General features: G+C 39.2%; 1 protein-coding gene across 2 annotated transcripts; it reads left to right on the top strand.

Moving 5' to 3' along the window:
* Positions 1–50,265: 50,265 nt before the first annotated feature.
* SMAD1 (SMAD family member 1) lies at positions 50,266–129,216 on the top strand. 2 transcript variants are annotated; one of them, XM_019420614.2, is made up of 7 exons: positions 50,266–50,401; positions 81,882–82,464; positions 112,080–112,337; positions 114,860–114,976; positions 118,131–118,352; positions 123,761–124,017; positions 127,834–129,216. In XM_019420614.2, exons 2-7 carry the CDS (start codon positions 82,065–82,067, stop codon positions 127,975–127,977), a joined length of 1,398 nt encoding a protein of 465 aa, XP_019276159.1. In that variant the 5' UTR covers positions 50,266–50,401; positions 81,882–82,064; the 3' UTR covers positions 127,978–129,216. The 2 variants fall into 2 exon arrangements, with proteins under 2 accessions (XP_019276159.1, XP_053757193.1); XM_053901218.1 differs by lacking the exon at positions 50,266–50,401 and adding an exon at positions 51,211–51,229.
* The last annotated feature ends 14,963 nt before the right edge of the window (positions 129,217–144,179 follow it).

The following is a 144,179-nucleotide window of genomic DNA, read 5'->3' as shown; positions in this document are numbered from 1 at the left end:
TAGAACCTCCAATACAATGTTGACTAAAAATGATAAGAGCAGGTATCCTTGACTTGTTCCTGGTCCTAAGGCAAAAGTATTCAGTCTTTCACCATTAAGAATGATATCAGCTGAAAAAAAATTTTTTTTTAAAGAATGAGGGGCCCCTGGGTGGCTCAGTTGGTTAAGAGTCCCACTTCAGCTCAGGTCATGATCTCTGAGTTTGTAAGTTCTTCTTCTTTTTTTTAAAGTTTATTTATTTTTGAGAGAGAGAGAGAGAGAGAGAGAGCGAGTAGGGGATGGGCAGAGAGAGAGGCACAGAGAGAATTCTAAGCAGGTTCTGCCCTGTGTGCAAACAGCTGAACCTAGGGCTCGACCTCATGAACTGCAAGATCATGACCTGAGCTCAAATCAAGAGTCTAATGCTTAACCAGATGAGCCACCCAGGTGCCCCTGGACTTCATGAGTTCTAGCCCCAAATTGGGCTTGCTGCTGTCAGTGTGGAGCCCACTTCAGATCCTCTGTCCCTCCTCTCTCTCTCTCTGCCCCTCCCTTGCTTTCACTCTTTCTCTAAAAAATGAAATAAAACATTAAAAAAAAATAATATTAGCTGTAGGTTTTTCATAAATGCTCTTACCAGATTAAGAAAATTCATTTCCATTCCCAGTGTGACTAAGAGTTTTTATCAGAAAAAGAGATCAAATTTGACAAATATTTTTTATGTGTTTATTGAGATGATCATATGGTTTTTTTTTTCTTTAGTTTTTTAACGTGGTAAATTAATTTGATTGATTTATCTAATATTAAACCAGCTTGCATTATTGAGACAAACCTCATTTTATCACGATGCATTATCTTTTTATATATTGTTGGATTCAATTTAACAAAATTTTGTTTAGGGGCGCCTGGGTGGCTCAGTCGGTTGAGCATTTGACTTCGGCTCAGGTCATGATCTTGCAGTTTGTGAGTTCAAACTCCATGTCAGATTCTGTGCTGACAGGTCAGAGCCTGGATCCCACTTCGGATTCTGTGTCTCCCTCTGTCTCTGTTCCTCCCCCCACTCACACCCTGTCTTGCTGTCTCTCTCTCTCAAAAATAAATAAAGAATAAAAAAAAGAAGATAAAATTTTGTTTATAATTCTTGCATTTAGGTTTAGGAGGATTATACGTCTATAATTTTCTTGTAAGTTTTTTGTTTGGTTTTGGTGTCAGGATAAACTGGCTTCATAGCATGAGTTGGAAAGTGTTCTCTCTCCTTCAATTTCCTAGAAGAGTTTGTATAGAATGAGTATTACTCACCATTGAGGCTTGGAGGGTTTTTTTTTTTAAGTTTATTTATTTATTTTTGAGAGAGAGAGCACTTGTATGGGAGGGGCAGAAAGAGAAGGAGAAAGAGAATACCAAGCAGGCTCCTCACTGTCAGCACAGAGCCTGATGCAGGGCTCAATCCCATGAACCATGAGATCATGACCTGAGATGAAATCGAGAGCCAGACCAACTGAACCACCAACTGAACCACCTAAGCACCCTGAGACTTGGAGTTTACTTTGGCAAGAGAAGGAGTTAAATATATATTCAATTTATCTATGTCTTCTTAAATGAGCTTTGGTAGTTTATATCTTTTAAGGAATTTGTCCACTCTTTGGGGTTGTCAATTCATCGGTATAATTTTGCTCATAATGTTCTCTTATTATCCTTTTAATATCTATAGAATCTGAAGTTCTATTACTCTATTCCTGATACTGGTTATTTGTGCTTTCTCTCCACATGATGTGCTTTGGTGTTCTTCACATTTCTTGTGCTTGCAATTTTTGTTTTGTTTTGTTTTATTTTGTTTTGTTTTGTTTTGTTTTTTAGTTACAGCTGTGCATTTATGGTTTTCAGTAAATTTGGAAAGATTTCAGTCATTATTTCTTCAAATACATTTTCTGCCTCCTCCCTTCTCTGGAACTCTGATTATACCTGTATTAAATCATTTGAAGTTGTCCCTTAGGCACTGGTGCTGTTTATTTTCTTGTTATTTTTGTTCCGTTTCATTTTAGATAGTTTCTACTGCTATAGCTTCAAGTTCACTATTCTTTTCTTCTGTAATGTCCAGTTCATCATTAATCCTGTTCAGTGTATTTTTCATTTCATTGTAGTTTTTATCTCTACAAGTTTAATTTTTTAAAATCTTGTCTCTAGTCTAATTTTTATTTTTCTTATTAAAAAATTTTTTTAATGTTTGTTTATTTTTGAGAGAGTGTGAGCCAGGGAGGGGCAGGATAGAAGGAGACACAGAAGCTGAAGCAGGCTCCAGACTCTGAGCTGTCAGCACAGAGCCTGATGTGGGGCTCAAATTCACAGACTGTGAGATCATGACCTGAGCCGAAGTCAGATGCTTAACCAACTGAGCCACCCAGGCAACCATATACTCCAATTTGTAAACATATGGAATGCAGTTATAGTAGCTATTTTAATGTCTTTGTTGACCCTAACATTTATTTCAGTTCTAAATTGGTGTTATTTGGTTAACTGTTCTCATCGTGGGTCACATTTTCCACTTCTTTGCATGTCTGGTAATTTTGGTTGAATGCCAGGCAATGTGAGTTTAACCTTGTTGGGTGCTGGATATTTTAAATTTTTCTACAAGTATACTTAATATTTGTCCTGCTATACACTTATATTAGTAAGAGATAGTTTGTTTTGCAGGAGAAAGAGTCTTGCTTTAAAGATTTGCCAGGCATACCAGAGCAGTGTTCAGTCCAGTGTTAACTATTCCTTACCTCTCAGGTAAGTCCCTTCTGACCCATGAATTATGAAATTTTCTAGTCTGGCTGGTGGAAATAGGCACTCTTCCAGTTACATGGCAATGTTGCATCTAGTCTTTTCAGGTGGTTCTTTTCCCAACCCTTGATGATTTCCTCATAGATATTCACGCAAGTCTCTGGAGCTTTCTTTCTGTAGTGTTCTCTCTTCTCTGGTTCTCTATGAATTCTAACCATCTTGATCTATCTGAACTTTTAACTTCCATCTCCTCAACTTGGAGAGTCTGTAGAGCTCCACATGGGTTTTCCCTTCCTGAACTGCAATCTAGAATTTATCTCATATTTACCTCAAATCAGTAAACTGGGGCAACTGCAGGGCTTACTTTTTTATTTCCCGTGTTTTGAAAATCATTGTTTCATATATTTTGCATATATTTTGTTGTTGTTTCTAAAGGGAAGTTAAACTTGGTCCCTGTTTCCCCATTTTGGCCAAGAATAGAAATCCAGTTTCATTGTGTTTTAAAGGTACAGTGTTGTAGCAGGATTGCAGGATGCCTCACCAAAGTGTATATATTGGCTTTATTATTCCAAAGCAGCAAAGAGATGCCCAAAATGGATATGTAAACCCCTGAGGTTATGCCTCATTCACTCTTGCATACTTAAACATCAATCACATAGCCCACAGTAGCTGCTTAATAAAAGTTTTAAATGAATCACAAAGTAAAATGCAAAAAGTTTTGGAGGGACAGTATATTTAGCATTTGCCTGACTGACTTCTGGATCCTCTTTCTTTGTGTATGCTTGATTTTTTAGTCTTCTTTATATAGCCAGGCTTTCTCCATGTATCAGGGATGACATTTCCAAACAGCTATATTTTCACATCTTTTCAGCTGTGTGGCTCTAGAGAAAGATCTTCTCTAGCTCCAAATGGAAAAAGTCTAGGAAAGGACTCTAACCAGCCCAGATTGGATTATATGCCCACCCTGGTGCCCAGGGAGAGCAGGATACTGTGTTACTTTTTAACAAAACATTTTTTCCCATTAAAATATCTATCATTTATAAAAATTGTGGAAATCTTAGACAGTAGATAAAAGAATACAAATGTTGTGCCATCCAAGAGAGACAATATTAACCTTTTATAAATAATTTCTCTTAGAAAATGGGGGAGAGGTTGCAGGAACAGCATATCATTTAGCATGTTATTTTAGTTTCTATTTGTGAATTCTTGGTTTCATTCTTCTGTGAAAGGTTAGATGGAATTGGAAACCAATTAGACCCTATAATTTGCCCGTAAATGTGCTAAGTCTATGTTTTAGTTAAGCACTAGGAAATAAAAGAGAAGAATGATTCTACTTTTTTGCCTGTATTGAGAAATACTGCCCCTTTAAGAAATTCAGAAACTGTTTTGTTCCCATTGCTAGGCTTGACTCACCCGAGTTAAGAAACACCTGTATACCTTCAGGGTAGTCTCTTTTGAACACTTGTATAAATTGAAATTTGCCTGTAGGGTTCCAAAGTTCTATGTCAAAAGTTACATTAAAGGGTAACATGTTAGCTAGTCAGCTCTGGTAATTCTCAAATGGCATAGGCCTTACAATACAGATTTTAAAAACAAACTCCCTATTTCATTTGTATGAACCATTCACCAAAGTTTATTGAATATGTACTATACACATGCTGCTTTGTGGGGGGAATGACATAAAGGAAGTAGACACATGATTCCCTTCCTTAGAAAGCCAACTACCCATCTTGTTGGGGAGGCAGGTAAATGAATTTATCAGCTTTATTGTGAGTATACTCTTGGAGGCAGATGCCAGGATTTTAAAGCCACAAATCCCTGTCTGAGAAACATTCAGTTCAACAGACTTGTATTTTATTGCCCATCACCGTGTCATTCACTGCACCTGTCACTGAGGGTTAAAATATGAATGGCACAATGTCCCTCCCCACAGAGCTGCTGCCAGAACATAAAGTGCCTTTTAACAGAGGAGATGGAAATTTCATCCAAATCCCTCTGGGTGGGGCTTTACAAAAATGTGTCCCCTTTTGACTGACCAATTAGAAAAAGGTGTTGCTTTGGTTAGACTAATTAGAAAAATGTGCTCTTTCTCTTACAGCCATGGGCTAAACAAATGGGAGGCTGAAATTTGGATTCCATCCCGCCCCATGGTACAATCTATGTGAGGAAACTGCCCTTTATGCTCTTTCTTTGCCCCTTACATTTGCTAATAATAAGCTGTCCTACTTCTTTGAGCTAGGTAAATATGGGATACTCCTATAGATGTGAAACTGTTTCCTCAAGTTGTTGCTCTGACTTCTTATTAAACCTCTTGGATTTCCTTCAGATTCCCCAGGCCGGGTGCTATGCTTAGTATTTCAAGAGACAGAGGTATCTCTGTTTTTTCCTCATATTGTTAGATATGATGGCAGAAGATCTGAAGGGCTTGTCATAAGAGGCCCTGGGCAGCTGGAGTAGTTTTTGCCAATACATGCATTTTAGTGCTATGACTTATGGGCAAAGACAAGAGGGTTAGAGTACCTTTGAGCAAATACACAATCCTCCAGTGACCCCTCTGGCAATACATCAGAGGTTCTGCAATATAGCTCCAGGCAACAAATTGAGGCCAGCCAGAATTGATGGGGGAGTCTCTGCTGTGCTCAGCTTTTAAAAATACCTGCACCACAGTGCATGACAACTGGCTTCTGCTAAAGTGCATTCAATGACTCCAAACTGGGCCTGATTGATATTCAAGGTAAGTTGTCCTCAGCAGTGCTTTGGGGAGACCACTTTTGTTTGCAACAGGGTTATCTCAAGAATATAACCAGGGTGTTCCCATAATTGACTCCAAATAAATGGAAGCTTAATGCTAAGAACCTTCAGCCTTTTTACAAGCCTGTTTATAAATGATCTGGGATCGGTTGGGACTACCAATTTTACTAAAGTCTGCATCTTGAAAATAAGTATTGTTTTGTAGTGTTATTATCCTTGGTTAAAAAATAATTGGATTTCTAGCCTTCTTTCAGGGCTGGTATCCAACAGCTATTTGGAAAGCATGAGATTTTCCCCTATTTCTTCTGTACTTGTTTCCTCAATCTTCACTGAGCAAATAATAATCTCACCAAGTGAGTAGCATAATTTAGGCTCCTAGGGAGAGAATTAGCTTGGTTGGTGTGGTGGTATTTGTAGCAGTGGGGAGAGGAGGGTAACCTGAGACCTATTGCTGGGTTGAGAATGCATGCCAAGGAATATTATGCAGTGGTGAGAAACAGTGGTGTAAATGTACACATAGCAACATGGATGGACTCACATAATATTTCATGGGAAAAGTAAGAAGCAGAGGTATATATAACACAACATCATTTACATAAATTTAAAAATATGTGCATATAAGACAATAATGTAAAACACATAACGTAAAATAATGTAAAAAATAATGTAAAAACACATAAAAACAAAAAGGTAAAACACTATAAACATTAAAATTTATGTGTATAAGGTCAGGAGAGGAAGGGGGATGGGGTACGTACATGAGAGAGGATAAATAGCATGGGTGGGACCTTGCATAGACCAGGGATTAGCTGGATCTTCTGTTCCCAAGGGTCGGCCACAACAACGTAATGGGATTCCTACTTTTCCCCTCTAGAGAATTTCAAATATATTGGGGTTCCGGGGATCTGTATTTAAAAAGATTTCTCATTAAGTCTTCTGATCAGAAAGTCTAAGAAATATTGCTTCAAAGTCTAGAGCAATTATTGGAGTACATGATGAAAGCCTCTTATGAAAGGTGAAAATGCTATGGGGGATGGGGACATAAAAAAAGAAAGATCTGGTTGCTGCCCTCAGTGAGCTAAGACCAACACACCCAGGAAAAAAATATATACAGAATGAGTAAGTAGAAAGAAGCTTATACTAAATGTCAAGAGCAGTTTGGAGAAGCGAGGTAGATACTAGTGTGTCCTAGAACATTTGGGGAAAGCCTCACTCAGGGGCTGGGAGGTCTAATGTTTTTTATAGGATGGATTGTATAAAGAGCTAGCACCGGAAAATGTTGACATTCCAGGAAAGAGAATGCTGAGCCAAGTTTCAGAAGTGGGAACTGGCACAGTGTGGGTAGTACAGAATGAGGCATTCAATGTGAAGGGTGCATTTTGGATTGACATGAGAAATTCAGTTGAACAGAAAGGCAGAGGAAGATTTTGAAGGATTTTGCAACCCAGGGGGGTGTTTAGACTGAGCTCAGATAAACAATACGTAGAAGTCATGTAGAAGAAATAAATTCAAGGAAGGAGTTTGAGAAATCATGGCCAAGATAGGAAGAAAGCCGAGAAGAAGAGATTCTAAGAAGGCAGGCACGTCAACTTTTTTGGAATAGCAGAACTGTTGAGGAGGAGGACTAAAAGGTCTGCATCAGGGCCAAGAGGTCTCTAGGGACCTTACTAAGAGCATCTGTGGTAAAGACAATCCAGGGTGGAGTGGATGGAGTTTCTGCTTGACAGAACTCTGGGGAAATCTTTCAGTGCAGAACCACTGTCCTACATGGGACACTTTCTCTGAAGCATAACTGGTCTCAAAGTTCATCCTCAAAGAAGTGAACTAGGCAGAGCTTCAAGGAACTGGGGCTGGAGAGAGGCTGGCTTGCACAGAGGGCACATGATGACAGCAGTGTGGCTGTAGAGATCCTGAGCCTAGTGGCCACCAAGGAGATAGGTGGGGGAAGAAAATATCTTCAGTTTAGGTCCTGTGGCAGAGACTGGCATAGCCAGTAGGCTATGCTGTTAAAATCCATCCTACCCTTTCCTCATGGACATACAACTAAACTACATCCATCAGCCTCTTTTAGCTAGTTGTGGTTATGTGGCAAAGCTCTTGTCAATATGAACGGGAGCTCGGTGGGCAACTTTTGCTCCATTGACTTAAGAGAAACCCCAGGCCCACAATATCCACTTTAATGCCCTTTATACTACCCGAAATGCCAATGACTAGATTGACTTTGGAAGCCAAAGATATTAAAGACAACAGAGACAGTGTAAGCCTGGGCCTCTGAACAATTGGGTGGAACAAAGATGCCCACTAGTTCTAATGGCTCACCTTGAGATTGGTACATAAAAGAGAAATAAACTTCTTTGTTCTTTAAGACACATTGTTGAATCTCTTGTTACAGCTGCTTAACCTATTATCCTAATAGAAGATTGCTACCCAGAACATGGTAAGTATTGTACCACCAAAACAAAAAACTAAAATCATGCTCATTGGCTTGGCAGGGAGTTTGCAAGTGGTCAGAAGATATATATTTCAGTCTGGAAAGCTGGTGACCCCATTAATATCATGGCAAAACATTTAGTAGAATTTTGCCTGCAATAATTTAGAAGACAGTGTGCCCACAGAGCTGTAAAGCTCTCGATGAAGGGGTGGTAAAGATCCAAAATAGAAATTTCTATTACCTGCTTATCAGAGGTAGATATATCATGAAGTTATTGAAACTTATGTTTCAGGGCCCCCCTCACTGGCACAGACCCACAAGGAGACTTGGGAACAATGTGTTCATATAGGCACATGTTTTGTACATGTTTCAGAATATATTTCATCCATAATCAGTGAAGACCATTCTCTCTTTATACTCTAACTTTCCCTACATCACATGTCCCCTGTCTTTAAGTGATGATGGAGTAGCTGCATTTTAGGATCTGGTAAGGGGAAGTTGAATTGATGATGCCTTCATTTTGGGTGGAGTGAGACATATTTATATGGTTTGCTGTTACTTTCATGTATTGGCAGGTTGTTATTAGCCATCCTAGTGTAATAATGGCTTCCAGAAATTTTATTACTGTTTGGTGGGTCATTTCATTGAGAATCATGACAGGAAGACTTGGCATTACTTTATGAATGAATTACTCCTAAGACACTCAGCATCATTTGTATTAGATAATGGTGAAGAAACAATCTATAAAATGTATAAAACCAGAAGCTAGTCTGTGGGAAATTCTTTCAATCATCTAACATATAAAATTATAAATATAATATAGGTATGCTTGGCATGGAAAACTTAGTACTTTTAAAATATGTGCATTGTTCTGCATATATATTTTATATAATTTAAAAGTTTAAAATTTTGGGGGCGCCTGGGTGGCTCAGTCAGTTGAGTGTCTGACTTCGGTTCAGGTCATGATCTCACGGTTCGTGGGTTCGAGCCCCGCATTGGGCTCTGTGCTGACAGCTCGGAGCCTGTAGCCTGCTTCCGATTCTGTCTTCCTCTCTCTCTGTCCCTCCCCTGCTCACACTCTGTCAGTCTCTCTCTTGAAAAATAAATAAAAACATTTAAAAAATTTTTAAAAAACAAGTTTAAAATGTTTAAGCAGGAAATTTGATTCTTATCAACGCCTAGTCAAAAACTAAAGTTCTGGTGCGCCTGGGTGGCTCCGTCAGTTAAGCATCCGACTTCGGCTCAAGTCATGATCTCAAGGTTTGTGAATTAGAGCCCCGCTGTGCTGACAGCTCAGAGCCTGGAGCCTGCTTTGGATTCTGTGTCTCCCTCTCTTTCCCCCTCCCCCACTTGTGCTCTGTCTCTCTTTTCAAAGATAAAATAAACATTAAATTTTTTTTTAAAAAACTGAATCTTCTTTCTGTTAGGGATATACTTACCAATATAATCTATGCAACTTAAAAAGTACCTTACAGTTGTTTTCTTTTTCATTTGGGATCTACATATCTTTAAACTACACTATTCAGATCATCTGCTAACAGCCCCAATTGCTGTTCCACTGAATCGATCACTGCATTCGCCAGCCAATGAGTGAACATGGCAGAGGTACTCAGGTCTACTGAGGCAGGCCCATTTTGGGAAAGGCAGGACTCCTTCAGTAGGTCAGTAAGGCCTGAGGACTCCCCAACAGCCTGGAAAAACTTCACTGGAAATACACTGCAGTCTAGGACCCCTTCCCTTCTCTTCTGTCCCTTCAATTACTTTCCTTTCCTTTCCCCTTCCCTTGTCTCCCTTCTTTCCTTCCCTTTCCTTCCTCTCCTTCCTATGCTCTTTCCTTCCACAGATCTCAGACCTGCAACACGGCCTGAAGGCTCTCCCTGCCTTCTGTTGCTCCATCTACCAATAAGTCTTATGTATATCTCATCTCATCTTAGCATCTCCTTCTCAGTGAACCTGAACTAAGGGAACTGATCCTGAGAATGTTCCAAAGAACAGGCAGTAAGATGGATATTTGAGACTGGTTTACCTACTGCCCAGAAGGCAAAGAGGACATCATCTTGAATGATAGGTGGGGCACCCTGGCCAAAGGTGGCAGTTCAATTGTTAAAGGTTTTAGTGGTGACAACATAAGGAAATGCCCCAGGGGAGGGAAACAAACTTGCAATGGTTCAGACAGACATGGGATCCAATAGAATGCAGCATACAACCAAGAGGCCCTCTTCACAGTGAAGGAGGTGTGAGAGTGGGCCTGTAGCCAAGCGATCCGCCAGTATCTGCATATCATCATCCAGAAGCAGCCAGCCTCGTGGAATACTGGAATAATGTTTTAAAGGTACAATTTCAATGCCAGTTTTGAAATAATACACTGCAAGGATTAGGTACCATGCTTTAGGATATAGGATATTTAATCAGAAAGCTATGTTATGTCCCCACTAGAAAGAAAACATGGTCCTAGAAACCATGGGGTGGAAGTATTATGGTCCCACTTGCCATTAATGACCCACTTCGGATTTTGTTTTTCTCATCCCCATAACTCTGGGTTCTGCAAGGTTAGAGGTCCCCAAAGGGCCCACTCTTGGTGTCCCACTCTTACCAGTGACACAACAAGTGTCCTATTGAACAACAAACTAGTTTGGCTACCCCCAGTGCACTTTGGATTACTTATGCCTAGGGACTGGCAGGTGATAAGTCAACACTGTGGCAGGGGTAATTGACCCTGGTCAGGAGGATGAAGACGGCTACTCATGCACAACAGGAACCGGAAAGAACCCATGTGGAATCCAGGTACTGTGCCTCCTGGTGTTACCTTGCCCTTCCCTAAGGGTGACTGTGATCAGATACATGCAGCAACCCTAGTCGGGGAAGGGTATGATTGCCAAGAGCTCAGACTCCTCAGGAATGAAGGTTTAGATGACACCATCACGTAAGTCACAAACGTCTGCTGAGGTGACAATAGGGAGTGATGGCAATTAGGAATGGATAGTGGAGGAGGGCAAGGATGAGTCCAGTCGTAGATCTGGGTCCCACTGCATCAGTGGAGGCTGTAGTTCATCCCACTGACCATCACTTCTGAGTGTGCCCAGAAAGAGTTCCATGGAAACCATGAAGGCGTTCCTTTCTGAACCTGCATGGAGAAGTAGATCTGTGTGGCACAGGCTGGCTGTGCAGCCCTGAGAATTTTGCTGCAGGGAGCATAACTGCCTGCTGGCCCAGCTCCTGCCCCTCTGGACTCAGCACTGGGTTTGTGCTGAGGCTCTACTCGCAGGAGGTCATTCACAGCCAGTGACTAAGCACAGTGGGCCCCAAAGCAGCCAGTTCTGGTGAGGTGAGTGACTCTTCCAGCTGGTGACTTGGCATAAGGACTCCCCATCAGCCTAGCTGACAATCCTCGGAACTGTGCTGGAGTCTGAGAATCTTTCTATTTTCCTTCCTTCCCTCTCTTCTTCCAGACCTACATCACAGGCTAAGGCTCTCCCCACCTTCTCCTGCCCTCCCTAAATAAATCCCTATCACATCTACCTGGCATCTGTTCCTCAGTGGGCCTAAACTATACACAATGAAATAAAACTGATCAGAATTCCTATATTTGTAAGCAATACTACAAACAGACTGTGAAGCTGTGTATTTTATGCACACCGTTGTAATTTTCCTGACACATCAGGTCCTGTTACAGATGAAAACTGCCACTACCATAGTCATATGGCCCAATGATGCAAGTATTCCAATGAGAAAACACCCTCCCATATTCATAATAGGTCAATGTATGTATGGTAAAGGTTATTTGATTATGAAATTTTAAGTGTATTTTTAAATGCTCTTATGTTTGCCTTCATTTCTGATTTTTACACTTTTCAGAATTACTGATCATACCAAACTGAGAATTTTATTTTGATGAAAATGGTGATGAGAGTCTTTCATTATGGTGATATAGTGAGCAATAATTTCATTCACTATTTTTTTTAATGTCTATTTACTTTTGAGACAGAGAGACAGAGCACAAATGGGGGAGGGGCAGAAAGATAGGGAGACACAGAACCCAAAGCAGGCTCCAGGCTCCAAGCTGTCAGCACAGAGCCCAACGTGGGGCTCCAATTCAAACTGCTAGACCGTGATCTGAACCAAAGTCGGATGCTTAACCGACTGAGCCACCGAGGTGTCCCTCATTCACTATTGATTAATGAGAGTTGCTTTTTTTTTTTTTCCAAAATCAAGATTCTCATAGTATTTATAGATAATCAAATAGAACATACAGTGAATCAAAGAGGTGCTTCTCAAGTGGGTATTTGAAAAATTTTCGAAGTGGCAAAACTGTTGTTTTTTTTTAAATTTACTTTAAAAATGTAAATATCTCCCAATAGTTAACAGATAAAGAAAATACCATACTGGTTTAGTTAATGTGGTTGTTGTATTTTCTTTTCCAAGGAATACTGATTAGAAATATTTACACACCCACTTTTAAGTCCATGTTTAGCACTCTTATTTGTATGGCTTTAAAAGTTATAGCACAAGATCTTTACATTAAGGATCAGGGGAAAAAAATCATTCAAAACAAAGCCTGATATATTATATACATGTTTTTCTCTGTACTTTAAGTACATTAATTTTTAAATGATGTTTCTCTTTTTTCCCTTCAGTTGCCATTAAATTAAATTTCTCAACCTAACTTACGTTACCAAGAAAAAGAGTTGCTAGTTGCCATTATAAGCAAAAACATAAAGTACTATAGCATCGCCTACATTGCTCCTTACAACAAAACTTCGAAAGAACCAGAGACGCTTTATAGAAGTTTAGTTGGTTTTGAAAAGGCGCATGGGTGTGCTTTGTTTGCTCTTCTTTTGCATTCTAGAAATTTTGCCACCACTGCTGTTTCTGTTGGAGAGATGACATCTGTGACTATCAGTGTAGACAAGAAGCGTGTTCAAACTAAAGAAAGCCGGAAGCTGAAATTTTAACCGCACAGTAACAATGTACTTTTCTTCATACAGCCTTGTGTTTCCTACATATCCAATTTTCTAACATGCATTAGAATACATAAACTTGTATTCTAATGATTTTAGGTTTGATTTTACAACACAGAAAAAAATCTGAGAAGGGACCTGGGAAAGAGAGAGGGGAGAACCCTTATCACAATGAAAATAAATACATTCATACCCAACTATATAACAAGAATATAATCCTTTTGGGATGAGCACTGGGTGTTGTATGGAAACTAATTTGACAATAAATTTAATATAATAAAAAAAATAAAAAGAATATAATCCATTTAAGCTTCCAGAAATAATACTTCTCAAAGCTCCCCATTCACTCATGGGAAAGATCCCTCCTGTGTGGCGTTAAGTGGAGGGGTGCAGGGATCAGTTTGTTTCAACAGAAACAGTTCAGCATAACAGGAAAGACTTTAACTTTGCTCCGCTTGTCTACTAGCTTTAAGGACAATCACACTGCCCAAGAAGTGATAAAACTGTTTTGAGATTCTGGCTTACTCTAAGGCTGAAAATTACATATTTTGTTTTGTTTGCAAATTTTTTTCAGTGAAATGGATGTACTTATATCAGATCGATTTTCTGACTGAATGTTATATTGAGATCCTCTTCAAAGGTCATCTGGGTCCCCCAGAGCAAAAGAAAGCAAGTTCACCTGAATTACACATAAATCAAATAAAGGTGAGCTGGACAGATAGTAAACCAGGAAGAATATCCAGTTTTATTTGGAAGTAAAAAGAGTAGTCTGCTTATTTAATTTTTTTTTAAGATTTTTCTTTTTTTATTATCTATCTACCTATCTATTTATTTATAAAGATATTTTAAGGTTATTTATTTATTTTGAGAGAGAGAGGGACAGAGCACACGATCAGGGCAGGGGCAGAGAGAAGAGAGAGAGAATCCCAAGCAGGCTCTGCACTGTCAGCGCAGAGCTTGATGTGGGGCCTGAACTCAAAAACCACAAGATCATGACATCATAACCTGAGCTGAAACCAAGGCCTAACTGACTGAGACACCCAGGCACCCTAGGATTTTCCTTTTTTTAATGTGTATTTATTTTTGAGAGGGGGGAGGGACAGAGACAGAGAGGGAGACACAGGATCTGAGGCAGGCTCCACACTGACAGCACAGATCCCGATGCAGGCGCAGACCCATGATCCCATGAGATCATGACCTGAACCGAAGTCAGACACTTAACTGACTGAGCCACCAAGCATCCCATGGTTATTTAAGTGAAAGGAGTCTGCCTTTCAGGGATCACAGTGTAATGTGGTGCACTTCAGGCAGTGGAAATTTCATGGACTGTATCAAACCAATTGCTAAATCTGATCTTTTTTTTATTTTTATTCCATAAGTACATGGAAATATGTCAAAATAAAAGACTCAATGTGACTTATTTATCCAGGATAGTTTATGAAAAATTGATAAAAACAATGTGGAAAATATGTATATAATAAACCAGACAATAGATACTATTCTGTTCTTGTTGATGCTACCCACCAGATATAACAAATACTAACCAGATGATAATTATTGTGTGACACAGGGAATTCTAAGAGTTATTTTTAATTTATTTTTGCTGGGGCACCTGGGTGGCTCAGTTGGTTAAACGTCCGACTTCAGCTCAGGTCATGATCTCACGGTTTGTGGGTTCAAACCCTGTGTTGAGCCCTGTGTCAGGCTCTGTGCTGATAGCTCAGAGCCTGGAGCCTGCTAAGGATTCTGTGTCTTCCTCTCTCTCTGCCCCTCCCCCCCACTCAGTTTTTCTCTCTCTCTCTCTCTCAAAAATAAATCAACATTAAAAAACTTTTTTGTTTCTTTTTGCCAACCAAAAATCATCTTTCATCCTTCTGTTATTTTATTCAGCAAAGTGAAGTTCTGGATGGTTATAATCTGCCATTGAATAACAGTCATGATAAATCTTAGAATAACACTCCTGTGTGATCTTGAGGACAAAGGAGTGCAAGCATGTCTTAAAACATTAATGAGTTTGCATATGTGCTATGTAAGGGTCACTCCTTTCATCTCATCTAAGTTTTGCAAAGTTATGTGTCTTTCCAGTTTGCCCGTTGACGGACTGTTTTAAATATATAGGCTGTCATGGGCTGAATTGTGGGCCCCCAAAATTTATGTGTTAAAACCCTAACCCCCAGTACCTCAGAATGGGACTCTACTGGAGGTTGGGCCTTTAAGGAGGTGACAAAGTTAAAATGAGGCTGTTAGTTAGGATGGTTATAGTTAGTTAGTTATAAGAAAAGATTAGCATATAAAAAGAGATATAAAGATATGCACAGGTAAGAGATCATGTGAGGACACAGAGAGAAGGCAGCCATTTGCAAGCCAAGGAGAGAGGTCTGAGAAGAAACAACCTGCCAGCACCTTAATGTTGGACTCCAGAATGTGAGAAAATAAATTTCTATTGTTTAAGCTACCTGGTCTGTGGTATTTTGTGATGGTAGCCCTAGAAAACTAACACACTGGCTAACTTGGGTTTTTCTTTAAAAAAACTAAATGTATTCAGATGGTCCACCCTGAATAAATCTATTCAAGTCTTCCATTTTAAGGATAAGTTATGTTTTCAAAGGTTCAAAAGAGGAACCTAAATATAAATCCACTTTAATTTCTGAAAAATGTTTATTCAAAAAATTAATACAGCAAATTATGCCATTTTAACTGCAATTTGCACAGATGTTTAGAATATTAACAATAGCCACTCTCAACATATATAAAGGTTATTTTCTTTTGTCATCTTTAACTTTACATATTCAACAACAGAAGGAAAACTCTATTAAAATTACTACAATGTGAACGTGATAATGCTGATTGATGAAATCAATAGGGATTATTTTGGTGTAAAGCAAATTGTAACAACAACAGCAAAAAACCTTTTCAGGTCTTACCAAAACCCATAAATCATTAAGAAAAATAGACCCATTTCAAACAGAAATAATGAATAGTTCCTTCAATTGTTCAGTAATGCAATTGATGGAAAGAAGGATACATTCAAATACATAGGAAAAATAGAAATTCCTAGTTGAATTGGCAAAATTTTGATATCATACAGGTGACATAAATTCATAATGTTCTGATAAACAAGTACATCAGTCTTCCATGACAAACTATTCATTGAGTGTTGTCAGTCCAAAGGCTATTTAAAATAATTCCTACAGGAGGAGAGCAGTTAAGATGGTGGAGGAGTAGGGCAATCCTAAACTTGCCTCCTCTCTCACTCACAGCTAGATAAATATCAAATCATTCTGAACACCCAAGAAATAGATCTGAAGACTGAGAGAACAAAGCTGCAGTTCTACAAGTAGAAAAACGACCACCTTGTGGAAGGTAAGAGCTGCAGAGAGTTGATTTGGGAGAGAAAAGAGCCGTGGTCACTGCAGAAGGAAGGGAGCCTTGATCACAGAGAGGAGTAAGAGAGAAACAGTAAAAAAAAAAACAAAAACAAAAACAAAACAAAAAAAAAACGAATGAAAACACACACAAGGAATTGCACAAAAAAACTTCTACCCCAAACCACTGACTGGGAAAAAGAGAGGGGTTAAATACCACAAGTTTTTTTTATAAGTAGCAGAGAGCAAAGTCTGAAGTTTTAGAAGTCCATGCCATTGCCAAGATTGCACCTGGCAGGATTAGCAGTGCTCCTGTGGGGAAGGAGAGCAGAGACCCAGAAGTGAGCAGCATGGTGTGAGGATCCCCTGGGTCACACAGGGAGAAGCAGTTCCTCTGCTTGGAATGCATTTGGGAGAGGTGGCATGGCCTCTCTGTAAACAAAAGACCATTCAGTAACCATTGAGCTGGCCCATTCACCTGCATAGGAATAAAGATGCCAGCAGAATACAGCATAGCCTTGGTCCCAGCTTTCTGCTGCATTTTACAATAAACTCCAAGCCACTGAGCAGTCACACAACCATTTTCTGGAACAAACTGGCACCCTGCCACAGCACAGCAAGACCCTTCCCAGAGGATCAGTGTGGGTCTACACTACAGGGTTTTCTGAAGTTTGGAGTTTTGAAACCCAGCCACGCCTAAGATAAAACATGGGAGTACTTTGCCGCAGGGCAAGAGGACAGCCTGCGGACAAACAAGGAATATTCGGGGTTCTGACAGAAGCCAGGGACAAAGGAGGGGTGATTGTTTTCTCTTCTGTGAGGGCTTCCTGAAGAGCAATGGGCCCAAACTCCCTGAGCTGGAGACTAGAGAGGGAGACAATGCCATTTCCACCCCTGCTTCATCAACATTGACCCACTTTGGTGAGAAAAAAAGTGCCACCAAGTAGAAGCCATGGCTTCTTACACCAAGCCCTGTGCCTCTGTGCCCTTCAGGTGCATTTCCACTAGGGCGAGTCAGCCTGAGAATCAGAGCAGCAGGCCCCTTACCCAGAAGACCAGTACAAACCCCTTGCACATACCAAGTATATTAGTCTACTGATCATAGAGTCTTGCAAACCTTCAGCTCTAGCAGAAACAAGATTTAGCTTCCTTTGGGTTTGTTTTAGATACAGAAAAAGCAATTTTTTTAATTTAACTTTTTAATTTTAATTTTAATATTTTTAAATTTTTAATTATTTTATTTTTTTGGATCAAACTTCTCTTAACAAGCAGGCCAAGACACACCTAGTATCTAGCTTCCTTTTTTTTTTTCTTTTTATCTCCAAAAGGACAAGATGGAGAAAGTCATCCCCCAAAAAAAGAACAGGAAGAAGTCATGGCCAGAGATTTAATTAATACAGTTATAAGTAAGATTTCTGAACTAGAATTTAAATACAGTTTAAATACAGCCAGAGATTTAATTAATACAGTTATAAGTAAGATTTCTGAACTAGATTATAAGGATACTAGCTAGGATTTAAAAAAGCACAGAAGACACTAGAGAATTTCCTACTGTGGAGATAAAACTAAAAACTAGTTGGGCTGAAATTTAAAATGCTACAACTGAGATGTAAACCTGAATTATGCAATAACAATGAGGATGGATGAATCAGAGCAACGAATCAGTGACATAGAAGATAAAATTATGGAAAATAATGAAGCTGAAAAGTAGAGGGAAAAAGGTATTGGATCACAAATGTACACTTAGGGAACTCAGCAACTCCTTAAAACATAGTAACATTCGTATTATAGGAGTCTCAGAAGATGAAGAGAGAGAAAAAGGGAAAGAAGGTTTATTTGAGCAAAGTATAGCTGAAAACTTCCCTAATCTGGGAGAGGAAACAGACATGGAAATCCAAGAAGCACAGGAACTCCCATTAAATTCAATGAAAGCCAGCCATCATAAAGACATATCACAGACAAATTCACAAAATGCACAGACAAAGAAAGAATCCAGAAAGCAGCAAGGGAAACAAGTCCTTAACCTTGTACAAGGGAACACAGATCAGGTTCACAGCAGATCTGTTCACAGAAACTTGGCAGGTCAGAAGGGAGTAGCACGTTATATTCAATGTGCTGAATGGGGAAAACCTGTAGTTAAGAATATTTTATTCAGCAAGACTGTCATTCAGAATAGAAGGAGAGATAAAGAATTACCCAGACAAGCAAAAACTAAAGGAGTTTGTGACTGCTAAACTAGGCCTGCAAGAAATATTAAAGGGGACTCTTTGAGTGGAGATAAAAAGACCAAAAGCAACAAAGACTAGAAAGGCACAGAGAACATCACCAGATACACCAGCTCAATAGGTAACACAATGGCACTAAGTTCATACCTATCAATAATCACTGTAATGTAAATGGACTAAATGTTCCAATCAAAAGATGTAGGGTATCAGAATGGATTTAAAAAACAAAAACAAAAACCAAGACCCACCTATATGCTGCCTATAAGAGACTCATTTTAGACCTAAAGACACCTGCAAATTGAAAGTCAGGGAATGGAGAACCATCTATCATACTCATGGATGTCAAAAGAAAGCTGGTGTAGCCATAGTTACATCAGATAAACTAGATTTTAAACCAAAGACTGTAACAAGAGATGAACAAGGGTATTACATTATAATTAAGGGGTCTATCCATCAAAAAAATCTAACAATTGTAAATATTGATGCCCCCAACTTGGAACACCTAAATATACAAATCAATTAATAACAAACATAAAGAAACTTATTGATAATAATACAGTAATAGTAGTGGGGACTTTAACACCCCATTTACAATAATGGGCAGATTATCAACAAGCAGAAAATCAACAAGAAAACATTAGCTTTGAATGACGCACTGGACCAGATGGACATAACATATATATTCAGAACATTTCATCCTTAAGCAGCACAATACACATTCTTTTCAAGTGCACACAGAACATTTTCCAGAATAGATCTCATACTGAGTCACAAATCAGCCTTCAATAGGTACAAAAAGATTGATATCATACCATGCATATTTTCAGACCAAACACTAAGAAACTTGAAGTCAACCACAAGAAAACATTTGGAAAGACCAGAAATGCATGGAGGTTAAAGAATATCCTACTAAAGAATGAATGGGTTAACCAGGATTAGAGAAGAAACAAAAAAGTACATGGAAGCAAATGAAAATGAAAACATGACCATCCAAAACCTTTGGGATGCAGCAAAGGCAGTCCTAAGAGAAAAGTATATTGCAATACAAGCCTAGTTCAAGAAGCAAGAAAAATCTCAAACACACAACCTGACCTTACACCTAAAGGAGCTAGAAAAGGAACAGCAAATAAAGCCTAAAGCAAGCAGAAGAAGGGAATTAATAAAGATTAGAGCAGAAATAAATGATACAGAAACAAACAAAAAACAGTAGAACAAATCAATGAAATTAAGAGCTGGTTCTTTGACAGAATTAATAAAATTGACAACCCCTTAGTCAGACTTACCAAAAAGAAAAGAAAGGACCCAAATAAATGAAATCAGAAATGAAAGAGGAGAAATCACAACACCACAGAAATACAAACAATTATAAAAGAATATTATGAGAAATGATATGCCAACAAACTGGGCAATCGGGAAGAAATGGACAAATTCCTAGAAATCTACAAACTACCAAAACTGAAACAGGAAGAAATGAAAATTTGAACAGACCTCTAACCAGCAAAGAAATTGAATCGGTAATCAAAAAGCTCCCAACAAACAAAAGTCAAGGGCCAGATGCCTTCCCAGGGGAATTCTACCAGACATTTAAAGAAGAATTACCTATTATGCTCAAATTTATCCAAAAAATAGAAATGAAAGGAAAACTTCCACACTCACTCTGCAAGACCAGAATAACCTTGATTCCAAAACCAAAGACCCCACTAAAAAGGAGAAATACAGGCCAATATTCCTGATGAACAGGGATGCAAAAATTCTCAGCAAGATACTAGCAAATTGAACCCAACAGTACATTGAAAGAATTATTTACCACAATCAAGTGGGATTTATTTCTGGGCAGCAGGGGTGGTTCATTATTCACAAATCAATCAATTTAATACACCACATTAATAAAAGAAAGGATAGGTACCATGTGATCCTCTCAATAGATGCAGAAAAAATGCATTTGACAAAATACAGAATCTATTCTTGATAAAAACTCTCAACAAAGTAGGGATAGATGGAACATACCTCAACATCATAAAGGCCATATATGAGAGACCCACAGCTAATATCATTCTCAATGGGGAAAAACAGAGAGCTTTTCCTCTATTGTCAGGAATAAGATAGGGATATCCACTCTCACCATTACTATTTAAAATACTACTGGAGATCTTAGTCTCAGCAATCAGACAACAAAAATAGATAAAAGGCATCCAAATTGGCAAGGAAGAAGTCAAACTTTCACTATTTGCAGACAACATGATACTCTATGTAGAAAAGCTGAAAGTCTCCACCAAAAAAACTGTTAGAACCAATACATACACCAATTCAGCAAAGTTGCAGGATATAAAATCAACATACGGAAAGCTATTGCATTTCTATATACTAATAACAAAGCAGCAGAAAAAGAAATCAAGAAAATGATCCCATTTACATCGCACCAAAAAACATAAGAAACCTAGGAATAAACCTAAGTAAAGAGGTAAAAGACCTGTACTCTGAAAACTATAAAACACTTATGAAAGAAATTGAAGACACAAAGACATGGAAAAACATTCCATGCTCATGGATTGAAACAACTTGTTAAAATGTTTAGACTACCCAAAGTCATATACACATTTAATGTAATCCCTATCAAAATACCACCAGCATTTTTCACAGAGCTAGAAAAAACAATCCTAAAATGTGTATGGAACCACCAAAGACCCCAAATAGCCAAAGCAATCCTGAAAAAGAAAAGCAAAGCTGGAGACATCACAATTCCAGACTTCAAGCTATATTACAAAGCTGTAGTGCTCAAGCCTGTATGATACTGGCACAAAAACAGACATATAGATCAATGTAACAGAACAGAAAACCCAGAAACGGACCCACAACCATATGGTCAACTAATCTTTGAAAAAGCAAAAAAGAATATCCAATGGAAAAAAGTCTCTTCAACAAATGATGCTGGGCAAACAAATGATGTTTCATTCCAAAACAATGAAACTGGACCACTTTCTCACACCAAACACAAAAATAAATTCAAAATGGATGAAAGTCCTCAACGTGAGGTAGAAGAGAACACAAGCAGCAACCTCTTTGATCTTGGACATAGCAACTTCTTACTAGACACATTACAGGAAGCAAGGGAAACAAAAGCAAATGAACTATTGGAACTTCATCAACATAAAAATCTTCCGCACAGCAAAGGAAACAATCAACAAAACTAAAAGGCAGACAACAGAGTGAGAGAAGATAATTTGCAGATGACACATCTGACAAAAGGTTAGTGTTCAAGATCTATAAAAAACTTATCAAATTCAAACCTAAAAAAACAAATAATCTAGTTAAAAATGGGCAGAAGACATGAATAGACATTTTTCCAAAGAAAACATCCAGATGGCTGACAGACACAGGAAAGGATGCTCAACATCACTCATCATCAGAGAAATACAAACCAAAACAATGATGAGATACCACCTCACACCTGTCAGAACAGTTAAAATTAACAACACAAGAAACAACAGGTGTTGGTGAGGATATGAGAAGGGAGAACACTCTTGCACTGTTGGGAGGAATGCAAACTAGTGCAGCCACTCTGGAAAACAGTATGGAGATTCTTCAAAAAGTTAAAAATAGAACTGCCCCATAATCCAGCAATTGCACTGTACCCAAAGGATACAAAAATACAGATTTGAAGGAGAACATGCACCCTGAAATTTATAGGCATTATCAATAGCCAAACTATGGAAAGAGCCCTAATGTCTATTGACTGATGAATGGATAAAGAAGATATGGTATATAGACACAATGGAATATTACTCTGCCATGAAAAGAAATGAAATCTCGCCATTTGCAATATCACGAATGGATCTAGAGTATATTATGCCAAGCAAAATAAATCAGTAAAAGAAAGACAAATACCATATGTTTTCACTCATATGTGGAATTTAAGAAACAAAACAGATGAATATATGGGAAGGAGGGAAAAAAGACAGGGGAACACACCATAATAGATTTTTTTCTTATTTTTTTTAATGTAGGCCTCATGCCCAGTACAGAGCCCAGCACAGAGCTTGAACACATGACCGTAAGATCAAGACCTGAGCTGAGATCAAGAGTCAGACACTTAACTGACTGAGCCACCCAGGTGCCACTATAAAAGACTCTTAACGATAGAGAACAAAATGAAGGTTGAGGGAGGGAGTTGGATGGGGGATGGGTTAGATGGGTGATGGGTCATAAGGAGGGTACCTGTTATGATGAGCACTGGGTGTTTTGTATGTAAGTGATGAATCACTGGATGCTAGTCCTGAAACCAATATTGCACTATATGTTAACTAACTAGAAATTAAATAAAAAATTTAAAAATAAAAAATAAATAAAATAAAATAAAATTAGTCCTACACTAGAAAACTTGAAATGTCCTGAAACCTTATAGCCCATACATAAAAGAACCTGGACTAAGGTTTTCCCAAATTAGACAACAACCCTAGAAATCTGAGAAAGCATCAAAAATGAAAAATAAATAAAATCCACATACATACATAGAAATTAAAAATAGACATACTAAGTCATGGTTCAAAACAATCACTTTTAAAAACACTTAGATATGAGTGAAACGTGAACATTTCAAAACTTGTGGAATGAGGTGTAAATGGCACTCTGAGGGAGTGTTATATAAAAGAACAGAGATTGACAATTAATGTGATAAATGTCCCACTAGTAAGTTAAGGGGTAAGAAATAGTGTAATCCTGCAGGAAAGAAATAATAAAGATAAGAGCAGAACTTGGGGTACCTGGGTGGCTCAGTTGGTTGAGCCTCCAACTTCAACTCAGGTCATGATCTGGCAGTTCGTGGGTTTGAGACCCGCATCGGGCTCTGTGCTGACAGCTCAGAGCCTGGAGCCTGCTTCCAGTTCTGTGTCTCCCTCTCTCTCTCTGCACCTCCCCCACTTGCCTCTCTCTCTCTCTCTCTCTCTCTCTCTCTCTCTCTCTCTCTCTCAAAAATAAATAAACATTTGGGGCACCTGGGTGGCTCAGTTGGCTAAGCGTCTGACTTCAGCTCAGGTCATGATCTCACAGTTCATGGGTTCAAGCCCCTCATAGGGCTCTGGGCTGACAGCTCGGAGTCTGGACCCTACTTTGGATTCTGTGTCTCCCTCTCCTCCCTTCCTCTACTCGCACACTCTCTCTCTCAAAAATAAACATTAAAAATTAAAAAAAAAGAATAGCAGCCAGCTATTTTAAAAAATAAAATAAATAAACATTTAAAAAATTTAAAAAAGATAAGAGCAGAACTTAAATTAGAAAAATGATTGCAAATGAAAAAAGCACTAAAATCAAAGTTGGTTCCTTGAAAATACTTAATGAAAAGTCAATCTCTTCCTTGTAAGATTGATCAAGGAAGAGAGAGGGAGCGCAAGTAATCAATTCCTAGAATAGAAATAGGAAGCGTAAACTCTATTGTATCCATGGTTATAATACCAAGGGTACGATGGACAAGCTTATGTCAATATAAACTTGAAAATAAAGGTAGAATGCATAAATTCTTAGAAAAATATATCCCCAAACTGACTCAAAAAATATTTATTTATTGTGTGTATGTAATAGGCAAACCTTGCCAAACTTCATGAAATTAATAATTCTAGTCTCATACAAACTTACACAGAGATGTAAAAAGAGGAAAAAATCAGGAATGCATATTCTGAGGAATTTTAACTTTGATTCTAAAACTAGAAAAGAGTGGCACTGGTCAATCTGAATTAGGAACATAATGAAAAAATTTTAAATAAAGTATTACTAAACTGAATCTAGCATGCAGAAAAAACACACAATTAAGTTGCATTTATTCTAAGAATGCAAGAGTGGTTTGGTATTAAAAAAATCTATGTATGTCAGTTACCACATAAATATATTAAAGGAAAAGAACCATGGGATAATTGCAACAGACCTAGAATTAAAATCATATAAATGTATCAATCATTTTGACAAAAAAAAGTGTCTATCAAATTTTTTAAATCCCTATCAAAAATAGAAACAGAAGAGAATTTTCTCATCCTGATAAAGGCTAACTACCAAAAACTTATATAAACCATCATTTTAGATGGGAAACATTGAAAATATTCCCTTTCAGGGGCGCCTTGGTGGCTCAGTCGTTAAGTGTTTGGCTTTGACTCAGGCCATGATCGTGCAGTTCATGAGTTCGAGTCCCATGTCAGGCTCTGTGTTGATACCTCAGAGCCTGGAACCTGCTTCAGTTTCTGTGTCTCCCTCTCTCTCTGCCCTTACCCTGCTCGTGCTCTTTCTCTCTCTCAAAAATAAATAAACATTAAAAAAAATTTTTTTTAAAGAAAACATTCCCTTTAAAATCAGGAACAATACAAAAAGGCCCACTGTCATTGAACATTGTGTGAGATACTCTAAGCCAGCTCAATAGGTCTAGAGAAAGAGATGAGAGATACAAGGAATGGAAAGAAAGGGGGGAAAACCGCTATTTTCCATAGATGATATACAATAAAAGACTCAATGACACTATAGACAAATTATTGCAATTTGTCAAGGTGTTTGGCCAGAAATCAATATACAAAATTAGTTGCTTTTATATGTGACAGCCGCGAAGAGCAAATAGACTCTAAAACTTTCACTTGCAATGGCAGTAACAACAAATATGTACTTAAGAACAAACCTCGCCAAAAAATATGCAAGACCCTTATGGATAAATTACAAAATGCTATTGAAAAACACTAAAGTACTAAATAAATAAGAAAGATCCCATATTCATGAATATGAAAACTTGATTCTCTAAATATGTGAAGAGTCTTCAAGCTGATAAACTGTTTAAACGCAGCACAATTAGAATCCCTATAACGCTTTTGGTGGAACTTGATGAAACGTTTCCAAAATGCCTATGTACTAGGAATCACCAATACTCCTGATGAAGAGAAACAAGGTGGGTGTATTTGCTCATCAGCTATTAAAATAATTTAAAACTCTAATAATTAAGATAGTATTGTCTTGGTGCAAGAAGAGACAAGCTGATGAGTAGAATAGGATAGAGAGCCCAGAAAGTAGACATGTATTGTATGGCAGAGACCATACAGCAGTTCTGTGGGGAAAAGATAAGACCCTTGGTAAACATGTTAGCATAACTGCTTATCTTCTACGGGATTTGTCGTCTCAGCCTGCCATAAAAAATACTCCAAACCAGGTGGCTTAAGCAACAGAGATTTATCTTCCTGACAGTTTTGGAAGTTCAAAATCAAGGTGTTGGTAGAGTGGGTTTCTGATGAGACCACCCTCTTTGGCTTGCAGAGGATGCCATCTCCCTGGATTTTCACATAGCCTTTTCTCCGTGTGTGCATGCTTTCCTGGTGTTCCTTCCTCTACTTGTGAGGACATTAATCCTATCGGATTAGGGCCTCACCTTATAACTTCATTTAACCTTAATTATCGACTTTAAGATCTATCTCCAAATACTGTCATATTGGGGGGTTAGGGCTTTAACATACTAATCTGAAGAGGACACAATTCCAGATGATCAAGGACTTAAACACAAAGGACGAGAGTTTAAAACTTACTGAAAGTGAACATAAGATATTGAGCAACAGTTTTCAGACACTGGCCATCAGGCAGCACAGGACAGCAGTCCCTGAGGGAATGGAAATAAATACCAGAAAGATTGCTGCAAAGAGAAGAAAGACCTACATAAAAAGAGTTCTAGAAATTTGCAGAGGTTTCCCCCTTGAATCTTCAGATGATTATTGATTTGTTCATGTATGTGCTGAGAGCCTGGGAAAGAATCACCAAAAAAGAGCAGTTGGAAAAATCCCCAGAGATCACACAAGTCTAATGTAGCTGGAGTGGAAAAACCTCATACTACACAGAGCAACAGAGTTCTCTGAAAGGTATTTCTTCAGGAATGGGGCCAAATTAGCCCTAGACTAAAGGCTGCTCTTGTCCTACATAAACAAGCTTAAAAGCAAGCTTTGAAAAGACCAAACTGATTCCAAGTAGCTTAACTGCATCCCAGAACAAAGTTCAAGAATACTTAAAGGAATAAAGACATCCAGAATGCACAATATGAAATTCACAATGCCTGGCATCCAATCGAAATTTCCAGGCATTCAAAAAAGAAACACAATATGTCAAAGAAGGAGGAAAATATGATCTATGATGAGGTGGAAAATCAATAAACAAAAACAGACTTAATGAAATTAATTATAGAACTAGTGAATAAGGATGTTAAAATAGCTATTATAAATATACTTCATATGTTCTAGAAGGTAGAGGAAAACATGAGCATGTTAAGAAGAGACATGAAAGAGATTTTTAAAAGACCAAATAAAACTGCTAGAGATGAAAAATATAGTATCTGAGATAAAAGATACACTAGATGGGTTCAAGAGAGTAGACCCTATTTTAAGAAAAAACTGGTAAAATTGAAGACATTTAAAGACATAGCAATAGAAACTATCCAAAATGAAACAAAGAGAGTAAAGGAAGGAAAAAAAGAGGGAGAGAAAAGGCCAGATCATCATGGGGGTATGACAATGTGTAATTGGAGTCCCTACAGGATAGGAGAGGAGAGAAAAGGGAACACAAAAAGGAATTGAAGAAATAATGGCTGAAATTGTTCCAGATTTTATGAAATATATTAGAAATTTATCCCGATTTTAATTAAAACTAATTAAATTCCATTGTGGATAGATAGATAGATAGATAGATAGATAGATAGATAGATAGATAGATAGATAGATACCACATCTTCTTTCTCCATTCATCAGTTGATGGACATTTGGGTTCTTTCCATAATTTGGCTATTGTTGATAGTGCTGCTATAAACATTGGGGTGCACATGCCCCTTCAAATCAGCAGTTTTGTATCCTTTAGGTAAATACTTTGTAGTGCAGCTGCGGGGTCATAGGATAGTTCTGTTTTTAATTTTTTGAGGGACCTCCATATTGTTTTCCAGAGTGGCAGTCCACCAACAGTGCAAAAGCATTTCCCTTTCTCCACTTCCTCGCCAACATCTGTTGTTTCTTGTGTTGTTAATTTTAGCCATTCTGACAGGTGTGAGGTGGTATTTGATTTGTATTTCCTTGATGATGAGTGACGTTGAGCACCTTTTCATATATATATATATATATAATGTAATACTACTTGGCAATGAAAAAGAATGAAATCTTGCCATTTGCAACAATGTGGATGGGACTAGAGTGTATTATGCTATGTGAAATAACTCAGCCAGAGAAAGAAAGATATCATATGATTTCACTCATATGTGGAATTTGAGAAACACAACAGTTGAACATAGGGGAAGGAAAGGAAAAATATGATAAAAGCGCAGAGGGAGGCAAGGCTTTTAGAAGACTTTTATAAGTCTTTTATAAGACTCTTAAATACAGAGAACAAACTGAAGGTTGCTGGAGGGAAAGTGGGTGGGGGGATGGGCTAAATGGGTGATGGGCATTAAGGAGGGCACTTGCTGTGATGAGCACTGGATGTCATATGCAAGAGATGAGTCACTGGGTTCCACTCCTGACGCCATGACAACACTGTATGTTAACTAACTTGAATTTAAAATAAATGAATACATACAAACATACATACATACATAACAAATAGAAAAATAAGAAAACATGGTAAAAAACCATCAGCAAAAAACTATCAAGACACTCACTAGGTATCCATCGATGGATGAATGGATAACAAAAATATAGTGTACATGCACACACACTGGAATACCGTTCGGCCATAAAAAAAAAGCAAGTCATGCCATTTGTGACAACACGGATGGACCTTAAAAGCACTATGCTAAGTGAGATAAGTCAGACAGAGAAAGATGAACACCATATGATACACTCACATGTGGAATCTAAAACAAACAAACAAAACCCAAACTCCTATGAGTTTGTTACATAGAACAGATTGGTGGTCGCCAGGGCTTGAGGGGAGGGTGGCACACAACATGGGTGAAGATGGTCAAGAAGTACAAACTTCCAGTTACAAAATAAATAAGTCCTGGGGATGGAACATACAGCATGGTGACTATAGTTAGTAATACTGTATTGTGTATCTGAAAGTTGCTAAGAGAGTAAATCTTAAAAGTTCTTATCACAAGAGGGGTGCCTGACTCAGTCTATTGAGCATCTGACTCTTGATTTCACTCAGATCATGATCTCATGGTTGTGAGATTGAGCCCACATCAGTCTCCGTGCTGAACATGGAGACTGCTTTAGATTTTCTCTCTCTCTCTCTGTCTGTCTCTTTCTGTCTCTCCCCACTCTTTCTCTCTCAAAAAAAATTTTTTTTAAAGTTCTCAGCACAAGAAAGAAAAACTGTAACTATATGTGATGGTGGATGTCACCCAGACTTACTGTGGTGACCATTTCGCAATATACATAAATATTGAATCATTATGTTATACATCTGAAACTAATATAATGTTACATGTCAATTATATCTCAATTAAAAACAAAAGAAATCAACAAAGTTTCCAAGGGGTTCTTTCTTGAAACCCTTCCAGTCATTAGAAACCTCACACACAGAGATTGATTTTTTATGCTGTCATAAAAAGACATCAGTTTGTAGTTGAGAGAGAAAGAGAGAGAAGTATACAAAATATTGGAAGTTTCCTACTTTCTCAGGGTAGACATTGGTGACTTAATTCTAAATGACTGATGATTTTAGAACTGGAACCACAGTCCACCTTTATCCATTTCCTGTGTTTATAAATGCTTGAACTGAACGAAGAAGGTAACTAAGTTAAATGACTTGCCCAAGGTGACATAAACTGTTACAGAATTGTCACTAGCATTTAAGTTCCTTCATTCACAGTGTAGAGTACTTTCCAGTAAATCAGATGAAAAATACCATGGTTTTTTCTTCTCTAAATCCCTGTACCCTCCCAAACTATTTAATAATCTTTCTTATTTAATAAGAAACAAATTGTTTAATCACAATACTTACTTCAGAGAATATCCCTGGAAATGTGGCTGTGCTTAGGGGATAAAGAATAGTCTGGTTTAATGGGAATATGAGGTTTGGTTGAAAAACAGTGATAGAGACGCAACAACGGTGGTTCTCAATGCACAATCTGGAGACCTGCAACACTTTCAAAGGGTCTGAGAAGTCAAAGCTATTTCCCCATCCATACTGAGATGTTATTTGCCTTTTCACTCTCCTAGGTATATAATGGAATTGTCCAGAGGCTCCATGACCTGTAATATCACAATAGATTGACTGCAAAAGCGAAAAGAATACAGCTGTCTGCTATTAAGTCCAAAATTCGAGAGATTTACTAAAATGTGAAACAATGCTGCTCCTTTTTTGTTTTAGAAAACAGTTATTTTTCATAAAATGTGGTCTCTGTGTTAATCTGTGATAAGCTTATTATTGTCATTTAAAATATATAAATATTTAAAAAATTTCTTCACTGTTAATTTCTAATACAGTGAATAGTGATATAGCCCATATAAATGAAAGTTCTTTGGTGTCCTTGAGCATTTTTATGAATGCAAAGGAATTCTAAAACAAAAATGTTTGAGAATCACTGTTATGGAGGAGTTTCTTTCTTTCTTTCTTTCTTTCTTTCTTTCTTTCTTTCTTCCTTTCTTTCATGTTAATTTACTTAGAAAGAGAGAGAGGGAGAGAGAGAATCCCAAACAGTCTTTGCATTGTCAGTGCAGAATCCGATGCAGGGCTCAATCTCACAAACCACAAGATCATGACCTGAGCCGAAATCAAGAGCCTGCTGTTCAACTGACTGAGCCACCCAGGCACCCCTGTTAAGGAGGATTTCTGAAACTATGTTGAAGAATTTGTCTTCCACTCACATGTAGTGACTTGTCACTGAGGAGTTTTGAGCAAGGAAGTGCAAGATTGGAGTCAGGCTTTTGGAAAGACTCAACCTGGCAACTGGTGGCAAGGTAGACAACCATGGGGGGAAGTGAAGATAAACCAATCAAAGGCTGTGCTAGTGCAGTTGAGAAGCAGTGAGATGGTAGGACTAGAAAGGAGAAGCAAGTTAAAAGATACAGCAGTAGAGGGGCACCTGAGTGGCTCAGTCAACTAAGCAACCGCCTCCTGGTTTCGGCTCAGGTCATGATCTCATGGTTTGTGAGTTCAAGCCCAGCACGGCTCTGTGGTCGCCACACAGAGCCTACTTGGGATTCTCTTTCTTTCTCTCTTTCTCTCTGCCCTTCCCCCACTCATGCACTCTCTCTCAAAATAAATAAATAAAACTAAAAAAAAAAAAAAAAAGATACAGCAGTAGAATTTGTGGGAGAAGCAATTGAGGGGACCCAAGGTGCAGGGGAGAAGAAACCTGCACCTAGTTGATTCGAGAGTGGTCATGCCATTAAAGGGGAATAGGGAAGTGAGGCAGGGGGAGTATTTTAGGGTGGTTTGACTTTACGCTCTGACAGGTTAACCCTGAGGTAAAATTGTAGAAGGTCACTGGAACTGATAAGAAAAAGTAATTTGAAACCTTCAGGAACAGTGTCAGTGGGCTACTGGGGACCCCCGATTTTAGAAGGAAAGACTAAGTGGTGACAAAGAGGAGGCACCAAGTGTAGACTACTCATGCAAAATCATCACTGGGACAGAAAGCACTTTATAGTGAGGTGGTTGGGGACATGTGCTCTGGAGCCCGAATGCTTGGGTGTGAGTCCTGGCTCCGTCTCTTTCATGTTGTATTGTCTTAGGCAAATTACTTAACCTTGAATGGGGCTGACTATAGTATTTGCCATGTAAAGTTTCATGAGGATTAATTATGATGCTGCACGTAAAGTGTTTAGCAGGGAGCCAGGTATATGGCTGGCACTCAATAAATATTAGGTGTTATTATTGCTCATCAAGTTACACTTCTATCTATTATATTATGAAATATGAATATGAATAGTAACCTTGGGCCTCTGAGAATTCAATTAATATTTACAGTGTACTCCCAATTATGTATGCTAATGGTAATATAACATGAATATACAAATTCATTACTAATAAATGTTTATTGAAAACACAATGCCTGCACATGTGCCAGGGATAAGGAGATGAATGGGTTGTTATCCTTTCCTTAAATGCTAACTGGCAAGCAAAACAGAAAAAAATACATAGCAATACAGGTCAGCCATACACCATGTTCTAAATATGTGATCCAGACCAAAGTGGTTCTGGAGTTTGAAGGTTAGGAACAAGTTGGAATGGATAAACTCTCAGAGGGTGAAGGTATTTGGAGAAAGAACAGACATCCCAGATAAATGCACTGTTAGAGTCAGAAAGAGCAACAGGATTAGCCAGTGTCTAGAAAATGAGAGTGGCTAGGGCAGAAAAAGAAGAATGGGTAACAGTTTCAAAGACAGAAGTCTAGTAACACCTGGACCAGGGGGAGGTCAGGGTCACAGCGTGGTGAGCCAGGACTCTATTCCCTCAAAAACAAAAGCAAAACACAAAAAGTTACAGGTTTAGAAACTTTCTGGAGGTGTTAAAATATTAAACTTTCAAGAGCAGTTTCTTCCAAAAAGTAGGACTTAAGGAGATTTTATTTTTGTATTTATTCTGCTGTAGAATTGAAAAGTTTTCAATTTTTAGAATCATGAGCCTGTATTTCTTTTATAATTAAAAATAGTCATGATTTTTAACAATTTGTGTCAAGGTCAAAATTGTAAACAATCTGTCCCTGTGGAATAGGAGAAAAAAAAAAACAAACAGGTGTCTCTCACTCATTATTCTACATATTTATACTTCAGAATTTCTTATTGTGCATAAGCTTTTTTATAATTAAAAAAATTTAAGAGTTTCTAAATATTTTCACAAAGAAGAAAAACAAATCTTTGGTGTTGTATTCTATGGTGTTCAAAGTTTAGCACTAGGAATGAGGATACATGCCCTTGGAAAGGAAAGACATAGGACATAATGTAAAGTAACTTCTAGGACCTAAGTCCCAGCCTATGTTTTGGAGATAAAGAATAGTCTAGTTTAATGGCAATATGAGACTTGGTTGAGGAGCAGTGAGAGAGAAGGGCTTAGTGGTGGTTCTCAATACACAATCAGGGGGCCAGGGGATCCTTTCAATAGCCATAGTCCTAGAAACAGACATTTTTAATGCAAAGTTAGTATTATAATGAGGTCCCTTTCTGCCATATGGCCAAGAACAGTCCCTTGCAGGATATTGCTTCATCATAGCGAATGATTTAAAAGACCCTCCAAGTTATGAAAATACAAGGCAAATAGGCAATCCTTGTTTGTGAAAGTTTGTGTGTGAAGTGTGTGTGCTAAACACCTATGTTTTTGTTGTTTAACATCTGTCTTTCCTTTTTATGCGCAACAGGGAGATCCCTTGTTGGGAGATGCTGATGTGGTCCCAAGGCAGGGAACGATGCCACAGCAGACTGAACAAGGCTTCCTGGGGAAGACCTTTCCAGTATGACAGGAGGCTGAGGCAGGGTCCCCCAGCCATGGCCCACCGGGCACTGTGCTAAGCATTAGGGGGAAATGGCTGAGTGTGTGAGTATGATCTACAAGAGATGTGGCCTTGGAGCTCGGGGGCGGGGGGTGGGGGACACTACTGGGTGATGGGAAGAAAAGAGCTGAATCAATAGGCATATTGTAGCAACCACAAACAAATTTCCTGACATCAGAATGTGCAGGACCCACCTGTGACCCAAGCCACTCACACTTCCTGGTTTTCTCCTCCTTCCTGGCTTTTTGCTGCAGGACCCATCTCTTTTGAACTGAGTTAGTTCCTAGTGTTCCTGCCCAAGTAAGGTGGTTGGAGGAGGCCTTGGGAAATAAGTGGACTTCCCGTCATGAAGGGCAGGTGGGTGCTCAAGCAATAAATTGAATAAATAAAAGTGAGGCAGTTGTGTTTGTACTCTAAGCCAGTAAAAACGATCATTCCAGATACACTACTTGACATGAATTTCTGCAAAATGAGTCATTTCCCTTACGGTCTTTCTTAAATTTCTTCAGTGTATTCCCATAACACCTGTGGTTAAACTCAATGTTTCTGGGAATATAAGAAGCAAGGCAGGCAGTCTATCTATGAGAAAAATGGACCTGCAGGGTAACGGTGAGAGCTTTGAGAACAGGAAATCAGCATGTACTAGTCTGGTTCTTTGTGCCTCTTCTTATATACTAGCATGTCGCCTGTTGGAAGGCACCTCACAGGACATTTGCAGGATCCACTACGACAACTGTTCCGTGAAACCAAAAGTTCTGTATTGCTGATTGACCTGCAGGGGGGCCTGGTAGATGCTCAGGAAATATTCAGTGGACAAGCAAATGTATCTAGTAAGCTAACAGACATGAAAACATCCAAACATTACAACGTAGGGCTGAAGATTAATGAGAGTTAATTTTTGTCCATTGAAAACATTCCTAGGAAGGGAGACATTTCCTGGGAGATGATTGGAGAGAGAGTAAGAAACACATTAATACAAATACATTGGTGAGAAACCCTGTGTGATGGAGGGCTTCAGCCCAGGTTCCTTTAAGCCAAATTGAGCCAGAGACCATTTCCTTACTGAACAGTATCCCTACCTAGAGGAAATTGCTTCAGGGAAGGGGAAGTAAATCTTGATTTTCTGGGCCTGATGCCAGATATTCTAGCACACTAAACATGACAGACAAAGGAAACAACACCTATTCCAAGTTGTGTATTTCCCTCCTCTGTGGGTTAGGCAGCGTTGAGTAATGTGTGTCCGGGAAGTAATAGAGGATGTGGGGAAAGAAGTTTCTTTCTCTGTAATTTTAGGAGCCACACCGTCAGGGAGGCTTGAGGTCTTAAGGCAGACTGCAACGCCCAAACTAAGTGAGAAGAAATGAGAAGATGAGAAGACATACCTTATCCAAGGATTCTTATGGCTAAGCACGTACTAATAATAGCTGATTTCTTCAAGAGTAACTGAAAGGGTCACGATAGCCTCTACTTCCCGGGAAAGAAGATTTTATCTTTGATAAAAAAAAAAAAATTTGTTACACTGTTGGAAAACTCTATTGCTGCAGTTCTTCTGGGACTTTGTACAATATTTTTTTCTCTATGCTACTATTGAGAATGATCTAGTAAATCAACTGTATCTTGCTGTTTTTAGTGTAGGAAGAGTTTTTGAAAGGTAGAATCTTGCAAAGGCACAGGATCTCTCTGGCCTGAAAAGTTTATACCTCATTCAGACAAAATGGAAAGGCTTTCTACAAAATTGGGAATGTCAAAGTGTAGGAGTCTGAAAGCCTCGAAGGACAACAGGCTTCAGAATTCTTAGCAGGAAAACACACATTCAGGGCTCATGCAGGCTTGGATTCTCACTACTGGCAAAGTAGAGGTAAAATTTAGTAGGCAATAGTACTTTATAATTCATAACGCATTTCCTTGTTAGGGAAAGGACGATTTAAATGTTTGAAAGCAATTTTTCCAAAAGAATACACTGGTGGTGAGATTGTTTTGCACAATTAGCATTACTGACATTTAAAAAAACGTATTTATAATAAAGTCAACTGAATTATAACATGTATTTGTCATACTTTCCAGTTTTGATTTGGTGTACTGCTCTATTAATAAACGTTTCACCGAAAACACTATACTGATCACATAGCAGCAGAGACTTAGAGCCCATTCATTGAGTCTTCTGTCTGAATTGAAATTAACACCAAGGAAATGAATTCATTTACAAATATGTATTGAGCACCTATTATGTGGCAGATCCTATGCTAGGTGTTTTGAACACATTGCTGAATAACTCCCAGGCATTTGCCCTAAGCAGCTCATAATCTACCTAGGACATGCCCACACAAAGATAATTCATAAAAATAGGTAACACGGGGCACCTGGGTGGCTCAGTCGGTTGAGTGTCCTACTTGGCTCAGGTCATGATCTCACATTTCATGTGTTCAAGCTCTGGATCAGGTTCCTTGCCAACAGTGCAGAGCCTGCTTGGGATTCTCTCTCTGTCCCTCTCTCTTTCTGCCGTGCTCTCTCTCTCTCTCTCTCAAAATAAATAAACTTTTTTAAAAAGTTTTTTTTTTTAAATAAGTAACAGAGCTCTTACCAAGTGTCAGCCAGCACTATACACAGTTCTCATAATCTTACAATATAGGACCTATTAATCCATTTTACAGATGAAGAAGTGAAGACCATGAGTTTCTTGCCCAAATTCACACTGCTTATCTGGCTCCAGAGCCCTGGAAATATTCTTCTGCTTATATGTGGTATGTACAATGATGGCCATACATGCACTAATATAAAAACAGAGAAGTAGGGGGCCGCCTGGGTGGCTCAGTCAGTTAAGCGACCAACCCTTGATCTCAGCTTAGGTCATGATCTCATATTTCGTGAGATCAAGCCCTGCATCAGGCTCTGCTCTGAGCACAGAGCCTGCTTGAGATTCTTTCTCCCTCTCTCTCTGTCACTCCCCTACTTATGCACTCTCTTTCTCTCTCTCAAAAACAAACAAAAAACAACAACAACAAAACACAGAAGTAGGGCTTTTGGCTGAGGCAAAAAGATAATAGTGAGGGAAGTCTTGTTAGAGGAAGTCAGGCCAGAATTTAGCCTGAAAAGATGAGGGTGTGTTGAGTTGATGGTTGCGATGAGGCAGGCTGGAGCCAGATCATGGAGAGTCATGTGTACCCTTCCATTGGGCTGGGAAATTTTCCTTATTCAGGAAAATTCTACCAAGGGGTTTTAAGTGGGAAACAGCATGGCCAGACTTGCATTTTAGACAAATCTCTCTGATGGTGTTTTAGGGCAGTGAATTTCAAACACTAGCACGCATGTCAACATCACCCTAAGGGCTTTTAAAACAGATGTCTGGGCCCTACTCCCTGATTTTCTCACTCAGTGGGCTTGGTGTGAGGCCTGAGGATTTGCATTCCTAACAAGTTCCAGGTGATGGTCTGTGGCTTCAGGGACCACGTTTTGAGAACCCCTGTTGTGAAGGATGCTTCTGAAGGGGGCTAGACTGGAGACTACCCAGTAGGCTATATCGCTAGTCTAGGAAAGAGAAAAGGAACAACTAAAGTCAAATCCAAAACTAAAATATAAACTCTATGAGAGCAGGGCTTTTGTCTGTTTTATTTAATTTTGTATTTCCAACACCTAGAAAGCGCCTTGCATGTGGTAGTGCTCAATAAACACTTACTGAATAAACAAAGGAATAATAGGGGTGCATAGCTTGGTTAGTCAGAAGAGCATGCAACTCTTAATCTTGGGCTTGTGAGTTTGAGCCCCAACTTGGGTGTGGAGATTACTTAAAAATAAAATCTTAAAAAAATAAAAAGAAAAGAAAACTCTTAAAAAAAACCCAAATGAATAATAGGTTTAATAAATACTCAGGAGAGAAAATCAATACTACCTGATGATATGGGAGGTAAGATAGAAAACACGTCAAGACTGCCATCCGCATTTCTGGTTTACATGACCGTGAGTGATGTCACTGACAGTGGCAGAAACTAGAGAGTAAAGGGCAGATTTGGGGTGAGAATGATGATCAGCTTGAGATATGTTTCATTTAAAGGATGTGCAAGATTTTCAGGAGAACATAATCATTAAATGGTTGGATATGAGAATCGGAAGATTAGAGAGCGAGAGATCTGGGCCAGAGATACCAGTTTGGAACCCTCTGGTAAACAGATAGGTGGTACTCAGAGCTAGGAGATTTCTGAATGAAATCACTCAAGGGGGGGTAGGTGGGGTCCGAAGAGCAATGAGCTAAAAATGAAACACGATATTTTATGGGACAGGCAAAGAAGAAGGAACACATGAAAGGAGGAAAAAGAAAATGGTCATAGAGGTAGAAGAGAACTGGGGAGTGCAGTGCCATGGGAGCCAAGGGTTTTTATTTAATTGTTTTATGTTTTATTATATAAAATTTGAAACACAAAGAGTAGAAAGAATAGTATGATATTTTCCCATAGAGCCATCAATAATGGTCAACTCATGGCCAATCTTATTTTACTTATTTTTTTTTCAATCTTATTTTATTTGTATCTCTACCATGCCTTTCTACCAACTAAACTGCATTATTTTTGAAACAAAGTAGGTGTCATGTTGGTTCATTAGCAAATATTTCAGTAGACATCTCTGAAAGATAAGAGCTCTTCTGAAAATGTCACAACAATATCATTATATCAACAAAAAAATTAACAATTCCATAATATCATTAAATATTTAGTTAATATCCAAAATTTTCTAATTGTCTCTTGGTTTTATGGTTTGGTTTGATTTGGTTTGATTTGGTTTGCTTGAAGCAGGCGCCAGATAAGATCTGCACGATGCAATTAGTTAATATGTCTCTTAGATCTCTTCTGACAGTTCCTCCCCACCCCCACTTCCTATCTTTCTTTCTTTTTTTTTTTTTTTTTTTTTTTGGCTATTTATTTTTTAAAGAAACTGGGTTCTGTAGAATTTCCCACATTCTGGACTTTGCTGAATGCCTCCATTGTGTCATTTAATATATTCTTTATCTACAGTATTTCCCATATTTTGGTAATTTAGATCTAGAGGCAAGGCTTGGCCAATTTATGTTCCATTTTTTGGCAAGAATACCCTCACAGGAGGTATTGTGCACTTCTGGTTATCTTTCTTTTGGTGATAGGGCAGTCATTGATGATTATTACCTAGATCTATTATTTGACTAGAAATTATAGTAGTAGTATGATTCTATCATTCTTTTTCATGTATCACTTTTTCATTTGTTAATGCAAATACATTATAAAGAGAAATCCCCATATCACTTATTTGGTTACCTGGAAGTATAGTCATATAAGAAATAATGCATCATCCTTTCTTTTTATTTACCAGTGTTCAATATAAGTTGGTTCCCTAGCAACCAATGTGATCAAATGGATGTTTTCAAAGTATTATCATAAAGTCATTTATTTAAATATTTTTGTGTATTTCAATCTATGCAACTATTTTATTGATACACAAATTGTCCCATCTTTGGCTACAGGAGCTTCTTCTTTTTGTTTTTAAGTTTATTTATTTATTTTAAGAGAGTGAGTGGGGGAGGAGCAGAGATAGAGGGAGAGAGGATCCCAAGCAGGCTCCACACAGAGTCCATTGTGTCAGTACAGAGTCCATTGTGAGGCTCGAACTCAGGAACCATGAGATCATGACCTGAGCTGAATGAAGTCAAACGCTGAACTCTTGAGCCATCTAGGCACCCCTACAGGGGCTTCTTTGAGTCCATTTCTGAGTTTTCTGAAATAACTCCAGTAACCATTGCTAGCTTCCTTTGCTTTCTAGTATGATAGGATGATTCATAGTCATCTTATGTTTTTCTTAGTACAGATCCACAATCAGTTATTTCTCAAAAAAGTTCTGGTTTCCTTAATGGGGCATGGTATTCAGAGACCACAGTTTGGGAGCCGGAGGTGCTCGTTGCTATTACGTTGGTAATTATTTGTAGAACTTTTTCCTCAAAAGAGCCTTTTTTAAACAAAATACATCATGAGTTCATACTGATATTTCCAATTCAAAAATAAGATTAAAGCATTTTTATCTATATTTGTATTGCTTTTCTCCTATGCTGAAAGTCTTGGTTTGCAACAATGTTTAAATAATTATTTTTATTATATATTTTTATTATAACTTCAGAAAAAAATGCCAAATGTTATTACTAACAATGTGACTTGTGAAAATAGTTGAATTTTTTTTAATTTCTTTTTGTCCTTAGATTATATCCCACTAGGTATTTACAGTCAGATTGCTGTATTTTTTTGTCATTTGAAATATTTCCCTTTTTTATATTACAGGCTTGATTTCCAGTTCAGTTCATTTGTTCATTTTGATTTTTGTTTTTTGTTTCTTTTTAAAAATTACCTTTGCTTTGTAATTAGGTAAAACATTTTAAGGGTTCTAAAGTCAAATCCACAAACATGATATATTCAGAGAAATCTAGTTTCCATCTCTGTTTACTTTATTCTCTTTCTCCCCTGTATATAACTTGTTAAAAAAAGGTTTGGTTTATCCTTCCATTCTTGTTTGATATGAGCAAATATATAGAGAGATATATTCATATCCCTCCATTTTCTTTTTTTTTTAAGTTTATTTATTGTGTGTGTGTGTGAGAGAAAGAGAGAGCAAGCAGGGAAGGGGTAGAGAGAGGAGAGAGAATCCCAAGCAGGCTCTGTGCTGTTAGTGCAGAGCCCAACACGGGGCTCAATCTCATGAACCATGAGATCATGACCTGAGCCTAAATCTAGAGTAGGACACTTAACAGACTAGCCACCCAGGTGCCCCTATCCCTCTGTTTTCTTAAAATAGATGATAACATACCTACATAGATGAAAACTATACACACTTTTCTCCACCTTACTTTTTTTCACTTAACAATATATCTTGGTGATACATTCATACAGAATATAGAAAACAATCCTAACTCCTTATTACTGTTCCAAAGTACTCCATCATATTAATTCAACTAGTTCTCCAGGAATGGATGTTAGCATCATTTCCAGGCTTTCACAAAGCCGAAGTTTTTGAGAATGAACAAATGATAAGTAGTGTCCAATGAATCTGAACCATCCAACAGAAGACAGACAAGCATTCAATGGATTTGGCAATATGAAGGTCAATGAAATCTTAACGAGGACTGTGTAGTATATGCACAACTAACCCAGCAATGTGCAGTGGCCCTAGCTTAGCAAGAATAGTTTCAATGCCATGGTGCAAACTGAAATCGGATCTTAGCGGGTCACAGAGTGAATGTGATATAAGAAATAAGAGACAGCAGGAAATATAAACTGCTTTCTCAGGAAGTTTGAATGAGAAGGGACATAGAATAGATATAACTAGAGAAATATTTGGGAACAGGATTGGTTTTATTTTAGTGGCTCTCTTTTGTATGTTTATGAATGTTTGTGTAGTTGTATTTTTAGGACAGCAGATATTAGAGCATGTTTATTACTTGGGGGAAGGGGCCATGAAGAAGAAAAGTTAAAACAAGAGGGAAAAAAGATATTGCTGGTGGAGAAATCTAGAATTCTTTATTTGTGAAGAGAAGACTCTTGAGGTTGTTGAGAGTGTGGTTGGAAAATATAAATGTGTGACCAGCATTATATATATATATATATATATATATATATATATATATATATATATCCCTGGCCCAATCCTTGTCCTCTTGAAGCTCATAGTACAAGAAGTGTTTATCCTTTTCACAGTGTTCTCTCTTCTGGTCCATCACTGTCACTAATTCCTAGTCCAAACTACTGTTTGTTTTCTCTTATGACCACTGTCGCAGCATCCTACATGGCCTACCTGATTTCCCTTTTGATTCTTCTGTTGTTCCTACTTTTCTATAGAGAAGCCGGAAAATGTAACCCAAATCCTGTCTCTTCCCCGCTTAAAACTATTCAGTGACTTCCTGTTGCACTTTGGATAAAATCCTAAATCCTTATGAGGGGCTACAAAGGCTCTGTAACTTCTTCCCAGCTTCCTTCGCATTGTCCACATCTCAGCTTAAAATTTTCCTCTCAGGTAGGCCTTCTCTGTCCACTCTATCTAAAATAGAATGCTGCCCACTCCCTGAAGGTCACTATCACATTACCTTGTTTCATGCCCTCACAGCTTAAATGATCATATCATAACTTACCTAGTCTTCCCTTGTTCATTGTCTGTCTCTCCAATTAAAATATGTGCCAACCAAAAGTAAAAGCTACTTGTTCACTATTATGACCTTGTGCCTAAAACTATACCCAGCGCATAGTAGGCACTCAATAAACATTTCATGACTGAACTAATATTGTTCTTTGTAATCTTCCCATCTTTTACCTATTATTTTCTTGCCTTTGGTTTTACACAAGGCATTTCAGGTTAGCAGTTACAGTTTTGGGGGCCAATACAACTCCAGAAACTTTGAAATGGATAACATTTGGGTTTGGACTCCATAAAAACAAACTGCAAACTTCAGGCAACTTTAGTTAGGCAAAGTGGAGTATTCTTGGGTTAATCAGGAAAACAAAAGAAAACAATAAGCAACAACAACAAAAAAACCTGATCACCTGTTCTCAGGTGGAAAAGGGCAACGTTAGGCTTTCTTTTGAAAAATGAGCTAACTGGGCATATGCAGAGTGGAAGAATCCTCTAGGAAACCAGAAGAGGATTCTCTGTGAGGGAATGACCCTTTTGATCCACAGTTGTACAAATAAATTGCAGTCTGTGGCTGTTCTACTATGCTAATGCATGAGACTTTCTAATTTGGAGGTAAAATATTAGCAAGTCAGTTTGGCCACAGCTCTATGGCTACATGTTACCATATACTTTCTAATTAGCAAAGATCATATTTTGAGTTCCATCTGTCTGACTTCTGGGTTTCGTTCTGGTTTGCCTCCATACTCAGGACAGGAAGCAGGTGTTATTTACTGACTATCTTCCAAAAATTCCTGAACAGACAGAGCTCAAATGTGGTTGGCTCAGTTGGATACCCAAGCCTTCTAGATTAATCACTACTGATCATTGTTTTTAGTTTCAAATTAGATTCCTCATCACAACCGCTACGGTTGGATAACATTCACTAAGGTAAATCCTACACAGCAAATTTTTTAAAAGAGAAAATATTTTAAACAAAAAAAAAATTTTTACTATCTTCAGTTATGTAATGGACTTTAGAGGTAACAAAACAACACTAAAAATTCCTGTCCTAGAAGGAAGTATCCAAAGAGATAAAAACTTAAAGTTTAATGCAAAATTTCAAAGGCTTTTTCTTGTCCATTTATCATAATAAGAGAAAAAGAAAAAGCTAAGATACATTTTGCAACTCCAAATCATATGTGACTTTGTTTCTGGTATTCATTTCTAAATAAGCTAAATTCTATTTTGCAGGTAAGAGCCCTTGGGTGGGGTCATGTTCACAAGCCCCTGAGGTTTTCTTCTCATTTTTTGGCTCAGCTCCTGAAATCATTTTTCTTATTGCCTCCCTCCAAACCAAAGGAATGCATTCTTTGTCCCTATCAGTGCTATGTTTTTAAGTGCCTGTTTGTGTTTAAAAAAAAAAAAAATGGGGCGCCTGGGTGGCTCAGTTGGTTAAGCGTCCAACTTAGGCTCAGGTCACGATCTCACAGTTTGTGAGTTCGAGCCCCGTATCAGGCCCTGTGCTGACAGCTCAGAGCCTGGAGTCTGCTTCGGATTCTGTGTCTCTCCATCTCTCGGCCCCTCCCCTGCTCATACTCTGTGTCTCTCTGTCTCTCAATAATAAATAAATGTTAAAAAATAAAATAAAATAAATTAAAAAGCAAAAAAGACCTACCTAGGGAATTGACTCCTTAAGAGTGAAAAACTATGGATTCTTTCTCATAACCATCCGGAGAAAATGTTCCCACTTTACTCTTTTCCCAGGAAGAAAGTTTGGAAGAAGACATTATTTTAAAGGATTATTTGTGCCTCAGTAAGGTCATATACCTTAGTTTGGAAAAGCTGCTCTGTCTTAGGCATGACCTGATTTAACAATTGCCTCAACTACAAACACAGAGGCTGTTTCTACACGTATTTCTGCACTTCTTACTAGAACAGATGATTTTTTACACAAAGCTTATTAAGTTCCTGAATAGACATTTATAAGATTTTCATGACATGCCTCACTTACTACCAAAGAACAACTTGTACATTCTCTGAGGAAATATCAAAACACAATATAAATGCATATGCTTAACATTTTTATGGAATAAAGAGAAGGGGAGTATTAATATACCAAGATCTTCAAAAGATTGCCTGCCTAAGTGTTCATGGGTCTCAACCGTTCTAGTTGGAAATAAGTGACAAATATAATAAGGCAAAATAAAAAACTTTCTGGAACTCCTAGTCACCTATCCAATATTCAGTGGTATGCTGGTAAATGTTTGACAACTGGCTCTTTTTTTTTTTTTTTAAAGGGCCTTAATTTGTGGTGTTTGCCAATTTTTGTGGTGTAAAGACTCCCACTGTGACCAATTTCAGGCTACCAAGGTGTTTAACAACCAGCTTGTAAAAATCTTGAAAATTTACCTATCAGCTCTCACAAGCCAGGCAGAGCCATTCGGAGCACATCACTGCATTCACCCTCTCCTTCTCCATCACCAGCAGAAACACCATCTGTTGTGGCAATTTTCTAGGATTAAGAACAAAAAAATTGACACTTGCCAGCCATCTTTGCAAAGAGAGGAGGCCAGATGACAATATTTACTAAGGAGAAGTAGACACATGTCATGGTAGTAGTAATGGCCTATCACAGATGGTGGTGGTAGTGTGTGTTCCTTAAAGGACTTCAGACTCAGTTTACCCCTTTTGTCCTTGTCCTTCTCTTTTTCCAGCCTGGAATGCAAACATGATGACTAGAGCTCCAACAGTCATTTTATAATCACCAATGAGGGAGAGGACAAGGAAATCACAGAGATCTTGGCCCTGACATCTTTGACTTGCCTCACCACCCCTGGAATTCCTATTTTTGATCTTCTCTTAACAAGAGATAAAGTAAGCTCCTTTATTGCTTAAGCCACTGTCATTTAGCTTTTGTGTTAAAGGCAACCATTTTAGTCTTTCAATTAAATTTGTCAATGGATGCCGGCTTAGTGAAGAGAAATTGCCACCAGAAGAAACACTATTTAAGAGTTTTTTTCTTTTGGGGGTGCTAGGGTGGCTCAGTTGGTTAAGCATCTGACTTCAGCTCAGGTCATGACCTCACAGTTCTTGGGTTCAAGCCCCACATTGGACTATCTGCTGTCAGTGCGGAGCCTTCTTCGGATCCTCTGTCCTTCTGTCTCTCTCTCTCTCTCTCTCTCTCTCTCTCTGCTCCTTCCCTGTTCTCTCTCTCAAAAATAAACATTAAAAAAAAAAAAGAATTTTTTTTCTTTTTGGAAATCAGATAGTCGTTACAACTTAAAAGCTGACCAGTCCACTAAATATTTTGTTGGTATGAGTCTACCTAAAACACTTGACTTTGGAGCCAGAAGTTGTGCCCAACACACACCAGGCACTGTGAAAAGAAAATTGACTACTTTTACTGAACATAGACAATATACCAGATACCAAGTTAAGCACATTCAAGGCATCAGCATACTTGCTGTGTGACCTTAGGCAAGTCACTTAACATCTTGCACTTCATTTTCTTCATCTATAAAATGGAGATAATATAATAGCTATATCGCTGGAATTTTTCAAGGATAAAGGAGTTAAAAACATATGTAAGGTGCTGAAAACAATGCTTGGCAAATTGTAAACACTAAATAAGTATTAGCTATCACCTTTATTCTTATTCTTATCCCCCCACTAATCCTATTCAGTAGGCACCGATATTATCAGCAGATGAGAAGAATGGTATCTATCTCATGGGGAGGTTCTCAAGCTGGAAAATGATGCCTCTCAGGCATCTCGTGTGGGAGAATGAAGGAGACCAGGCAGGAAACATGGGTCAGGGTCATACTTCAAGGAACTTTGGGTACCAGGCCTCAGAGTTAGAAGTCTTTTGGGAGGCACTGCTGACCCATTGAACTTTTTGGTCAGGGGGAATGACATGGACAAACAACTCCTTTTGGGAGATTATTCACCAATTAGAATGATATGAGTTTCACTCAATGCATGGAGGAGAGTTGGAGACCACCACAGAGGTCTAGGCATGAGATCCAAGTACCTGGGGGCATGGAAAAGGAAGGACGTGAGCAAGTTTGAAGAAAGATGTGAACATCTTAGGAAAGGAATGAACCCATGGAAACTTCTCCCCGTATGATTTAACTGGCAAGGAGTAGATGTGACAATTCAGCAGTTTAGCAAGAGGCACAAGCTTGGGGCTGAACATTTGTTAGGTGAATTTAGAAACAATAGCTTGAACAATAGGTCGTAAACTCATAACATTAGGATCAGTCTTGGTTAATAATGGTTGAGTTAATAGACGTCAGATAAGCAGAAAATGCTGTGGATATATTACATTTTAGGAATTCAGTAGCACTGATACTCATTGTGAGGTTTGGGGGAATAACAACATTGAAGTTCTTTGTGGCAGGCAAATGGAGGAAGAAATAGTGTTTAAAGGCTTGTGTCTAGATGCTATAAATACTGCACTACCCCGCCTGGAAATGGGGCCCCAGAGAACAATTCTGCTAAGCAAAGCTTACAGAACATCCACAAACTTCAGAAACTGTGGGAATTCATATAAAATTCTACTGTCACGATAATACTTATTATAAAATGTTGACACAGAACTCATAGTGTATAGACTGTTATGAAACTCTTAGAAAGGGGCTAACAGCATTTTGCAAATTCCTGGAATTTATAATTAGAAATTAGAAATTTAAATAAGTAAAATAAATATTTATTTAAATAAATAAATTAGAAATTCAGACTTGAGAGTGAAGGCAATCATGAGAAAGAACCATTACTGCAAAAATATGCTGTCCTTTAAGAAAAACACCAATTGGAATTTTCACAGCAGTTCAATTAGATATTTATTCCTTCAGCAAATATTTGAGTGTCTACTGTGATAGGTCTGTGCAAACTTTGGGCATGCAGTGGGGAAACAACTAGACATAGTTCTCACCCTCATAGTACTTAGAAGGCAAGTAGGGTCTTCCCACGGATATTCAACAGCATGCCTAAACACATTCCTAATTATAAGCAGCCAAAAACTCTCTGGAGGAAAAGGTGCGATGAGAGAATAGAGGGATTTCAACATCAAAAATTCATAATTTGCGGGCATCTGGGTGGCTCAGTCAGTTAAGCATCTGACTTCTGTTGAGGTCACGATCTCACAGTTCGTGGCTTCGAGCCCTGCATCAGGCTCTGTGCTGACAGCTCAGAGCCTAGAGCCTGCTTCGGATTCTGTGTCTCTTTCTTTCCCTGCCTCTCTACTGCTTTGTGCTCTCTCTCTCTCTCTCCCTCTCTTTCAAAAATCAATAAACATTAAGAAAAAATTTTTTTAATTCATAATTTGCACTTTTTCCCCCAACTATACCGATCACTGGAACATTCCTTTTTAATGTGTAATATACCACACCAGGGATCTTTGGCGGGCTCATTCCAGGGAAATTGATTCATTCAAATTCACTTAAGGTCTGTGACACAAAACCCACATTACATTTTTTATATTGAGTAGAGTCATATCTTTTAAAATAAATTTTGGGGTTCATATTTTGTATATTTAGTATTTGCAGCCAATTTTCAGGGCTCTCCCTTATTGTAAATTAGTAGTTGTTTTTTATTTTAAACAAGCTAGTTCAATAGCATAGTTAATTTGCCTTCAGTTCCTTGATACCTCCTTTTCTCTGAGGAGCTTATCCTCCTCAGCCACCCACTGTCTCTGGTCACACCGCTAGACCTCGGCATTACCCAACCTGCTCCAGCTCCATCATTTCAAACATCCCATTCTCAGACTGTTCTCCAGCATTTGGGAGTGGTTCCCAACTTCAGGAATTCTTTGATTCCACTGGGACCTCCAATCCATTGATCCTGTTACTTTTCCATTGTCCTTTACTCCTGTATGTCCTCACCTCCCTCCTTCCCACCCCCTCTTCTCTCTAACCCTTTTTCCCTCCATCACACCCACCTGCAAAATCCTAGCTTTGCCCCTTAGGCTGACGAGGCTGGGAAAAAAATCCACAGCCACGCTGACTGGTCCTGCTTTAAATTCATGACCACTAACCTCAAATGGGCACTTAATAGCACTGCCTGGCAATCCTACCACATTTCCGTAGTTCATTTGCTCTCAAACTCTCCCAGAAGATAACTCATATCTGCTGCTCTCTCCAAACTCCATAGTCTCTCCCACCCTCTCCATTGTCAGGAAGTAGGGTCTGTGGCTATTTCACTAGGATAAGAGAAGCAGTAGAAGAGACCTTCCCTATGTTCCCACCTCCACAGCCACCAGCCCAGGTACATCTGGGCCCACACACTGTCTTTCCTCCTATGTCTAGCTTCTCCTTTGGTCAGCACTCTGGCCTCCTGGCTCTTCTGTGAATGGGTGAAGTAGACTCAGGTTCAGGTGCCCTTCACTTGCTCTTCACTCTGCTTGGGAGTCTGGAGACCCTCCTCCTAGGTCAGTGGCATGCCCTGTCTTTTCCTACAAGACCTCTTGTTAGGGAGTTTGCCCTAGCCCTAGAAATAGCAACCTTCCCCATTCCTAATCCCTTCCTACCCTGTTTCTTCCATCCCGTGTACCATCCTCCACCCTCCATCCCCAACCCCGCTAGCGTATTTGTGTGTTTATTCATTATTTGTCTTCTTTGATGAGAGCACGGATTTTAATCTGCATAGTTTGCCATTATATGCCCTGTAATTAGAACAGTGCTCCACTCATTTGTTCATTCATTCATTCAACAGGTGTTTAATAAGCTTCTATTAGGGGACAGGTACTGCTCTAGGCTCTGAGACAATAGCAATGAACAGAACAGGAAAAAAAATCCTGTTTTTTTGGCTAAGCAAGTAGTTAGGTAGTGATAAGTGAAACATCCACAGCCAAGCAGGGAAAGAGCATTATAGGATGTGTGTTTGGGAGAGGTGGGCAAAATTTTAGAGTGACCAGGGTGGGTCTCATTGAGAGGGAAACACTTGGGTGAAGACCTGAGGGGGGTGAGGGAGCAGCCCATGGTGGAAAGGGCTTTCCAAGGAGGAAACAGCTAGTGCAGAGGCCCTGAGGTGGATTGCACCCGGGTTGTTCCAGGACGTGTGAGGAGGTTAAGTTGACTTGAGGAAGTATGAAACCGAGTAGGAGACCAGATGGGAGCGGTAAAGGGGAGCCAAGAGGGCAGATTAGGTAGGGGTTTGTGCACATTGTGAGAACCCTTATTTTGAGAGAAATGGAGAGCCACGGGAAGTTTTTTTTTTGATACAATGATATTAATACACAAGCCATATTCAAGCTTTGACAATTGTCCCAATAATGTCCTTTAAAAAAAAGTATCTAATTTTTTATTACCATTTAAAGAAAGAACTTGCATAAAGGGCAAAATCAAATTGCATGGCATGTATAGAATTAATAATTATGATTTGCAGCTACCAGGTATGACTGCGCGAGGAAAGGTCATCTATAGCTTAAAATTTAATAATTCTATAATTTTTATAATATAAAAACTAAGTTTTATCATGTCATTTTGTAGCTTCTTCCCTAATCCTGGATCCAGTCAAGGAGCATACACTGCTCTTAGTTGTCATGGCTTTTTAAATAGCTGTATTGAATAAAATTCCTATAATTTACCTACTTAAAGTGTACAATTCAATAACTTTTAGTATATCCACAGAGTTGTATAATTATCATTACAAACTAATTTTAGAGCATTTTTCACACACACTGCCCCCAAAAGAAACTCCAGAACTTTTAGCTATCACTCCTCCACAACCTATTTCCCCAAACACAGGCAACTACCATTCTACTTTCTGTCTCTATAGATATTCCTATTCTGGATATTTCATATAAATGGAAGCTTACAATATATGCTCTTTTGTGTCTGATTTCTTTCACATAACGTATTTTCAAGTTTCATCCATGTAGAATGTGTCAGTGTTTCATTCTTTTTAATGACTGAATAATGTTCCATTGTATGTATAGCACATCCTATTTATCAAGGAAGGGTTTTGAGCAGAGGAGTGACCTGATCTGAGTGGCATTTAACAAGGCTCACTCCAGCTGTTGTTCCAAGGAGTGGAGAATGATGAACTGTGTCAAATGCTGCTTTTAGGGAAAATGAGATGAGGCCCAAGAACTGACCAGAAAGTGCTCAAATAGTTTAACAAAGAAATTAGCTGGAACATTCTGATCTATAATTTATAAACAGTATTTTATGTGTTTCATGGGATTTATTGCATATCCTTTGAATAATTACACATGGGATGCAGAAACAAATTAATAAGTAAGAATTTTAAATAAAATGTGGACATGTAATCGCACATGAGCAATTGGAGAGTGCCATTATTTCGGTCTCCGATATTTTCCTTATATTGGTGGTAGCGATCCTTTTGGTTCATGTGCAGTTTATTCCTCAGAGTAATTACTCCTCTCTAAACATAACTCAACATTATGGTGATTATCCAAGATTTCATGCCAGCTTCCAGAGAGCTAGCCAAGGGAAAAATTAATCGTTACAAAAAGATATGTTCAACGTCTTTGCAGATCAGGTAGATGAGAGTCAGTTTGTTTTTATTTTAGGGGGTTGGAGTCATCTAAAAAATTGTAGAAATTGGATCAAAAGTTGAGTTCCATTGTGGCAGCTGTCAAACAATTAGGTTAGTTACTGGAATCATTAGATCCCGAACTGGCACAAAACACTACTGATTCCGGGTTTGGTGTAAGCACACGCAACAGAACTAGGCTATCCAATTCTGGGTACAAGCAACTTCTGGGGCTTGCAAAACAGGAAAGTTAGTGAAGGGCAATGGAAACTAGACAGGAAAAGGAGAGCCTTGAAAGATAATTGTCAAAAATGCACTCCACGTTTACGGTACCGTTCGGAGGGCGCGGTGGACGGGTGATGAACATTTCAGGAAATAAATACTGAACACCAAACTTCATTTGAGGATAATGCACCAAGTCCGCTCCACCCGGACTAAAGGAAGCAGGAGGAGGAAAGTTGTTTTTTCTCCTCGGAATAAATGGGGCGTGGGGCCGGAGGCGGGGGGAGGTGGCTGGCCCCGCGTTCGCGCTAACCGGCGGGGAATTTGGAGAGGATCCCTGGTCGCGCGGCGGCGGCGGCGGCGGCGGCGGCGCGCGGGTGCGCGTGTGAGCAGGCGAGCGAGCGTGCGGGCGGGCGGGCGAGTGCGCCGGGTATTGGCAGCCGAGGAGTGGAGGCTGGGCGGCTCCGACTCCCTGACGCCAGCGCGACCAGATCAATCCAGGCTCCGGGAGCGAGCGGGCGGGCGGGAGGAGGAAGGAGAGGCCGAGCGGCTCAGCCCGGGCCGAGGCGCGGGGAGGGACCCTGCGAGGGCAGCGCCCCGCCGGCCGGACCGGGGCCGCGGGACCCCGCTCGCCCGGCCACTCGTGCGCCCGCGCGGACGGGCGCGCCGCCAACCCGGTAAAACGAAACAGACCTGAGCCCAACTTTCTCCTTTGCCGCGTCCCCGCCCTCCTTCGGCTCCCTGGGCTTTCCAGCGCCGCCGCCGCCTCTTGTGGGGCAGGCGCGGGCCCGCCGGGCTGCCGCGGTCGTGCGGGGCCGGTGACGCGGGCCGCGGCGGGGAGGGGGCTCTTCCCCGCGTGGGGCGGACCGGGGACCCCCCCCCCCCCCCCCATGATGGCGCCTCCCGGCCGTTCCGAGGAGCGAACCTGCTACCTTCTCCTGTCCTGGCGCCCAGGCGGCCAGGCAGGCAGGGCTCGGCCGGGGTTCTAGCGTCTTTGTTGGGTCTGCGGTGGGGAAGCCGCGCTCCTCGGCCCCGAGCCTCGCCCCCGGCCCCGGCCGCGGCGGGACCTCCCATTCCACCCTCTCCCTCCGCCCGCTCCCCGTTTCTCTTTCCCTTTCCGCAGCCGGGCCGAGGCCCGTCCGCGCGGCCCGCGGGTCCATTGTGTCCCGCGCCGGCCCGAGCGACCCTTGCGGGAGTTGGGCAGCCGCAGGCGCTGCCTTCTACGCCGTCGGCGCCTCGCGGAGCGGGTCTGGCGCGAGGAGGACACCCGGTGCCCTGCTCCCCTCCGCATCCCGGACGGGCTCCTTTCTCTGCCCCGACGAGCCTCTTGGGGGTCGAGGTCAAGGAAAGTTCGCACCGAAATTCCCTCTAATTTATTCAAAGGCTTGGCGGCGGCGCGTAATTTTTTTTTTTCCCCCTCTTCCGCCTACACCCCGTGCGTCTCCCAAGTGTCGTCTCATTCCTTTCCCTTTACCGGATTCGATTGCCTCACTCCATGTGTATTTGTGAGTTCGCTGTTGAACAACTGTTCATTTACTCCGCTGTCTTTGTTAGTGTTTCTCGGGGTTGCTGCTGTAGTAAGGTGGGGGGTAGTGGGTGTGAGATAGACAGACGTGGGCTTGTTTTTCTAGTTGCTTAATATACATGTAGGCTTAAAGAGAGAACGTTTCCTTGATGTACTTTAGGAAGGGAGGAGGAACAAATGCCTGCCGGATCTTACAACTCCAGTAGCTGCGGCTTTTGTTTATTTTGAGGTGCATACGACTTTTAAATAGACTGTGCAAGATAGCCAGTAAGACGCTTCCCTTCTGAAAATTGAGGCGCGTCTCAGAACCATCTCCTTGAGAAACCATCGTTTCCGTGAGTGCTGTGGCAACCGGCCTTTGCCTTTCTCCTCCTGTTCTCTTCTTGGCATGGTATCTGAAGTTTCAGAGTATGTGGAATGATAGAGAAGTTGCACGATTGCAGTGTGCCATCCTGTTGCTGAAACTCTTAGCACCTAGATCACAGAATGCCTGTATTTCAGAACGTTTGCTCTAATTGCGTGTGTGGATAACATGCCTGCATTCAGTAACACAATGAGAAAACTGTTCTCTGCCCATGTTGATTTTTGATCTTGTTTATAATTACCACTTTACGTTTTATTGGAGGTAGGTGAGTTGTATTGGAACCACTATTTCAAAAAAGTCGAGGCAGGACCAATGTTCACGGCCTCAGCATTTTCAAGGAGTATAAATATTTTGCATCATTGCTGTTCTGATGTAGGTGCCAGGCCTGAGTATGCTGAACTGATTAAAGTGTTTGTCCTCCTCTCTCCCTCCCTCTTTCCCATTTGCAGTTATTTGATATTTCTCTGCAGGTGGCGTACATTTGTGTGATATTGCAATTCTTAGGAAACTGTAACCAGGGTCGTGAGAGATGATTTTCTAGAGGTGGGTGATGCCAGAGCCTCTCTGGAGGATCCAGGCAGGATCAGGTTTCTTCTGAGGGTAGGGATTTGTCCTTGATTTAGTTTTGACCCCTACAACCATAGGTATGTAACCAAATACATTTTTCCTTTTTGCAGTATCCATTGGTTTTATACCCTTGAAGAGCTGATGACCTTTGCGTTTTAGAGAAATGACCGTTTTTAAGCAATTAAAAATGTTAACCTCTTACATCTCTTGGAATTTAAGTAATTTTTTTCCTACTAAGTTCATTAAAGCATTAAGTAAGTCCCATTTTCCCCATATACATTTATTAGTTAAGAAAACTAAATTTCGGTTTGTGATTTTGATTTATAGTAATTCTGGGCTAAAGATAAAATGTAATGACTCGGTTAGATCGGAAAAAGAAGAAACTAGAGTGTAATTAGATGAATATATTTAAGCTGTAGTCGCCTACATAATCAAGGCCAAGTTGTGTGTGTATAAAAGATCTCATTTGTGTAGTCTTACAAGGCTAATGGAGGCATCATTGAGGCTTTATAAATAATGTAAGTTGTGTATAATGTAGAGTCTCCAGAGACAGCAGAGAAAGCATCATTACCAGCCTTTTCAACCTGCTTGAGATCTTAAATTGATTTACAGCACTGAACTGGTGCAAAATGATACATCAGGATGACATGGGGTCAGCCTGTAAAAGTCTATGATGTCAGCCTATTAGTTCAGTCATCATAATTAAACCATATTACAGGGGCAGCTAAGCAGGAGTCTGGCGTTATACTTCAGATATGGGTGGTTCATGGATTTTGTTTATAGTGGAAAAGCTGAGCAGCCCAGGAACGCTAGTGTTTCTGAAAGAGAGAAAGGCTTACAGAACTCTGAATTTCCAAAGAAATTGAAGATAAATGCAGGGATGTTCAGTCTGCCTTGCCTAAGTAGCTTTCTATTTGGTAGTGGAGGAACAAATGCATTGGGGTTGCTGATAAGGACCTTTGCAGCTCTGATCTGTGTACTGAATCATGCTTCATGTGAGCTTGAATTTAACTTGGCCTTAGGGACCTTCTAAAATATCAGAGGACCACATACTTCTTATCTCTGATCCTTTCATTAGCACTAAGTTGCACCGTATTGATGTATCAGCTGGCATGTTATTTCTTTAACTAGTCAGGGTTATCAGGTCTCCACTGAAAACAAAGATACTTGAATTGAACATATGAACAATTCAGGAAGAGAAGACCTTTGTTTTTTTACTTAAATTTCTGGCAGTCGTATTCAGTTTATGGGTCGTCTGAGGATGACCATGTGGCGGTGGCTACCATATTGGATAGTGTATGTAGACCATTTCCGTTATCGCAGAAGGTTCTGCTGGATAGTGCTGCTGTAGCACCTTTGCTTCTCCTTTTCCTTCTTTCAGCTACTTTTCTGCTTTTTACTTCTACTAGTCAGTTTGTGGGGTCAAAAAAGAAAGAGATGTATCATTAATTTTTCTACTTTCTAGTTGGCTCTTGATAAGATAAACGCAGTTTGGAAGTAACAAGTACTGGATAAGATGAGGTTGACTTTTCTATGGGTCATGTTTATCATAGACCCTAATTTGATTTAGAGCTTTGGATAAGATAAATAGTGGTAGCTAATATTTTCTGAGTTTTTACTGTATGCTTAGTTTTAATACTCATACCTCATTTAAACCCCAAAACTTACCTAAGTACTGTTGTTACCACATTTTACAGGCAAAGAAACTTGAGTTCAGAGTGATTCAGTATCTTGCCTCAGGCTACATAACTAGTGAGTGATTATGATTTATAATCTTAGCTGGGATATGAACAGGCAGTTTGACTCTGGAGCCTCACTTTTAACTATATATGCATTAAATATATAAAATACAAATGTTATGTAATATATTTATTATATAATATATATTGTATATATTTAGTTTGACTATATATTTTATATATTTTAGTTTGTATTTATATGTATACTTTTTTTGCTTAGAATATTTGAATAATCCTTGTTCTGCTCTGATTTGCTATTCCAGTATAGACATGACTTTACTTTTAGACAAATTTGCCCTCTATTTTGCTTTTCTGGGCTGTCTTCTTTTAAGTACTTAAGAAGAAATATAATGTTTATATTATACATATCTAAGCAGAACATAATTGGAAGAATAAATATGACCAAAAAAGCAATGCATTTCAAAGCTGAATTGTTGTCCTCTCTGTTTTTCAGATAATTCCTGTCACTTTCCCCTTGTGTTTTTCTTGTAATATCACAAGCTGATGGTAGTGAAAAGTTCTAGTATTTAATGACATCAAAATTAGTCTTCTCTTAGCTGTTAAACACTACACTTTGAAATGAAAATAGTTCATTGCAAATTCTGGAATTTTTTTCCACATTTGTCTACTTTTGTGTAGTCTTGCAGTGATTTTTTTTTTTTTTTTTTTTTTTTTTTTTTTTTAATGGTGAGGCTGTTTAAGAATCTAATGATACCATGGATCCAATGTCTGCTCATTCCCATCCTCTAATCCTAAAATGTTTATATGCCCTGGTGAGCTTGTATACACACAAGTACCCAAATTGCATGATATTTCAGGTGAAGGACATGATGGGACAGCCTTGCCAAGTGCATTCATAAACATTAAGATTTGTAATTTCCTCTGAAGAGAATAGAGATATTTAGTGTTAAAAGCTGCTTTGAAGATTTTCTCATCCAGTTGGTTTCGTATCAGGCTGAGCAATCTGAGGCCCAGAGAAGACAGCTGACTTGCCTAGAGCCACTCTTCTAAGTGACTAGAAGAGGCAAAGCCAGAACCCAGGTCACTCTTTTTGCTGTTGAGTTTTCATTTGTTTATCCTTTGCTGCCATGCTCACTGTTTCCTAAGGCTGTGGTCTGAATAAATCCACTGTAATTTGGGGAGGGAAGGAAAGGATAATTTTTGGCATGGTATTGACTTTTTGTACCTAACATCATTTGAGCTGAGTAGGAATCAAGTCTGACAACCTCAGAGAGATGTTTTTTTTACAGATTAAAATCGATTTTTCTTTTTTTCATTTTAGAAATGGAAAAGAAAAGCCCTGTGTCTCAATCAATGGGACCTTACTAGAAAATGAGAGATCCAAGATTGTACAAAGTTCAAGTTAACTCAGACAGTTCTGTATGAATTTTCTGTCTTGACTCTCAAAAACAAATCACATTTTTAACCAAAAGCCAAAGTTTGGGGTATTTAAGGAAGGTGCTAAGGGGTATTAGGGAGAGAATTGGAAAGATCTGAAAAGAAAAAGGATAGTTTACATACAAAGAAGTAGAGAAACTTGATATTAAGTCATAAAGTGAGGCTGATGAAGTGTTCTCTATAAAGGTATGTCGTTTCAGTGTTTTCTGTGTGTGGTTTTACTGTTTTCTCTCCCTTTCTTTCTCTCTGTCTTCCTCTCTCTCTTTCTCCGTCTCTCTCTTTCACCCTTACTTTCTCCCTTTTACCAACAGATTACCGGTTTATTATAAAGGATTCAACTCAGGACCAGCCAGATGGAGGAAGTACACAGGGCAGGGTACAGAGGAAGGGGCGCAGAGCTCCCGTGTCCTCTCCGGGCATGCCACTCTCCTAGCACTTTGTGTTCAGCAACTGGAAGCTCTGGTTTTACTTTTTGTGCCAAGATTAGCAGGGTATGCTTTGATAACAAATAGGGGCATCACCTTTTCTCTCTGAAGTGAAATCTCTTGGCTCTTTATATTCCTTTTCTGCTGTTACCTAGTAGTGCACATATTCAGTCCAGTTTGGTGATCTGTCATCTGATTTGCAGCAAAAATACTGAAGTATTTTTAACACATACTCTGGAGTAACTTTCTTATTAAAAAAAAAAACAAAACTAGCATGAATGTAATTACTTAAAATCTAAATTAAAATGATTTTGCTGTGCATTATTAAGATGGTGTCAGTTTTAGGGGCTCCTGGGTGGCTTAGTCAAAATTAAGCGTCTGACTCTTAATTTTGGCTCAGGTAATGATCTCACGGGTTCGCGGGTTTGAGCCCTGCATCGAACTCTACACACTGGTAGTGCGGACCCTGCTTGGGATTCTGTGTCTCTCCCTCTCTCTCTGCCTCTTCCCTGCTTGCTTACTGTCTCTCTCTCAAAATAAATAATAACTTTAAAAATTTTTAGAGATGTCAATTTTAGAGATGTACAAGTGCTATTAGGTAAAAACAGTAACACAGCTATTGCTGGCTGATTTGCAGAATGACCAGGCTCTGTAGAACATTCATTTATGTAAGAGAAAAAAAGTCAAAACTTTCACAAATAGTTCAACTACAGCGATTATATCAGAGTTTTTAGGAAGGTACTGGGAACTACAGTATCTGAGGAGTTTTACATCTTTGTAGTTTTTGTTATAAGCTCAAATCAGAACTTCAGGGGAGACTCCCTCTTAAAGTAACTCTTTATGGTCTGAGTGAATCCTTAACCTGGCAATTTCCTCCAAATCTCTGCTCAGTTTCCAGTGTTCAGATAAGGAGACTTGTTCCCTTGTTAAGAACCCAGAACTATAGTGTGGATCCATTTCTGAACTAATTTTCTTAAGACAATAATCCTGAATATAAAGAAGGAACACATACATATATAACAGTTAATTATGCATCTGTATCGTTTTTGAGCTCAGAATGTAAATATTCATGATTTCACATTTGAAAGATAGAGGGGTCTTAGCTATTGATTCAAAACCATTTATATACATAATTTTTATAATTTTTAAATGCTCTATTTGTAGTTTCTCCTTAATTTTAGGGTGGCTGTACTATAGATATTTTTTCCTATAATCTCAGATAGTTAGGGTATAGTTACTCAAACTGTTCATTCATTTTCTTTTCCTTGTCTATCTTTAGTGGTTTCTTTGCGGTGTGCTTATGCAAAGTGGAAGTATTTCAGACCTTTAAGGTTTTTTTTTCTTTCAGAGTCAAACACCACAAGGAAAAAAAAGGGGAACTAATTATCTTTCAAGTATTATAATTAGGCATTAAATTAAGTCATTTAGTTAGCTAAATGCAAGATCTTTTGTTTAAATTGAAAGAAAACATGTCTTTTTAATAGAGAGGGGGTATTACATATACCATTATTTGATAATTTTGATGCAGTATTATAGTCCGTATGTACTTCATTTATTCCATTGAATATTTATTAGTTCTGAGTGGCTCAATAATTAAAAGACACACAAAAATGAAAAATTAAATGCAGCAACACTGCAAGAATTGTTGCAGGGTAATACAGGAAGAGGTTGAGCAGACAACTTGCATGAGGACCACTGTGGTATGGAGGACATGCGAATTTGCATAGGGAGAGGAGAGAAGTGTTCTAGGCAGAGAGGTGGTATGGAAGACCAGAGAGGTAAGCATGTATGCTGAGGATCTGTATAGCACTGTCCAACAGAACTTTCTGGAGTGATGGAGATGTTTTGTATCTACACTGTCCAGGATAAAAGTCACCAGCCATAAGTGGCTACTGAGCACTTAAAACGTGGCCAGTGCAACTGAGGGGAGTTGCATTTTTTTAATTTTAATTAAGTTATGTTTAGACATAGCTGTGTTTATCCTGCGGCTGTCGTGTTGGACAGCACAGACCCACAGGCTGGTGAGCAGCCCTCCCTCACCACTGTGGGTATTCCTGATAGGGCTCAGTGTGGTCAGGTGGGAGACACGTTCAGAAAGGTTAAGTTGGAGTGAGAATTTGAGACCTTACAGTGCCAGAATAAGGAAGCATCGGGAATCACTGAAGGTGAACATGCAGTGATGCCAGCAGATTAATAGGAAAGTATTTGAATTATCTGTGTGATATATGAGATGGGTTTTGTGAGCAAAAAAACCAACTGGTGGTTATTTGGCTATAGAGTAATGGGAGAGAGGGGTCAGAGAGTGTTCTTAAGTTTCCAACTTGAGTGGCTGGAAAATTAATAAAACCTTTTCTTAAGAATAGGTACGAACTGGGGCACCTGGGTGGCTCATTCGGGTAAGTGTCCGACTCTTGATCTGTGCTCTGGTCGTGATCTCATGGTTCATGGGTTTGAGCCCCTTGTGGAGCTCTGTGCTGGTTGTGGAGCTTGCTTGGGATTCATTCATTCTCTCTCTCTCTCTCTCTCTCTCTTTCTCTCTCTGCTCCTCCCCCTCTTGTGCTTACGTGTACACAAGCTTTCTTTCTGTCTCAAAATAAATAAATAAACTTAAAAATTAGGGAAGAACTGGTTGTGGAAGGAATAAAGATTGTATGAATGATAAATTAGAATTGACATGTTGAGGTAAGGTGGGATAGCTAAGGACAGTGATGAATCCAGAGTCATCTCCTGGAAATGATGATGGTTGGACTTCTAAGGGTGGATAGGTATTCTGAGAGAACCATGAAAGAGAGCCAGTAAGTTGAGTCTTCCACTGAAGTGCACAGTTGGAAATTAATAGAAGGGAGAGGCATATATTTAAAGTGAATGAGGGGTGCCTGGGTGGTTCAGTCAGGTAAGCATCTGACTCGATCTCAGCTCAGGCCTTAATCTCAGGGTCGTGAGTTCAAGCCCCGTGTTGGGCTCCATGCTGGTCATAGAGCCTACTTAAAAAAAGATAAAAATAAAGTGGATAGAGGAAGAAACTGGAAGAAACATGTGAGCTCAGAGGAGCAGTGAAACAAAGCCTAGGGAAGAGAGATTCCAGAAGTAGGTTCAGAGTGGGAAAATGTTGTATGGTTTATGGTGAAGGATAAGCCTGGGTAATCAAGTGAATGTAGTTGTGAAGAGACACAGCAGATTGAGAAATGAGAAATAGATTCTCAGATGCCCTCAAGTGACTTATATTTCAGAATCGATGAGATTGTTTTGATTCCAAAGGTTGAAGGAAAGAAGTTAATGGACAGAGAGCAATTAAAGATAATGGAGTTAGTGATCTGAAGTGCAGGTGACAAAATATAACCATGGTAAGGAGGGAGAGTTGTCTGAGACAGAAGCACAATGGAGTCCAAGTTGGAAGAAAGGAGATGGCAGAGCGTGTGCTGATTTTCCCAGTAGTATGGGAGGCAGGTCCCTTCACTGGGTTGGTGAGGTGGGCGGACCAGCAGATGGTATTGGAAGTTTAAAAATAATGGAAAAGTTTTGAAAGAACTATCGTAGGTAGTGTGCCAGGAAATCTATGGAGAATTCAAAATCTAACCAGCAGGGACAAAGCCTGATGGGAAGGGTGATGTGGCTGTAGACTAGGTAATTGTTACTTTCTGGGATAACTTAATGGCCTGATAGCAAGATTAGAGAGAAATGTCGGTAAAGATGATTCTGGCCAATGGTTGGCAAATCAGTTAAGAGGTGAGGCTCTAGAGGCAGATTGCCTGGGTTTAAAGTCTAAGCCCCAACACTTACTTGCTTTTTGTAACTTTGGGGGAGGTGCCATTCACTTTGGTGAAAAATTGAGATGATAGTATCAGCCTCAAGATTGATAGTAAGATGAAATGAGTTACACTTCCATATTTCATCTAATCTAAGATGCTGCTAATTATTTCATTGCATTATTTCATGTACTACTTGAGGACAATGTCAGACATACCATTGATTGTAGAGTTCCTGGTTTCAGAGGTGTTAAAATGGGGGCGGTGGGGGGGGGGTGCATTTTACACTGAGCATAGGATCCAGTGCACAGTAAGCATTCAGAAAACATTGCTGTTTATAAAAATCAATGTGATTTTTAGAGTCTAGAATGTTAATGAGCAGTATTGAGTCCAATCTAGATAAGAGGTCATGGGTTACAAGGAGTCTAATGGACTTAAATGAATTGAGAAGAGTTAAGCAGTGGGAATCCTGGTGATGACGTTGTGAAATATCAAGTTTGGGAATTTGTAGATGGAGCATTTCCCTGACAATTGTAGATAAAGGCTTTTGAGAAAACTATAGTAATTGAGTTAAGAGAAGAATGCCCTTTAATGATTTAAAGAAGTTACTTAAATTGCCCAGAGCTTTTAAAGATAAGTATTTCGAATTTATCTGTGGCTTTTTTTTTATAGCATTCATTAGTGTTAAATTTTTTTTTTTTTTTTTCCGGTGGAGTAATACATGCTCAGTGTAGAAAGATTCTGGCATGGATTCTTGTCATAATGACAGAAGGAGAGAGAGAGAGAGGTGGTTGTGCCATTTCATCAAGAGATAGGAGGGAGTAATTAATAGCTAGCTCTAGAGCCTCCCCCCTTTTAATTTTTTAATGTTTATTTTATTTTTGAGAGAGAGAGAGACAGAGTGTGAGCAGGGGAGGGGCAGAGAATGAGGGAAACAGAATGTGAAGCAGACTCCAGGCTCTGAGCTGTCAGAACAGAGCCCAATGCAGGGCTTGAACCCACAAACCATGAGATCATGACCTGAGCTGAAGTACGTTTAACCGACTGAGCCACCCAGGCACCCCTCTAGAGACCTTTTAAATGTAAAAGGCAAAAGCCATAAAGGAAGATTTGATAGATGTGACAGCATTTATATGGCCAAATACACACTTACAAATGACGAAACATGGACTCACACAAACAACCTTTTAGGTAATATATTTGCAGCAAGTTACCATTCTATGTAAGAAACTTCTAAAATCAATAGGAAGACACCCCCAGTAAAAAACAAAATTGGCAAAGGACAAAAACAAATAATAAAATGCTAAGTATTAAGAAACAAAAAATGTTCTCCTGTGTCCTGGTCAGATTCCTCACTGAAATAGGAATGATGTCTTTTATATCATTGTGTTATTCTTTGTGTGCCAGGAGGTATCCGTCTGGGAAAACTGGGTTTTTCTTATTGAAGCCAGTATTTCCCAGCTGCCGATGCAAAGCTGCAGTTATTTGGAGGTACCCAATATATGTAAGCTGGAGTTACAAGAGACAGGCCTTCTCTGTCCTGTTTCCTTGATAATACCCTGCTCCTCTCCGTGACATGATTTGGGGTCAGAGTCTCCTAGGAATGTGAGGTGTTCCAGCCCTATAGGGGTTATCCATTATATGCAGTTTCTCAGGCAACTGATGGGATTGATGAACCTTAAAGATACCATTGCTTCACAGAGTACGTGAAAATGGGCCTCTTTCTCTCCTACCTGGGTTGCAGGATTAGTTTTATTTGTACTGGCATTTTCTTATTCCTAGGAGACACACCGGTGGTCTTGGAATATGGTTTTGATTGTTGAGATGGATTAGTTTATAAGGTATTAAAGTGAGAAAAGTTCTCCCATGTAGTAGGAGTTCTTATAAGCTGAAAAACATTTAGAGTTAGGCATCAGCATTTAATTTCTCAGATTTTCTCCTAAGGATAATAGTGATCAGAGGTGTTAAAAAAAGGCTTTCATACACTGCCTGTAAAGGAAACATCTGTTGCTTGTTGGTTAGATCCTTACCTAACTGAAGTACAGTCTTACTCAGCATTGAGTTCTTCCCTAGGGGCTAGACAGAATAGAATTAATTTGTTAGCATCTTCTGCCTCACCATCTTCTTTCTTTTAAATGACCTGAAAAGATTTCAAAGTTAGGGGGGAAGAAGGACTTTTTTTTTTTTTTAATTTTTTTTTGGGGGGCCTTTATTTATTTTTGAGAGAGAGAGAGACAGAGTGTGAACAGGGGAGGGGCAGAGAGAGAGGGAGACACAGAATCTGAAGCAGGCTCCAGGCCCTGAGCTGTCAGCACAGAGCCCAGAGTGGGGCTCAATCTCACAGACAATGAGATCATGACCTGAGCCGAAGTCAGATGCTTAACTGACTGAGCCACCCAGGTGCCCCAAAACAGACTGAAATCTCACCTAAAGGCTTACCACTTGGCCCGATCCTATCCCCTCCTTGTTCTGAGTGAGCATGTGTGAGAACCCTGAGCTGATATGCCTTGGTCAGACTTAGACTCTTTAAAAGCTGAGCTGGGGAGAAGGGAGGATGAACTGCAAAATGGGTCTTAATTTTAGCAGAGACTGACTGTAGCTTTTCCGTGAAAGGGAATAATAATGCAGTGCATGTTGCATTAGCACTTAGCCCCTGTTGAAACCCAGGATGGCAGGTTGTATATGGCTTGCCGTCCCCTCTATTACAGCTTCCTGTTTTGCTTTTTGCCCATTGCTGGCTTTGCAGTCTGGCATGATTAATAACCACCTCTTTATTTTCCTGTGTTTTTGTTTGTGTGCTTAGGGTTTTTATGAAATTTGTTCAAGCTTCAGGGAATGTTTCATTGGTTTTAAATGTTTTCCTCCTAACTGTGAACAAAATTAACCTGATTAACATTCAGATGATTGGCACACAAACTATTTATAGCATTTATTTGCATTCAGACACTGAGGAGTTTTGTCAAATTGTGCAGGCTGAGATGTTGATCTCTATTTGGGGAAAGGCTCCTTTAAGAAGGTGCATCCTCACTGTGGGCTTCTGCCTGTTGTGGCATCCATATTAACCAATTCAGCAAGCAGTTCATACCCTCCTGCTGCCTGTCCACTGTGTTTGGGGAGGGAATGAGGACTGTATAAGTCAGTTTCTGACTTGAAGGAGCAGTCTTATTAGTAAGAGACTACAAAAATAAGAAAGTTAAATAACAAGTCATCATTGTTAGTGTTGCGTATTTTTAATTTGAAAGTATTTCTCTTACAATTGGGATAACCTTTCAAAATCAAGAGATTGAGAAAGAAAGCTGAAGACGCAGTTGATAGAGCTCTTGCATCCTGCCCTTCAGCAGTTTTTGTGTCTGTATTTATACTTCATAGGGTATCCCCTACACAGTTGATAAAATTGGAGTCGGTGGTCATAAATGTTAGGCTTGCACTAAAAATCTTGTAACTTTGAGGAAAAGTACAAGCCAGCTTGTCTAGTCTAGCTTTTGTTTTAATTGCTTTTATTACAGTTATCTATTAACTCTTTAGACTGAGTTACTTGGAGGTACACAGGCAGTGTCTTTATGATCTTTGTGTTAGCACAATTGTTCTCACCTTGTCTGCACATCAGAATCACTTCAGCAACCACCACAGAAGTGCATGGACCTGCCTCTAGGGGATTCTATTCAAGGGTTATGGCGGGGAGTTTTTATAAAAGTGTTACAAGTAAGTTTAATGTACACCAGCATTAAGAACTATTGGCCTGACACACAGTAGGTACTTGATGAATTTTTTCATTTTGATGTAAGTTCATTGTGGGTATGAACTAAGTCTTTTATACCCAGCAGCACTTGACCCTGGGTGATACCTGTTGTAAGCGCTCAAGACATACCAGTTAATTCTGAGGAATGGTTGTTTTGTTCCTGCTTTTCTTGTTTGAGGAGAAAAAGAGGAAGAAAGAATGTGTATGTTTAACTTCTTTCTCTTTTCCCTTCTTGAAGAGATCAGCAATTCCTTGTGTCCTAGTGTCTAGAAGTAGAGTCATATAAAACTGTTGAGGCCCGAGGCACTTAGATAACAAGGAGGAAAGGAGAGAAAAGCATAGCTGAGCACAGCAGTGGTTCCTCTGCCAGGAACTGGAGAAATTTTGGGTTGTCACAACTGGGGGAGGCAGGGCATGAGTGATTCAACAGCATCAAGTGGGTAGAGGGCAGGGATGCTGCTTAATATCCCATAATGCTAAGAAACCCTGCAGTAGAGCAAGAAAAGGCAGGGATTAGGAGGCACATAAGAATTGAAGTGTTAGTGCCACCAGCCGATGTTTCTGCCATACAGAGACACGGTTTGCTTTATCTTCCCGTCTGCTCCTCCTTCCTTCCCCCACACCCTCCAGAGTGCAGAGTAGTATTTTTTGCCAATATCTATAGATAGCATTGTGATTGTCAGCTGTGTGCTAGCCATTAAGATGAATATTTTAATATTTTACCTATACTTAAATTTTCTCCATCTCTACATTTGCTTGAATGGAAAAGTATTACCTTTAAAAAAAATGAGCCAGTAGTTTTGATTTGTTTTGTTTTCCATGAAGGACTCTTGAGAATAACCAATGGAAATGTAAAGAAAATGCATTTCGTAAAAGGAGTTTAATTTTAATGTTCCACAGACTTATCATAAGAAAAGAATATTAAAGGGGCACCTGGGTGGCTCAGTCGGTTGAGCGTCCAACTTTGGCTCAGGTCATGATCTCACAGCTCGTGAATTTAAGCCCTGCATCGGGCTCTGTGCTGATAGCTCAGAGCCTGGAGCCTGCTTTGGATTTTGTGTCTCCCTCTCTCTCTGCCCCTAACCCACTCGCATTCTGTCTCTGTCTCTCTCAAAAATAAACAAACATTTAAAAAAATAATTAAAAAAAAAAGAATATTAAGAGTTGAACACATATATGGTCTGTTGGTGTGAAGCCCTCGTGCAGGTTCCTTATGTCTTGTTGAGTTACAGCTTATGATTTCTTATGCCTATTTTGGACTCTTTAGATTAAAATGAACTTCATTTTGTCATTGCTGCCCTGATAAAACTCTTGGTTTTTCCTGCGTTCTAGGAAAGTGTATCAAGAAGGAAAGAACAATGAAAACAAATAAGTTGGGAAGGGAAGGAATTAGAGGGACTAAAATAAAACCATAAGCAAATCCTTGATTACCAGGCTTCTGCTTTATGCATGAGACACAGGAGGAGGTCATTTAAGAGGAGCAGGTTGCCTTGGCAAGCTCCTGAACATTTCTGTACCTGTTTCATCATCTCTAAAATAGTCCTTATAGGATTCCTGTAAGGATTACCGGAGTTAATAGGTATAAAGTGTCCAAACAGTGCTTGGTGCTTCATTGTGGGTTGGTAGTGGTGGTGGTGATAAGAGGATAATTTTTGATTCTTTTTGAATACTTGAGCCGTACTGAAAATTGATGGAGACCATGGATGCACTCTTGTATAATGTCACCCCTCGAACCATGTGCATGACCGCTCCCTCCCTTTGCAGTTGGTAGTGATGGTAATGAGAGTTTGTTGAATCTTCAAATTGGTGTGTTTCAGATGTTCTGTTAAGGCTGTTTCTTGCCTACAGTCAGAACTTCAAGAGGAGGGTGGGGAGATTTATATGATAAAATATGTTTTGCCTTGGTAAATTTTATAATATAGATATATATATTTCATATATAATTTATAATATAGAATATAGAATAAAACCATTCTGGTTAACTGTGCCATCCACTTAGAGATTTTCCACAGCAATATTTGAGTCTTGCACAAGCCTTTCTTTAGACTTTACTGTGTTCTAAGGGGTGTCTGGGTGGCTCAGTTGGCTAAGCGTCCGACCGGCTCAGGTCATGATCTCACGGCTTGTGGGTTCAGGCCCCACGTCGGGCTCTGTGCTGATGGTTGAGAGCCTGGAACCTGCTTCAGATTCTGTGTCTCCCTCTCTCTACCCCTTCCCCACTCATCCTCTATTTCTCTCTCAAAAATAAATAAATGTAAAAAAAATTTTTTTTAGAATTTACTATATTCTCAGGGTATATATAATAGCTTTATTATTAGTGTAAACAACATGTGGAAAGGAGTTAAAACCTTTCTTGATAAAGCATAATACATTCCAAAAACTGGTTAATTTTTTTTTTTAATTCATTGAGGTGTAATTGATATACAGTATATTATTTTCAGGTGTATAACATAGTGATTGGACATTTATTTACATTGTGAAATGGTCACCACAATAAGTCTAGATATCATCTGTCACCTTACAATGTTAGTACAATATTATTGACTGTATCTCGCATGCTGTATATTACATCCTCATGGTTTATTTATTTTTTAAGTGGCAGTTTGTACTTCTTACTCTCTTCCACGTATTTTGCCCCTCTCTCCCAACCTTTCTCCCCTTTGGCAACTACCAGTCTGTTCTCTGTGTCGTGAGTCTGGGTTTTTTGTGGTTTTGTTTTTTTTTTTTTTTTTTTTTTTTAGATTACACATATAAGTGACATCTTGTAGTATTTGTCTTTCTCCATCTGGCTTATTTCACTTAGGATAATACTGTCAAGGTCCATCCATGTTGTCACACATGGCAAGATTTCATTCTTTTCTTATGGCTGAATAGTATCTCTGTGTGTGTGTGTGTGTGTGTGTGTGTGTGTGTGTGTGTGTATCACATCTTTCTTATCCATTCATCCATAGTTGGACATAGGTTGCTTCCATATCTTGGGTATTGTAAATTACAATGTAAATAATGAACATAGGGATGCATATATCTTTTTGAATTAGCATTTTCATTTTCTTCAGGTAGATACTCAGTAGTAGAATTGCTGGATCATATGGAATTTTTTTTTAGGTGCCTCCATACTGTTTTCCACGGTGGCTGCACCAATTAACATTCTCACCAACAATGCACAAGGTTTCTCTTTCTCCATATCCTCACCAACAGTTGTTATTTCTTGTCTTTTTGACAATTTTTTGATAAAAACCATTCTAACTGGTGTTAGGTGACATCTCATTGTGGTTTGACTTGCATTTCCCTGATGCTTAGTGATGTTGAGCATCTTTTTATGTGCCTGTTGACCATCTGTACGTCTTTGGAAAAATGCCTACAATGGTTAATATTTATTTATTTATTTATTGTTTTATTTATTTATTCATTCATTTATTCATTTATTTATTTAGAGAGCACACGTGTGTTGGGGAGAGGGCAGAGAGAGAGAGAGAGGGAGAGAGAGAATTCCAAGCAGGCTCCGTTTTGCCAGCATAGAGCCCAATGCGAGTTTCAATCCCATGAAAGGTGAGGTCGTGATGTGATCCAAAATCAAGAGTCAGATGTGTAACCGACTGAGCCACCCAGGCGCCCCTACAGTGGTTACTTTTTATTAAGACTGCTTTGGATTATCCATTTATTGTTCATACTGATGTGACTGGTTGACAGTCAGTTGAACTCAATTTGTATTTTTATTGCATGGTAAGTAACAAAGCCCAGGATGCATGTAACATGTAGTTGTGGCAAAGAAAACAGCATAGATTGTTGGTTGTTCATCCTGTGTTCTCCTTAGATAAACAGTCTGAACATATTGTGTGGCTCTTACCACCGTCATCGTTCTCCCATCTCTCACTGACACACTTCATAACTCTAAGCTTGGTCGTGGTGGGAACTGTATCATGCCCGTGTTCTTTCTACTGTACTTTTATGTTGGTGGTAAGGGATTAAGGAATTTGTTCAGTTAAGTTGTGAATTAATGAAGACTAACATTCTCTTAGTAGTTGGATGTATTAAGGAGGAGATTTTGGGTTCTGAAACCTTCTGAGAGCTCTACTAGGTGTTTGCATTCTGACTGGTAAGTAAGTCACTGTGGAAAAGTTAATAGATAGGACTGGACTGAACAAGTCCGGACTTAAAGTACATCACCTAACTTTGTAGGTTATGCTTGCCTTTATCCAAAGCATTTTTTCCATGACCTAGTGAGACATATTGCATTTGTTTCTTTTAGCTGTTAACTGGAGGGAGCTGTTACTGTTCTGGAAGGGGGCTGCTCTTGTTTTATTCAGTTTCTTCTCTGAGGTAGCCAGGCAAACATGTAAGTCCAGTCCTGTTTTCGGCAGATGGATAACAGGCTGTTGTCATTGATTGTCATGTGGAAGAGAGTCAGTGTTTCAGGGATTGTGTAAACTTTGATTTTTAGAAATCATTTCATTCTCCCAAGTAACAGATTTATATGCTGGAAAAGTGACAGGACCAAATTGCTTTTGAAGATACTTGAGTAATACAAAACTTTTTTTGGTAAGAAATTTATGCGTTGAAAGGTTTGAAGGATATTTGAATTGCTAATGGAAAGAGGATTCAAGGACTAGAATGAGAAGGTAAATTATTTTTTGTTATAATACGTGTTTTGTAAAATTGAACTTTTTGATCATGTGGCTGAATTGCTTAATAAAAAAATCATATTCCCACCAGAGGTAAGTCATCTATTCCAACACTGTACACAGGAATAGATTTCTCTTGAAATCCCACTTCAGTGATATTTCCACTCTGTGCAGAAACACTTTTTTTTTTTTTTTTTTTTTTTAACATTCATTCATTTTTGAGAGACAGAGAGAGACAGAGCATAAGCGGGGAAGGGGCAGAGAGAGGGAGACACAGAATCTGAAACAGGCTCCAGGCTCTGAGCTGTCAGCACAGAGCCCGACGCGGGGCTTGAACTCACAAACTGCGAGATCCTGACCTGAGCCGAAGTTGGACGCTCAACCGACTGAGCCACCCAGGCGCCCCTGTGCAGAAACACTTTCAATTATTTTTTTCTTTATAAAAAGATAAATCTTGCCACCTCTTGTTCATAATACTGTCTTATAGAGCCATGTGGAATAAATGTTACCCTCTTCAGTTTTTACTTATCTTTATTATTGGGGTTTTAAAATTGAAAACAATAGTTGGTTATAAGTAAAAATGTTCTGAACTCCTCTCCTTCCAGCTCACTCCTAGAGGGAACCACTTGTTCTGTTTTGTTTCTTCCTTCCAGGCCTTTAAAAATGCACATATGTTGTACCTGTACAGTTTTTGTTTTTATTTGTGTTTTTAAAATGGAACCATACTGTGTATATTGTTCTGCAACTTTTTTCAAACTGAACGGTTACAGTATGGCTTTATTCCCCTGTTAGACATGAAAGTCTGTCCTTTTTTTTTTTCTTTTTTAACAGTTACATCATTGTCGGATGTACCATAATTTATTTAATCATTCCATTATTGTTAGACATCTGGGTTATTTAGAACATGAATGTCTTTGTGTATGTTCATCTGAGGATGTTGCTTCCTTTGTAACGGTCTCAAGGCGTGGCTGTTTTCTCTCATAACCCTCATATCGCAGTGCCTGGAAGTGGGTGCCCTGTTCATTGCCGTCAGACCATTCTTCCACCATCCTCCATAGAGACACCCAGCTTTGACTATCATGTCAGATTATACCACTCCCTTCCCTTCCTTGTTAGTGATTTACTGCCAGTCCCCATCATTCCCCCTAATTCCGAAAAGAGTTCAGCTTCTAGTCGTTATTCCCTCCCTACTGCTTCTGTGATCATTCCTGGACTACTTCTCCAGTAACCTTGGACTCCACCTCAGAGACTCAGTCTCATAGTTCTATAATGTGGGATTTTGCATGTCTAAAAATTAAACTGATTTCTCCAACCTTATGGTTATTTCCTTTATTTACTTTAGCAATAAAACGTGTTTGTTCATGGCCATACCTTTAGAATATATCCAGGATCTGACTCTTCCGCTACACTGATCCAAACCTTTGTCCCTCTCAAAACCACAACAATTGCTATGGCGTCCCAATCTGTCTCCTAAGTTCTTACTGCTGCCACTACCACTACCTCGCTGCTCCTGCTTCCTACTTCCATTCTTTCAGTGGGCCAACCCATGGTAATCCTTTCAAACTCTGGTCACATCCGTCCCTCCCCCCTCCCCTCCCCCCACCCCAGGCTTCCTGGCTCAGTTCAGAATGAAGGCTATGAAGTCCCTATGGATTGGCTCCCTTACCTGTCCCATCTTCTCTCTCACTACTGTCTCTTACCTGGTGGCCTTTGCACTTGCTCTTTCCTGTGCTTGTAGTGTGCTTCCCCACTTACCCACAGGGCTCAGCCTCCCACCTTTTTAGGCTTCTGTTCAAATATCATGAGGTGCCTGGGTGGCTCAGTCAGTTGAACATCCAACTCTTAGATTCAGCTCAGGTTGTGATCTCCTGGTTCCTCAGTTCGAGCCCTGTGTCGGGCTCTGCACTGATGGCACAGAGCCTGCTTGGGATTCTCTCTCTCTCTCTCTCTCTCTCTCTCTCTCTCTCTCCCCCTCTCCCTGCCCCTCCCACATGCTCTAAATAAATAAATAAACTTAAAAAAAATAAATATTACCTTCTCAGGGAGGCCTTACCTGACCACTGGAATGCAGGTCTCATAAAGGCATGAGCTTTTAAAAATCTATTTTTTGTCTCGTTCAGTGCTGTGTTCTGAGTGCAGTTATATAGCCTTCTCTCTCTTTCTTTATCCCCCTTTCTCTCTCTCCCTTTACAAAGTTAGAACTTCATAGAACTGACACAGCTAGGACAGAAACTCTTTTTTTGTATATACAAGGTGTTAAATTAGGTTCCTTGTTTGTGAAACTTGTGTTAATAAAATATATTACATTTTTCAGCATGTTGTGATTTTCAGAGCAGTTTTATGTATTCATACTTAACCCAGCGGGATAGGTGGTGGAATCAAAGTTTTGTGGAAAAGCAAATGGAAGCTCAGAGAGGTGTTTTGTTCAGAGGGCACCTCCTGAGTGGGTGCTACCATTCAAGCCTAGCTCTTTTCTTTCCAAGTGAAGGGCTCTTGTTTTCTCATTTAGAAACAGCTTAAGACGACAGAAAAATTGTAGAGGCTTTATTTGAAAGTGTGGGATATGTGCCCTGATTTCTTATTTTGGATTTGGTCTGCCTTTTGTTTCTATTTTAAAAGTACACAGAATAAATAGTTAACTTTAAAATTCCTGACAATGACAGATCAACAAGTTTTATTTCTCTCACCTGTGGAGGAAGTGGCCTCCACCCAGTTTTACTGAATTAGGGGGGAAGTGATTTTTTCAAGTGATAAAAAGAAATAAAATTCCATGCTCTTCCCAGAGGAGGAGTTCAACAATTGAGAGAATGGCGTGAGACCATATGTTGGTTTGTAAAAGGATATAACTTGTAAAGATGTTTCCTTTGATGCCTGTGATGAATATGGATGTGTTTCCCTTTTAGAGGGTCCTGATTAAATTATTCAATTAAGAGCTGAGCAGAAGGTTCTAAATATAGGGAAGAGGGTTCAGGCTGTCCTGCCTTGTGTGTGTCAGCTCACCCCTACAGATGTGTGTTTGTTGTCATAAACCGCACCTGTGAGATCAGTGGGGAAGGAGAAATATGTTCCAAAAAAATGAAATACAGCAGGATTTTTTTTTTTTTAATAAAAGGGCAGTATTTTTCCTCCTCTGGCCTATTCCATTTTCATCTGAATTTGACTTGTGAATTACTTTTTTTTTTTTAAACCTGATTAATGGACTTTAACACACCTATTCTGTTTTAGTTACCTGCTTAAAATGTAGATCTACCACTAATTAGAATATGAGAAAGTTACTTGACCTCTGATTCTCGGGTTTCTTAGTAAAATTGAGATACTGATACATACCTTGAAGAATTGCTGCGGGAATCAATAAGATAATGTTTGTAAACACAACCAATACAATGCTTGCATAAGCTAATAATGCAGTTAGAATAATTTTGTTCATTTGTTGGTGGTGAATCGTTCATAACTGACCACTTGTGGGAATTTACCACAATTGGCATTCTTTGCAGTCCGTGAAACTGCTCTTCTCCGTTAACGGTGACTCAGAATATTTTTTTTTCTAAGAGACAACTGTGGTAGAGTTTTTCTTCTTGTCAATAAAATGAAAGTTTAAAATGTCTCCAGTCTTCAGTCTCCTGTGTTCAAGGAATGAGCACTTGCAGTCCAGATGACTCCAGTTTTTGAGTTGAGGTGAATACAGATGAAATTTATCAATGTGAGGTCATTAGGACCTGGATGTCTTGAAGTTACTATGAACCGAAGGACATTTTTCCATTACAAGCACAAATTGGAGAACAGGGATCCAGTGGGATTAAAGAAAGTGGTACAACTTCTGGAGGGAGTGGCAAGGAGATGTACAAATAAGACAGATTTGTTTGTGGAAGTTGAGGATGGTAAGAAAATTCCTAAGTGCCTTCAGTCTACTTAACAAGTAATCATCTAATGAAACAAAACAGAGCTGACACTTGCTATTCTCTAGGGAGTGTCTGTGACTAAGAATAATTGACCGCTTGTCTTATAAGCAGCCTAGGTTTGTCAGGATGGAAGGACTTGTGCATGCAGAGCAGAACCAGAAAGCGTTCTTGTCTTAAAGAATTTTCCAACACAGTGGAGATGTATCGGATAGTATATTTGGCACACCTAAATATGTAAACCAGAGTGCTGTCCTCTTTAGAGTCTCATGTAATTGTGACATCCATAAATTCCTTGCTTCACTTTCATCCAAGGGATGCTACTTTTGAAATTATCTGGCCACAGTGTCACAGCTTGCAGTGAACTTACGAGTGGTAAGTGGTAAGCTGCTCTTCAATCTGTGTGTTACTCCTGTCCTTTTAGATTCCGGAGTTTCCCACTCGGTTAACACTGGTGACAGACCACATGGCAGCTCTTGCTTGCATGTCTCCTAAGTCGCACCTGAGAGACTGGGAGACTGGCTGTTAGCATCTGTGTTTTAAGGTAGTCGTAATTGCATTACTACTAAAAATAGGTTTTTGAGAGCTCATCCTCCCTCCCACTGTCACACACCGGTTGCCCGGATTTGGAAAATTAATCTCTGAAAAAAGATTTTTAATGAAAAAATGGCAGCCGTAACTATTCAGAGTCATTAATTAACATGCTTAGAAAGTTGCGAAGTGTTTGGAAGTAACCAAAACAAGGCTTAATAAGAGGCTCACTAAGGTGAAATTTGACTTCTGGATGTTTATAATGGCAGGACTTTGATGCTTTGATCTAAGACCAGCAGAATTCTTCTGTGGTCTCCAGTGGATCTTCATGTCACTTTCTTGTGTAGGAATTTGTTTAAATACGTTTTCTGAGGATTCAGTTGAAGTAGAGTTCCTGGCAGCAGAGTAGGTAGTTTAAAAAGTGTTTTCAAACCTGCAAAAGTTGGAGAGAGATGTTATTCATCCTCACTTTCTTTTTGTTCTAGGATTATTTTGGTTAGTGTGAGTTTTATTTAGCTACATTTGACCCATTTGAAACTGAACATCAAGGGCTAACTGCTATTTTAAAACAGGAAAAATAAATCCAGGGGCACCTCACCTGTTTTTTTCTACAGGTCTAATATCTCAAAACGAAGTTAGTTCCTAATGAAGTAGCTGGGGAAAAGAAATCTTTGTTTGGAACCAGATCACAGAGCTTTATAACTCTGAGGTATTTGTCTGAGACCAAAATAGATGGAGAAAACCCATCTCTGTTTTTATATTCATTGTAATGACATTATACTTGTATAGCAAATTTTAACTTGTTTTTTTTCCTGGTCTGCCTTAACAGTGGATAAGGATGTATCATTTTCCTTAATGAGCAGTATAATAGTCTTTGTGCTTTTGTTAGGCACTGTTTAGAGTTGATGCTGCTTATGGTTGTATTTTACTTGTTCCAGAGCACTGTCTCTACCTGCGTTCATAACTTTTTCACAGGTACTGTTCATAGGATTGTTTTTCCACCCGGAAATGCGAGTGTATGCCCTTCTTCTCCTTCAGTGCTAAGCCAGTATGCAGATTGTCTGCTGTTCTACTTTCTTGGGTAACAGGTAATTTAGTTTTACCAAAAGTTAGAAGTTCTCTATTCCTCAGGACTTTTGACTCTGTAGCCTAATTTTACTTAGGTCTGATGAATATGGTTGTGATCCCCTTCTCTTCACCACCCCCCCCACCCTTGTGCCATTTTGTGAATTTTCTGTCTTACTCTTCCATCAACAAAGCTCATTGCAATTCTTGGCTTAATGATGAATTGCTCTTTATGGTTTAAAATATTTACTGGCATTGAATCTCTGGAGTATTTTTCTTTGCAGCCTTCGTGTTTTTTAAGTATTTTTAACCGTAATCTGTTGTGTCTACTCTTCTGTGATTCTGTGGTTTCTTTGAGTGTCGGGAAGTTTTAGGGTATCTTTGTTTTATCCTTCTTGAGAGTCATGATCTGTTTTGCCAATACTGCCTTTGGTAGGAGTATGCAGTTGACTTGGGTACCCAAATGAAATCAGGTAGACTAAAAAAAAAACGGAGTAGTGAAAGTTACATTACAGATCCTCTGGCATGTTCACTTTTTAGCCCTTTATGATGTCTTAATTTAGTCAAGCACCTCAGAGGAGGCAAGAATTCTTACTAGGCCTTAAATCCTATTTAAAGTTGGATGCAAGGATAGATGACACGTACCTTTCCATAGTACTTGTACAACACATCTCTGAGGTATTTTACATCTCCATGGCATTCTAATGAGGTATATAATGAAACATCTTCGGTATAAAAACTAGTGCACTACAAAAATCATACAGTTGGCTTATGATTTCTCTGAAGCCCCATTGTGGCTCTTCTTTGGGAGCTCAAGTCTTAACTTTTTCTGCTTATTCACAAGATCATCTGCTTAAGAAGAAAGCTTAGTGGTATAAGTCAGGAAATAATGCACACAGCTTGTTACTTGGAAATACTGGTTTCCTAAAAAAATGGTTCAAGCATTTTTATAGAAAGGTAATTTTTGTAAAGTTGTCTTTTTTTCCTAAATAACTTATCCAACTGTTAAACAGTTTCAAAGTGAAGTTAATCAATACCCTGTGCTTTTAGTTCCTTAATTCCTTTCATCTTTATGCCATGCTGTTTTACCATTAGAGTTAAGACAAAGTAATGAACCAGAGAATGAGAAGTGAAAAAAAAAGTTGCTTGCTTCATTGACAATAGACCATTTATCTTTATTTAGTTCCTTTTTTTTTTTTTTTTTTTAAGGTACTAGGATAGGAGTCTTTGTTTTTTTTCCCCAGTCACTTTTTGCAGCCTGTATTTTATATTTATTTTATTGTATAATTTAATTATTCCCTCAATATTTAATGGAGCCATTTATTTTGTCTACTTCATTGAATTCCATGCAAGTGCAAGAATTATAAGCCACACTAGTCTGAAGCTACAGAGGGATTTAATTTGGTCATGATCTGTCTCCTCCCTCCTCCATCCTTTTATAAAGGTACTTGTTTTGTACCACTTGGCAGCTACTCTCCCTCTTCCCTTTTTTAATTGTATTTTCAGATACAAATTAGAATAATTATTTTAAGACTTTGTGTGGGAATCTGGGATCTGAAAGGTATTGAATAGTAGATAATGTATTTTGTTTATATTCACACAGTTGGATAATTACATGCTTCTTTACTAGATGAGGCCAAGATAAAGAAAATGTCCATTGTGCAATTGGCTAATTAGGTTTCCTTTAAATAGAAAGCAAGTTACACAGCAGTTAAAGGTATTTTAATTTTTTTTGCTTTTTTCCTTTTAACATTAAGGAATAGTACATGGGTTGCAAAATTAAATAGCCAAGTCAAAAGGAGTATGAGAAGAGTATTTTTCTCGTTTGACTTCTGGCAGTGCTAATAGAAATCCTTCTCATGGGCAACACTCCATAAGGAAAAAATCTGAATTTAGAACACTGTTTTAAACAGGGTTTAAAAAAACGTATTTTTATTATTTGCAAAATCAGATCACAGTCTAAGTCCAACCTGGCTTTAAAAGCAGTTTGTATGTGGCTTGACCTCATAAAATTGATTTTTTTTTTTTTTTGTAATTTGCAAATATTTGCATATGGAGGCTTTTTTTTTTAATTCAGAAGTTAAAGTTTTTCATTAAATGTTTGAAAAGTTTAGAAAAGTAGGAGAGACATATTACTAACCTTCCAAATCCAGCCACTGTTAATATTTTGATGTATTTACATAGTTGTTCATGCTACATAACCCATGTTATTTTGTGCTTAAGGTTTTTTCCAAGTTATTACATAGCTTTTATGAACATAATTTTTAAGGGCTACGTAATATTCTATTGAGTGGATTGTACCATAGCTTACTTACCTGTTTTCTAGTTATTAGCTTTTCTCTTTTTCCTCTAAAAAAGATAATGCTTTGATGAAAATCTTTGTGCAAAAACATTTTACCTTTCTAGTTCAGAATATTTCCTTAGAGTAAGTTTCGAAAAGTGAAGTTGCTGGAACAAAAGATAGTATTTTTAAGGCTTTTAGAGGTTCTTTACTAAGTGAGTGAATGATTTTTTTTTTTTCTTTTTTTTTTTTTTTTTTTTGTCAGTGTGAAATGTTTGTATTTGGAGAAGAGGGAAGGAAATCTCTGTTTGCTGACTCATGTTTTTATTTTGCACTTTAAACTGATAAGGCCACTTAGCTTTTGACATAAACTAAAGCAGGAAGTACAAAAACGGGCAGAAAAAAAAATGAGCTGTCTTGCCAAGGCCACAGTATCATGGACTCATTGGTAGGTGACTTGTTTGACTTGTATATTAAAAAAATACTTAACTCAAGTAGACAGATATTAGTCATCGGCTGGCATTTTGTTTCATCTACGCACATTTATACGTAAAGGTTTGTGAACTTGCCACTTTTAATTTTTGTGAAGTGGCATTGGGACAGTCCCTCCAGTTGGCTCCTGCAGTGTTTAGAGGTAGCGGTTTGTTTTTTGTTCTCTGTATGGAGAAGTCTTCCTGTATTAAGGCTATCACCTTGGCTGTCTCTGTGAAACACAGATTAGATCTGTAGGTCTAATCACAGCATTGCTGTGATAGAAAACCTTCCACTTGTCTACGGGATAAGATGTATCACAGGCCCTTCATAGTCTTGCCCCTGCCCTTCTTATCAGCCCTGTGTCATCGCCAGCCACCTTGAGCCCTGCATTTCTATTTTGTGTCTGTTAGAACTAGCAGTTTCTTTGTTTTATTTTTTTTAATATAATTTATTGTCAAATTGGCTTCCATGTAACACCTAGTGCTCATCCCAACAAGTGCCCACCTCAGTGCCCATCACCCACTTTCCCCTCTCCCGCACCCCCCATCAACCCTCAGTGTGTTCTCTGTATTTAAGAGTCTCTTATGGTTTGCCTCCCTCCCTCTCTGTTTGTAACTTTTTTTTTCTCCCCTCAAACCAGCAGTTTAGACAAGTGGCTAAAATATTGAGGCTCTCTTAGAGAGCACAGATTCAGACCCTGGCTCTGGCCTACAGCTGTGTCTGTAAACTTTGGGCAACTTATTTCACTTTTCTGTATTTCACTTCCCTCACCTGTAAAAAGAGGGAAACGATAGTGTTTACTCAGAGGGTTTGTTGTAAAGGTTACATTAGTTAGTAGATCCAAACTGTCGGAACAGTGTCTGTCAGGTAGCGATAGCTCAAAATGTTAGCTCTGTTGTTTCATAAAATTCTACTCATCCTTTAAGACCTCTTTGGGAAAACTTCCTGAAATCCTTGGAATTAATTGTTTTCTTCTCTTATATATTATTGTTTGCACTCATTTTAGAGCTTTTCTCGTACAGTGTTCTAGTTAGTTCCTGGTGGGCAAATGCACAGTACATGGGCCTCCGCTTCTACTCCTGTGCTCATGTTCTACGTTGGTATATAGTCACAGTGTGATCCTTCTGGATGACTCCCTGGAGATGGCCTAACACTTCTCAACCCAATCCTTTAGCGTTAGCATGGACACCAACTTGCCGCAGAGAGCGTTGTTGACTTCCTGGCTCTTTTCTCAGCTTGTGAGCCCCTTTAGGATGCAGACATTTTTGCCCCTGTCCCTGTATATCTATAGCACAGTGCCAAACACTTAGCAGGCACTCAGTATAGCTTTGTTGAATGAGTGTCAGTTTGAATAGTTAAAACAAAGGTCTTAAATGGTGGTTCTTAATCTCACCCCGCAACATACTTGCCTTGTATAACCCATCACTGACAGTGTTTGAAATAGCCCCTGGTGATTTTGATATAAACTCACCCCATTCTATTTGAAAATCATTGGCTAAAATATAAAAAAGCGGTTATTGGAGTAGAAGAAAAGGCAATATAAAATAAGAAGAAATACATTCCCTTCATAATTTGTTATGAGAAGACTAGAAAGAAGTTGTCCTTGTTCTTTTGCAAAGCTAATCTAAAAGTAAATGATTATTTCAGTAGGTACACTCTGACCAAGTGTGACTTTTGATAGCAGCATGGCTTTGTTTTCTCTTTCCTTTTCTGTTAAATGAAATTAATACCAACTTCAATAGAACTGGCAAATTTGGGTAAAACTCTTTACTTTGAAAAAGGAAATAACTGATTCTCTACAGCCCATTGAGTGATATTTTTATTTAGTAATATTTACTCATAGTTTATTGAGTAAAGTTGGAGTTCCATGCTTGGCCTTCTGATTTGTTCAGGGAGCTAAATTATTTATTAAACATTTATTGAGAATCTGCTGGGTGCCAGGTACAGTGCTGGCTCTGAGGATAGGAAGATAATAAGATTGAATTCCTCAGTCACTTTGCTGTAGTGAGGAACGCATGTAGACTACCACAAAGTAGCTCTAGATGTGCAGATTTGCTGTGACAGCAATTAGTAATCCGTATCCTTTTAACTTGCGAGGATCAGTAATGATTTCCCCTTTTATTCCTATTGTTACTAATTTGTGCCTTCACTTTTACTGACCAGTTTTGCTAGAGGTTTGTCCAATTTTATTAGTATTTCTGGGGAAGCAACTTTGATTTTGTAAGTTTTCTGTTAGGCTTTTTTTTTTTTTTCCAATTTCTTATCATTTCTACTTTCTTTGAGTTTAATTTACTGTTCCTTTCCTTTTTCTTGTGGTAGATACATAGACCATTAGTTTTCATCTTTTTTTTTCTAATATATGCATTTCAGACTATAAATTTTCCTTTAAGCATGGCTTGAGCCACATCCTGCAAGTTTTGATGTGTCATATTTTTATAATCATTAAGTTAAATATGTTTTTCAGTTTTCACTGTAGTTTCTTCTTTGACCCATGAGTTATTTAAGTGTAATTATTTTAGAGAACGATATTTTTGTTACTGATTTCTTATACTGTGCTCAAAGGCATATTGTTTGGTTTTGATATGTATAGAGATTTGCTTTATAGCTCTTTATATGGTCAATTTGGGTAAGTATTCTATGTATATTTGAAAGTATATTCTACAGTCATTGGGTACAGTGATCTATGTACATGAATTGGATCAAGTTTTTTTACAAATGTTGTTAATCTTCAATGTCTGTTGATTCTTGTTGACTTGTTATATCAGTTATCGTTTTAATCTTCCACTAAGATTATGGGTTTGTCTGTTTGTCATTTTAATTCTGTCAGCTTATGCTTAATGTATTTTGACACTTTTTACATGAAAATTTGAGGTTATGCTATATTCATGGTAGATCAACTCTTTTTTATTTCTTTTTTAATGTTTATTCATTTTTGGGAGACAGACAGTGGAGGTGGGGGTGGGACAGAGAGAAAGGGAGACACAGAATCAGAAGCAGGCTCCAGGCTCTGAGCTGTCAGCACGGAGCCTGACGTGGGGCTTGAACTCACAAACCGTGATATCATGACCTGAGCTGAAGTTGGAGGCTTAACCACCTGAGCCACCCAGGCACCCCTAGATCAACTCTTTTAATGTTATGAAATATCCCTTTTTTAAATATCTGGTGATACTTCTTATTTTTGAAGTCTGTTCTTTCTTATTGGATAGTTACAGCAGCTTTTTTGGTTAAAATATGCATAGTATATCTTTTTCCATCCTTTTTCTTTCAACCTTTCTCTGTCCTTTATATTTAATGTGTGCCTCTTGTAAGTACATAGTAGAGTTAGGTATGATCCCCATCCATCCCTACCCATCTTTTACTTGCATATTTAGTCTGTTGATATTTAAATAATTAATGATACTTTTGGAATTAGATCTAAACCTATTGTTTTCTGTTTGTCCCACGTATTTGCTCTGTTTTTTTCTCTTAAATTCTTTGCAGTAATATTTTTTTTAAAAATCCGTATTTTTTAACTTCTCTGGATGAATCATATTTTTAAAAAGAATTCTATATTGTATAAGTTCTCTATTACCTTTTTATAGTTTTTTAAATTATCCTATCATTAGTTTTTTAAATTATTATTATGACAAGACTTATCAATAATAATTCAGTGCTTTATCACAACCTGGGTAATACAGGGACCATAGAACACTAATTTCATTTACTCCTTTCTGTTTCTTTTTGTTTTTTCCATGCATTTTAATTCTATTTTTTAAATACCACAAGAGATTCCTATTATTGTTTTTGTAAAGTTAGTACTCATTTAGACTTAGCTTTATTTATCCTTCTGGAGCTCTTCATTCTTTCCTCCATTCCTTGCTTCTTTCTGGGATCTTTTTCCTTCTGTTTCACAAATTCCTGTCAGAAGTCAGTTCTCTCAGATTTTGTATGTTGTAAAACACATTTATTTTACAATCACTATTGCATGATTTTTCCACTAAGTATAGAATTCTAAGTTACTAGTTGTTTGTTTACATTTGCACGTTAATGATTGCCTTCTTGTTTCCATTGTTTCTGTTGGAATGTCAGCTGTCAGCCTTATTGTACTTATTGTAGAAAAATAAGGTGTCTTTTTAAAGTTTTTTGTTACAGGTTTTCAGCAATTTTACTGTGATATGATCCATCAAAACTTGTGGGTTTCTTTATATTTATCCTTGTTGGGATTTGTAGGGCTTCATGGATCTGTGTCTAGATGTCTGTTGTCAGTTTTGGAAAATCCTTGGCCAGTATCTACAAACATTGCCTCTGCAACAGTTTTCTCTCCTCTATTCCCACCAATTAAGATGATTTAAAAAAAAAAAAAAGATGAATTCAGGCCATGTTTCAGTATAAAAACTGGTCCATTTCATTTTTTGCCCTTACACTAGAGCATGCCCCTTTGGGGTCTCCCCCTATGAGGCCACTGAAATCTCTGCTTCATTCTTGAGCCCCCTTCAGTTCGGCTACCAGGCCTCTTGCTACTTACAGTGCAGGCATTGGTAAGGGCCCTGAGAAGAGGAGCAGAAAAGAATGTTCTGCTCACTTCATTGCTTTTCTGTTCTAAGCATCTTGGCCCTCTAGTCCTGAGGACCTTGGCTGCTCTTTGATGTATTTAAAATTAAAGTGGGGCGTTTTTGTTTGTTTATATTTTATTACCTTTTAGAGTGATTCTTGGGAGGAGGTTGGTGTGATACATGCTCTACTATATCTTAGCTGGAATTTGTGCAAAGTTTCCCTCTTTAAGCTTTCTCACCTTTTCTGTTTTTGTCTGGTGAGGAGTAACTGGAAGGCTTGATTGAGACAGCTGGACTAAAGAATTTGGTACAGTATGTGTTCATGTGCTCCATTCCTTTCCTATCAATAAAAACCAAATTTCCTACTTTACTTGTCCTATGGCCCATAGACACAGGCTTGTTTACTGAATAAATACCCTAAAATCTTATAATGTTTACATAGTAGAAATAGAACTAATTTCTCTTTCAGCATAAAGATACTTGAAGAATAAACCAAAAACAGATGTTAAGACCACTGTATGTTTTTCTGTCACTTTCAGTTTTTGTTGCTTGAGGTCTGTTTTGAAATACATTTTTAGAGCTTCTCAATGAATCTGAGTGTAAAGCATTACAATATTGTTGATAACTTGGACTTTATTGCACGAAGGTGTCTACTGCTTCTATCTCAGAACAGTAACTTACTACTTTTTAAACTGTGTCTCTGTAAAATGGCAACGACCGTATTACCTCACTGTGAAGACTGTTTAAAAAAACTAAGTGTTAGTCTGCTTGGGCCGCCGCAACAGAATACCTCAGACTGGGTGGCTTAAACAGTAGAAATTTATTCTCACAGTTCTGGAGGCTGGGAATACCAAGATCAAGGGTCCGGTCAGTTTGATTTCTGGTGAGAGCTCTGCCACAGGCTTGTAGACTGCTGTCTTCTCTCTGAGTCTTCACATAGCCTCTCCTCAGTGTGTGTGCAAAGCGGGGGAGCCCTTCCTCTTGTAGAGCCACCAGTCTTACCAGATCATGGCCCATCTCTTATGACCTCATTTAACCTTAGTTACTTCCTTAGAGGCTCCATCTCCAAATACAGTTGCAGTGGGGGTTATGGCTTCAACATGAATTTTAGGGAGGACATGATTCAGTCCATAACATATTGTAATACATAAAAGTACTTAAAATAGTACCTGGCCCATAGTAATTGTGCAGTGAATTGTGGTTTTGTAGTAGCGAGTATTTTAAACATTTTTTTCCCCTTTTTTCTTTTCTAGGTGCTGACTTTGGAGTACTTTTTAAAGCACTAGGCATGGTAATTTCTACTTTTTGGGACCTCAAAACCAAGAAGCTACAGGGAATCCTATGTCAATAAAGTGAAATCTCTTCCATTGTGCTTTTGCATTTGGAGACTCCTGTATTTCCCCGTACACAAGGAGTGTAGAACTAGTGTGGTCATTATGAACGTGACAAGTTTATTTTCCTTCACAAGTCCAGCTGTGAAGAGACTTCTTGGGTGGAAACAGGGTGATGAAGAAGAAAAATGGGCAGAGAAAGCTGTTGATGCTTTGGTGAAAAAACTGAAGAAAAAGAAAGGTGCCATGGAGGAACTGGAAAAGGCCTTGAGCTGCCCAGGGCAGCCAAGTAACTGTGTCACCATCCCCCGCTCTCTGGACGGCAGGCTGCAAGTTTCCCACCGGAAGGGACTGCCTCATGTCATTTACTGCCGAGTGTGGCGTTGGCCCGATCTTCAGAGCCACCATGAACTAAAACCACTGGAATGCTGTGAGTTTCCTTTTGGTTCCAAGCAGAAGGAAGTGTGCATCAATCCCTACCACTATAAGCGAGTAGAAAGTCCTGGTAAGTGAGTCCTTTTATATTGATGTATTTAGCAGATTCGTGTTGTTTAAAATACGAAAATAATCCCTTTCCATGTTTTTAGTTGTGATTTTTATTACTTTTTTTACAAAAGTTTATGTATTTATTTTGAGAGGGAAAGAGCACATGTGGGAGGGGCAGAGAGAGAGAATCCCAAGCAGGCTCCGTGCTGCCAGCGCAGAGCCCGATACAGGGCTTGAATGAACCATGAGATCATGACCCGAGCTGAAACCAAGAGTGGGATGCTTAACTGACTGAGCCCCCCAGGTGCCCCTAGTTGTGATTTTTAAATATTAGGGGAAAATGTGCCAGCCCTTGAAGATTTTGTACTTTCTAACAACTTAGTCCTCTCTAGTTAATTTTGTGTCTTAGGAGCGAGGCAAAATTGTCATAGCAATACTGAAAACTCTAATTATGAATGAATGAATGGTTTTCTTTCTAAATTTATTTTTTATGTTTATCATTGGTCCTCTGAATTTCTCTAGATAAACTTAGCTGTGATTTTATTACAGAGGAATAAAATTCAGAAAGAGAAGAAACATGGGGTTGCCACCTGTGTACTTGAGGGAAATACATCTTTAGTGCAATTGCTAATGACTTGTACCACTTTATTTTTAAAGGTAGCATCTTTTGGGGGACCTGGGTGGCTCAGTTGGTTGGGTGTCCGACTTCAGCTCAGGTCATGATCTCGCAGTTCGTGGGTTTGAGCCCCGCATCGGGCTCTGTGCTGACGGCTCAGAGCCTGGAGCCTGCTTTGGATTCTGTGTCTCCCTCTCTCTCTGACCCTCCCCTGTTCATGCTCTGTCTCTCTCTGTCTCAAAAATAAATAAACGTTAAAAAAAAATTTTAAAAAAAGATAGCATCTTTTATCATCTCTGGTGGAATTTTGCTCCCTGTGGAGGATATGAGGGAATTCTATCTGCTGTGGAATCATTAGATGCTATTACTTTAGAGGATATTCCTAGTTTTTACGTGTATGACCTTTTTTGAGGGTATAATATGCGTTAAAATTTGTATGGTTTTGCCCTCAAATTAGAATCCCCATTCTAGACAGTTTGCATCAATTGGAAAGTAATTAGGCAGTCTTAAGCACTTAAATATCTCATTGTCAGATTGGAACCCATTTTGTTGATGGATTAGTTATTAATGATTTGTGGTTACCAAGGGTTCCTGAATGAAGCTGTGCATTAGAATCACATGGCTCCCCTCCCAGACATTCTGATTCTGGCACAGCCTTGTAATCCATGTTTTTAACAAATATTTCAGATGGTGTCGAGTAGCTATTGGACTGGTGTTGGAAACTACTATGCTAGATCATGTAGTAACATTCTCAAATAAAAGGCATTCTGTTTTTGTGGGTTTTTTAAAAAAAGTTTTTGGTTTTTCATGGAATATTTAAGACCTACAAAAAGAGTTTAAAGACTAGGGAATAGTATAATAATAAACACCTCTGTATCCACTTAGCCTAAGAAATAAAAGATTACAAATAAAACCCAAACTCTAGGTTTGGCCTCTCTGATTCAGTTTTTTTCCCTTCAGTAACTATTCTGAATTTTTTGCTTAAAATTTGATGTCATCATTCCCATGTGTATTTTTATACTGTTATTATGTATGTCTGAATCCATGACAACACATAATATTATTTTATATGTTTAGAAGAGTTACCGATATTGGAACATCCTTCCACAACTTGTTATGTTCATTCAACATTATATTTTTGTGGTTTCTGTATTATATTCTTTTGGATTACCTTGTCAAGTTCTGTGAAAAATCCTCTGGAAATTTTTTTGGAATTTCATTGGTTTCATTAGCAAAGGATTGACTTAATTTTGCATTTTCTACATTTATTTAGGTCTTTTTCTTTAAGTTTCCTCCATATAATTCTTGTAGATCTTTCTTTAGATTTATGTCTAGATAACTAGTTGGTTTTTATTGTATCCATTTAAAAGTGACATTTTGTTAGACTTGATCTTTGCTAAGACTGCATTTGCTTTTTTCCACCAACTTTGCTGAATTCTTATTCTAAATTTTTTTTTTTTTAACATTTATTTATTATTGAGAGACAGAGACAGATGGTTAGCATGGGAAGGGCAGAGAGAGAGGGAGACACAGAATCTGAAGCAGGCTCCAGGCTCTGAGCTGTCAGCACAGAGCCCAACGCGGGGCTCGAACCCACAAACCGAAAGATCGTGACCTGAGACGAAGTCAGATGTTTAACCGACTGAGCCACCCAGGCGCCCCTGCTGAATTCTTATTCTAATGCAGACATTCTTTACTAACTATTATATGTGCTGTGAGGTAAATTAAAAAGCAGAAAGTCAACACAGAGATACATGGGCTGTTAGCCAGAAATTGAGATGGAGTTAAGAGTTTTGGAGAAGAAATAAACAGTGTATACAAGTAATATGTAGAAACAAGATTATTTAGGTGTGTGATTTTTTTTGATTCACCATAGTAACTTTAAGGAGGTATACAGGGAAGATTCTAATCCTACTTCATTAATGATGAAACTGAAGTCCCTATAAATTTAAGTAACCTGTGTGTCAGACAATTAAGTTTCACTATGTCTTCTCCATCCACACTCCTGCCACTCTTCTCCACCCTTTCAGCAATTCCTCTTGTGCCTCCTGACCCATCACTCACTTCAGGCCAATATCTGCACTACACAGAGAGTTCTTTAAGATGCATGTTATGATCCTGTTATCTTCCTGTTTCCCATTGCTAGTACACAGAGCTCTGCACGTTCTGGTCCTGCCTGCCTGCTGTTCCAGCTTCTTTGCCCGTTCTTCCATATTTTGTGTGTTTGAGTCATATGGGAACACTCTGTTCTTTTCCTCTGTCTGTAACTCGTTTCTCCTCCCTCTTTGTCTAGCTCACTCTTACTTATCCTTCAGTTCTAAGCTTAATGGGTTTCAGCTTTGCTGAGAAGTCTCTCTTGATTCCTCTTTTGCTACCCTCCTGATAGGGTAGTCTCTGTTTCCTGTAGCAATCTGAATTTCTTCATAATGTTCCTCATACTTACACTTGTCTTTTTGTTAGTCTTCCTGGCAAGATAGTAAATAAATAAAACTGTGAGGGTAGGGCCCATATGTATTATTAGCATTTCTACTTTAAGCAGCTAGCACAGTTCAATAAATTTTTTTGGTTGTAATATCTTTGTATGGTCATTTGTCCATTTTTTGGAAATGAGTTTTCAGCTTGCCTATGTCCTCTGAACATCATCTTCCCTTGTTCGTTTATTTCACTACTAACAATGAAATAACACTATTACTAACACCTCTGACATGACGAAAAGTTTTTCTTTAGGTTAAAAATTAATACTGAGATGATTTTGTTGCTCTTAGTAACTTACTTATAGAAGGTTTGTTGGGACAGGGGTGGGATGGGTGGAAAACCAGCTAAAATAAGACATTTGAGACTACAGGTGACATTTTGTCGTCCCCCTCCCCCCCCCCCCCCAACTGTTAGCCAAAAATCTTGTGAGGCATGCATAGAATAGTTCTAGAAAACTTTGAGGCTGAGGCCAAGATCTGTTGAATTTGAACACATCAGGATTTAGCTTATATTTTTCATATTATAAAGTGACTAATGTGGGAATAAGAACAAATGGCCTTTTTCCAGAGACCACTATGAAGCAGCCCCTGCACCTTGTGGGGGGAGGAGCAGAGAGAGAGAGAGAGAGAGGGAGAGAGGGAGACAGAGGATCTGAAGCGGGCTTTGTGATGACAGCAGTGAGCCCAATGTAGGGCTTGAACTCAAGATAAGTAAGATCATGACCTGAGCTGAAGTAGAACGCTCAACTGAGCCACCCAGGCACCTCAAGGGGTCTGGAATTCTAAGCTACAGATACACAGCTCTACACGGAATTACTTTGAACTATGTAACAACTTAGCTCAGATAAATTATTTCAAAGAGCAATTTAGCAGTTTAAGCATTAGTTAGGTCTCCCAGACTTGGTATTTTCTGCAGAGATTCCTGTTGAGATCTCTGGAGAAAAATTCAACAAAAACTGGGTGTCTCTAGTTTAAAGGAGTGGTTTTCAAAGTATGTGTTCCCCAGACCAGCAGCATCAGCATCACTCGGGACCTTTTTTAGAAATGCAAAGTTTTTGGGGTGCCTGGGTGGCTCAGTCAGTTGAGCGTCCGACTTCAGCTCAGGTCACGATCTTGCAGTCCGTGAGTTCGAGCCCCGCGTCAGGCTCTGGGCTGATGGCCCAGAGCCTGGAGCCTGCTTCCGATTCTGTGTCTCCCTCTCTCTCTGCCCCTCCCCCGTTCATGCTCTGTCTCTCTCTGTCTCAAAAACAAATGTTAAAAAAAAAAAAAATTTAAAAAAAGAAATGCAAAGTTTTAGACCCTTGCACAGACCTACTGAACTGAACTCTGGGGATGGGGCCAGGAATCCGTGTTTTGACAAGCTCTGTGGGTGATTCTGATGCAGGCTACAGTTTGAGAACCACTGGTTTAAGGTACCTAGACAAGTCAAGTCCAGTTGACTAGATGAAGTTGTGTTTTATCGAAAAGAGATGCTAATGGGTTTGTCTTTGAAGTTGTTCGTTCATCATTTTGAACTTTGCATGTTTTGTTACAGATATAAAATTGACCCGATCTTCCAGGACTTCCCTTCTCTCTGATATTCATTAAGATCAGCACTCTGATAAAATGTCATAAGGTGTATTTAAGGAGGTGGAGGAGTCGAGGAGAAAGGAATGCTTTGTTTTTGGCCCAGTGCAGGTTTTAGAATTGTGAATGCTTTGTTTTTGGCCCAGTGCAGGTTTTAGAATTGTCCTTTTAATGTTCCTTTGACCAAAAATACTTTCTTTAATTTTTTTGAATATTTATTTATTTTTGAAAGAGAGAGACACAGAGCAGGAGCAGGGGAGGGGCAGAGACAGAGGGAGACACAGCCTGACGCAGGGCTCGAACCCGCGAACCATGAGATCATGACCCAAGCCGAAGTTGGGCACTTAACTGACTGAGCCACCCAGGCGCCCCCAAAAATACTTTCATGGATTTAAGGAATTGTGTTTTTTCCTTAACCTATGTCATTTATTTTGTTATAAATAAAGAAGTCTAAAAATTACAGTGGGGGGAAACCAGAAGTTACACAAGCACTGTGCAGACTTGTCTTCATCATAGTTAACAATGGTAAAGAGTGTGAAATGGGAAAGAACCTTTCTGTTGGTGAAAGGTACTACCTTGACCATCACTGAAAAATTTATCTTTGGGAAAGTAAAAAAATATTAAGGATTTCTTTTTCTACAGTGTGTGAACAGTTACAGGAAAGAAAGTTCATGCAGTTTCTGACCGTGACCCTCTTGATGATGTAACAGGTGACTGTTTATTTGGACTTTTAGTAGCCTTTAGAATTAAGGCTAGTTATTAGTGGTTGGGTTAAATATAGGTTTTCCTTTTCTTTACCCAACTAAATGCTGACAGTCGTAAAGTAAGTCATCTAACTGTGGTATTAAGAAGACCATTCAATTGCTATCTGTGGATATTAACATGCCTTTATGGAGACTTCCTATCATTAGCCTTATTTGTTTTTTATGTTTTTCACATTGTTCTTGAAAACTGTTTTCTGTACTTTAAACTTAATCAACTTGAAAGGCCATATTAAACCTGAATTTGAAATTCTGAGATTTCTATTTCAGTCTTTAACACCCTGTAGTTAACCTTCTGGTGCTTCCATTTTTGGTAAAATGGCTCCCAGCTGTTAAAATATACCTAAAAGCCTCTTCACCTGTTGGCTGTATGAGAGTTTTGACTCTTTATCTGCCTCAGTCACCATGTAATTCGTGGCTTGGTAAATTTTATCTCAGAAAGTCTTAAAATTCTAGGAATGGAGAATGAATTTAGTGTTTGCCAGGGACTGAGAAGGGGGTGGGCAGGAGGGAAGTGGGTGTCACTGTAAAAGGGTGAAAACATGAGGGATCCTTGGGTTGATGGAAATTTTATGCATCTTAATGGTATTGATGTCTATATTGAAATTGTTTTATTATTCTATAGTTTTGCAAGATGTTACCATTGGATGAAACTGGATAAAGGTTAGGATTTCTCTGAATTATTTCTTACAACTGCATGTGAATGAGTCTACAGTTACTTCAATGTAACTGGGTTACAGTCGGTTAAGCTGAGTCGGTTAAGCGTCTGACTTCGGCTCAGGTCATTATCTCATGGTTCCTGAGTTTGAGCCCCGCTTCGGGCCCTGTGCTGACAGCGCAGAGCCTGGAGCTTGCCTCACATTTTGTGTCTCCCTCTCTGCCCATTCCCCGGTCGCTCGCTCTCTCTCTCTCTCTCTCTCTCTCTCTCTCAAAAATAAGTAAACATTTAAAAAAATTAAATAAAATAAAAAATAGTGAACCGTGAAAAAGCCCCTAATTCACCTCAGTACTCAATCACACTACTGGTTTTCCTCAAGAAAACCATTGTACTTTGGTAAATGCAGCAAAGATGTTTATGTGTACTTGTTATTTTACACACAGATTATTAAAAAGACATATACTTAAGGATTGAGATTTAATAAAATTAATATTTTAAAAAACCAAAATGAAAAAATTTTTTTAATTGTGTCTCTTCATACTGCAAATGTGGTTTTACTTGAGCCAATGATGACAAAAACTTACATACAAGTAAAAATTTTTCCTTTTTAGGGTTGTGTTAGTATATTCATTTGGAAGATTGGAGTGGAGGAGAAGTATTGACTTTTCCTTCAAGTTTATCTGAATGGTGATACATAGGAGTCTGATAACTGAAGTTGTAAGCCAGATATCAAGATATAATCATCGATCCTGAAGATTTTGGATTAATTAACAAAATTAAGTCTAAAAATTAAAATAAAGCATTATGATGTGTGTATTAAGGTTCTCCAGAGTAATGGAACCACTAGGATATATATAGATATATGCATATAAGAAGTGATTTATTATAGGAATTGATTTACACAAGTATAGAGGCCATAAAGTCCCGTGATCTGCTGTCTATAAGCTGAAGAGCCAGGAAGTGGGTGGTAGAAGTCTCAATCCTAGTCCAAAGGTCTGAGAACCGGAAGCATTGATTGAGGGCAGAAGATGGGTGTCCCAGCTTACGCTAAAACACACACACACACACACACACACACACACACACACACACTTGCCTTTCCCCTGCCTTTTTGTTCTATTCAGGCACTAAACAGATTGGAGGATGTCCCCCTTGCATTAGTGAGAGCAACCATCTTTACCCAGTCTACTGATTGAAATGCTAATCTCCTCTGGGGACACACTCACATACACAGCCAGAAAAATGTTTTACAGCTATCTGGGCATCCTGTAGCCCAGGCACGCTGACACCTAAAATTAACCATCTTCCCCTATAATTATCTGCATCTAAATTCTTCATTTAAACATTTATGGCACATATACAACTCCTCACGAACCGTGTTTGCCCAAGAAAGGCTGGTATGTGATGATAGCACAGGTTGCTAAATCAAATAGTATAAGTCGGGCAGGGGGATGCAGTTAACTCTTAAAAGGCTGAGAGTGGTCATAAAAAAGCTCATTCATCTCTAACACATCTTGACATTGTGTTCCAGACCGTGTGGTAGTGCAGATATATATGCAGATATATATGTATATTTCATTGTACCCAGGATTTAAATCAGCTTATAAGAAGACATACACTAAAGTAGAAAGTATTAGACCAGTGAAAACAAAATAAAATGGAAGGTCAAGACTAAGAGGAAAATAAGCACATATGCATTCCATAAGAGTTGCTATGATTGATATACAGCTATATATAGCTTCTACATGTTTGTGTCTTAGTCTGGGTGGTTCTGTAATACTTTTGGTGTAGGAGAGAGATGTATATAATGCTTAGGTGAAAGAAGAATGCTTTGAAAGCTGTAAGAGGAACATATCAAAGCATTTGTACCTGTGAAGGGGGGTGGTGGGGAAGAGACTTTGAGGCCCTTAGCAGAGGCTGTGTGCAGGAAGGATACCTTGGGGCAAGGAGAATGTCCCTGGCCTTTGCAGTTGCTCTTTCAGAGTCTACTCAGGGTTTCATTCTTTTGTCCATGTGGAAGTTCTCTTTTGAAAATTCTGCTTCTGTACAAGCTCAGTACACAACCAAGGGGGCATGGAGTTTAGATGATGAATTTTTCTCCAAGATATTATCATTGGCCTTTGACTTGTGTTTGATAATTTTATCCTTGGCATCTACCATCTTACTAGAAACAGATGAAGTAGTATAATTATGCATAGGATTTTATACCCAAATCTTTTAGCAGATTCCATATTCTTAAAGGCAAAATGTGAAGTTTAATCTAATTCTTTTTTTTTCCTGAGCAACTGTTTTTAGTGCATTATTTGGGGGCATTGGTATTGTGCTATTTATTAATTGATGAACATAAGAAAGAGCAGTTATAATAGGTTACTTTTACAAAAATTGTAAAACTACATAAATTGAGGTAGATAACTGGACAATTATGTGATTTGTTTCTAGATGGGATTTTCTGTTGACAAATACACTTCAATTGGAAATAATTACGACTATACAGATTATACAAAGTATCTTCCTCATCCTTTTGCTTTCCTGACCATTATCTTCCACTTCATCCTTTTTCTGTCTCTGCAACATTAGGTGGGCAAGAGAAGGTATTTTCACATCTTTCTGATTCATTCAGATTCTGGCACTCTCCCATCCGCCATTGCTAGTTTATAGGGCCAAAGGAACACTCGCCCACTAGCAGTTGTTAAAAACAAAACACAGGGGCACCTGGGTGGCTCGGTCGGTTAAGCGTCCGACTTCGGCTCAGGTCATGATCTCACGGTCCGTGGGTTCAAGCCCCGCATCGGGCTCTGTGCTGACAGCTTAGAGCCTGGAGCCTGTTTCAGATTCTGTGTCTCCCTCTCTCTGTGACCCTCCCCCGTTCACGCTCTGTCTCTCTCTGTCTCAAAAATAAATAAACGTTAAAAAAAAAAAATTTAAAAAAACACACAAAAAGCATGGAGAAAGATGAAGAAAAAACAGTTTTGAAAGTCATAAAAAGTTTGTCATAATAAGTGAAAGATGTAGTTATACAGTAATTGCAATTGTGTGAAAATAATATTTTAAATTAAAAGGAAAACCTTGGCTTCCAAGGAAGGCTAGCTAGCTTTGGGTGAAATAAAATGAGACCTGTGAGTTGTGCTTTTTGGCTTCTTATCCCCACATGTGGAACATCTTCAAAGGGTGATTTTTTTTTTTTTTTTTTTTTTTGTAGGATTGCGAATGTTTTATGTGGTTGGGTACAGGAGTGACAGGTGATTTGCCCCATGTTGGAGTGCCCTGTGCTCTTGCTCTTGATGGATACTTGCAAACATGAGAGAAACAGAAGGGAAGGTTGGCTTATTTAATGCCTAGGCTGATTATCTCAGTGTTAACTTCTAGCCTCCTTGGTATTAGATATCCAGAGGCTCAAAGAAGACTGGAGATTTCTTTCCCCAAAATGTATGTCTCATCACTTTGTCTTTTTCTACTTCAAAATGGAAATATTCTCCTGAAAAACTCAACATCATGCCTAATAATTAGCCAAATGATTAGACCTCTGTCCTAGTAGTTAGAAAAGTGAGTTTCTTTGGGGAAGAGATTGGGAAGGAAAGAGAAGATGTTTATTTTAAAGAGCAGAGCTGGGGTACTTTGGGCAACCATAGTCTCGAGCACAGTGTGAAAAATCTAAGAGGGTCTAGAGGCGCCTGGGTGGTTCAGTCAGTTAAGCGTCTGACTTTGGCTCAGGTCGTGATCTCGCTGTTTGTGGGTTAGAGCCCTGCATCAGGCTCTGTGCTGATGGCTCAGAGCCTGGAGCCTGCTTCAGATTCTGTGTCTCCCTCTCTCTCTGCCCCTCCCCTGCTCATGCTTTGTCTCTCTCTCACTCAAAAATAAATAAACGTTTTAAGAAAAAAAATCTCAGAGGGTCTGAAGAATAGGAAAGCAAAAAAACACAAAAAATGAAAAACCAACACCCAATGTTGTTAATTTGCCAGCTTGGCAGGAGATTAGTGTAGTTCTTAGATACGGTGTTAGGACTGGTTTGAAAGGCTGCAGACTTCTGTTTCCCCTGAGTTTAGTCTGGTCTGGGCTTCCACTGTGTCAATAGTGATTCTTCCCCATGTGTGGGAGGTGGGCAGATAAACATTTCACTTGCTGCTCACCCTTTCCACATTCCTAATTATCAGTGCCCTCAACAGGATTTCTCCATTCCTGTGACCTTAGCACCGAAGCCTGCCTGTAATACTCTAATGTGAGTCTGCTCTTCATAAAACTGTTGTAAGTGACGTGGGTTGTATAACTAGAAGTAACTGTAACTTCCATGATAAAAGATCTAGAGTCTGGAAACACAGGCCATGTTTAACTAAAAAGATTTAGGGCAACAAAGGACTGTTTGTCAGATTTTCCTCCAAGTTCTTTGTATTGTTTTGGTTTTTAATTTTTACTTATTTATTATGAGAGAGAGAGAGAGGGGGAGAAAGAGACAGAGGGAGAGAGAGAATCCCAAGCAGGCTCTGTGCTCAGCATAGAGCCTGCCGTGGGGCTTGAACTCACTAGTCATGAGATCATGACCTGATCTGAAATCAAGAGTTGGAGCTTAACTGACTGAGCCACCCAGGTGTCCATTTCCCCCAGTTCTTTATATCATCAATTTTATGCCCTGGAATCTTAGGAGACCTTACAATGGAAGAAGGTCAGGTTTACGTTCTGCCTCACCACCTCAGTTCTAACATCCCTCTCAAAGAGATGTGTTCATAGTTCTTAACCCTTCCACACGAAGGAGGCATTTCTTATCCAAGTAGTGGTCTGGTTTATAGAGTCACACATCACTTTTCCCTGACCACCTCCTGCCTGCTTGTCTGTCTGGGATCTTCACTTACAGTAAGGCAAAAGGAGAGCCTGTGATTGTTGTAAATGGTTTGGGGGCAGCTTTTAGTAAAGTAAAAGTAAACCTGTGTAAGACAACAGAGTGGGGTTGCCTTGTATGTTTTTTCCGTTATGTTTCCCTGTCATTTCGCTGACAGTTATGTCTAGCTAGCCCTGTAACAGATTCAGCAGTATTTTTTTCTGTGACACTTTCTTGGAGTGTCTAAGAAATTTATCCAGGGTATGGTGGTGTGCCAGACAGATATTTAAGTATGATGGTCAAGTTAGGGAACAGTTTTGGGTAAATGCTTTTGAAACAGTATCACCTGCAACTTTTAAATTGGAAAAGGAAGTGCTAATTTTAAAATGAGCTATGTAAAGCAAAAAAAACCCAACAAACTGATGGGAGCATGTCATGACACAGGGGTCAGTCTGAAGGGGCTGCCCCCTGGCTCAATCAGAGATAAATTGATCAACAAAATAATTATGGACTGAAAATAATTATAAACCATTTAGGGATAAAAACAGGAATCCATGCTGATGATAAATAAATCGAGGGGAAAGGGAGGGGCTCTTATTCATGGTAGAATGCCAATTGCTGACTGGTAAATGTGGAGTGGAGTTCCTTAGGATATTCAGGACAGATAAGACCATTTAAAGCAGATATTTATTTCTCTTTAGTTATAAAGTTAAAATATGGTCAGGAGGAGTCTTGGGTCACAAGGCCTGGACTAGAATTTTGACACTTGATATCTTTGACCTTGGGCCAGTTAGTTGTCCTCTTTGAATTGGTGTTTGCTCACCTGTGAGATAGGGTGTGATTGTATCTACTTTCCAGGGTTGTGGCAAGGATTGAATTAAATAATGAATGTGAAAAGGCTGTATATGCATTCTTGAAACATAACATTGGCTGAAGTAAGGAACATAATTTCCGTGTACATTTTGAGAATAAAAATGAAATTTGTAATGTAAGTACATTTTCATTAAACACATCTTTGGAAAATTAATGCTTGTAGTTACAGTAATAATAATAGTAACAGTGAAAATTAAATTAGTAACTTTTTATGTTTGCTCTGTGCCAGACTCCGTGCTGGCACATCACATGTATTCTCATTTAATACTGACCACAGCTGTAAGCTGTGGAGGTGCCAGCTGGGCTACCGAGATGCCTTTTAAGTAAGTTGTCACACAACTTGTAACAGGCCATCTGGGGATTCACACTGAAGTCTAACTCCAAGATCCATGGTCGAACCACTACACTACACTGCACTGCTTTCCAAAAGAAGTAGCTTTTTCCCCTTTAATCAATATAACGAAGGTGAGGGGTATCTAATGTTTTTAATAGTAGTCTATGTAATCTCAGCTGTTTACCAGCTGCATGAAGTTGGGGTCCATAATGGTAAAGTGAGAGTCTACCCCTGTGTTTCAGGTGTGTATAGAGGCTTTATTTATGTTTATCTCCCATTGGTCAGTAATCATCATTAGATAACAAGTATCTGTTTCATGGAGTATATTTAATGGAATCAAATTTGAACTCATAATGAGAACTAATTACATTCAGCTGCAGTTACAAATTAAGCCACACAGCCTGGTGTGACCCCTAGGGATGGTCATTTACATGTCAATAGTGTCTAATCGATGACCCACCAGCTGCTTGTGTAATTGTAACTGCCCTTCACTGAATGCCTTCCATAGCCCAGGAACTTGCTTGTGCCACACAGAGAGACGCTATGGCACAGTGGTTAGGAGCCTAGGTTCTGGAGCCAGATGCCTAGGTCTGTATCCTGTCTCCACTGGTGGCTGGTTATATTCTTGTAGGCAAGTTAATCTCCATACCTGTGTATCCATCTGTATAAAGTGGAGGTAATGACTATGTAGGTCAGAGTTAGGAGGATCAAATGAGTTTTCTTACATCACTTGGCCTAGATAATAAGCACCATATAAATGTTAAATAAAGAGAAAATCTGTGAGAAGTACTACTATTCCCATTTTCTTGTAAGAAGTGAAGTTCTGATAATTGGATAGTAAATAGCTGAGCAGGGGTTCCAGTTTCAGAAGTCTAAAACTAAAACCCACCTCTAATTGTTGTTCTCCTCTGATTACACCTTATGAAGGATTTTTTTTTCTCCTGTTATTTTTAGTTTACATTCTGAAGTTTTTCTTCCTCTAACAAGCTCTGAAGCTCTAATAACATAGCGCCTTCCTTCTGTGGTAGTTAAACATTCAGCAGCGGAATGGTACCTGGGGTAAGGGTGGGAAGAGAGGAGACAGGGAGAGAGCCAGCGTTTGAGAGCCTGCCCTGTGCTGCAGCACCGGAGCCCCACAGAGCTGTTGGGGGGCTTGTTTCATTATCCCTACAGACACTGGTGAGAACTTACACTGTCTACTTCAACACCCAGCACTCTTGGCAGTCTTGATCCAAAGCCAACACTTGTTCTGTCATACCATGCCACCTGGCCAAAACTTTGGACACTTCATAAATTTTCCTGTCAGCTTAGTGTAATGCCCTGCTGGTCTCTTCTATATCATTGTCATTTTAATCTGTATAGCTGAGAATTAGAACTGATACTATATAGAGTTTTTAGGGGTAAGAGGAATAATCTCTAGAAATTTGATATAAAACGAGAAAACTGAAGTTCAAGTTTCACAGCTACTTAGAGACATAGGGAGTCTGCACCCAAACTCCAGACTTTCTGACTTTATGTATGTGGGATGAGGCACAAGAATCTGCCTTTTTAAATAAGTGTCTTGCTAATTCAAGATGCAGGTAGTCTGAGGACTTGGAGAAAGGTCAGTCTGTATTAATCAACTCATAATAAACAGTCCAAGAATAGTAATTCATAAACACATTAATTATTAAGAATCTATTACATGCTGTGCACTGAATAATACAGAAGGAAAAGAAAACTTAGTTCTATCCTCTAGGGCTTTAGGGTCTGAGTGAGGTGAAGTCAAATTAGCAATACAGTGTTACAGATGCTTATGATGGAAGTCTGTGTAGGCAGCAGTGGGGCACAAAGAAAAGAGGAATTCATTTTTATTGGGGGTGAGTAGAAAAACCAAGAAGGGCCCCATAAAGGAGAGGACACTGAGAACTGAAACTTGGAAATATGGTCAAGTGAGCCAAGGTGCAGAGGTATGGGGGCGCCTGGGTGGCTCAGTCGGTTAAGCATCCACTCTTGTTTTTGGCTCAGGTCATCTCACAGCTCCATGATCTCATGCCTCCACTCTGGCAGCACCTGTTTGGGACTCTCTCTTCCTCTCTCTGCCCCTCCTCTACTTGTGCACACGCACGCCCTCTCAAAATAAATAAACTTAAAAAAACAAAAGGTACAGAAGTATGCAACTAGCAGATGGAAACGGCAAGAAGCATGAGGCAGCTAGGCGAAGAGAGTGTGGGAGGACACCTACCCCCAAAGACAGGTTGGAACGGGAATCTGGACTAGGTCATGGGGTTACTGGAGATATATTCTGGGTGCATAATCTCACAGATAAGATGTCTTTCAAGGAAAGCAGCTGTAGTGTACAAAAGGAATCACTGGCCTGGAATTATCTGGGAAATTTCATTCTCAGAAGTTGAGTTAGATTTAGGCTACTTTTAAGTAAATTTAATCTTACGCAGGTTCTCCACGCTCACTGTGGCCCTGACACAGGGCTCCATCTCACAATCCCTGGATCATGACCTGAGCTGAAATCAAGAGTCAGATGCTCAACCACCTGAGCCTGTTTTTTTGTTTTGTTTTGTTTTAAGCTTCAGGATACTGTTATTGAATGCAATTCATTTCTCTGCTTATATTCAAATTGTGTTCACCTACTTGTTTTCTGTTAATGTATTGGTACTTTAGGGTAATTGATATATTCCTGGAAAATAAATACTGTCAAGTTACTACTTTTAGGTAAAAGTATAGTAACTTTAGAAAAAAATGTTCTCCCAAAAAACTAAACAGAAGAACGGAAACAACTTCCAAGATCTCTTTCCAGTTTTATGGGACTGAGCAATGCAGTCTGGTAGTGATGAGTAGGCCTTGATTCAAAGCCTGGCCCTCCATTTAGCAGCTGGTGTGACCTTGTATGTATTACTGAACTAGGCTGAGCCTGCTCCCTCATCAGTTGTGAAGACTCGGTGAGCTCTCATGAAGTCCACATGCGCAGGGACAGTGGGTGTCCTGTTGACTTCTGCACCCACAGTACCGTGTGCAGGGCCTTGCTTGTATGCTTACTTGCATTGGGTATATATGTAGTGCTAGGTGAACATTAATATTATTTCAGACCCTCCTTCCTGTTGCCTGTCTACCACTGAGCAAAGATAAAATGTCAGTACTCAGGGATTTGGGGCTATATTTTTATTAAAGTTCAACCTCGATTAAAGATTCTCAGAATCTTTTCTTCAGTGTAGAGTTTCCCTGACGCATCCTGAAGTAAGGAATTCTATTTCATAAATGCATACACTATTAACTTTTAAGTGGTCTTACCCTCTCTGCCACTGTCTACTTTTGAAATGTTTCTGTTTAGAAGGTCACTGAACACACACTGTATCTAGGGACATCTGTCTAGTATAGATATTATAGCAGGCACAGCTGCTTCAACAGCCTGGCTGTCCCTCGTTTTCACAGGAGAGCCGCAGCCACTGATCTTGCTCTTGGGCCATTCTTCCATTAGCTCTGGGCCACCTTCCTGCCCTTAGGTGACCTCACTGAGGCGTCCTGAGACCCAACTGAGATGGGGTCTGGCACTGAATTTTATACATGTGAAGCTCCAGATATATAAAAAGCAGCATTATCTTCAGTCAGAAGACTTGCAGAATTTAGGGCCAGAAGATCCCTTGGAATTCAAATCCCTTGCGCTTTTGAATGAGGAAATTGAGACTCTGAAAAGTTTAAGTGATTTGCTCAAAGTCACAAAAGTAGTTATTATCATAGCCAGGGCTGAACTTGGATGTCTTGACTGTTACCTGAATGCCTTTTCCAAGTCCTCAGAACTAAAAAAACATTTATATACCACTGGGTAGCATCTAGCTTATTAGCCGTTATGTGTATGTGAACAGATGTAGGCAAGGGCCTGGCAGCTTTGTTATCAGAACTTGTGTGTTTTTAAAAAAAACTCACCACCAGCATTTAGTGGGTCACAACTTTGGTAGTGATTTGTCAGCCTTAGTCTCATTACTAGGCTACCACTGATTTGATGATAGAATTTCAAACAGTACTTCAAAATCTTGAAAAAGCTTACAAATCTAGAGGGTGTGCATGAATGCTTAGCAGAGCTCAGCTCCTCTTTTCCAATTTTAGTGTTTCTTTCTCATTCCTTTTCCTTGTGTCTTGGCAACGCAGAAAAGCTGAGTCCAGTAGCAGAATCACAATTGTCTCCCGAAACGAAAATATCTCCTGAAACTTTCTTAGTTTGGTTTCCCTGTTGACTGAGAAAGGGATTTTATGGTTTTAACTGAAGGAGAGATCTAAAAATTTGAAGAGTGGAGGTACATCTCCAAGAAAAGGCAGCAATTTGACTTTTCTCTGCCTTGATTAGTCAGGAAAAGAAGGGAAGAGAGCTTCCTTCTTTTAAAGATCTACAGCAATTAGAGATTTTCAAGTGGGTGGAAGGAGGCATTGTGAAATTGCCTAGGCATCTCCCCCCACCCCTACTCCCCACCCCGAATGCACCTGAGGAGGTGGTGTGGAGCCAGGCAGGGTTTTTACAAGGGTTATAGGAATGACACAACACAGTCTGATTTTTAAATTATTCAAATCAAAAATTAGTGTGTGTAAGGAAGGGTGTTTTACCATTGGGCTCCTCTTTCCAAGGAGATTCTTGAAATTCAAATTAGCCAAAGGAGCAGCTCTTGAAGGGAAGCCGCAAATGTGAGTCATTGTTTGAAGATGCCAAGTAGGAGTAACCTTTTTGGTACACTGAAGAGAACTTTGGTTCCCCAGAAGAGTCAGAGCTCGCATATTTGTTTCCCATAAAATAGAAGTAGTCTGAAACATGGAAAGAAATATTAAGAGGAAGACCCTCCTCATTGTCTCCCTTCCTGTTCCTGACCGGAGTCAGGCCTAGAGTTTGCAAATCCTAGTTCTTTCAGCTAGTTGATCAACCTTCACCTAAGAAATAGAAATTGTACATAGAAGGGGCCTTTACACATGGATAATTCACCTGCATGTTCATTCTTTCCTTTTTCTCCCAATAGAAAACAGAGATCACGTAGCACCTGGGCGGCTCAGTCGGTTGAGCGTTGGACTTCAGCTCAGGTCATGATCTCATAGTTCGTGGGTTCCAGCCCTACACTGGGCTCCCTTCTGTCAGCGAGGAGTCTGCTTAGCATTCTCTGTCCCCCTCTCTCTCTGCCCCTCCCTGCTCATTCCCTCTTTCTCTCTCTCTCCCTCCCCCCTCACAAAAATAAACACTAAAAAAAAAGAAGAAGAAAACTGATATCTTAATCATTCCTTACCTGAAATATTACTGACTGAAGGCAACAAGGACTGGGGGTGGCAGAGTGAAGAGACATCAGAGAGAAGAGCAGCAGCATTATCCTTTTAGGGCCCACCCAGGCCACAGAGGCTTGGGCCTGGTTATCCTAGAGGAGCTTGTGCGTGTAGACGTGACCCTGCCTCACTAGCCTCCACGTGTCTCTTCCCCATTAACACTTCTTCCTAGGGGTAGCACCTGTTCAGATCCCAGACCCAGCTCTTTCTCCTCCTGCATTTCAGTAGTTACTGTTTATACTTTGGATGCCCAGAGAATTTGTTGTCCAAAGCAGGACACTTTTGAGAGTGACATGGGTCACCTATTATAACTCCACTGGACAGCCCATACAAATCAGGACTTGTCCCAGGCAAGCCAGGACATATAGACATCCTACTTCTAAGTCTTCAAACTCTACAAATCAGGTTTGATAATCATCTATTATGCACCATCAGGGAGTTAGAAGTCTCCCATAACTGAACTTGTTAAATTAGACTAGAGTTTTCCCCTTTAAATTGACCTTAATTTGTCCAGAAACACTTCTGGAATTTATTCTACTTATCCATCTCTTAAACTATATAGAACATAATTTAACATTCTTGGAGACTTAGGGTCACTGAAGCAGTAGAATATCATAGTTGAGGGTGCTCTGTGCCTTCCTAATTCTTGATACTTCTTGTGTGACCTTAGGTAAGTTACCCCTCTAAGCACTCTTATTTCCAAAGTGGATAGAACATGCTCAGCATTGGTCCAGGCTTAGAACAAATATTTGTGGTGATAGTGGTGTGTTAATGTAAATTCTGTGATATATGGTGATCACCTAAAATTGATTTGAGGAGCGTCTCTTTGTTTCTACATAAATGCTCTTAGTTCTGGAATCTATTTTGTACATTATTTGTCTCCCTTCTTGCTGTTACCAGTCACTTTTTGGCTGAAGTTTTCTGAGAAGTTAATAACTTGTTAGAATTGTCACACCGAGTAAAGAGGAAATCTATACGTTCAAAGTAAGGTACTACAACCCACCCCAGCACAGTGTGCCATTCCAGGTACTCTGAGCCAGAGGTTAAACCGCACGTCTTCATGGAGTATCAGTTTCACTTGATTCCAAATTACTTAAAATATCACCTTTATGTTTGGCAAGTATTAAGGAGTAGAGCATAAAATATGTTTGAATTTGGTAAGACAAAATTTTCAGTGAAATTTCACAATTCCAGTGAAGCTGCCGGGACCCCTGATGAATTCACTGTCTGTCACTGCTGTTTACTTTGGTGAAAAGTGGTAAGAAACACTGGGAAAATGTCTCTCAGAGATTCTGAGGGTAATGTGAGAGAGTCTGAAACACTGGTGGCAGCCATTAGTTAGAGAGTTAAATGGAACTTTAGATAAATTTGATAGAAAAGTTATCTTTCAAGAGTACATAGGATATCCATTTACTTTTTACCTTGCAGTTCTTACTAACTTCTAACAGACCATACAAGACATTGAATGTCTTAAATGTTATCACCGCTTTAACATGGAACTTCCTTGCAGCTCCTTACTTTTGATATCTTCAGTTGGTTTTCACTGTTAGAACTGGTATGTCTGTGATGACCAACTGGAATCCCTTTCCTGGATGAGGATTCTGCATTGGGAGATACACATTATATAGTCTCAAGAAATAAAGATATTAGGGTAAAGCCATTTTAGTTGGGTATTAATATACTATTGAGAGCTCAGATTAATAGTTCCCAAACTTTGAAGATGGGATTGGAAAAGGAATAGATAATGGAACATTTTAGCCATGTTTAAAAATTGGTAAAAGACAATTTAAAATTGCCTCTTCACATTTACTTTTTGAACAGTTTTATTGAGGAATAATTCATATAGAATAAACTGTACATGTTTAAAAAGTATGATATAATTAGTTTTGACATATACCTATGAGAGTATCATGACAGTCAAGCAACATACACATCACCTCCAAAAATTTACTCCTGCACCTTTGCAATCTCTCCCATCAGCCGTTACTGTGATCCCATTCTGTCACCATACATTGGCTTGCGTATTCTAGATTTTATATGCATGGAATTATATGGTATGCACTTTTTCTGTCTGCTTTCTCTAAGCATATTTGGAGATTCATCCATGTTGTATGAATCAGTATTTCATACCTTATTAATGCCGAGTAGTATTCTGTGTTGATATACCATAATTTGTTTTTTCATTTGTTTGTCAGTGGACATTTGTTGCCAGTTTTTGGCTATCACAAATAAAACACACATCTGTATTTCATTTTTCTTGGGTAAAAACCTAGAAGGAAAATGGCTGGATCATAATGGTAGGTGTGTTTCACTTTATAAGAAACTGCCAAAATATTAACGAAAGTGGTTATACCACTTTACATTCCAGCTAGCAATGTGTGAGAATCCCTATTGCCAACGCTTGGTATGTCGATCCTATTTAAAAAAACTGTATTGTGGTAGGTCGTGTATAACACAGTACTTACTACTTTAACCATTCGTAAATGTACAATTCCATGGCATTAAATAAAGTCACAGTGTTGTATAACTGTTACCACTATCCATACCCAAAACTTTCTCATCCTAACAAAAACTCTATACTCATTAAGCAATAACTCCTTTTTCCTTCTTTCTCCATGCCCCTGGTAATCCTCTGTTCTACTTTTTGTATCTATGAATTTGCCTATTCTAAGTCCCTCATATAAATAGAATCAAAATATTTGCCCTTTTGTGTCTGGCCTGTTTCACTAAACTTGATGATTTTAAGATCATCTTCTTTGGTGTAGAGTCTTTTCACATCTTTTGCCTAATTTTTAATTGGATTATTTGGTTTTTTATTAATGAGTTTTGAGGTTCTTTATATATTCAGGACAAAATCTTTTATCACCTATGTGACTTGCAGATATTTTCTTTCAGTCTGTGGCTTGAATGTGTAAGACAACACTTCAAAATAAATATCCTCCAACAAGCATTTGGGGGAAAAATCAGAAATTTGGGAACTACATAAATGGACAAAAATTGGAAGAAAGTCAATGACAGTTGCTAGAACTCAGAAAATAAATTTTAAAACAAAAACATTTCATAAGTAAAGAATAAATTACAGTGTGCCAAAGGGAGAATAGATTCTTTTCTTTTTTTAATTTTTTTTTTAATGTTTATTTATTTTTGATACAGAGAGAGACAGAGCATGAACAGGGAAGGGTCAGAGACAGGGAGACACAGAATCTGAAACAGGCTCCAGGCTCCGAGCTGTCAGCACAGAGCCCGACGCGGGGCTCGAACTCACGGACTGCAAGATCATGATCTGAGCCGAAGTCGGCCGCTCAACCGACTGAGCCACCCAGGTGCCCCAAGATTCTTATTAAAATGTAATAAGGGGCGCCTGGGTGGCGCAGTTAATCAGTTTGGGCTCAGGTCGTGATCTCATGGTTCTTGAGATCGAGCCCTATGTTGGACTCTGCCCCGACGTCACAGAACCTGCTTGGGATTTTCTCTCTTTCCTTCTCTGTCTCTACCTCTCCCCCACTCATACTTGCTCTCTCAAAAAAATAAACAAAAATTTTAAAAATGTAATAAGACTCACTGAAGAAAGCAGGAAAATAAAGAATGAATGGGAGATTTGAAAAGAGGTAAAAAAGGTCTGAGAGAAAGCGATTGGAATGGAAACAAAGAAGATCCAATATATGTATAAATGGAGCTCCTAAGTTCCCAGAGACCATGGAACAGAAATTAGAGAAAACCTAAATTTATATATAGAAAGGACCCACCAACTACTTGGGAAAATTCACCTAGAATGATGAACTTTTGAGACATACCTTAGTAAAACTATATTAGACTTTCAAAACAAAAGTCCCCTGGGCCTCTAGATAAGAAGAGCACATAGCTTGTAAAGGCAAGAATGTCCTGAACTCAGACTTCTCAAAAACATCATACAGAAATTGGCAACAGTGGAAAAAGTTCAGAAAACTTAAGGAATTCCAGGGCAAGCCAAGCTTTCCTTCAGGTATCAAGACTACAGAAAGTTTTGGGGTGCCTAGGTGGCTCAGTAGGTTAAGCGTCTGACCAGCTCAGGTCATAGATCTTGCAGTTTGTGAGTTCAGGCCTCACATTGAGCTCTGTGGTGACAACTCAGAGCCTAGAGCCTGCTTCAGATTCTGTGTCTCCTTCTCTTTCAGCTTCTCCCCTGCTCACATTCTTTCTCTCTCTCAAAAATAAATAAACATTAAAAAAAAAAAAAAACTACAGAAAGTTTTAAATATGCAAGAGTGAATACTGTTACAGTGAGCTTTTCCTGAGAAATCTAATGGAGTAACCTTATTCAGCTAAGAGATGACTAGGAAAAAAATTGTCAATGAAATTGTAGAGATAAGGCAAAAGTAAGAATGGTGATAGTATGTAAACCTAAGATGTTCTGATGAAGTAGAAAGTGCAAATTTAAAAACGGAATAGAAGATGGGGCACCTGGGTGGCTCAGTCAGTTAAGCATGTGACTCTTGGTTTTGACTCTGGTCATGATCTCACGGTTTGTGGGTTCGAGCCAACATGGGGCTCTGTGCTGACAGCATGGAGACTACTTGGGATTCTCTCTCTCTGCCCCTTCCCTGCGTCCTCACTTGCTCTCAAAATACATAAATAAGCATTTTTTAAAAATGGAATAGAAGAATAGAAAAAGGGGAAAGTAGAATAAGCTCATTGATTGTATAGATAATAGATGAGAACCAAAAGATAACCATTTAAAACTGACCAACTAGAAAATACATGGTTAAGTAAGGAAAGAACAAAGGTTGAAGACACCAGAAATACAAATACAAAAATAATCCTACGACAGAAATACAAGGCCATCTTTAGAACTTTCTTTAAAAATATAGAAGACCAGGAGTACCTGGGTGGCTCAGGTTCAGGCACTGCATCAGGCTCTGCCAGCAGCTCAGAGCCTGGAACCTGCTTCAGATTCTGTGTCTCCCTCTATCTCTCTCAAAAATAAACAAACATTTAAAAAATAAAAATCTAGAAGAAAAGGATTAGATCACATAGAGAAATATGGTAAATATATGACGATAACTATTGTATACAATAACATGACAAGAGTTGAGACCAAGCATATCAGTCATATCAATAAATGGGCTTAACAAGTAAAGAGATTTTCAAGTTGGTTCATAAAGCAGAAGTCAGTGCTGTATTCAAGAGACCCATCTCTTCAAAAGATAAGAAAAGTGATTAAAAAGTCTAAAAATAAAGGATTGGCAAGGGTATATCAGGCAGATTGAAACAAGAAGTAGGAGTTGTGAGTCTGATATCAGAAAAAGTAGAATTCAGACCAGAAAGTATTGACACAAAGAACACTTCATAATGAACATATATGTACCAAACAACATAGCAACCTCCTGTATAAAGCAGAAACTATAGGATATGGCAGCAAAAACAAATAGAAGCACACTAATAATAGGAAGTTTAACATACCAGTCTAAATATAAGACTGGTCATGAAGAAAAAACATAAGTAATGATATCAGAAGAGGTATGCAGACTCTGCCCACAGGCCAAATCCCTTCTTCTCCCTGTTTCTGTGAAGAAACCAAAAATGTGAAGCTTTCTAACTCAGCTACAACCAGTTTTGGTTTTGTTTTGTTTTGTTTTGTTTTGTTTTTACATATTATCTATGGCTTTCTTATTGCAACAGTGGAGTCGAATAGCTGTGACAAAGGCCATATAGCCCACAAAACCTAAAATATTTACTTTCTAATCCTTTGTAGAGGAAGGTTGCTGACCTTTTACAGGAGACCTAAACAACATTATTAATAACCTAGCTCTTAAAGATACTTTTTAACAGTGTACCTTGATAGAAAATATATCTTCTTTTCTAGTGCAAAGAACATTCACAAAAATGTATTCTGTTGTAGGTTGCAAAGAAAATATCAAGTTACATAAGTTAGAAATAGTGTAATCAACAGTCTTATCACAATACCATAAACCTAGAAATTGAAAGCAAATAAGCTCTTTTACCTGGGAACTTTAAAACTATTCTATTAAGTGACTCATAGGTGAGGAGCACCCAGTGGCTCAGTAGGTTGAACATCCGACTCTTGGTTTTTGCTCAGGTCATGATTTCACAGTTCACTCATGAGTTTGAGCCCCATGAGCGCTGACAGCGCACAGAGCTTGCCTGGGATTTCTGTCTTTCTTTCTCTCAAAAGGTGGATAAATAAACTTAAAAAAAAAAAAAAAATTACCCATAAGTGGATGGGCAAATATAAACAAAATTTACATGACTTTTGGAAAATAACGATCACAATCTACATATCAGAATCTATGGGATATATTTAAACCAGTGACCAGAGGAAAATTCATAGTCTTGAACACTTATATCAGTAAAAATGAAAGAATAAAAACAGATTAATTTTAAACTTCCAGTCAAAAAGGCTAGGAAAAGAACAACAAAGTAAATCAAAGGAAGTATGAGGAAGGAGATAATAAAGATGAAGCAAAAAATAATGAAGTAAAAAAAAAAAAAAAAAGATCAACAAATCTTACCTGGTTTGGAGGGGGGAAAAAAGGCCAAGGATCAGGTAATTGAACAAAGAAAAAAAAGTCAGCTGGGGAGAAAGCACAAATATAAAAAAATAAGAAATAAGAGGGATATACTTATTGATACAGAGGATATGAAACTTAACTATAAGATTATTTTGCATACTTTATGCAAGTAAATTTGAAAAACACATAAAATGGATATTTTCGAGGGAGAGTATAATTTACCAGAATTAACCTCAGTAGGCATAGAAAGCTTAAATTTATTTCTATGGAGTGAATAGAGAAAGTAAGGAACTGCTCCACAAGAAAGCACCAAGCCCAGATAATTTTAATGGGAAGTCTACCTAACATTTAGAGACTAGTTAGCAACATAAACTCTTCTGAGCACAGAAACAGTTATCAAACAAGTACAACACTGACATCGAAACCTGATAAAAATAACATACCAAGAAACTTAGATCACAATCACTTATGAATATTGGCCTCAAATTCCTAAATATTACTATAAACACCCCTCGTTAAGAAAATAATACATCGTGACCAAGCAGGCTTTATGCCAGGAATGCAAGAATAATAATTAATCATATTAATTAGGTCTAAGAAGAAAAATCAATACTATCTTAAGAAATGCTATAAAATCTCTAATGAAAATTTAACACCTGTTCCTAATAACAACACTGAACTACAGGAATGGATGAATACTTCCTTAACTTAATTAATATATATATGTATCAGAGTTTTAAAGTCAGCATCTTAATGGGGAAACAAACACTAGAGGCATTTCCACTAAGGTCAAGAATAAGTCAAGAAAGTTCACGGTCTCTAGTACTTTTTAACATTATATTAGCACTATTAGCCAATGCAACTAGACAAGAGAAAACAATTGGAAAGGAAAATTGTGTTTTAACTGTTCAGTGACATGATCATTTACCTGGAGAACTCTGTAAGGATCAATGATAAAACTAACTCAGACAACAAAAGAATCCAGCCAGGTAGCAGTATATAAAAGCATGGCAATATCAATAACCTTCATATATAAAAACAGTTACCAGCTAGAAGATATAATGGAAGAGAAAACTTTCATTTAAAATAGGAACAGAAAAAATAAAATACTTATAAATGTAATAAATGTATAAAACCAAGTGCAGTGTTTTAGATTGAATTGTTCACCACCCCCACCCCAAATTTGTATGTCAAAGCCCTAATCATAAGTCCTTCAGAATATGACTGAATTTGGAGATAGGCCTTTAAGTGAGGCCATTGAGGAGGGCCCTAATCCAGTCTGACTGGTGTCCTTATAAGAAGGGATAAGGACATACAGAGAGACACCAGGGAAATAAGCGATGTTAGAAAACACAAGAAAATAGCCATCTGCAAGGTAAGAAGCTTCAGGAGACATGAGCCCGCCAACACCTTGAGCTCAGACTTCCAGCCACCCTTTGAGTAAATAAATGTCTGTTGTTGAAGCCACCCAGTCTGTGATATTTTTTTATGGCGGTCTGAGCTAATACAAGAACTATGGAACACTCTGAAAAGATGCAAAAGTAGCCTTGAAGAAACTTTCCTGGGTTTTAAATAGGACATCTGACATCATCAAGATTTTCTTACTAAGTTAATTTATAAATATAATGTGACCCTCAGTAAAGGTACCAAATCTCTTTATTCTGGAGGTAGATAAGATAATAACTAAAGTTCATATGGAGGAGTAAGCATGCAAGCAGAACACTGAAAAAGAACAACTGTGAGAGGGGACTAGCCCTATCAGATATTAAAACATAAAGCCTCTATAATTAAAACAGTGGTAGCAGGGCACAGACTAGAATAGAATCGGATGGAATGTCTAAAAATAGACTCTAACATATATGGAACTTTATGAGAAAGGTGGTATATCCAATCACTAGAACAAAGAAGAGCTTTTTAATAAATGGTGTTGGGGCAACTGGCCAACCATTTGGAAAAAGATAAAATTAGATCTATTCCTTGTAGTATAAATAAAACTGAGCTACAAACAGATCAGAGATCTAAATAAAATAGGAAACTTTATATGTACTAGAAGAATGCATGGATGAATTCCTCCTTATGGGTGTAGGAGAAGCCTTTTTATGATCAAACTGCATACGCAATAAAGGAAAATATTGGTAAATTTGACTACCAAAAATAAAAAAATAAGCTTCTTCACATAAGGAAAGTCAAAAGACAAATGACACATTGCAATAAAATATTTGTAACATATAAAATGTCACACAGGCTAATGTCTCCAATACATATTTTTTTTTTTAATGTTATTTTAAATATTTTTAAAAATATTTATTTTGAGAGAGAGACATTACAAGCATTGGAGGGGCAGAGAGAGACCGATAGAGAGAATCCCAAGCAGGCTCCCCGCTGTCAGCACAGAGCCCGACACAGGGTTCAATCCCAGGAACTGTGAGATCATAACCTGAGCAGAAACCAAGAGTCGGATGTTCAACCGACTAAGCCACCCAGGAGTCCCTATATATAATGAAAAGACCAAAAAATGGGCAAAAGGTACAAGAAGACCATTTACAGAAAAATATATTAAAATGTCCCCTGAAGTACATGAAAAAATGATGGACTTTCACCGTAAAAAGAGAAATATAAATTGAAATTGCACCAGAAGGGTGCCTGGATGGCTCAGTTGGTTAAGCGTCTGACTTTGGCTCAAGTCATGATCTGGCAGTCTGTGAGTTCAGGCCCCTGGTAGGGCTCTGTGCTCACAGCTGGGAGCCTGGAGCATGCTTCAGATTCTGTGTCTCCTGCTGTCTCTTCCCCTCCCCTGCTCGCTTGCATGTTCACATTCTCACTCTCTCTCAAATAAACATTAAAAAAAAAATTGCACCAAAATATCATTTCTCACCCATCCAGTTGTCCAAAAAATCAAAAGTTTGACAAAATGGTTGTGGGATTGTGGGGGGAAAATCGCTCTCTTACATGATGGGTACTTGACAATAACAAAGTTGTATCTGCATTTTCAAAACCCAGTATCTCTACTTCTAGGAATTTACCCCGAAGATAATCCTTTAACAATACTGCAGTGTATATACATGGAGTTATTCATTGCAGTATTATATGTGATGGTAAAATAGTGTAAACTACTCAGACATAAGAGATTGGTTGAATAAACTATGGTGCTGTACAAAGTGCAAGAGAGTCTATAGAGTGGGCTACTTTCCTTTTTAGTAATAAAGACAGTAAGAAAGCACATATTTATCAGCTTAATTTTTTCAAGAAGAAATACAAGGATAAACCAGAGGAACAAAAGAAATTGATTATCCTCTGAGGAGGTTAGGTGGGGGGACTGAGTAAACATCTTACTATATATATATGGTATACATAACATTGGATGAATCCTACACACATAGTGTTGAACTAAAGAAACCAGGCACAAGAGTACATATTATATCATTTATATGAAGACTTGTGCATTTTATTATAGATGTGTGATACTCAATACAATTTTTTAAGTTTATTAAAAGATACTTGTGCGTATGTCAGCAGTGGCAGAATTCATCTTATCTTGATAATCAGAGGTGAGGAAAAAGTTATTTTTCTTTTTAATGATTATTTTTGAGAGAGAGAGAGAGCAGGAGCGGAGAAGGGGCAGAGAGAGAAGGAGACACAGAATCCAAAGCAGGTTCCAGGCCCTGAGCTGTCAGCACAGAGCCTGATGTGGGGTTCAGACCCACGAACCATGAGACAATGATGTGAGCCGAAGTTGGAGGCTTAACTGACTGAGCCACCCAGGCGCCCCACAAATTCTGTTCTAAAATTAAAGACAATGAGAGGTGCTGAAACAGGGACTCGGTTAAGGAGCGTGTGGGAGGGGCAGGGCAGGGGGTGGGTCCTCCGTTAAGGAGAGTCGGGGGGGGGGGGGGGGGGGGGGGCGGACAGGGCAGGAGGTGGGTCCTCCGAAGGGTTGAGACGGAGGATTGATTCAAGGTGCTATGTCTGGTGCTGCATTTTGGGGGCAGGGTTTAGAGGCCAGTATTTGCCCCGCTTTTAAGGCACCAGTCAGAAATGAGGCTATCACTAGATGACCATGAAAGGCAAGTTGGGAAGTAGTAACTCAAGCCGCAGCAGCTAAAAGAAAAAGGATGATTGCATAGGTAATTCAAAGGTATTGTGCTATTTCAGAGCCTTTGTTTATTTTGCAATATAGATTTCTGTTGACATTGGAGGAGCCTTTATGACAACTGGGAATTTTTGCTTTAGCAAAATAATTTACATTTCAGATGACTATTGAAAGGTAGAAGGAGGAATTATGCTTTTGGGGACTTAATTTGGGCAGATTCCATTGCTGTGCAGAAAAGGAAATACGTTTATTATACTAAAAAGACTTGTTTCTAAGGGATCAGCTTAGAGAAACTAGTAGATCTTATTTCTACAGATTAGCAATTTAAGATAATAACATAAGAGACCATTTAAGACCTTCAGAAACCTATTTTTACTTAAACAGTTTTTAGCTTATGAATAAGTAAGTGATAATGCAAGTGTTCATGGCATATTTTCCTGCAAAAATGGTATACATTATAGATAGAGTCCCTGGAAAGCCCTCAAAAATCTACTTAATTCCTAATACCACTAAATATTGTTTCTTTGGGAGAATATATTTTGAGTTCTAACTCCCAACAACAATAGAAGATTTTAAATCTCCTCCTCTCTCCTCCAAGCAGATTTCCAAATGGGTGGTTTTTCTAGGCAAGGCTGTGAGCATAGTAGGGGTTCCAAGGGCCCGTGTTACTGGAGAGGAGGTGTCTGGGGACTGTGGTGGAAAGTTGAGGATCTAACCCTGTTAGGGTTTACTACCCAGTCCTTCACTTTGATTAGCAACATAATTTATAGTGGCTTTGCCTCTAGAGGTTTCTGGAGGTTGCAGACCATGCTAATTATTAACTCCTTAGGTACCTAATGGAGCTTTCAGGCATGACTTGAGCTGTTTTCTTTCATTCTCTAGTGGTGTGTATGTTTTTGGCTTTTAAACCTTGAGTATCCAATCAGCAAAATGTGGTTTATATGACCTGTTTCCTCCTTTGCCTGTCAGGCAAAATATGGATTACTGAAAAGTGGGTTAAATGCATGAAGATCATCAGAGAACAGAGTTTTGTGAAGTAGGACGACTTGGACACAACATAAAGTCTGTCCCACAAAACATCATATTTTGTCTAATTAACTACCTTTAATGGCATTTGGATTTTATGCTGCTCACTGTATTTATCCTCTGAACGTTATTTACTGTGCCTCCTTTTGTTTCACAGTGAGTTAATGTGTCCATTTAAAACATTTATGGTGAATAATTCATACCATTCAATAAGTATTAACTCTTAAATGGAACATCTTATCAACCAGGGCTGGAAAAGTGGAATTGTCAGTGGTGGTACATGTTCATAATTGTGCTTTGGTTTTTAGTGAATGAAAACATTAAGAATGGGGAAACCTTGTGGACATTTTTAACTTAAAAGGTGTTTCGCAGACTTTCCTTGGGCAGTATGTCAATGCTACAGGTCTGGGGCATAAGTCACGGCAGATTCTAAAGAGACCACTTGTTACTGCATTTATTCCTCAGTGGAAAATGGCTCTTCATTTGCATGATGCTTTTGAGTTGGCAGCGGGGCAGGGTTCAGATAATTTGTTGTTACTTACAGATTATCTTTCTACTTCATTGTGCTGTGATTACAGATTTTCATCATTTTCATTTTTGTCTCTCTCTTTTCTTCCCCCTTTTCTAGTTCTTCCTCCAGTGCTGGTTCCAAGACACAGTGAATATAATCCTCAGCACAGCCTATTAGCTCAGTTCCGTAACTTAGGACAAAATGAGCCTCACATGCCTCTCAACGCAACTTTTCCGGATTCTTTCCAGCAACCCAATAGCCATCCGTTCCCTCACTCCCCCAGCAGCAGCTACCCCAACTCTCCTGGAAGCAGCAGTGGCACCTACCCGCACTCCCCCACCAGCTCAGACCCAGGAAGCCCTTTCCAGATGCCAGGTAGGTCGGAAAGTTCAGTGATGTTCCCGCAAGTGGCCCTGCTGCTGCGGAGTCGGGGGAACTCTGAGCGGACCTGTGCGCAGAGAGCTCTTAGGCTCTAGTACCTGGCACTTGGCTCTCAGACGGGGGGTACCGCCCTGGGCGAAGGGAGACCTCGCAGTCAAGGAAGCAAATGTCCTGTTTGTCAGGCGCAGATGCTTGAATAAGTTTTATTTCTGATTTTGAAGGGTTTTTGAAACAGCTGCATCCTTCTGGGAGTGGCATAATTGTTACAGTCTTCGCTCTTGATAAAAGAGAGGAAGAGAAAAGTAATGTGCTGCGCACATTTGTTGTACGTGAAAAAAAAAACTCCTGTTATAAGTGCAGCCTCAGAAAAGATATTTCCTGAGGGATCACACCCCCCCACACTTAATTAAATTCATTTAAGTGGTGATGTAATCCCAAGAAACATATACTTTAGCAACAAAGGAAATGCAACAGAAGTACTGGAGACCATCTGCTTGTTTAACTTAGCAAAGACAAAAACAATTATCCTCCTTTTTTAGACTTAACTGATGGTGTAATGTTTATCAAAATAAATGATTAATTAGGACATTATATTTTTCAAATTATAGGTTAGGAAGCAAGCATCTCACAAAAAATGATGAGTGCCAAATTCCTTGCCAGTAGACCTCAAGGAGGATACTGTAAACAAAGATGTACTTAACATCGATTAACATTTCAAGAAAGGAAAATGGGTGGGCAAGCAAGTTTATTAGGCAACTTGAAATGGGTTTAAGTGAATGGGAATTTGACAACAGGCTGCTTATGTCCTCAAAAATTGAAAAGCGTCCACATTTGATAGTGCTGTCTTTTGTTACTTTTTTTGTTTTCAGCCTTTTATTTTGCATCGTTTTGTTTTGCAATCCAAAACTGCTTCGAACAGGGCAGTGTGGGTGTGTGGGAAGGGCAGGGGAGGGGGAAATATAGATTAGTTTAGAAATCAAACTAAGTATCGTCTGGTTATTTCCTATTGCCCCCACCCTCACCCGGAACTGTTGGGTTTGATAAACAGGTTAGTGGTGAAGAGATGGTTTCAGAAGCTTGGGAGCAGCAGCAAACCCAGGGTGGGCCCCCGGAGTGAAAAACGGGAAGATTATTGCTTGAGTTTACACTTTGTTCCCGGCTGTCAGGGATTAAGACGCAGGCCAAGCAAAAGTGATGTGGAAAAGAGAAAGCCGCCAAGGGTGGGAGGAGGCACTTGTGGGCATAGTAGAGCATCACCCATAGGTAGCTGGTAGCACTTTCTCAGTGCTGCTGGTGCCACAGGCTGCTGAGGACATTTTCACCAGCTCGTTTGTGGAAATTTATCGGATTTGGTCTCGGAGGATGCTCTAGGTCTTCATTCCTGGCTGGAAGCAAAGTGGAGTCTGTGTTACAGCTGCAGGGAAGAAGCTGAATTAAAATAAGCTGGAGGAAAGGGTGAAAAAGGCATCCAGATAAGGTCCCCATAGTCCTGTCTGTGTCGTGAGTCCTTGCTTGTTAGCCGCTGGATGGTGGAAGTTACTGGGTTGCAATTCAGCTGGAGAGTCAGTCTTTGGAAATCTCTGAAAAGCTGTGAAGGAGCAGCAGTATTAGCTATTTGTGTTCAGCAGTTGCCCTGAGTGATCTGGGCTACTTCTCCAAGTTATTCATGGTTCCCTAAGGTAAAACTTTGTTCCCTGCCCTGTCTGGTGTGCTAGATGGGCTCACAATAGCCAGTGAGGAACTTGTTTTTTGATCACAAAGGATTATTTGTGGGGAACCCCTACCCCTTATTTTATTTAAGAAAACACAAAAGACCTATATTAGTGTTCTTTGTTTCAAGTCATGTTGTTTGCCTCTTATTGCCAGCTGACTTTGAGCTTTCTAGAAGAAACATGTAAATTCTGAAATAGAAGATGGCTGTGATAAATTGATTTATTTCCTGTTATTCTGCTACTAGGGGTTTTAAAACTAGTGATTATTTAAGCAGGTAGGGGTAAGGTAGTCCTAACAGATTGCTTGAAGTCATGGGAAATTAACAGTTTAAATCCGTAAACTAATTGGCGATAATGAAACTCAGTTGGTAAATTCCTAAAAGCCTGTGGGTTTAAAGTAAGAAACCCTGAAGCTCTTTTTCTTAAGAGATCCTACGTAGCTTTCAAAGGTTTTCCATCCACCAGTGAAACTATGAAATGCAGAGGTCCTCTTAAAGTGGACTGTATGAAAACATGTTTAAATGCTCTCCTGATTGTTTCAAGACAGCATGATCCTGGAAAGGCAGACGACTTCTGGAACTGGCATATAGTGCTTTTCCTCCCCCTGAATTCTCTCTACGGTTGTACAAAATCACGAGATGCCAGTCATTTTCAGGAAGTATACACCGAGTTCAGTGTCTAGCGTCCATTTTCTGATGAGGTTGAAATGGCAGTTTACTCTCAGGAATTTCACAGAATTTATGTTTTAAGTGTGTGTGGTTATTTAAAGATAAAGAAATCTTTTCTTTCTCTTAAACTTTGTAGCTGATACGCCCCCGCCTGCTTACCTGCCTCCTGAGGACCCCATGACCCAGGATGGCTCCCAGCCAATGGACACAAATATGATGGCACCTTCACTGCCCTCAGAAATCAACAGAGGAGGTAAAATGAATTGCTGTTTATCCCTTTTTAGTGTCTGAAGTTTATCTGTCCAAATGTTACTTTCTCTCACAAATGTTTATTAGTCTGTAAAAAGATAGCTATTGGAGAAAGCACAATAAGAGAAGCTGGATAGAGAGAATTTTTTGGATTACAAGTAAGTCTTTTATATGAAGAACAAACACACTGATTTGACTAATGAAGGCCTGTGTATAATTGTGTGGTCATCTGTTTTGAGCACAATACTTAATAATTTTAAATTGGCAATAAAAGAATATTTTTAAGTGAAGGACAAAGGTAGGTATTGAGAAACAGTGAGCATAACTTTACTGAAGTGGGGATGTCACTGGTGATGTCCAAAATTAGAAGTTCATATAACAAGGCTTCCCAAAGATTCCTTTGTTGGTAGAGTCTTAGCCCTTATCCATACACAGCTGCAACTGGAAAGAACTACTAACATTTTTTTCTTGCTATATTTACTTGTTTCTAACCTTGTTACAGAAAGGGGTTGAGGCATGTGTTTTTCCTGTTCTCACCTGGAAGAACTTAGAAGCAGAACCTATAAGCAGGTCGGGTCATTCCTTTCCCTTTCTGGTGGAGGATGGGTGTGTTTCGAGGTCTGCAGTGGCTAGCGGGGTAGGCCTAACGGAGCAGAGAACTGAGAGCAGTGAGTGTCGGGAGAATCCCTGAGCACCTGTAGGAAGTCATGACCAAATGGTGGAAGAAAACTGTTCCCAGACAACCTCTCGTGGAGGAAGATGCTTCACTGGTGCACTCAACACGTGGCATGAAACTTCACTGTGTAAATTTTATGCAAATTGAAGTTATAAGGCAATCTAGTTACTAGGTGTAGGTCTCATTTCATTCTGACTTTATTAAAATTGGAGATATCTCAGACTTTGTCAGAGTTGCTTACATCTTTTAAGTTCTTAAAATACGATGAAAGAACCTTTTTTAGATGTGCAGTGTAATAAATTGAAATGTACACCTTCCTATTTTATTTGTTTATTGTTAAAGTTTATTTATTCTGGGGAGGGGAGGAGGAGTAGAGAGAGAGAAGGAGACAGAGGATCTGAATCAGGCCCTGCGCTGTCAGCGTGGAGCCCGATGCGAGGCTCAAGCCCACAAACCATGAGATCACGACCTGAGCCAAGGTCTGACGCTCAACTGATTGAGCCACCCAGGTGTCCCTGAATGTACACCTTTTTCATCTGTAAAATATTTTTACATCTTCATTGGCTCTGTATCTGATGGTTCCTGATAATCTCTAGAACATCTTCCCAAACATAATTATGAACCAACAGATAAAGCTTCTGGTTGGGGAAAGTGACTTGTGTCGCACACATCTTTGGAATTGGTATTTGGGGAACAAGGATCGCAGTAGAGAATGGACACAGGACTGCTCTACAGCTATGAGCGTGTGGACCCTGTAGCTATTGTTGTTAAGCCTAAAATGTCTGATTTCAGGAAACAGGCCTTTAAATTGCTTTAAAATTTTTCCTTTAAATAGCTTTTAAAAATTTCCCCATTAGAAATAAGTTCACAGTTAATATCTTCATGAGGAAAGAATGTTGGCCTTTCTGTTACTGTTTTTACCTTTGGTGGTTTTCCTAAAACAGGAGTCAGCACACTACAGCCCACAGGCCAATTCAGCCTGCTGCCTGTTTTTTGTAAATAAATTTTTATGGGAACACAGCTATGTCCATTACACATTATCTGTGGCAGTTTTAGCACTACGAGGGCACAGTTGAATAGTTACAGTAGAGACCATATGCCCCACAAAATCTTTCTGGTCTTTTACAGAAAAATGTTGTCATCTTCTGACCTAAAGGAGTAGTATTTTGAACAATCCTGATAGCTGATAAAAGCCTTCTATAATGATGTTACAGTCTTCTTTTAAGATTTAGCACTATGTAAATCACTAAAATTTCATTCTTTGAAATACAGTAAATTGACATGGGATAGTTGCTTAGCAGGGAAGATAGTGTATGCTTGTTTTTGGCTCACCTGATCCAGTGTATAGAGCAGCTAATGTGTGTGTGGATTTTTTTAAGGATTGTTCTGTTTTCCTTACCGAATTCTAAAATAAAGTGCATTATGATATTTGTGGAGGTTGTTGTTAAGCGAACACAGAAGTACTTTTTCCTAAACAGTCCAGTTTATGCTTCTAATGTGGATATTCTTTCTCTTTGTACATTTGTATGCTCAGGACCTCGTAAACCTCAGATCATTACATATTGGCACAGTGGGCATACGTGGTTTATATTCCTGGAATCTCTAAAGCAGTGGTAAAAGAGGTTTTACTACAGAAGGAACTTATCTTTAGAACCTTTTAGTTGCAAATGTTTAGAAGCATGTTCTGTTTGGAGATTTGTTAGTCTTAAGAGATTTGACTTAACAAGCTGCATCCTGTCAGTAAAGTTGGGTAATTTCCATTGTTGGCCCATTCTGGGAATGGAGAGACAAAACACACCTGCTCTGCATGACTTAAAGCAAATATAAGGAAGTTAGCATGAAATCTGGATGAGAGAGATATGATTCATTCTGTAAAAATGGCCAGCTGGCAAGATTTCTTCCTGAGTTTAAGGACTGGAGCAAAGCTGTGGCTGTGATAGTTATTGGCAGCTTAATGTGAAGTAAGGGAACTTCTTATCAATAATTAGAAACCGATTTTCATTGCTTTGAAAAAGCATAGGCCTACTAAGGCTTTGTTGAAAGTCACCCTTTTTCTGCCAGCACCTTTGGCACATTTCCTGTCCTCGATTGTTCTCTTTCCATTTGTTTTTCACTTGCCACTTGTGTTTCTTTAGATGGTGAGCCGGCATCTGTGGTGGGGGTAATTTCCATTTTGGCATATTACGGAGCAAGTAGCATATTGTGAGTGTGCAGCAAATGCTGTTGGTATGCTTGCTTAGCTGGCGTTTTGGTTATCTGATAGTAATTGGAGAAAATTATTTTCCAGTTGAAGGAGGACGTCACACTTTGTGAGGTGAGGAGTACCTGTTTCAGATATCCTAGAGAAACCGTATACATTCTAATAGCAGTTGCCTTCCCGTACCTGCATTCCAGGGTCCTGAGCCAGTTTGACAACACAGCTTCAGTGTTTGAGAGCCCCAGGCACTTGCTGAGGTTGACTGTAAGGTTTTCTTTCTTACAGATGTTCAGGCGGTCGCTTATGAGGAACCAAAACACTGGTGCTCTATTGTCTACTATGAGCTCAATAATCGTGTGGGCGAAGCGTTCCATGCCTCCTCCACAAGTGTGTTGGTGGATGGTTTCACCGATCCTTCCAACAATAAGAACCGTTTCTGCCTTGGGCTGCTCTCCAACGTTAACCGGAATTCCACTATTGAAAACACCAGGCGGCATATTGGAAAAGGTGAGTTTTCACTTGAACCTCTTTCACATATGTGTCTGTTGTGCCCCTGTTCCCCTAGAACTGACGCAGTTGTTCCTGGAGCAGCCTACCAGGGCAAACACCAGGTAATAAACACTGGCTCCGGTTTGTAAATAGCTTTTCAGTTTGTATTATCAGGACGCTACTCACTTTTCAGTCAGCAGTGTTTGTGTCCTGCCACCTCATAGGAATTGATATTAACCAGCTGAAATATTGATGGGGGGGGGGGCACTCTTCCATCTTGTGTTTTGCTGCAGAATAAAATAGCTGTTAAAGAGTGACTTACAACCTAAAGCTAAATGCAAGTTAAAACAAGTAAACCTAATATGTTTCAAATGAGTACCATAACTCACTGGGAAAAATAAAGAAAGAATCAGTCCAGAATAACTTAGGAATATAGTATTTGGCTATGTTTCTTCAGTCTGGGCCAGGTAGGGTAGAGTGCTTGTAAACAAATCCCGAGCTCATTTTAGTAGGCTTTGATTGCTTAGTGGCAGTATGAATAAAAGTTATGGAACTTTTAGTTATAAGATTAAGCAAATGACTGAATGTGGATGTTTCCGGGAGCCTGGATTTTCACTGTGGAGTAAGAAACATACAAGTATGGAGGAGGGCAAAAAATTTCACCCTGTGGAGGTATCAGGGTGAAATCATGACTTAATAATACATGTACATATGTGTGTACACGTGGATGTGTGTGTGTATGCGTATGCATATTTAGATGTGCTCATACGTGCATGTAGTTTCTGATCTGTCTGCTGAAAGGGCCAGCAGGCAAAGATGCCCAGGAGCCATAAACACGTCTGGTTCTCAGCTCATCGTCTCTAACACCATTTCCCACTGAGAGGAGTCAGGACTCCTCAGGGAAAGGGCTGACTCCCAAGTCCGGACCAGGTAGACAGAGTTGAGCCTGGAACATTTTGTTCTATCAGAAAGTGAAGAGATGCCAATGAAAGTGATGGGGGCGTGTCACAGGAGCCATCTTGGAGGTGCTTCCCCTGGCCACTTCTGGGACAGTTTGAGTAACAAAATAATGAAGTATGGTCATGGATTTTAAGCCACTGAAAAACCATAGTAATTTATAAGCCCGTGCCAATAATACATAGATAAGGATAAGGAATGAATGGGGAAAGCTGGTTCACAAATGTGCAGTGAGTGCTAGAGTTTGAAAGTCATCATTTTGCAGCCATCAGGCAAGAATCCTCAGTGAATACTAAAGAGAGAATTTTTTGCAAGAATCAGGATATTTGCATGGTCTTACAGTGTCTCCTCACAGACTGGCTATTAGTAACAAGGGAGAATAGAAATGAGTAGTTATACAGTGGAGACATTGGACAGCATCTTGACTGGGAGATCAAAATTATCATCACCAGTGAGAGACAGATGGATCCCATATACCACCAGATGTGATGCCCTGAGAAAGAAGTAACATCACCTGTGCAGAATTCCAGTTGAGAATGCAAATCTGAATCTAATCATGGGGAAATTTCAGACAAATCCAAAATGAGGAACATTCTATTAAAAAGGGTGAAGAGGAACTGTATTCTTCTAAAATATCAATGTCAAGAGACAAAGGTGTGAAATGTTCCAAATTAAAAGAGATTAAAGTGATATGACAGCTAGGTAATAAGCTGACCCTGGGCATGATCTGTGCCAGACAGGAAAAATAACACAGAGGACCTTATTGGGATCAGCAGGCAAAGTTAAAATATGAGTGGTAGATTGGATGAGAGTATTATATCAATGTTACATATACTGGCATTGCTAACTATATTGTCACTGTGTAAGAGAGTATGCCTATTCTTAGGAAATACACACATATGCACATATACAAATATCTATCCATCTAAAACAAATCTGTGTCAGAATATATATATGGATGTATATGTGTGTATATGTTTATGTATACATATACACATATGTATGTATATACATATATGCATATGAGAGTGTGTGAAAAAAATAGAGGGGAAGGAGGTGCGAATGATAAAAAATATAGAATAAATTGTCACAATAAATGAATCAGGATAGTGGTTACATGGGTCTTCTTTTGTTTTTCTTGGCTGTTCTGTTTCTGTACATTTGAAATTATTTCCAGAGTAAACTTTTTTTTTTAAATGACCTACTATAAAATTTAGAACAGTGGACCAAATTAAGAGGTCATTTAGTAAATGCTTAAAAGGCATTTGAGGTAAAGTTCAATACTCGATCCTGGAAAAAACAAACAAACAAAGAAACAAAAAAACCTCCTAAAACAGGACTTGATAGTTCCTTAATATGATTAAGGGGGAAAAAAACCAAATCCTAAACTCCGCATTTAATGATGAAATGCTTGAACCTAGGTTCATAACATATAGATCTCTTTCCATGATCTGTAAACCCTGAAAATTGTACATAAACACAATATTGCATATATTTGGGATCAAGGGAGAAATTTTTCATTAAGTTCTAAAGTTGACCGTTACCCCAAAGTAGTAAAAAGCCATTGTACTCTAGAATATTTCTATTAAAAATTAGGAAGAAAATACGGATTCTGGGAATGCTGATACTTAACATTGTTCCAGATATCTTGACTAGCGTATTCAAATGTAGAATTATTGATAATGGAAATAAGCCAAAATTGTAATTATTGCAGATGATATGATTAATTGATATATTTTTGGGAGAGATTCTTGAACTGAAGTTAGTAGGTCAAGGGTCTTGATATATTATGCCAATTACTTTCCAGAAAGCTTTTATTAATTTCCACTTATACCATAAGTCTATGGATGAGTGCCTTTCTTCTTTCACTGATGTAGGTATTACTGACATAAGTAATACTCGTGGTTGTTGTGTTTATTCAGAAGTTATGGTTGTTTATCTAGAAACCTTTAAAGAATTTAGTTTTAGAGATTTTATGTCAGTTTTCTTTAATCTGGCAATAACCAGTTAGAAAATATAATGTAAAGGAAAATCATGCTTCTAATATCAACAGAAAACGTAAAATTTTGGAAATAATATGAATGAGCAATACATGAGAATTAGGTAAAGAAAACCAAATTTTACTGAGAGAGAAAATTTAGATATGTAAATAAGCAGTCTGTGTTCCTTAAAGAGAAGGCTTAATATTGTGAGAATATTTTAAGGATATCCTTTCTTCCTAATTCAATTTATGGTTTAAAATAATCTATGCCAGAATCACAATGTGTTATTTTTTGAAAGTCGGTAAATATGATCTGAATATTACCTGGCAGGTTAAACAAGTGAAAATAGCTAATTTTTTTAATGGAAGAGTAAAGAAAAAATTCTTGATGTTAGGTTAATTATGAAACTACAATTAAGTCAGGGTATAGACAAAATGGTAGAATAAATTAAACTCAGACTATGTTGTATTTCAAAATTAATGTATGTTAAGTGAAGCATAACAAATCAGTAGTCTTCTAATGGTCCTGCAGTAACAAAGTTAGTTTTTAGTTGAGGCTGTAGGGAGGAACCCTGACCTCATTTCACATATGCAAATAGATTAGTGAATTGAGGGGTTTTTTTTTTAATGGCAAGCTGTTAAAAAGCAAGAAGAAAAATACATTTTATCGGAGACAGAAGTTTTCTAAGCATAAAAAGCAATAGAAAAGATCACAAGAGAATTTGACTACTCAAAGCTTTCAAACTTCTGTAGGTTAAAAAAAAAAACCAAACACCAAGAACAAAATTAAAAGACAAAGGACTGATAGGGAAACAAATAGGAAATAAATTATTTATATCTTACTTGCAGCTCATAAAAAAATAATAAAAATATTAGAACCCCAGTAGGATACATAGGTAAGAAATATGAACAGTAAGTTCGTAAGAGAAACACAGATGGCTAATAAACATATGAGAGCATATCCAGTCTCACATGTAAATGAAAACAATATTGTTTTTCAGTGAAAATTTATTTTAATTTATTTTTTTTTGTCTTAAACTCACTCAGTACTGGCATGGGCAAAATGATAAAGGCACTCATATACTGCCGGTAGGGTGTAAATTGATATAAGCATTCTGGAAAGTCGTTTGGCAAAGTGAATCAAGAGCTTTCGATCCAGTGATTTAACTTCCAGGAATCTCTCCTAAGGATATTATCAAAAATTATCCAGAGACATTCATCCTGGCATTGTTACAACAGAAGAAAATTAGTGTCAACACTATGGTCCAGTAACGGGAGAATCGCTAAATTGTTGTATCCATATAATCGTGTAGATAACTTTAAATGTTTACAGAGAAAGTTTAGTAGTAGTCAAAACCAAATACAGCACATCAAACTGTTAACTTTTGCCTCTACATCACTAAACAAGTGGTGATATTTTCTTATTCTTTATATTTTGTTTTACTTTCTAAATTTTTGAAAATGAAAATTCCTCATTTTTATAATCAGAAAAAGTAAACACGTGTGTGTACGCACACACAGTTTCTCGTGCGTGCGCTCTCTCTCTCTCAAATTGTTTTCTCTACATCAAGCAGGAAAATGGACTTCTGCTCCAGCAGCTATTTAATTGCCACAGAAGTCGTAGACATTGTGTGTACATGTAAACACAACGCATAATATTTTGGATTGGATTGGAGACCGTAGTTTTAGCATTGGCTGAGCTATGCTGGAGTTGCCTGCAAGGTGGATTGTTTAAAGCCACATGGCATGGGACTCTGTTTGCTGCGTGGCCTATAATAATCTCCCTTAATGGTGTAGGGCTTTGTCAGAACGTGTCCCCCCCCCCCCCCCCCACGTTTCCTTTTTTTAAAGGCTGGGTAGGATCAATTTCCAACACTCCTGGCACTCCAAGATGTCACAGGAAGAAGTTTGGAGCAGATGGTAGTTCAGGGAGATCAGATTCCACACAGTATGAATTATTTTTATAGTTTCCCCCCCCCCACCCCCCAGACCTTCATCTTCTAGCTCTCAGCACTACTTCCTCCATGTGGTTTTCTAGCCCTTTTACTTTTGATTCTCCCTTCTCCTACCCTAACATTTTCAAAGAGCTGAGCTACAAAATAAATGCAAGAAAGAGAGCTCATATGATGAGTATATGTAGAATCCAATAAGTCCGGCTTTATTGTGCTGTATTTTTAGAGTGAGAATATGCTTTCAATCCATGGCCAAATAGGGCATTAGACTCTTATCAAAATGAACTTGCTGTATCTCGCTACTAATTTTTACGAGACTGTGTTGTTCTATTATTTCTTAGAAACCTCTTAGACATACACGTTAACAAAAGGACATTGTATTAGCTAATACGGTTAACTAAGATTTTATCAGCTGTACAAGATGTAGAGAAAAACCTAAGTTTAAATCCATGCGAATTCATATATTGAAGAGACACAGATGCCTTTCAGCTGTGAGAAATGATAATGAATATGATCCGTCCCTTGTCTTCCTACAGGAGTGCATCTTTACTATGTGGGAGGGGAAGTGTATGCCGAATGCCTCAGCGACAGCAGCATCTTTGTGCAAAGTCGGAACTGCAACTACCATCATGGATTTCACCCCACTACTGTTTGCAAGATCCCTAGTGGGTGTAGTTTGAAAATTTTTAATAACCAAGAATTCGCTCAGTTATTGGCACAGTCTGTGAACCATGGCTTCGAGACAGTCTATGAGCTCACTAAAATGTGTACTATCCGCATGAGCTTTGTAAAAGTAAGTAAGTCCTCTGCTTAGGCTTTAACATGTTTGCTGTGCTTTCTCGCAGTATATAAATCTATATCCTCTTGATACATGTCCATAGAAGCCAACATATTACCTAGGCATTTTTTAAACTGTAGTGAGGATGTCAGTTATTAGGATACAATTAGAATATAGGAGTGTTTGTATTTAAATCTCAACAGTGTAGCAGGCTTTAATAACTTTTTCCTCTTCAAATAAGCACTATTTTAGCTACTGTAATACCATAAGAATATGTTTTGTTGTATATTTAACATATATAATTTAAATGCACGATTTTCTTAAAAGATTAATTCAGTAAACAAACCCCCCTTCCTTTTCATTCTGCGTTTTTAGTACCTTTATGATGATAACATTTGTTGCTTTTGTTTCAGCAATAAATGAGTGATCTTTTTTAAATAAAAGTTCACCATGCTGGGGTTTATTTGTGATAGGTCAGGGTTTTTTAATGGTTCCAGTAAAACCTCATGGTTTTCCTATAATTCAGAAGTTAATAAGACCCTTGCCCAAAGATCAGTAGATACCTTCGTTCTAAGACTGTTGTTAGGGTTGAGGATGGAGAAGGTTAAAGACATTGCTCACAATAATTGATCTCTTTCTCCCTTCTCTTCCACCTCCAAGAAATAAAAAAATTTTAAGATGTCAAAATTAAATATCAAATATCTGACTAGATTTCATGAGTTGTAACTTATTCTAGTAACTGACTTGTCTCTAAATACTCAAAGATAAAATTTCATCCTCTGTTACCTTGAGAAACAAAACTAATTATATATTTGGGTGAGGCAATCACCTTTTATGTCCTCTCTTCAGAAGCTCACCCAACTTGTTGTGAAACCTGTTTTGTAATGTATGTATTACAGAGGGTAATTTTGGAACCTTACTTTGTTAATCATCCTTTAGATCAAAGATGCCTTTCCCTGAATATCATTTTTTTCTTACTTCTTGAATCATATTAGCAGATTCTGAGTTTTTTCTCCTGGTGTTGGTTTTCTTGAAACATAATTCACCAGTTTTGTGATGTGTGTGTGTGGCTGAGTATGGTACCTTGTTAGTATTAAAGGAGGGTTTTTACCTTTTAAAGAAGTTTACCAATATGCTGTGTACCTATGGGACTGGAAAGATCTTTCTCATGCACTATTAACATTCACGGTTTAATTTTTGACTTTGCATTTGGCTAAAATGAATTTTAAAATGAAGACTCTGACTTGCCAGCGATGGTTTTTGTTTGTTGGGTTTTTTTTTGTGTTTTTTTTTTTTTTTTACAGTTGATGTATTTTGAGGGAGAGAGGGTGCGTGCTTGCACAAGCAGGGAAGAGGCAGAGAGAGAATCCCGAACAGGCTTTGCGCTGTCACCACAGAGCCCAGCTCAGGGCTCTGTCTCACGAACCATGAGATCGTGCCCTGAGCTGAGATCAAGAGTTGGACCCTTAACTGACTGAGCCACCGAGGTGCCCCTTATTTGTTGTTTTATTGGTATTGAGGAAAGAATACCTATTTTTTTTTAATGTTTATTTATTTTTGAAAGAGAGAGAGAGAGACAAAGTGTGAGCGAGAGAGGGAGACACAGAATCTGAAGCAGGCTCCAGGCTCTGAGCTGTCAGCACAGAGCCCAACACAGGGCACGAACCATGAGATCATGACCTCAGCTGAAGTCTGGCATTTAGCAAACTTAGCCACCCAGGCGCCTAAGAATACCTATTAAGAGTCAGGAAACCCAGGTTCTAGTTTTATCTGCCATTTTATTTTATTTTATTTTATTTTATTTTATTTTATTTTATTTTATTTTATTTTATTTTTTAACATTTATTTTTGAGAGAGTGAGAAAGAGCATGAGTGGGGGGAGGGGCAGAGAGAGAGAGAGAGACTTAGAATCCAAAGCAGGCTCCAGGCTTTGAGCTGTCAGCATAGAGCCCCACGAGGGGCTCAAACTCCTGAACCGTGACATCATGACAGGAGCCGAAGTCGGACGTTTAACCAACTGAGCCACCCAGGCGCCCCTTAGCTGCTATTTTAACTGTGTGATTAAGGCACAGGGATCTTTTGCCCTTCCTCATGTTCATCTTTAAAATGGGTGGATAGAGTTGGGAACTGTGGTAATCATTACAGAGTTCCCTTGATGAGTCTATTAATCTTGAAGGGCCACTCAAGAAGAATCTATGACTCTACTGCTCCAGTTGGATTTCTCTTCAAACTCATTTCATATTGTTTACCCTGTCACTTTTAATGGTTTTACTTTTATAGATTTTTAATTATTTACACACAAGTAAAAACAAACTTTATACTAATAAAAAGTATTTATGATACGAGGATATGCATTAAAAATGTATTGGATTTCATTCATTCAGCAAATATTTTTAGCACTATTCCAGAGAATTAATACAAAGATGAAAAAAAGCACCTTAAAGTTTCTAGCTTCACAAATGCTTACAGCCTAGTATATGCTTAATTATAAAATAACGTGATATATACTGGAATGGAGGCTAATATAAGATATAATAGACATAGCTGGGAAGCTGGATGTGGAAAGCTAAGGGTGAACAAACTTTGTTTTAAAACTCCTGCTGACATGATGAAGGGCAGCTGCTTATCATACATTTGCAACAACAAGTTTGCATAGTGTTTATATGGTATTGTTCTTTATTAAAACCATAAGGGTTTTATACCTTGCCCTTGCACACTTAGCATCTTAGAGAAATTATATAGGTCATTTTGCTAATTTTAATAGCCAGTCTTTTTGCCATTTTGAAGATGATTATCTTGGACTTTAAAACATACATTTTCTAAATTATTTGCACAGTAAATTCCCCATATATCTGAAAAATCCAAGTCCATTCAGCTGAACACGTATTTCTAGAGCTTCTGCTTTGTGCCAATCACTGTGCTAGATGTTTGAGATGAAGATAAATAAGATTTGATCCCTGCCTTCAAAGAACTTACTGTCTAATGGGGGAAACAGGCACACATACCTTTAAATTAAACATAGCAGTGTATTGATATTTGTACAAATGTATGAATGTATATACATATGCACTTCGTATATCACACCTTCCTGAGAGTTCTGATATTTATATGTACTTCTTGAAATTCCTAGAGTAGATAGGTATCAGATAAATAGAACCCAGCCTTCTCTGACATTCCTCATGAAACAAGGGTTTATCAGAGCTTTATATTCCATTGCCCACCACACTAGTGAGTTTTTGATCATTGCAGTTGCAAAATTACCTTTGTCTTTTGCAACTTTAGTGTCCCGATTCAGTCATACTGAAGATGTCTGGCAGACTACCTTCTTGTACAAATGTATAATGGAATCTATTGATTCAAAGCAATGCTTCGGTGTCCATAATAGCTTTCTGGATATGTATGTGCCTCTGCCCGTTTGCTTAGAGACTGACAGATCAAGAGCTCTGTGTTGGTAGGAGGACCTTCAGTGGCTGAGGAGGGAAGAAGCAGAAAGTCAGTTTGGCTAACATGACTTTTTCTTTATTTTCTTGATGATAAAAAGTTAAAAGGTGCCTTCGTTAAATGAAACAGCCTTATAATATATTTGAAACTTTCATTCCCCAAGACCAGTGCTTCTTAACTTTGATTCTGTGGAGGGAACTTAGGGAGCCTAGAACACACCCATCACCTGAAACTGCCTGCCATACTGTATGTGTTTGTGCACACAAGCATCTGTCTTATGGAAGGCATCTGTGTCTTTAATCAAGAGTGTCTGATTACTTGAATTGTTCTTACTTAAAAAGTTTAATCACGGAGTGAAGCAAGTTAAATGACCTCCACTGTGTCTTCTAGGGTTGGGGAGCAGAATATCACCGCCAGGATGTTACTAGCACCCCCTGCTGGATTGAGATCCACCTGCATGGCCCCCTCCAGTGGCTGGATAAAGTTCTTACTCAGATGGGTTCACCTCACAATCCTATTTCATCTGTGTCTTAAACAGCCTCAGGCTTCTGCCTCTTGAAAACTATTGAGCCTTGCATGTACTTGAAGGATGGATGAGTCAGACACGATCAAGAACTGACAAAGGAGCCTTGATAATACTTGACCTCTGTGACCAACTGTTGGATTCAGAAATTAAAAAAATAAAAAAAAACAAAAACCTTGGTAACATACTGTCGATATCGAGAACCTGTTTAGTTTACATTGTAACATTCTATTGTAAAATCAACTAAAATGCATACTTTTAGCAGGACTTCCTGTATAGTTAAAGGAGAGATGGCCAAGCCAGGGACAAATTATCTATTTGGTCCTAAGAGAAATGGTCCTAAGAGATTCTTTTGTGTTTGGCACTTTAAGGTCATCGTTTGGCAGAAGTTTAGCATTAATAGTCTTTCTGAAGTGTGTTTTTATCAGGTTTAGAACCCATGTTGAGTCTTATTTTCATGGGTTTTCATAATATTTTAAAACTATTTGTTTAGTAATGGGTTTTTTTGTTTTTTAAGTAAAGTTTAACCTGATGATATACATGGTAATCTTTCTAAAATTGTACGCTGACCATACTGCTGTCAGAATAATGTTAGGTATATGCTCTTTGCTAAATATATATGTACAGAATATTTGGAAGTTAAGAATGGATTAGACTAGTGGACTTAGTATTTGAGGGGGTGGGGGAGAGGGAAATGACAACTGCAAATGTAGAATATACTGTAAAAAGTCAGTTTGTGACTTTCAAGAAACAAACCGATGCCTGAATTTTGCTGTGTTTCAATTTTTTAGACATTTTATCCTTTTCTTTTTTTTTTTTTTTTCTTTTTTTTTTTTGGGCGCCTTCTATCCCATCCTCTCCAAAAAGCAGTTGTGCAGCTGGTTAATTCATGTAACTGTGAGAGCAAATGAGTAATTCCTGCTACTCTGAAATCGACTGCCTATATGTCTCAATACCAACCGTATGGAGTGCTTCAATTTAATAAGCAGTTTTTTATGGAGTTTACAGAAACAGGCTTTAATTTTCAAGTGAATTGTTCACCAACTGTTAAATATTTGGAGGATTTAAAGAACATCCCTGTTTAAATCCATTTCAAACTTTTAAGGATTTTTTTTGTACTGTGTTTGGTTTTATTTTTCTTCTGCTAATCTTTTATATTCACTTATGCTCTCGTACATTGAGTACTTTTATTCCAAAACTAGTGGGTTTTCTCTACTGGAAATTTTAAATAAACCTGTCATTATTGCTTACTTTGATTAAAAATTTGTCATTTCCTTATTTCACATGCTAGATTTTAGGATCAATCAGATTTACTTCTGAATCTTCGGAGAGATTTCTCTCAAATAATTCTTTGCCAAACATAAAAAACTAAATTACTAATACAGAGACAGGGAAACTGAATCATGAAGAGGGCAGCATCCCTGTAAATCAGAAAAGGACGTGTGGAACTTTGGAAATTAAGAAAAAAGGAGCAAAATTTGGAATTTTAGACCTAACCGTATAAACTTGTTTATGTGAGGAATTGCAGCACCAACAATTCCAGATGGACAACACTCTACAGCATCTCAGCTTCACACAAAAAAGCAAGTGTAACGTTGGCCCGGAAGGAGAGCTCAAAACTGCAGCCAGACGGTGTTCGCTTGCCCATCCACCTCCTGCGGGAATCCTCTGTCCTCTCTCCCATCCCCCACCCCAACCCCAGACAGTTTGCCCATGAAGGACACAGACTTGAGAAGACTTAGATTCTTCCCTTGGCCACATCGATGCCACCCCTTCTTCTTTTGATACGTCCTTCCCACAGTTGTTTACCATAGCCCCGTTTCTGCCCTGAACTGTGACCAAACAGAAACTTCTGCTGCATCTTGCTGTCTCCAAAAACATTGTGCCAGTGGAGAAAGCCCTGGATAGAATACCTATATTAGTGCACACGTTTATGGGCATCTGCTGGGTCACTTAACTTCAGTGAACCTCTGGTCCCTCACTTGTAAAAAGGAGACACTGTTTCCTTATCACAAAGTTGAGGTGAAGGTCTTTTGGAAGAAAAAGGTGTGAAAATGCCCTGGAAACATTACTGCGTGTGAGTACGGGAGTCACTGTTAAACCCTCTCCTGTGTGCTATTTTCCCATTTCCCTAAGTCATTCCTCTCACGGGTGATCAGGAGTGATGATGGGGATTAGTGTGATACAATAACGTTAGAGAAGATGAATAAATTAAAACTATTGAGCTTCAACAACGAAGTGTCGCTGAAAATTGTCCAACAATAAAGAGCCAGGGTCATTTTTCTCACCCTCTTCCTAGCAGTTAGCTACTTTTTGTTTCCCCCAGTTCCCATGGCTGCTTGCTGGTACAGTTATGCAAATTGTTAACTGGGTGTAGCACACTAGTAGGCAGCTTGGAGATAGACTGGGTCAAACTCCAAAATAATCCAGAAGATTGAAACCTACTGGAAGGGGGGACCCTAGGAATTTGCGGCATGGTAAATGAGTCCTTCCTGCTCAAGTGCAATTATTTGTGTTTTTGGTAAAATCTTGATAGAGGTCATTGTCGTCATAGGAGACTATTGAGTCTCCTGGAAGTTTCAGATTAAGGGGGGAAAAAAAAGAGCAACTGTTTGGATTACTTTAAATTCAACAAATTCAAACAAAAAGCAATGTGAGCTGTTTCATAGTAGACCTATTTCCTGCCACCAAGAAACCACAAACGGGGATGATTAGAATTGGAGGGCCTAGAGCTCCTCACTCCCTCGTTTCCGACATCCAGTGAGTTCCTTAAGTTTCCTGCACCTGTTTAATCACCCATAAAATAGAAGCAACAAAGCCTATCTCATGGAGTTACCATGGAAATTAAGTCAATACACGCGAAGCACTTAGAACTTCTCAATAGATAATAATACGACCAATTCACTGTCTGGGAAAGCAATCAGAAAAGAGTTCAAATCAACAAACATTTGATGAAGACTACTTACCTTTCAAATATGTAAGAAGCATGGTGGGGAATCCTGACTGACCTCAGGGAGTATGTAGTCTAGTGATCAGAGAAACCCAACGGAAGAAAGCTAGCGATTTGTGAAGGCTTCCCACGCCAAGCACTGTGAGGCAGTTTCCACACAAGAACATAAAAGAATACTCTATCCTCAACTCCTGTCATTTTTCTTATAAATGAGGAAACTAGCCCAGAAGCTAAATAACTTGCCCAAAGTCACCTAGCTAGTTAGTCTGGGAATCAGAATTTCAATTCAGGTAGGACTTAAAAATTTAGAGTTAATTCCATTATATATGTTTCTGTTGTTAGTTTGCAGACATATAAACAGTATAAAATAAGGCAGAAGGAAAAGCACAAAGGAAAGAAGATACAGTTCAGACTTCAGTGAGTAAAGAGATCCATAAAGGTTTTACAGAGGAAGTGGTATTTAAGGTTGAGCTTTGAAGGTTGGAAGCATTTTCATAATTGGAGAAACTTCTGGGCAAGAGAACAGTCTGAGTAGAAGTATACGTGACAGATAACCTGTTGCTTGGTCCACCCCGGCATCTGCCCACCAGTTTCTGAAGACATTCCTCCAACCTACAGGATTACCGTGGGATTTATCAAACAGTCCCTCTGGCCACTATTAGGTGGTCTCCGTAGGGACCTGTTCTGTAGGAATGCTGAGACTAGAAGAGTTTTTCTGTGTCTGGCTGAAGCTAAGGTAAACCTTGGGATTGCCCCTACCACCTCTTTGGCTCTATGGGCTGGGGATGAGAACGTAAGAGAGAGTTTTAAGGGCATCCAGACTGTAGGGTGTAGGACTTACCAAGCGCTGCCACATTCCTGTTAATGGTTATCCTGCGACACCAGAATCTTTATGGCTAATCCGCTCTTTCGCTTCATGTAGTTTGAGTTTTTGTCAGCCTGCAAGAATACGTGGTTTAAGCAATACGGTATGAACATACTTGAATTTGTATTTATTTTTTTATTTTTAAAATTTTATTTTTATATGTTTTAATGTTTATTTTTGACAGAGAGAGAGAGAGAGAGAGACCAAGCGTGAGCGGGGGAGGGACAGAGGGAGGGAGACACAGAATCCAAAGCAGGCTCCAGGCTCTGAGCTCTCAGCACAGAGCCGGATGCGGGGCTCGAGCCCACAGACCACGAGATCATGACCTGGGCTGAAGTCGGACGCTCAACCGACTGGGCCACCCAGGCACCCTGAACATACTTGACTTTTTAAAAAATGCTTGCTTATTTATTTTGAGAAAGAGAGTGCAAGTAAGCAGGAGTGGGGGAAGAGCAGAGAGAGAGAGAGAGAGAGAGAGAGAGAGAATCCCAAGCAGGCTCCGCAGGACCATGAGATCATGACCTGAGCTGAAATCAAGAGTCAGACACTTAACCAACTGAGCTACCCAGGAGCCCCATACCTGACTTTTTTAAAGATACACCATTTCTATAGGTAATTTTCTTTTAACCAAACAATACTGGTTCGCTAAAGATTTTTAAAGTCTAAGGAAAACAAAAGGAAGAAACTGAAAGTCACCTGTACTAACCGTTGGTGATTAAATTACTTTATCCTTGAACCAGGTGGTTATGACAACCCGGCATAGAGATATTCGGCATGCTATAGGAAATTCAGGTCTAAAGGTTAGTCACTAGCATCAAGGTGATTGGCTCCATTTGTTAAGCAGTTATCGGCACCAACCCTGTGCCAACCATTGTGCTGAGTGATAAAAGCGAATAAATCCCCCGCCCTACCTGCGCAGCTTGCACTCTAATGAGAAAGGAAGATAAGTGACACAATAACATTGTGCTGTGACAGCAGAGGGCACAGAAGGGAGTATAAACTGGACCCGAAGACTCAGGGAAGACTTCTCAGAGGGGATGGTGCCGAATGCCTGGCACATTACCGTACCAGATTTAGATCTCAAAACTCAGGTTTCACCCAACGCAGAAGACGAGCTGTTTGGTCTCAATGTGCATTGATTTCTTTGTTGCATACACATTTCTTATTTTTTCTGGGAGAATTGGGATTGTAGGCAGTTTACTGGAAACTCTTTTTTTTTAATTGAGTCTGTTGACTGTAATTTTAAAATCCGCACAATTCTTAAGTGGTTTTTAAGGCAGTGGTCCCCAAGGATGGTGCTGGAGGGAATTCTCAGGCCTACAGTTTCCAAGCACTGGAACTGAAAATCTCTTCACGGAAGATCTGGAAGCTCAATGCTAGCAACTGAAAAGCCATAATACATTCTCACCGAGATGCAATTCGCAGTTTAAAAGGCAGGGTCCTGTTATATTTAAAAGCTCAGGAATGGCTTTAAGGAAGACTTTGTGAAAAGCTGACAATGTGTAAATTACCCCCTCCCCTGCCTTGATCTCAAAGACAAGTAAATCAAAGTAAGATAGCCTTGGAGAGTAAGTTTTTAAAAGGTTAAAAAAAAAAACAAATTGAAATCAAGCTGCTGTTATTCCTTAAGACTAGATATTTTGTGAGAACATGAGAGAAAATTTTGTTTTTTCCTCTAGTCTTGGGTCAGATGGAGACAAAAGAATAAATTCACCTCCACCATATTTCCATTGCATGGATTTCCATTGCATGGATGTATAGTTATGTTGCAGATGTGATAAAGAATCTGGGCACATGAATTATTATAGACATTTTTTTTAATGCTGACTCTGTCACCTTCCAGCTGTGTCATCTCAGGCAAGCGAATTAATGTATGAGCTTCAGTCTCATCATCTGTAAATGGAAGAATAATAGTCACACTCTCACAGGTTGTGTGATGCTGTGATGTGCACTAAATACTTGGCACAGAAGCAGGCACACAGTAAGCGCTTAATAGTGGCTTGGGTACAATGGTGACGATGACCTAGAGGGCTTCATCAATACAGGCCTAATAAACTCTTTTTTTTTTTTTTTTTTTTTAATTTTTAATGTTTGGGGCACCTGGGTAGCTCAGTCAGTTGAGGGTCTGACTTCGGCTCAGGTCATGATCTCGCAGTTAGTGGGTTCGAGCCCTGCATTGGGCTCTGTGCTGACAGCTTGGAGCCTGGAGCCTGCTTCAAATTCTGATTCTCCCTCTCTTTCTGCCCCTCCCTTGCTCATACTCTGTCTCTCTCTCTCTCTCTCAAAAATAAGTGTTAAAAAAAATTAAAAATAAATATAGAGAGACATAGCATGAGTGGGGAGGGTCAGAGAGAGAGGGAGACACAGAATCCGAAGCAGGCTCCAGGCTCCGAGCTGTCAGCACAGAGCCCGACACGGGGCTCAAACTCACAAACCGTGAGATCATGACCTGAGCCAAAGTCAGATGCTTAACCAACGGAGCCACCCATGTGCCCCAGGCCTAATAAATGAACTCTTATCTCTGGGACATCGTAGATGATTTGAAACCCAGTAAGAATTTTTTAAATCCCCACAACAATAATAAACATTAAAGAAAAAAAAAGCAGTGGCCAGTGTGTATAGCACAGCTAATGTTAATAAAATATAAATCTTGTCCATTTTCTCCTGCTGCTTCCAACAAGAATCCTACCTATAGATTCTTGACAGAAGATTCTTGATGTAACACTATTGCCAGTTTTATTCTATTTACTAAATAACTGCTTTCAGAGTACTTACAAATATTGATTTACATTACTCCTTAATCCACCCTTAATTTATAGACTAGCCACTTATTAGGATACCTCTTACCCTTGTGTTTCCCAATATTAAAATAATGTCTTTATTCCTGGTTCCATCCTACGTTATTCTACTTTGAATATTTGCCAAACCCGGTCTCAGAATCGTAACTCCTGCCTTAGAGTGTCACTAATCCCAAAGGATTTGGGCTTCTCTAGAGTTCTGACCCAGAGTCTCCTCCATCTGCTGAGAGGCCACCCCACTGGAAATTTACATCCAGCGTATGCCTTCCCCACAACCTTAGCCATTCTTTTTCTGTGTCGTTCCAACATTCCAAATTCTTGTTTATCCCTGTGTAGGCAAGGATTTATTTTGGTAGTGTAATTCTGTCTCCTCTGGTCAGGACATGGAAGCCTCCTATTCTACTTCTGGAAGCGTATGATTCCTAACTGGGTGAACTGGCAGTCACTGTGCCCTGGGTGTCTGCCTAAATACACAGCAGATTCTACCAGTTACCAGTCATCGTATATTAATAACCCACTCGTATCTAGTAAAATCCATTAACTCATGTTCCTACCAATTTTCCAGCTCCATCCCCTCACTTGACTAAGTATATTTAGAAATTTAAATTTGCATAGTCCTTTTGAGAGGAAGGAGACAAGATAAACCCATTTAACCTTTATAGGATATGTAATTCTACTTAAGCATAAGGCATTAACTGTAACACCACTAAGAAATGTCTCTAAAGCTAATCCTCATGTGACAGTAAAGAGCCTTTATTTTTTTGTGTGTGTTTATTTTTGAGAGAGAGAGAGAGAGAGAGAGAGAGAGAATGAGTGGGAGAGGGGCAGGGAGAGAGGGAGACAGAATCCAAAGCAGGTTTCAGGCTCTGAGCTGTCAGCACAGAGCCTGACACGGGGCTCAAACTCATGAGCCATGAGATCATGACCCGAGCCAAAGTCAGACGCTTAATCAACTGAAACACCCAGGTGCCCCTATGTGACAGTAAAACGCTTTAAAATTTCAATGATTGAGACACCAATCCAAATAGGTTGTGACACTGATCAACCTTTTTTTTTTTTTTTTAAGTTCATTTATTTATTTTGAGAGAGAAAGTTCAAGCAGGGGTGCAGCAGTGGAGTGGGGGCGGGGGGGCAGAAAGAGAGAGAATCTCAAGCACAGAGCCCAAATGGGGCTTGAACTCATGAACTTTGAGATCATGCCCTGAGCAGAAGTCAAGAGTCAGATGCTTAACTGACTGAGCCACCCAGGCGTCCTGATCTATCTTTAAAATGGATGGAGGGTTCCTATATATATTCCAGACTGGAGCTTCTGTCTTTCAGGAGACTGGAGCAAGAGGAAGTAAGGGAGAGAGAAAGGGTCCAAGTCAGAGACCTATATCCAGACTCTGGCCCTTGGTGATCTCTGGTGATCCTTGTGAAGTTCTCCAGTCCTTTGACCCTGGGTTTCTCTCTGTAAAATGGGAGTCACACCCTTCAGTGATGTGTGAAGAAGAGGGACAAGTCTGCTTGTCATATCGGTACCTGAGTTGGTGCCCAATAAACAGGAGTTACCATACTTATGTTTGGTTAGGCTGCCAGGGTGATTTATTTTTTAATCTATATGTGTCTATTTGAAAGTTCACCTTCACTGCCTTCAAATTAAAAAACGATAAAGTTGCATGATATGAAAGTTATATCTTAATAAAGCTATAAAAAAGGAAGATTTTTAAAATTAAAAAAAAAGGAATCCATCAAATTCCCTTAGAGAATATATAAGTGATTTTTAAGCTGAAAAACCTCAGTGCCTATTCTGTAGGGGGCCAATAAATATTGATTAATAGACTTCATCTGTAGTTTTTCATGAGAAGGCAAGCCCAAGTTCTCCCTTATGTAGACTGCCCTTAATCCAAACATTAATTACTACTTTTGTATCACAAGACTGTTATGATAATCATACTCTATGCATTGGGAAATAATTTGAAATTCATGAAGAAGTACATCTCCATGCTTTGATAAATGAGTATAATTAGTTCCAAAATTTTTGTTCATAAGCCAAAACTGGTGTCATTAATCATTAAATATTCCCATTAAAATTAATGTAAAAACTTCAGTGTTGCTCTTAATGGAATAATTAATAGAGTAGAGGCCTCATTTAATGGTGTTGGAGGGCCCCAAGGCTCTGTCCTAGCTGTCCTTCTCCTCTTTATACACCTCCCTCCCAAGGTGACTTCTTCCACTCTCCAATCCCATGGCTTTGATTACCTTCTATATACCATTGACTCACAGATGTGTCTCCAGCCGGGGCATCCCTTGGGAACTCAGATATCCAAGTGCCTGCTTGACATCTCCACATGGGTGACATCTCAAACTTAACATGGCCAAAACTGAACTTGATCCCATGCCACACCCCCACATGCTCTTCCCCTCCTTGGTAAAGACCACCATCATTCACGCAGTTGCTAAAGCCACAAATCTTTTCTCATCCCACATCCATCCCATCTGTAGATCCCATTGCCTCTACCCTCAAAACACATCTTTCTCCACTTCTTTCCATCTCTGCTCCTTCCTTCCTAGCCTAAGGCACCATCATCTCTTGCCTGGACCACAACCATCACTTTCTGGTTGGTCTCCCGGGTCACTAATCTTGCTCTTGCTACAATTGACTCTCCACATGGCACCAGGGAAAACCTTTAAAAATGCAAATCGGGGGCGCCTGGATGGCTCAGTCGCTTAAGCATCAGACTTCGGCTCAGGTCATGATCTCACGGTCCGTGAGTTCAAGCCCCGTGTCGGGCTCTGTGCTGACAGCTCAGAGCCTGGAGCCCGTTTCAGATTCTGTGTCTCCCTCTCTCTCTGCCCCTCCCCTGTTCATGCTCTGTCTCTCTCTGTCTCAAAAATAAATAAACGTTAAAAAAAATTAAAAAAATAAAATAAAAATGCAAATCAGTTCATGTCACTTCCTAGCACAAAAGCTTTCACTGAGTTCCCACAGGTGCTTAGCATCAATTCCAAACCCTCCTGTGGCTCATGAGACACTGCCTCAGTGGTTCTCATTCCTAGGGGGTGATTAGAGTTTTATGGGATTATGATTATCATAGTGATTGGGAGGGGGTGCTGCGACTGGCATTTAGTGGGCGGGGTAAGTATGCTAGATGTCCTGCAGCTACAGGATGAGCCTTCTTTCTTTCTTTCTTTCTTTCTTTCTTTCTTTCTTTCTTTCTTTCTAACTTATTTATGTATTTTAAGAGAGAGAGAATGAGCGGGGGAGGGAGAGAGAATCCCAAGCAGGCTCTGCACTGCCAGTATGGAGCCCGACACAAGGCTTAAACTCAGGAACCAGGAGATCAATGACCTGAACTGAAACCAAGAGTCCCACCCTTAACTGATTCAGCCCCCCAGGCGCCCCAGGATGAGCCTTCATTCTGCCTGTTGATCATTACCTGAGCCTGAATCCAGACTTGATATTACATATTAAGTACAAAATAGAAAAGGATGTGCTGTGTTTTGTTCCAAATTTTATCTAGAAATGTTCACCATTTCGGAAAATCTCCTCACTGCTGAAGGAGCCACTGACCATGTTTGAATCATTACTGCAACATCCCTTCACATGCACGTTGATTCTGCCTAAGTGGGCCGTTATCTGCTTACTTCTGTCTTCCAGCGGAGTTGTGCCTAAACATTTACGTGTTGAAATACAAAGCACTTTATTATAAATTGCTTTTTAAAATTACTCCTTTAACAGGAATTAATGGTTGATTGATGATACCTGTTTGGACTTACGAGCAAAAATTTTGAACTAATGATACTCATCTGTTGAGAGATGAGATGAGGGAACTTCTATACGAAGCAAAAATTATTTCCCAATGATAGACTATGGTTACCATGGCAATCTTACAACAAAATAAGTAATAATCAACATGGGCCATGGAGGAGAGGTCTCACTCTTCTCATGGGAAAAATTGCAGATGAGGTCCATCAATTCATTGGCCACCTACAAACTAGGGGCAGGAATTCATGGTTTAATACCATTCTTATTGTTCCTAGGGAAATTTGATAGCTTTTGTAGTCTTAATATGTTTTTAAATTTTAAAACAGTGAAGGTGAAATTAACATAGAAAGGAATTTCCTTTTTGAGCCACAGGAGGGGCACTACAATTCTTTTTTAAAGAGGCATTGGGTCTTAGGTTTGAGATTTGGTGTCCCATGCTCTCTGGTTCTGGCTTACCTCTCCTGTCTGACCTCCTCCCACCCCAATCCAAATTCTCAGACACACCAAGTTCTTACCCGACTGAGTACCTCTGCACCAGCCACTAATTCTCCCTCCCTCCAGTGCTCCTCTCCCTGCTGTTTGCACAATGGCTCCTGCTTGGGTATTACCTCCTTGGATCCTTGCTCGCCCGAGGCACTCTCCATCACATCGCCAGAGATCACCACCTGATCGGGGACCTTCTCTGTCTTACACAACAGAACATTGAACATTATCTGAGAATATGGTAGGGGCCCAGAAAATGTTTCTAGAATTAAAGCATGAGTAGAGGGAGGCAAGCTAAAGCATCTTGGTGGTAACATATGAATATCATTCATAATTCTGAACATACAAAACTGTAAATGCTTGCATTCTAAAAGAAAATGTTAAGACATTTGAACCAATATGGTGGCCAGCACCCATGCTCACCGTTTCAAAGACTGCAAATTAGTACCAACTGCAAGTACATTCACAATAGATTTGTGAGCTCTTTCTAGTTAGGTGTGGTATTTCTCAGTTAAAACATATCTGTGGTCACATATGCAGGGTATAAGAGCCCATATAAGTGATTTCTTGTTCAAACTGAGGTTAAAAACAAAATCATGATGGAGGAACATGGGGTCAAACATCTCCCAGCAAACCTTGATGACCTATTGAGCAAGGAGAAATGTTTACCAAAAACCGGCATATAAGCATGGGGCTTAGGCGAATGAAACTTTCATCAGGAGAGCATCCAAAGAGAGATGTGTGTAAAGAGCATTAACTAACCTGCCTCAGGTTCCCCCATCTTTAACCCATCCACTACATGCGCTTGCTAAAATTCCAGGGTTATCACTCTACTCTGATGAAAATCCTCTGGTAAGTTTTCATCACCATATATGGCATGTATAATAATGAGATCAGAGAAGTGCCACCTACTTGCAGAGCATAGTCTGACTGCTCCCACCTGCTAGCCTGTCCCCTCGCAGGCCCTAAGCTCTAGTCACTCTGGAAAATTTGTTGTCCTCACCCATGACAGCCACTGTCCTGGGCAGTGGTGGAACCCCATCCCCCCTCCGCCATTATGCTACCATAGCACCCTCAGCTTATTTCCATTTAAAGTGATGCATGTTCCTAGTGCAATTTTCTCTTCCTATTCTTCCACTGGACTAGCTGCTGTTTGAATGCAGGACTGTATCTCACTTATGTTAGTCTCTCCTGCACTACCCGAGGCTCAGAGCACGATAGACACTCAGTGTACATTGGTCTGAAAAAAAAACAATGAATTTACCTAAAGATTTAATGATCTTTTGGTGGAATAAGCTGATAATGATCTGATATTTCAGAAACTGCTATTCTAAATATGATTTTTATCTTTTCACAGTTGAACATGATTTGCTCTTTCCATAGGGAAGGCTCACCCTGAGTCTGAATGTGAGATCTGAGCTTCCTTTCCTTGGGATTCTTATATTCTACCTCTTCAGAATAGTGTTCAGTAGCAACACAGAGGATTCAGGAAGGCAGGTTAATATTTACAGATGTGAAATTCCATAATCTTTCATCGAGGGCATTTGTTGACTGTAAGACTACAATAGGGGGTTCTAAGAGTGGAGGATGTGGCCCAGCCTGGTGAATAGCTAAGGGGAGGCAGCCCAGCAGCCTCAAGAAGGAGAGAACTTGAAGAACCAGGGAGAACATCTAGCCCACATGCCCTCATACATCCATGTGCATAGGGCAGGGGGATGGAGAGGTTGGGGGTGCGATGAGCCCCTAAAACTGCATGTAAAATGTTTTGTGTATGTAGTGAGGTATATTTTCCCTGTGGGTGGATGGGCCCACCCCATTCTCAAAACCATCTGTGACCAACGAAAGGTTAAGATCTAGCCCAATATTGGGGTGTCTGGCTGGCTCAGTCGGTAGAGCATATGACTCTTGATCTTGGGGTCATGGGGGGGCATAGAGAGCTCACTTAAAAACAAAACTACAGTAAGATAAAATATAAAATAGAATAAAAATAAAATAAAATAAAATAAAATAAAATAAAATAAAATAAATGTAGCCCAATATGAACTTTCCTCCCTCAATAAAGAAAACTCTGGCCTGGGAGGTTGGGTGAGTTGTCCAAGGCTGCGTGGCACCTTAGTGTCCTAGCTGTGCCTGGAACCCAGTCTCCACTGCTTGTTTCCACTGCTTGCCCATGTTGCCTTCCCATCAGAGAGGGCTGATGCTTCCGGCGGTTTTCTTAGAAAGGCTTCTTAAACTGATGGCAGTATCCCAGTTGTCCTAAATTGAATACAATATCAGTGGGTACCACTTTAAAACTAGGGCTAAGGCATATACTTACTGCACTTGATCTCTGTTTTACACCAGATTGTGTGACTACTACGACTGAGCGCTATTTGATACTTTCATTTGTCCCCCACAACACACACCCTTTGGAGATACTTTAAATTTTGTTCAAATTGGTACTGCAGGTCAGAATGCAAATTCTATAATAAAATTACTGAGCTGTGTTGGAGCTCCTGAAATTGCAGTTTCATAGGCTCTTAGTTTCTAAAATTGTGATGCCTTGCTTTATTTATACATGGGCCATGTTATTTAAATTTTTTACAGGGACAATGTTTTGTTACTTCGCGTTCCCTATAGGGAATGACAACTAGAAGTTCCCTTGAAAAGTATGGTTTCAACTCCATTTTTGTGCTTTTAGAAGAGAAGCATTACAGGACTTTGGTTTGGAATGGTAAAAAAAAATTTTAAAAAAAGGTTATTTATTTTTTTCTCATGAAAAATTCTTTAGAATTACTGCCTTGGGGTGCCTGTGGCTCAGTTAAGCGTCCTCACGGTTCGTGGGCTCGAGCCCCATGTCGGGCTCTACGCTGATAGCTCGAAGCCTGGAACCTGCTTTGGATTCTGTGTCTCCCTGTCCTTAACTTTGCTTGCTTAACCTGTCTCTCTGTCCTTAACCTTGCTTGCACTCTGTCTCTCTCCTTCTCTCTCTAAAAAATAAATAAACATTAAAATTAAAAAAAAAAAGTATTATTGCCTTGATGCAATGGCTGTGGAGAGTGACAAGAACAGTCTATTATGGTGTATCCATTTTCCCGGCTTTTAAATACTGAAGAACAGGAGGTTCCCAGGTTGCACGACTGCCTGTGGTGATTATCCTTGAGGCTTGGAACTACTGCTGAAAAAGTCTTATTCAGAGTTGCTTACTGGGGGAGGGAGGGAGAGAAAGCTCCCAAATGCAGAACAGCTCAATGAGGTACATCTAGCATGAAAGAGTCAGCTGGGGGGCGAGTGGTGTGTAGGGGGTAACCTGTCCTCCCTCTGTTGTAATTCCTAAAAAAGGCTAGACACTATGCAGGAAGAAACGCAAGAAGGGAAATGATAGGAACATTCTGTGAATGTGGAGAAGCCAAGTATTAGAATTATGTACATAGGATGTGCATTGCAGATGCTGAACAGAACCGAAGGGTGGCCAGGAGGACACATGAAAGCCCAGGTCCCGGGGCCGAGTGGCACAAGGCAGGAGAGAAAGAAGAGTTCAGAGCAAACGGCACAAAGAGAAAGCTAATAGGAAAAGCCAGCTGTCCGTGGCCTGCTCTCGCCCCCACATCCCCCACATGCCGCCTGGCATGCCCACCCCTCTCCCCCACCTGCAAAGATCCCGAGTACCCGCTTGCTGTCCTGCTCGCCCCAAGCCTCTCTTGGAGGCTTTTTCCTCTGGCTTCTAATCATTCATTCATGTATGCAAGCATTTATTCAGCAAATGTTTATTGAGAGTGGCTTCTGGTAAGAGTCAAGATTTCATCTAGACTTGGAGCACAGCTGCCAGGAAATTGCGACGAGGAAGTAAAAAAACCTGGGACAGTTCCAACACAAGCCTTAATCACCTGCAGTGTGTGGTGACACTCTAATAGAATTGGGGTCACTGGCAGAACAGTCACCTCCCTCCGGGTTCCTTCACATAGTGGCCAAGCCGCTGTTTGATGGGAGCTGACTACATGTGAGTGGCCAAAAGGCAGATGGCCTGAGAAGCCAGGCAAGTTGGAGAAATGCCCTGTGCTATTGATTAGGGGTCAGATGTTATTACCACATGATACTTGACTTGTCCTCCAGCATTCTTCCCCAGTCGCCAGGCCAGCTGTGTGCGCGGTGCTGAATGTTGACCCCCAAACACAAATCTCGGGAGGCCTTACTGAGGCCGTAGGCAGGAGAAGGAGGCTGGATAGTAATCTTGAATTTCTGTTGTAAATAGGATTACTACAGTGCCCTCTGTCTAACTTGCATCTTTTACGTAGCTCATGCAGCCTTTCGTTTTTGTTTGAGATTTTGTTTACAAATATGATTGTTTAAATTTTTCATAAAGGTGACGTTCCTGTGATTAATTAACAAATAGTACAGAAGACTTCTTGCAAAACAACAATCCCTTCTGCTCTCCCTTTTCTCGGTTGGGCTGCCCTGAGGCACCCATTGTCATCTGCTATTGTTTTTCTTTTTTTGCCATCTCTGCAGCTCTAAATAATAAGCTTCTACTTCTCTTTCTTGATTTATCGATTCTAGACCTCTTTTATTGATTCCGCCCTGTGATAGATGACGTAGCTAACTTCTACGGCTCCCACATCCCCTTCCTGCCTCCGCCCAGGGTAGCAATTTCATGATTCTTGTTTCCTTCATTTTGCCCTCAGCTTCTCCTCCTGGCCTTGTAACCAGAACCTCTATTTGTACAATGTCAAGGTTGATGGTGTTTACACTGCGTTCCTTAAACAGAATCAAGTCTGCTGTGATTTGCACACAGGTTGATTCTAAATGTTCCAAACCAATAAACAGCATTAACGTTATCATAACTACATAGAAAGTATCCATCCAGAGCCAAGTGACTCTGTGGTTCTAACATCACAACAACCTCATCCCTTGGAGGGAAATGTTTCTAGAGTCAACTTCAAATGGGTTCTCCTTTTGTGCAATCAAAATTACACAATCAATTTGATTTTAGCGTACTTTTTATTTGGACCATAAATTTCTTTTTTTTTTTTAATGTTTATTTATTTTTGAGAGAGAGAAAGAGACAGAACATGAGTGGGGAAGGGAGAGAGAGATAGAGGCACACAATCGGAAGCAGGCTCCAGGCTCTGAGATGTCAGCACAGAGCCCGACGCGGGGCTCGAACTCACAGACCGTGAGATCATGACCTGAGCCGAAGTCGGACGCTTAACAGACTGAGCCACCCAGGCGCCCCTCAAGACCTATTGTTTCTTGATTGTTTTTCTTCACTAGGATCCTATTCTTATTTTATGGATATACTTTTATTTTAAGAACATGTATCTTTTTTCATGTAGATTATCGCAAAGTGAATCTGAAATACCTTTTATTTTCCAAAATATCTTTTTTTTTCT

The sequence above is a fragment of the Panthera pardus genome, unplaced genomic scaffold, assembly GCF_024362965.1.
Source record: "Panthera pardus isolate Hobbes unplaced genomic scaffold, ASM2436296v1 HiC_scaffold_13, whole genome shotgun sequence".
NCBI classification, from domain to species: domain Eukaryota; kingdom Metazoa; phylum Chordata; class Mammalia; order Carnivora; family Felidae; genus Panthera; species Panthera pardus.
The sequence above is the reverse complement of the archived record's forward strand: the minus strand, read 5'-3'. Positions and strand labels throughout refer to the sequence as shown.

What these genes read in the sequence shown, in the direction of transcription:
- SMAD1 (XM_019420614.2), top strand. Translation starts at nt 82,065, where the DNA reads ATGAACGTGACAAGTTTATTTTCCTTCACAAGTCCAGCTGTGAAGAGA. An exon ending in CTCAGAAATCAACAGAGGAG is followed by an intron (nt 114,977 to 118,130) that starts GTAAAATGAATT and finishes TCTTTCTTACAG; the next exon opens with ATGTTCAGGCGGTCGCTTAT. An exon ending in CAGGCGGCATATTGGAAAAG is followed by an intron (nt 118,353 to 123,760) that starts GTGAGTTTTCAC and finishes GTCTTCCTACAG; the next exon opens with GAGTGCATCTTTACTATGTG.